Source organism: Pituophis catenifer, unplaced genomic scaffold, assembly GCF_029215685.1.
Source record: "Pituophis catenifer annectens isolate HBS135680 unplaced genomic scaffold, rPitCat1.0.hap2 SCAF_1, whole genome shotgun sequence".
NCBI lineage: Eukaryota > Metazoa > Chordata > Lepidosauria > Squamata > Colubridae > Pituophis > Pituophis catenifer.
The window spans coordinates 95,256,547-95,400,725 of record NW_027256881.1 but is presented as its reverse complement, the minus strand read 5'-3'; the positions used below and the strand labels follow the sequence as shown (position 1 = coordinate 95,400,725).

Sequence of the window (144,179 nt, the reverse complement as noted above, 5' to 3'; positions counted from 1 at the left end):
ATCCATGCCCTTCTCCACAGGCCAAATTCAATACATCAATCTGTTCCAGCATCACACTGAACACACTTTCCATGTAGCATAAATATGAGAAGTGGCAGCTGTGATTCATTGCCGCAAATGTGGTGGAATACATAAGAATTCTAACCCAGTCCTTTAAAATCTAAACATTCTAAGCCATTTGCTTGCATGGGTGAATCTGTCAGCTTTATTTCCCCCCACATTTCAATATTTGTTTCAGCCTTTTTTATCGAAAATGCTGCTGATTAGAGCACGCTTTAATCCCTGTAAATAAGCAAACAAATAAACATTTAAGAATGTTGGTAAATTCTTTTTTTTTTTTCAAAAATAGAGGCAGAAAATTAAATTCTCCTTTCATCTATTCCCCCCACCCCCGATGTGATAACAAACTTCCCAAGGAAGTTTCTCAGGACAAGACAATTTGAGTCAGTCTCCATTCCTCCACTTCCCTTCTCTTACTGCTTTTGATACACTTTACCTTTATAAACAGTTGTTGCTAAGGAGTTCTGAGGCAGCTTTGCAAGAGATCCTGACGTGTCTTTCCACAGTTCACAAATGTGCAATGTATCATATTAGAGCTGCAAAGATTTGAAATGGAAAACGCTTAATTCTTGGCTGCCTTTCACTTTCACAAATCTGGAGTTTTACAGCTGAGATATGATGCACTGAATTAATCGTCATAGGACTTCTGGCGGTGACATCAGCATGTTTGGAGCTAGAGAATGGGGCTCCATTCTTGAAACTCCAGGATTCCCATCTAGGAAGCCGTCCCAGGCGCTATTGATCTTGGAGAGATCAATAGACTAAGGAGGAATCTCCAAGGACCTCGGGGGGAAGGCAACCACCCCGAAGGTTCAGGGGAAACCCCCTAATTCCAGAGGGGAAAAAACCAGCCATTTTGGCTGGCCTGAAGCGTTGAAACCGCACAGCAGGAAGGCAAAGATCAAACTGAAAGAATCATAACTGTATCCAACTTAAATTGAAAGCAGATCGAGATATAAGCAATATTGTTGTGTAAAGCATAACAATAAGTGAAGCAGAGAACAGGGAGTGGAGAATTTGAGACCTCAAAAGATGGCAGAACAGCAGTGATGAAAGACGACAAGGGCGAAAGAAGAACTGACAGGCGGTGACTGCGCGAAAAAGAGAGACTGCTTGGAACAAGAATTTCCAAAGGGATTTATGTGGAGGCGATTGAGACCAGGCTGCGGATTTGAACCCCAAAGAGAAGAAAAGTCTTTGGACTAAATTAAGAACCGCAGTGAACTGGACGGAGGTACTTAGATAGGAAAACAGAAGACAGCGAAACGGTGAGAGTGAGAGTGAGAGTGATGGAGAGATGGAGGAATTGAAGCAGGGAAGGCAAGTGAAAGTGTTGCAACAGATCGGCAAGCGGAGAAGCGGTATTTTGAGAAATTAACTGAGAAGTTAACATAAAAACTGGACTACATTAAAGTGCTGAACTTGGAAAGTTGGGCTTTTTGACAATTTTGGAAAGAGAGATATTAGGACATTAAAGACTATAAATATAAGAATTTGGACATAAGAACTTTACATGTAAGAGTGAAAACAACTATATACTGACTGCAAAACAACTTTATATATATACCTGACTAATTTTTGTAAAACAATATAATATTTTTTGATTGTGAGACATTTGATTTAACTTGATTAATTGATCATTAATTACAAATTAAATAGAACAAATAGCTTAAATGGATATTAATCTAAACAATATTTAATTCTTACTTATATACTACCTATCTATATATCACTTGTATATCCACACTAGTGATAGCTGATTTGATAGAATTGATTTGATCTGATTTGATTTGTTATTAATCTAAATAATATTTAATATTTAATTCTTACTTACTTATTACTTATCTATATAGTACTCATAGATCTATACTAGTGAGATCTGATTTGATAGATTTGATTTGATAGATTGATTATTATATTGTATTAGTTATATTGAGATTTAATGAAGTGCTAGAACTTTAAGTTTTTCCCCACATCTTCTTCACCTTATCCTTCTTCTTCTTCTTCACTTGAATATAGATTTATATATTTAACTATTTATTAGAGTGTTAAGTGTCAAGGACATATATAGAACTAGTATATAAAATTAACAAGATCAATTAATATTTGAAGACTTATACAATATAGACTCTAGACACTATCATTGACAAAATACCACTATAGACAATGGAATTGAAATATAATAAGAGTAGTTCAGTGCATGAAATTTTGGAAGAAGCTACAAAAAACTCTTAAGATGACAAGCACCAGAATAACCACTATAACCAAAGCAAGCAAGAAAATAACGTCAACTCAAGCCTCCCTTACAGCATCACCTGCCCAGCAGAGATCTATAGATACAATGCTTGGAACAGAAAAAGAAAAGGCAGGCTCCATTTCCAGCATACAAAACATTCAGTCAGTCCTGGTAATGATACAGGAAGCAATGAACAAGACTCAGGAATCGATTGCTAATAACCACGAGGAGGCAAAAAGAAATCACAACGAGTTGAAATCTGATGTGGGAGAGATAAATGACAACATAAAGAAAATGGACAACAAGATAAAAAAGATCCAACAGAACATTGCCAAAAACGAACAAAGGATACAAAAGACAGAACTCAAAATGGAACATACAGTTAAGAAAGTAGAAATGCTGGAATAACAGATGGCAAGTAATCAAGAACTGGAAGACTCACTTACTTTCTTGGAAATGGAAAAGGCATCGTTTTATTTAAGGTTCCAGAATATAGCAGAAACCAAAGAGGAAGACTTGGGAGAGACTATGACGGAAATTTTGGCTGAAATAACACGAAGAGATAAGGATGACATAAGAAGGGATATAGATGAAATCTACAGGGTGCACACCAATTACGCACACAGGAACAAGCTGCCCAAAGAAGTGCACGTTCGATTCACAAAGAAAACGATAAAAGAGGAGATATATAGAAAAATGAGAGAGGAAGCAATTATCTACAAAGGAAAGGAAAGGATAACACTGAAACAAATCCCGAGACACGTAAGAGACCAGAGAAAAAACTACAACTTCCTCACATCACAACTAAATAAACACAAAGTAATGTTCCGTTGGTTATTACCAGATGGCATTTTAATTTCGTGGCAGGATAAGAAAGTTAAAATAGACAATCTGGAAGGCGCCCAGGAATTTTTCGACCAATATTTTGGCCTGGAAGAAGATCAAGAATCCAGAGAGGAATCGGGAAATAAGAGCCAGGAAGAACTACCCACAGAAGAAACAGAAGAGGAACAAAAGGAGAAGAGAAAATTGAAAAGAGAAAAAATGGAGAGAGAAGGAGCAAGTGGAAAAACACAAAGAATAACAAGAAACACAAGGAAACTAAAGACAACAAATAGATAGAAAGTGAGATGGAACAGGAAATAAAAATGATTTCAATAAATATAAACGGATTAAACACCCCAATCAAAAGAACCCGGACATTCACCAAACTACAAAAATTGGAAATGGACATAATTAATTTACAGGAAGTACATATCAAAAAACAACACCAAAGGATATTAGAAAACCTTTACACCTCATTAGCAGAACAAAAAAAAAGAGGCATCGCAGTTTACATTACATTAGAATTAATCGTCATAAAAAAGCAAAATAGCTCGGGCAAATACAAAATTTATATTTTGTATCAGAGACGTTGCTATCATCCTATTGTCACTGATGATGTTTGATGATTATGTGCCATCAAGTCCATGTCAATTCTTAATGACCAATTAGATAGATTTTGTCTAGGAGGTCCCCAAGCTGGTCTCCCACTGGTTTTACTTGGTGGAGTTTTGAGTGTGGATTCAACTTTGTTTTTGGATTTGAGTAGCTCTTTCCTTACCACGCCCACCTCCTCAGAAACAAATGCCCCTATACGATTTGTCCTCTACCATTCTTAGTTGTAATGAGCCATGCTGGCATGGTGGTTAGAATGTAGTACTGCAGGCTACTTCTGCTGACTGCCACCTGCCTGCAAATTTGCAGTTCGAATCTCACCAGGCTCAAGGTTGACTCAGCCTTCCGTCTTTCCGAGATCGGTAAAATGAGGACCCAGATTGTTGGGGGCAATATGCTGACTCTGTAAACTGCTTAGGGAGGGCTGTAAAGCACTGTAAAGCAGTATATAAATCTAAGTGCTATTGCTATTGCTAATTATTCTGAGCCTTCAAAAAGGGCTATGTAGTGAGCCCAGATCTGTTTCAGTAACTTACTAATAAGGGCTTGTTTTTTAAAAAAGCTGCATTTTATCAGAACTAGTCTAATTCTGGTTTACGGGGGGGGGGGAAATCTTCCCCAAACCACAGGAATTCGGCACTTGAAGAAGCTCCCATATATGGGCTGCAAAAATATGGATGCCCACTGAATTGCAGGAGAACTTCACAGCTTTCAGTATTCTTTATTGCTAACTAGTGAGTTGTGCAGATTTTTTTTACCTCCAGCCCCTACATTTGATAGTGTAAGGTCTGTTTCTGTATCCATAGTTATTGATAGTCCTTCTGGACATTAGACAAAGAGCTGAGGCTTCCTGGGGTTTGCAGACAGAAGCATAAAAACTTCAATTTGCACAGAGAAGCACTGAAAGTAGAGTTTAGTTCATTTTAACTTGGACAGTTGTCAACTCTTGGCCCATAGGGTCGGATTAAATAGGTCAGCATTTTTAGAGCAATGTCAGGTTATTGTGCTCCTTGGAGCAATTTATTCAAAATTGGAAACATTTTATCTGCGATGTAGAATAAAAAGTTGATCCTGTCCCTTCAATCTGTCTTTGATGATGGAAGACCTTTATTGCAGAATGGTTTCTTCATTAAGGATGCTTTTTCATGACTGGGTGTTTTTGAGCAGAATTTTAACAACCCTTCAAGGTTTTATAGACTTCTAAAACTGGCATCAATAAGGCCTACAGCTTTGGTTTTACGTAAAATAGAAAGAGCAGTAGACATCATTAGTGGTATGAAATAATGTCTGGTTTCATTGCAGTTTGCTCAAATGTCGCTGTCTCATCTAACTAGAAATACTTGGATCTTTTCCAGCTGGTGCTCTTAGATGTTCTGGATAGTACTTTATTGAGCATGGTTGGATACAATTTGCTCTGCATTTATAGTCATTGTGGATTTCTAAATTTCTTTGACAGTCACCCCCACATTTGATTTGCATCTGATGAGCTATTCCCTTGGAGGAAAGCAGTTAGACTGTGACTTGACATTACCTTCACCAATCCACAGAGCTGGGTAACAGTGAACCCTTTCAGAGCATATTGCATACTTCCCAAAGGAAGCCAAGCATTGGCATTTTGTTGCAGGTGTTAAATAAAACTGGAAGCCGGTGGAAATTAGCTTCCTTTCTGAGCCAGAATGTTGTCTGGATCAATTATAACATAACATTTATTTCTGATGTCCCAGTAAAACACAAAGCTTAGGAAAACAGTTCTACCTTCATGGATCATTGTCTTCATGTCCAAAAGGTCCAGCCAGTTCAATTTCTGCTGCCAATTGTGAAAAGGGATTAAATTGGGATAACACATTGAATTTAAAGCAAATGCATTTTGAGTTGTACTTATTTATTTAAAAACATTTATATGGCATTTAAATATAAATAAAGCATTTATATACATTTTTATAGTATTTAAAATTAAATATAACAGAGACTCCCCAAATCCAAGCAATCTAAAATAAAGAGGAGCAACTTCTTGGGGAGACTTAAGGAACAGATTAAGAAGGACAGCAAGAGGTAAGGCAGTTCTGTGTTGCATCTATTACAGTATGACGATATTTTTCCACAGTGGGCTAAATCTATTCTAGGATTATAACACCTATTCTTATAGCACCTCTCACACAAATCCCATTGCAATGGGCTGGAAACTAAACCACTGATTCTGGCAATTATAATTACACATAAACCATTACTACACATCTTTAGGATTATGACATGAATTACTCAATTCCAAAGTTTGCAATTTGCTGCCATCTCTTGCCTAATAATATACGTTTGCCTATTTTTGCTTAATCAAACCATTAAAATTGATTACTGAAATTCTTAGAAATAATTGTATTCAAAAAGATAATTTCCATTTGCTTTTCAGGGCAATCCACCCATCTACCCATCCATCCACCAATCCATTCATTTGCTTATTTATTTAATCTTAGAATTCCACTGTTTCATTCTTTCTAGAAATGAATCTGTCCTTGTCACAAGAGCCTGTACATTAATACAATACCAATACATTCTTTAAGAAATCTATGCAAAACCCTAATCCATCTGCTGGGAAGAGGGAAATATACTTTTTAAAATATGCTGATGCAAATGAAACAGCAGTTGTAACAAATGTGGCTAGGAGGACTTTTCCTCAAAGCTTGAGCACAAATCGCACCCTTTTGTGGATCAGAAGGTACTGTTCACATTCATGTTATGGTCAACAAGAGGGTTGGTGAAATTCATCCAACATGGGGCTGCCCTTGAACCACTCATAAACTGCAACTAGTTTAGAATGGAGTGGCACAGGCACTTATGTCCATATCTCATGTTATACTTGTGTTCCATTTATGCTTCTGGTTCTGTCTATAAAACAGTGCCTTTTATAGTACCCAGGAAGTATGCTTTCTCTGTTGCAACACCTATCTGTTGGAACACCATACCCTCTGAGCAATTTGAAATAAGAGGCCCAACTATTTTCTTTTCCCAATCTTTCAGTACCATAGGGCTTTGAACATTTGTTCTCCCTTTGGAAGTAATATTGCAATGTCACTTACCATTTAAAATGACAAAAAAATCTGCTTCATCTATATATAACACACACACTTTCTATTATTAAAGGCAGGCAACTGTGAAGTAATTGATTTATTGTGTTTTATAACTATAATTTTGTTGTATATTACCTTGGGACAGTTTACCTTGAAATTTAATTTTTTTGAATGAATTAAATGTAATTTGAGTTGGCATATTAATATTTCATGTGTGTGTGTGTGTGTGTGTGTGTGTGTGTGTGTGTGTGTAAAAATAAAGAAGTAAGGTAAGCTTAAAACAAAAAAACACCCCAAAGTCCTAAATAGCTATGCTTCAATCATTGTTATTTAGACCTTAGGGGTTTTTTTGTTTTATTTTTAAATCTTATCTTATTTTTCTAATGTCTTACCCATATGCACTTACATTTCATATTTCCTGGGATAATCAGGCATTACTAGCCACATCCAAACAAATAAAATTGGAAATAAGATAAAGTTTGACAACAGTATCCATCTTTTCTGAAGTGTGCCTTCTGAGAACATACAGCAAGTCCTGAAATGTAACTGGTTATGGTTCTCTGTTTTCCACAATAATGTTTGATCAAAAGATTCATTGTTAATATGATAATATACACAAACCTGAAGACTTTGACTGTTGATTGATTGAAAGGAACCATAAAACTAGTCTTACTTTGTGCAATTCTGTCAAGCCCAAAGAGCAGACAGTGAAATCCAATTGAGTCCAAATCTTTATTTGCTTACACCTAATAGACAGGATCTTGCCAGACTATAGCTTTAAATTTTTAACCTCATAGATATACCCTGAAAGATTCTAAGGTGTGGCTACTCTGAACTTTCCTCTCCCATCCCACTCAAGACTGTGCAGTCTCTTACCTTGGGTTCCTGTCTGAAATGTGCTGCCTCCTCCCCTGGAAATGGTGGCACTCTTGCGGCATCTCTCCACACTCTTCTTCTCCAGGTGTACATTTCATCATATGCTCTTTAAAGAAAAAGAGGCAGAACTGTCCACTGCTGTTCATCGCATCCTGAAAAGAGCAAGGTAACACTGTGATACTAACTTCTCTCCCACTGTGTATGGCAATTAATTTTCAGACCAGATTGGAATAACAATAATTTATGATGGCGCAGAATGATTTCTGGACACAGGGGGAATGAAGGGATACCACAAAACATGATGTCTGCATCAACCATTCCAGATTTCTAGCAGAATGGGTCAGAAGGACTTGTTACGGAATTATAAGACATGTGGCAAGAAAGTAAGAAAGAAGGAAGAGGAAAGGGAGATAAGTATGATTGTATTAAGCAGGCATTATTTTTGCCTTGTTTAATTGTTAAATACAAAAGATTTGGGGCTAAAGCATTGACTTCAATATATCCTGCCCACAAGTCTCTCTTTTATGTGAAAACAAATAGCTGCCATGGATTCAAAGGCTGCCTTATATATCATTTCTCCTCCCCAGCAATCTCGATCTCAATCCTACAAATGAGATTAAAAAATTTTCTTTATCTCCACTATAAAATCTTAACACTTCTGAAAGCACTGGAGTTCAATTCGTTTTTAAGCAGCAGGATGGTTAACTAGAAGCTCCAGGTAGCTAGTTTAAAGAACAGAAGAGGTCATATATTTCCTTTCATAGGATTGAACCAGAGAAACAATTACTACCCTTTTGAAAGCACCATTATGAAAATATTAAAAAATGCTAAAATGGTTTAGTTACTGCAACTACTTGAGTACCCCGCTATCAGTTTATCTTTTGCTTCACTAACCCATCAACTGTTGGAATAATCCATATTGGAAAGCATGATATAATGCACCTTTCTCCTAGAAATTCTTAACATGATTAATAACTTTGATTTGGAGAGGCTGATAAAATTTGTGGATAACACAAAGCTAGAGTAAAGGCAGGATAGCTAACATGCTGAAAGACAGATTCAAGAGAAGAACTTTTTCAAAAAGAACCTTGAAAGTGTTTGCAGTGGTGAGAAGTGCAAGTTTTACACTGGCGCAGGAAAACCAGATGCAAAAATTCAAGTACCTGGTACCTGGGGATGATAGTACCTAGGGATAGTAACAGGGGTGAAATGCTCCTGGTTCAGACCGGATCGCCCGATCTGGAGCGATGGAGGCGGGTGGTTCGGAGAACCAGTAGCAAAAATCCCTCCCCACCCCATGCCCAGCTGAGCCGCGCAATCATCAGAGGCTTTTTATTTTATTTTTAAAAGCATTTTTTCTACAACCTCTTTGGCCAAAAAAATGCTTTTAAAAGTAAAAAAAAAAAAAAAAAAAGCCTCTGCCGATCAGGCAAGTCAGCTGGGATCATCAGAGGCTTTAAAAAAAAAAAGAAAAGCCTCTGCTGATCAGGCAAGTCAGCTGGGATCGTCAGAGGCTTTTAAAAGCATTTTTTTACAACCTCTTCGGCTGAAGAGGTTGTAAAAAAAATGGTTTTAAAAGTAAAAAAAAAAGTTGGCCATGCCCACTCAGTCATATTACCCCACTACCACCACCAAGCCACGCCCACAGCACCGGTAGTAACAAATTTTACATTTCATCATTGGATAAGCAATACTTGTAAAAAGTATCTGGGAGTCTCAAGGAGTCTCAGTAGATCAGAGGTTCATTATGAGCCAGCAATGTGCCACTGCTGGCAAAAAAAAAGCCATTGTAGTTTTGGACTTCATCAACAAAGGTTTGGTGCAAGATTACAGGAAGTGATAGTACTGCATTATTATTATTATTATTATTATTATTATTATTATTATTATTATTATTATTATTATTATTATTATTTAAATTTGATTTATATGCCGCCCTTCTCCGGAGACTCAGGGCGGCTTACAATGTGCTCAGCAATAGCCTTCATCCTTTTGTATATTTATACAAAGTCAGCTTATTGCCCCCACAACTGGGTCCTCAATTTACCTACCTTAGAAAGGATGGAAGGCTGAGTCAACCTTGAGCCTTGGCGAGATTCGAACCTGCAGTAATTGCAGGCAGCTGGTCTTAATAACCAGCTTAATAACAGGATGCCTTAGACCACTGTACTACCAAGGCTTATTATGTTGCACTGGTCAGACCATAGTGTCCAGTTCTGGTTGCCACACTACAAAAAGGATGATGAGAAACTGGAAAGAGAGCATCAGAGATTGTAAGGGGCTAGGAGGCTAATCCTATGGAAAGCATTTAATGAAGCATGCAATGTTTGACTAAAAAGAGAAGGTTAAGGGAGATATGATAGGAGCCTTCTAATACATAACAGGCAGTCACAGGAATGAGGATGTAGAGTCATTCTTCAGAATACCTGAGGACAAGACAATGGGTAGAAGCTCTGCTTTTAAATTCGGTTTTAAATTATTGGGGTTTTAAATATGGTTCAGCCAAATTTATTTAATTTGTTTTATCTCTATTTTAAATTTTGTATTTATATGTTTTATTTTTATGGCTGTTCACCGCCCTGAGTCCTTCGGGAGTAGGGCGGTATACAAATTCAATAAATAAATAAATAAAATAAATAAATACAGTGAGAGGTCCAAACTTGAAATAAAGAGAAATGTCCTGACTGTGAGAGTTATTAAGCAGTGGAACAGCCTGTCTTCTGAAGTCATACTGCAAGTACTCTATCACTGGAGGTTTTTTTTTTTTTTTGGTTTTTTTAAAAAACAGATTGGACAGCCATTTGCCCAGGATAGTGTGATGATTCCTGCACCGGCAAGGAGATAACTAGAAGACCTCTGAGGTCCTTTTCAATCCTGCGGCTCTATGATTTTATAATACCAAGAACTGAGTTGAGTGTTGCCTAATCCTAGGGATTATCAAAATTTAGCGTAAAGGTAAATTTGTAGTCAAAGATAGAAGCTCCACAAAGAAAAGATCTCTCATGGACTGTATCTGAACTGGAGTATAAAAGTGTGGAGTTCAAGATTATCTAATTACCACATTTGATACTTTTCTGAAAGCTTATCTATAGAATCCCCTTGAAGGCTGTTCCTGGATTAGCGCTCCTACCACGTCCACATGTTGCTGTTTTCAATCTATTGTTTGCTACTCTACATTGGGCCACTGAACAATCCAATGTGGTTGGCTAGTATTGCAACCAGGTCTTGCCTTCTTTGAAACAGGACATCATTTTACATTTAACAGATTAAAGTTCATTTGCTCTCCCTTTCTATTTTCTTCTTCAAAGAATTGCACCACAGAAGGATCCAAGCAGTGGCTATTCAGTTCTATGTCTTTTGGTTTCTTCTGCAAATTGAAACAATCGTTTTATCTAAACTTTTCTGAACTTTCTGAAATAAACATACCTATTTTTATGCCATGATGAACATGTGAAGCAACTGATATTAACAATCAAAAATTGGCTCATCCTGTAGAATGTTGTCTGTTATGATAGCCAACTGCTGTACAGAATTTCATATTTCGATGGATTTTCTCAACTCTGTTCTAGAGCTTCCTTGAAGAATACAAATTGTTTAATTGTATACATTTAACCATGTCAATTTTAATTTTTTCATTGAAATGATATTATCCTCTCAGCTATAGCTTCTTCCCTGTCAGAGGCAATTAGCCCCGTTACCTTCCTGGGGTAATTGCCTGGATCGTGGCATTTTCCTTGTGTATACTTTGAAAAATAAAACCGGAATACATCTTCTAATAAACTCATATTTATTGTAAAGAAAATAAAACATCTAACTATCTAAATATTTAATTGTTACATTTTTGCAAAGTTCCTATCGGCTACTTCTCAGTAGCCGGACTTCTCTTGGCAAGAGAAGAAAGAAAAGTGTGAAGTAGAAAGAAAGGAATGCGGATACACGTAGTTAGCTTACTGATAAGAATTTTAGCAAGCTACGGAAAGCTGACAGTCCAGAAATAATGAGCTCTGCTGGTAAATACAAAAACGCAGTGACATTCCCCTACACTATCTATGTTGAATCTGGCATTAGGGAACAATGCTTGCTGCCTGGGGCTAGGTGACCATTCCATATTGAGCTTGGCTTGTCTAGAACTACAAGGATTATACTGGGATAGGAGACCTCTAGAAAATACTAAGGATGTAGATTAGATTGGGAAATTGGAAAAAGCATCCCAGAAGAAGACAATGGCAAGCCTTTTCCATAATTGTTGTAAACAAATATTACATTTATATCTTCACCAGGAGACATACTTAAGACTTGATTTCAAGACATTGTTACATATATACATGACTAATAAAAGGAGAATAGAGGAAGTCTCCATGCACTTAATGATATGCCACATCTTATTTTCTGGGACTTCATTCTTAAGGGTTCTTTAACATGTTTATCACCTGTATCAAATGACATAGTGACAATAATAGGCAGCGACAGTTTCCAGATCAAGTGACAGATGAAAAGCCTCGGTCCCCTTCATCATTTAATTTAGCTACAGGTTGATGAGTTTCAGCAGGTTTTGCATTTCACCCTGACATGAAAATCTTTAAGATGGAAATACAGTACTCACCCGAGACTTTCCCATGAGTCTGAAAAAAGCAAATTAACTGCAAAAGCAGGAGATTGGAGGAATGAGATCCCTTAGCAAAGCTGCCAAACAAGACATTCCATTCTCCCCCTTTTCGCTCTCAAGTAAGATTAGTTTCGTATTGATTCATCATCTTACATTTCCAAGAGCTAGATATTATTTCTGAGAGCTTTGAACCAGAGGGGTCAAAGCAATGAAGAGATCAGCTTTGTTTTTCATCAATAGATTTCTCCCATGGACCCTTCCTCGGCTGTTTTTTAAGACAGTGGTTTCTAAGACAGTAGTCTCTTCAATTTTCATTCTGCACTCCAGGCAGAAGTACTTAAGATACATTACTCAAACTAAGTGAGGTGGGCAAAAAAAAAAACCCGCTCTGGATATGGAAAATTTCAGGCTTGGTCCTCTATACCTTTTCATAGGATTGAAAAAGAATTAGAATCTTCAGAAAGCTTCTGCTATCAAGGTAGAGCTAAGCTAGACCATCTGCACCCCTCCAAAGATGTTGGATGTAGTGCCTAGTAGCATATCCTTTCACAAATGACTGTGACAGATATAATTGGAAATATTTGGAGGGTGAGATTGTGTTGAGCGTGTCAGCTGGAGAACTCAATGGTCTGATTTAGCCAATGGCAATTTCCTCCATTTCTAACGATGGGCTATCTCACTGCACCATATTTTCCCTTGTTAAAGACACATTCCAAAAAAAAAAAATGACTGAGACAAGGACAACCATTGTACTTAATTTATTTAATATACATTCGGATAAATGTAATCATTCCAACCTCTAATTATATATTAGATACTTTTCCATTTTTCTTTTTAGAAGAATATGTATTATTGTATGCAGGAGGAGAAATGAATGAAGAAAAAGGCAAAAGCAAAAGATCACCAAAGCATACATCTCCTATTGCACTTGCAAAACTATCCTTCGTTTATGAATTTGTCCTGAAATATGTATCAGTTCATATGAGAATAAGGAGAAAGTGGGAAGTTACATTGGCTTGTTTAATTACAGGTATAATTACAAATAGAGATAGTAGATGTTGCTCTGCAGACCAATCTTAAACTGGACAAATTTGCTGACAGTGAGAGGAGTCAACCAATGGAGCAGCTTGCCTTCAGAAGTTGTAGGAGTTTCATCACTGGAAGCTTTCAAGAAGAGCCTGGACTGCCATTTGTCAGAAATGCTATAGGGTCTGCTTAGATGGGTGGTTGGACTAGATCAGCAGTCACCAACTGGTGGTCCGTGGACCACTGGTGGTCCACGATAAAATTTTGGTAGAAAAATTATTTGCATTTTTTATATTGCATTAAATCAGAGGTCCTCAAACTATGGCCCCTGGGACAGATACATGCAATGAATGTTTGTGTTGCTGCAGAGAGTCTCCCCCTTCGGGGTCTTCTTGTGTGGGTCAGAGGGGGGAAGAAATTCTGACTGGGGGTCTGCTTTGGCTTCCTGGTGCAGGGCTTTGGGCGAAGCCTGGAGGGAAGTGCCGCTGGTGGTGAAGAGCCGGAGGACCTCGTTCCAGTGGGACTGCATCATGGCCTGGCTGACCATCTCAGCCCACTGAGCCTCCAGGTGCTGGCATCTGGCCTTGCACTCCCGTAGGTCTTCCCTCTGCTTGGAAAGCCTATGCTCGTAGTTCTCAGTGAGGTGCTTCTACTGAGCCTCCTTCTTGGTCAGATCCAATTTGAACTGAGCTGTTTTGCCAAATCTTTCTCATGGTGGCTGCTTAGCTCCAACAACTGCTTCCTGTTGGGGTCCTAAGGAGCCTGGGCAGGGAGGTGAGGAGTGGCTGGGAGGGGAGGGGTGAGTAGAGGCTGGCAAGATGCCCCTTGATATGAGTAACATCGAGTTGGCCACACCCACCCAGTCACATGACCACCTAGTCAGACCCATCCAGCTGATCAATAGGCAGATCATATTAGTAGTCTGCGGGATTTAAAATTATGAATTTAGTGCTCCCTGAGGTCCAAAAGGTTGGTGACCCCTGTACTAGATGACCTACAAGACAAGGTCCCTTCCAACTTTGTTAATCTGAATCTGTATCTGGATTGAAAGACTGGTTCAATTTAATAAGGTGCTTCAACCATTCTGGACTGGTTGAGTGTCATAAAAGAAGTTATAGCAGAAGCCTTCTCACCAGAAATGGCTTCTGTGTGCACAAAGATCACCCAAAGCTCTCAGAGATACTCACTTACTTGTGAGCTGAATTTACAATTACTTTGCAACACAACATCAAAGGTGAGTTCAGAGGAAAATCTCAGTGAGATCAACAGTAGTTCCCTCAGTCCAATACTTAACTATGTACTATACTGGTTCTTATAGTTTTAGGTTTGAAATAGAACAGAGGTCCCCAATCCCCAGTCCGTGGCCCATTGAGAACCGGGCAGCCCAAGTGGCAGGCAAGTGTGCGAGTATGCAAAGCTGCATTTGTGCAAACCATCCTCTCTCCCTCCTCAATTGCTGCTGCCATTGGTCCACAGAGCCAGAAAGATTGGGGACTGCTGCAAATACAACACATTTGTGGAGCTCAGAATAGAAACAGAGAGAAAATGAACTTTTCAAGCATTAAAATAAAGTGTTGGGTTCTGAGGAAAGAGTCCTGCTGATAATCCAGATGACTATTGTTTTTGTCAGTGCTGTGCTCTCATGTACACCCTAAGAGAGAATCAGTAGAATCATGTTTTGGACTCACTTTAAGAGATTTATGCAGTTTCACCCAGCCTTCATCTGCAAAAAGATACATCCGTGATGGCTTCATAATGTATAAAGTAGAAGTCGTATTAATTTTGTATTGTGACACCTTTTGTTCTTGCTCTCTCACTAGATAATACAAAATGGATGCTTGAAGAGCTATGGAAGCTGAATTGGAGAATCCCAGTGGATTTTACTTCCCTATAATGGCTCTTTCCCCCCCTCCCCAAATAGAGCAGTCCTTTCAGTTGAGTATCTCTAGGGCTTTGACTTTCTAATCTACATTCCAATGCCAAAAAAAGCTACTTAATGGAGTGAGCAAAGTATTCTACTATATCCTTCATTTCACATGCTAGCAAAATTATGCTTAAGATCATCTGATTGCAAATTAGAGTCCTAAATGGAAAAAGACACGCCAGATGTTCAAGCTGGTTAAGGAACATGAGACATTGTTGCTCGTGCATGTTGGATAATGGAGAAAGCCAACGAATATCAAAAAGAAGTCACTATGCGCTTCATTGATTATAGAAAGGCTTTTAATTGTATCAATCACATGAAGCTATGGAATGTGCTTAGAAAAATAGGAATCCTGGAATATTTGATTGTCCTCATGAGAAACTATGTACAGATCAGAAAGCCACAGTATGGTCAGAACATGGTGAAACAGGCTGGTTCCACATTGGCAAAGGAGTAATGGAAGGCTATATACCAGGAGGGTCAAACTCACGTCATCAAGGCGGTGTCACATGATGCATTGGGACTCCCCCACCACCACTAAACCAGGTATGGGTGTGGCCAACATGTGATACATCTGGCCCACAGACTGGAAGTTTGACAGCCCTGCTATATACTCTCCTTTTATTTATTCAGGATTATATGCTGAATTAAAAGAAGATAAGTATGGTTTTAAAACTGGAGGAAGAAACTTCAATAATCTGTGCTATGTCATGGTGGCACAGTGTTTAGAATGCAGCATTGCAGGCTAACTCTGCCCACACCAGGAGTTCGATCCTGACCAGCTCAAGGTTGACTCAGACTTCCATCCCAAGGTCAGTAAAATAAGGCCCATATTGCTGGGGGCAATATGCTGACATTGTAAACTGCTCAGAGAATGCTGTCAACCACTATGGATCAGTATATAAGTCTAAGTGCTATTGTTATTGCTATGTTGATAACACTACTCTAATAGCTGAAACTGCAAAGGATCTGAAAGGTCTAATAAAAATCAAGGAGCACGATGAACAAATGGAACTAAAATGAAATATAAAGAAGAAAAGAAGAAGCAAATGACTACAGGTACAACAATTAGCCTTAGACCTGATTACGAAGATACTGAAGTCATAGATAGTACTGCCTTTTAGGATGAGCCATCGGGAGTAAAGGAACAATCAGTCAAGAAATATGCTGCAGACTAGCACTTGGTAGAATATCCAGGAAGGTTTTGGAAAAGATATTCAAATATTGAGATATATCTATACCTACAAAAAACACAATATTGCAAAAGAAGGTATTCCCTCTGACACTCTATGAAAATGAAAACTAGCCTTTGAAGAAGTAGGATAAGAAGACTATTGATGCTTTTGAACTTTGAGGTTGGAGAAGTCTCCTGAGATATCATGAAGAATCAAGAAAAAAATGGATCATCAAACAAATAATCCCTGCAAACGGCCAGTGTCCCATCATGTCTGAAAGCAGCCACCATCATTCCAGTCCCAAAGAAAATAGCCATAAACAGCCTGAATGATTACAGACCCATTGTTTTGACCTCTGTAGTGATGACGTGCTTCCAGAGACTGGTTCTTCAACACTTCAGGTCATGCCTTCCATCAAACTTCGATCAACATCAGTTCACCTATAGAGGAAATAGGTTGACAGGCAATGCCATTGCCACTGCCCTCAATACACTGCCTGTATTGAGACACCTAGAGAAATCTGGGAACTACGCCAGAATGTTCTTCATAGACTACAGCTCGGTCTTCAACACCATTTTGCCGGGTACTCTCATTGAAAAGTTGACTGACTCAAATTTCCCTCCCCTCACCTGTGATTGGATTAAAGGCTTTCTGACAGACTGTCCACAAACAGTGAGGGCTGGGTCCTTTACATCCTCCTCCCTGAAGCTCAGCACTGGTTCTCCTCAGGACTGTGTGCTTAGTCCCTACCTGTACTCATTGTACACACATGACTGCATATCTTCTGACCCATCTAATATGATAATAAAGTTTGCAGATGATACCACCGTGCTGGGTCTTATTACAGGAGGGGACAAATCAGCATACTGGGTCCAGAATCTACATGGTGCTAAGAAAACAACTTGCATCTAAACACCAGCAAGACAAAGGAGATAGTGTTGGACTTCCAGAAGCAGAGAGGGGAACTTGCCACACTCTACATCAAGGGGGGCTGTGTGGACAGAATCTCCTCCTTCAAATTCTTGGGAGTGCACTTTAGCCAAGATCTCACCTGGAAAAGTAACACATCCCAGGTAGTTAGAAAGGCTCAACAGAGACTCCATTTCCTCAGGGTCTTGAGGAAAGAACAGGTGGAACAATGGCTGATGACTTCCTTCTACCAGTCCATGATAGAAAGTGCCCTCACATATTGTGTCAGGGTATGGTTTACTGGCTTAACAGCTGCAGACAGGAAGGCATTACAGAGGGTGATGAGCACAGGACAAAAAATCATTGGCTGTCCCCTAACTCCACTGAATGAAATTGCCAGATCCCGCTGTCTCAGCAGAGTAAGGAAAATCCTCAGGGATGATTCACACCCTGGATAGCATTTCTTTATTCTCCTACCATCAGGCAGGAGATCTAGAAGCATAGCCAGCCAAACAAATAGGCTGAAAAATAGCTTTTATCCAGCTATCAGACTTTTAAATGCAACGTAACACCACAATCAGGCTAATGTGATAGACTTGCAGTGCAAGAGTAATGTGCAACATGTATATACCAATACATATATATATGTATTGCTTTTTTCCTTTCTAACAGCTAGCAAGCTCTAACTGCTAGGTGGGAGACCTAAATAGATCCATTTCTAGCTCGTTTGCTTTCATCAGTAGGCCACACCCATATCTTATGTATCCTCCCTGTAAAGGTACAGTATCAATTTTCTTACTTCTTCGTAGGGTTTATGAAAGGAAAAAAGCCCAGAACCGAGTAGATGTGATTCTACTGAGCTGGAGCTACAAAAAACCTTGGTTACGTAGGGAAAACCTGGCTAGAAGAAAAACACACATAAACCCTACGAAGAAGTAAGAAAATTGATACTGTACCTTTACAGGGAGGATACATAAGATATGGGTGTGGCCTACTGATGAAATCAAACGAGCTAGAAATGGATCTATTTAGGTCTCCCACCTAGCAGTTAGAGCTTGCTAGCTGTTAGAAAGGAAAAAAGCCCAGAACCGAGTAGATGTGATTCTACTGACCTGGAGCTACAAAAAACCTTGGTTACGTAGGGAAAACCTGGCTAGGATTTCTTTTTACTTACTGATTTATTGAGATGTATTCTGTGTTCTTGAGTGGGCTGCACCAAGGGAGGCTCATTCAATTTCATTGTCCATATGTTGTGCATTGACAATAAAGGTTTGATTTGATTGGAAATCAGCTTAAAGTTTTCACCCCAGACACAAATGAGCAGGTTCAAATTATCCTTCTTTGAATACATGATGCAAAGATCAAGCTCTTTAGAGAAAGCTCTAATGCTGGGAAAGGTGGAAAGAGAAGAAGAAGATAACCAGCAACAAGGGTCATAGACTCCTTTACAGTGGCGATGGTTTACCATTAGAAGACCAAAAGGATCAGGTTAAAGAAAGATTGTCATAGAGGAAATCTCTACAGTAGTGGCCAAAATTGTGGAAACCTTTTGGGGAAAAGTGTATTTTCTAAAACTAGTTAATAACACCACTTTTTTTTTTTTTTTTTGCAGTAGTACCGTAAAATTATATATCAATGGAAAGAATTTAATCAAGAATGCAATGCAATAACTTTTATGAAGGATTTGCTATTAGAATAGTAGTTACAGTATAAAGAAGAAAAGTGAAACACATAGAAAAAAATGAGATATACAAAAATTATCACCATAGAAAAAATGAGATATACAAGAATTATCACCATGTCAGTTAATATTTCACCGGCTAAACTTTAGCATGAATTATGGCCTTACAACGTCTTCCCATGGAGTGAGCCAAGTCTTTTAGTTCTGCAGCTGTTATAATGTGAAACCAAGATTGAACGATTGCTTCTATTAACTGGGTTTTATTGCTGAGTTGCTTCTGACTAACAAGTTTCTTTAGTCGGCTCCATAGACTTTCTATTGGGTCAAAGTCTGGGCTATTCCCAGGCCATTTCAGCAGCAGAATATGATTATCTTGAAACTCCAAAAAAAAAAAAAAAAAAAGTGGTGTTATTAGCCATCAAACCTCAAAAATACACTTTCCCCAAAAGGTTTCCACAATTTTGGCCACTACTGTCTATTCCTAGAGGAAATGTACAGTATATTCTGGAGGCTTATCTCTGGAAGTTGTGGGTGTTCAATCACTGGAGGGTTTCAAAAAGAGACTGGACAGCTATTTGTCTGGAATGATATAGGGCAGTGATGGCTAACCTTTTTGCCATCCTGTGCCAAAAGCGGGGGATATGTGGGGTGGTTGCGCACGTGCGTGTCCACACCCATAATTCTATGTGCCCTGCCCCCCCATGCATATGTGCATGACCCACCCCATGGTCCCCCCGCTTTTGGCATGTGATGGCCCGGTAGACCCGGTAGGCCCATTTTTCGCCCTTCCCAGGCTCTGGAGGCCCTCTGGAGGCCGGAAACAGCCCATTTGCCGACTTCCGGTGGGCCCAGAAGGCCCGAAAAATCAGCTGGCCAGCATGTGCATGTGTGCTGGAGCTGAGCTAGGGCAACGCTCGTGTGCCCACCAATATGGCTCCGTGTGCCACCTGTGGCACGCGTGCCATAGGTTCGCCATCACAGATATAGGGTCACCTGCTTGAGCAGGAGATTGGACTAGAAGACTTCCAACCCTATTGTTCTATGTTCTATATATGTGGCTGCTAAGAGTTGGCACCTCCTTGATGCACATAATCAATAAATATCAATCAATCCATCAGACTTACTATATTGATATACAAAAAGAAAGACTACATAATGGTTTTGCAAAATGAATATGATACTCTTGTGGCATTGTATCTTTTCCTCCTTATATGCCCTGCAGATGCAATAGATATTGAGATGTCTCTGCACCCCTTTCCCAAGGGTCTCTACAGAATGGCAAATAGAAGTGCAGGTCACTATATCCTTGCAAACTTTATTCCAGCCAGTAGCTGTGCTACTTTTTGTTTGGAGTGTTAGAGGCAGTTGCAACACTGGACAGAACTGTGCAGAAAGCATTTCAGTAGTTGTTTAGATTTCTTCCAGTGATTAGAATGGACAGACTTTTAGAGGGCAGAAATGGTACATCTCTTTGCTTAAATTCAATTTGTGAGACAGAATTGAATCCCAAACTCTTACGTAAAAAGGTTGATGTGAGGTTGGCTATTGGAGAGATAAGCGGGATTTTTTTTTCCTGCCCAACTTCTCATTTGCAGTACTGAAATGTTGTTTGAACTTTCAGTCAAAAGTTCCAACATGCACTTTGTGGCATCTCATGAAGACTATTCTTCATAATGGGCTATTTAAAACATGACTTTTGTTCTCCCTGCCCCTTTAAAACAATCAATTTTCAATTGTTATTTGTTCTATTTCACATTGATATACATCATGACAAGTGAAGACTTTGGTTGGTGTGTGTGTATGTTTGTGTATGTGTGTGTATTCACTGCTGAGAGAAGCCAGGATAATTTTCATTATAACCATAATTTCTTTCAAATCGGGAGGCATTTGTTTGCACTGCATTTGTCAATAGAGATTTAGCTATAAAATATATATTTGGAAAATATTTTCATTTACAATTCTAACATCTTAATGGGGGAGGGGGGAGAGAGGCTGAGGGTAAAGGTATCCCTTTGCAGTGAAGAATCCACAAGAAATTAACTAGATTTCCTGGCAGGCATTCCTACTTGCCTTCTTAAATATATCCCTCATCCACTACAATAAGGGCATAGCTGGAAAATAGAGAGATGTAGATCCTCGATCTTTCCTCGATCCAATGAGATCATATGCATGATTTGCTGGTTTTATCTTGTTCAATATCAGTGTGCCTTTATGAGAGGTCTAGAAGTGCTACGTTCATGTTAGCTAGGAAGAGCAATTAAAAAACCTTCAACCTTCATAGGTAAGATGCCTAGATAAGTCCTATAACTTTGTAGGAGCATTTTCTGCAGCCACAGAACTGGAGTTTTTAAGTTTTAATCATTTTTAAAATCTCATTTTCCTAGCTCTCAGTTGAACTATTTTGAGAAATTTACCAGCTATTTGGGAACATTTACCAGCCTCACAGAAGACTGGTCTATTGATAGACAACTTTATCACATTTGCTTCTGGATGCAGAAGACTAGTAGACTTCTGTCTAGAAATTATGTGTCAGATTTCCTGTACAGAGCATCTCCAAATCAGTGACTTATTACTCAGGCACCTCAAAGGTATCAACTCCCCACTCTTGCCTAATCAAACTTTCTAGTCTTGTTCAAGCCTCACTTTAGCAAGAGAGATTCCTACAGGCAAATATACTGTATGGCACTTAAGCAGGGATCCCCTCTCTGATTCTCTCTTCTTCCCATTCTTATCTAGACAGGACTCCTATTTTTCATGGTTGAGGCAGAATAAAAGGTTGGAAACATAACTCTTTAAGGCAACATATTTTAACCTGGATCCTGCACTGGAGCACTTTATTGCTTCCAGGTGAAAGAACCCCCTGAAACATGAGAAAACAATATAAATTTAAATAAATAAATAAACAACAGAGACATTAACGTACTTCAAGTAGCAGATGCTTTAGAAGACAGAGCTTCAGTTGAAAGCAGGGCTTGTAAAATTGAATTTTCAGTTGATCTGGAGAAAATCTCCAGGGTAGAGATTGGTTATACAGTGGGAACAAGCATATATGGACCAATCAGGCTACTTACACCTTTAATGTTGTAGACGTTTGCTGGAAGGAAAATGCTATTTCCATTTCCACAGCAAAGAGCTTTCAGTGTTCCTGGGCCAAATACTGTATAGGGTAGAGTCCTAAATCAATTAACTGTGCCCATCTTATTGATGGTAGAATAGCTCCTACACATCAAGAGACAAAAGATGACTGTGCCCCCAGGCAAAGATTGTGACAGAGAAAGCATGAAGAGATGACAAAAGAATCAGACAAAAATTCCTGTGCCTGGCAGCTGGCATCTGTTCCTAAAACTTCATTATTCAAGCCATTAGATTTGATTTTCCTGAAGAGCTAGGAACTTTGTCTTACTCATTCTAGAAGACTTCTTAATCTGGTTATGTGTATTACAGAATTAAATTTCTTAAACAAGACCCATGAAATGAGTCTTAGGTACCAGTTCAAGAATTTGTTTGAATGTGCAAAGCTACAAGTCCTTTTTCTTCACATTCCAACAAATGTGGATGCTTTCTTTTAAGATGATCATACAATGACATCAATGAAAGGCTTAGAACTCCACAGGGTGTTATAAAGTCATTCATGGAAAAATGCTTCGAAGATCTCTCCAGACATTCCTGCTCATGACATCATACAAAGATCTCAAGAGCAACCTGTATATGCTGGGATTAGGGCACACACGTCCACTCCTTACACCACTCAATCATCCAAACAAATGTCTCCATTTCAAGGATGGGAACCTGTGACCTGCAGGGATTGCTAAATCATATTTCCTAACTTGTCGACACTGGCTATGCTTGCAAAGACTCCTGGGAGGTGTGCTTCAGCATCAACAGGAAAGTATAATTGCTTTTTTGGTGTGGGTGGGAAAAAGCACCAACAGAACCCTGAAACTGGAAAGTTTAAGGAGGGACCTTTGCTTCCAGGTCTTCTGCTCCCTCTCATTATCACAGAATCATATCTATTTTAAAGTAACTCCCTGAAGAGCTGGGGCATCTTAATAAATGCCACCATCACCATCTCTCTAAAACATTAATGCTGACTAGGCTCAGGTTATAAATATTAAAGCAAGAAAGAAGATTTATCTTCTTCTTTTCTTGTCCTCAACTTTCCCAAAGTGAACAAAACCAGCAAGGTTTCATCAGCTATAATAAGATGAGAAAGAAATTAGACTGGGATCTGCAAATGAATGATAGATGTGTAGCAAAAGTAATGCTCTAATCTTTCCAAATATCAGCAGAAGAATTATCTGGTCAAGCCTCTTTAAAATTGGTTAAACTTGACTGATGGAAGGAGGACAGCAGCACCACAAACAGAGGCATATCTTTGCTGAAAACAAGACAAACAACTCCTCTTCACAGAATGTTTAAATATGTCCAGGCACTGGTTTCCTTGTGAAATGGAAGAATATGGATTTTGATTGTAGAGATTAACAAAAAATAAATAGACAACAAAGTAAATTGTCTTCCTGGGCAGAATCTCTTAAATCTTCTTCAGTTGTGATTGAGATGTGATTTTTTTCCGAAAGGTGGCTTTTCTTGGGATAAAAACAATCAGGTGTAAATAATAGCATCTGGAGAATGAGGCTGTCAAGCAAGGATTACCCAAGAGGTGACATGAATCATTTGGTAGCAAGTAAGAAGCCAGAAAACATCAGTATGGAGTAGTGAATTATTAACCTCTGCACACCATGTGCCTTCCCTATTTTCAGTAAATATATGAGGCTGCAAGGCTGCCCCACTGTCTTCTAGTCATGCTGCAAAAGATCTCATTGATGAAGCCTGGGTTATTAAAATAAAAGTATTTTGAGCCTTTATTTTATCAGAAGGATAACATGATGTGTGGAGGGAAAACGGCATTTCCTTAACCTGCACATATTCAAGCATACTTTGCAGGCATGTAGTGGAAATCCACCCTGCCCTTAATCAATTGAGTCCAAATGCCAACCTTCTGAGCCATGGAAATCTACCATGAGCCACACAGTTCTGGTGGTAGAAGTGGTACCGCATTAGAAGATGTAATGTCTTTCAGATAGGGTAAGATGTAAAGGCCTGAGACAATGGAACAATTTGAAAACATAATGCCTCCACATATCACATCCATGGCAAAAAGTTCACCTTGATCAGGCATGTTGGATTTACAGCTCAGCACTGGCCTGAACCTAATCGCTCCAGGCAGGATAGCAAAGTGAAATCCATCAACAATAGCATTAAAATAAAGCAAAGAATTAAATAGTTTGGAAAGCTCAGACCGGGTCTTTATAGGCAATTGTTTGTCAGTGTCCAGCACTTAAGGCAACAGCAATGAAGCTGGATGGGAATATTAATCTTTCTCTCAAACAGCTCCTTCTGATGATTCAAGCATATTAGAATCTTTTAATTACTTTTATTGGAACATGGACACTGATACATGTGCAGAGGGTTCGGCAAAGGTGAAAAAATGCTGATAACAATCCATTTCTAATTTCGACATTGCATTTCTCTCCCCCACCCCCACCCCCAAAAAATCAATGCAATTAATGACAGACCTTTGGGTTAGGTAATAGCAAAAGCATGCCACTTCCCCCCCCCCAATGTTGGCTCAAGCCTTTGCATCCTGACAAACTGAAGAGTAGATTGTTGATAATTTTGTTATTGATTCTAGCAAAAGATAGACATACAGATGTATCTCTTGCTGCTATTTGGCAGGAGAGAAAAGGTTGCCAACTTAAAAGAAGAAACGGGATTTATTTTTAATTCTGTTTGAAAGCTTTTTGAGCAGAGTGTTTCGGTACAATTAGATACCTGGAGAATAAGGTTACAGCTATTTATTTATTAAATCTATATGCACCCATCACTTATGAGTAATTTACCCATTTACTTATGAGTAAAATCATAAGTATAAAAATATTTAAAATATTATATTATTATATTTCAATAGTTTAATTTTTTGCCTTTAAATAGAATACACAGAGGAGAAAGAAAACCATACTATAGAAAAAAGAGGAAGAAAAAGAAAAAAGAGAATAAAGCACCAAAAATAGAGGATGATGTGATGATGATGATTCCTTTACAAAGGTATTGTAAAAATTTGAAAAATACAGTGATTGCAGACTGCATCAGTCAAATCAATAACAGTAAAACAAACCAAGCACAAAACCACTTATATTTAAAACAATATGCTATATGACTGAATATAGGGACATCCATCATTAAAATAAAACAGTATTAATCTAAGTGTCAGCATTCCGAGTAATGCACCCATTGAAAGCAGAACTCCAAGGCAGGTAGATCTCTCTAAGAACATGTTTATTGGATACATCCAGTGGTAGGTTACTATCGGTTCGCCCCGGATCAGGTGAACAGATAGCGGTGATGGAGGGAGGCTCCACCCACCTGCCCAGAGTCTCTGTGCATGTGCAGAAGCGTTGTGCACGCACGCACACGCCCACGTACCCACGAGCGAACCGGTAGCACACAAAATTGAAATACTGCATACATCATATCGGCACAACCGGTGAAAACCAACTCTGAACGTTCCCACAGTTTTCACCTAATTAAAAGAATGAAACTTCTCTCCTCCCCAGTGTCACCCGTCACATGGTCCAGTGAATACAGCTGGCAGGCTTCTCCCTTCCTTCATCAGCCACCTGTTATGATGACCTTGGTTCCCACAGGAAAACTTTTTATTTTGACTGTAAATTGGGCTATCTACTTCCCTCCCCGCTCCCCTTCTTTCTCAGGCTTTGTGGCAATTTTGAGGCAGCACAAGATGGCTTCAGCCAGGTTCGCTTCAAAGTTGACACTAGGAATGGGAGGTTTTCCAAAGTAAATTCCCAGAATTGAAGTCTAGCATGCAATATTGTGAAAGAATAAATTTGCACCAATCATGCACATAGACAGTGAAGTCCAGGAAGTGTTATTCAACAGCAATATCAAATAGTCGGGTCTGTCAAATACTGAAATTAGGTCTAAAAAAGGATTGGCTTCAATGTAAGGCACTGAGGCTTGATTACCAAAATGTTCAGAATTTGACAAAGTACCAACTGAGTGGAACAGCTTGGCTGAAATTCTGAATCCATGATTGGATTATCTCACAGAATTTCATTGGAAGGGTTGCACAAGTTCTATCAGTGATGGTCCATTTACACCTGGAACTTTCAAGTTATTGTATTTGAGATGTTAAAAAAAAATCATCCAATCTTTGAACTGTAGATTCTTTTAGATTACATCCATTTGTCAAATCCAGGCATCTGTGTCCACTCAAATACACCAAACCTTATATATTCATTCAACTAGTTGTTCTGGAGGGAATGGCTGTAGCTCAAGGACAGAAGAAATGTTTTGAATGGAAAATATTTCAAATTTCTCCCAGCACTGGAGTAATTATTCATCCTGAAACCTTGGGAGAATTGCTACTTGTCAGTGTAAGCTACCCCTGGTCTAGAAAAACCAATGGACTGACCCAGCAGGTTCCTATGTCACAGTGAAAGGTCTGGATCAATGGAGTAAATGAAGCCATGACTTTATTAACACTTTCTCGGCAAAATCCCATGATATTTTCTGACAGCTTGCAAAATCTCAGGGTTTGTTTTCTTTAATGAACAAATAACGCTTTCATTATTTGTGCAAGTTTGCCCTTGACACTCAGATAGATTGCGCTGTAATCTTTCAAGCATTCAGTGAAATAAATGTATGTGTTGACCTGGGATACTCTGGCAACAATTTTCTACTTTTTGGTAAAGAGCAGACTGGATCTTTTCTTAGAATTAACCAATCCTCTTGCTTGCTATTCAAAGCCTCAATTACTTTTTCCAGCCGAATCCACTATCTATACTTTACTATCTCCTGCTTTTAACTAGACAGGTTGCTAACACAAGTCAAGGCAAATATTAGACCCTTTTAATTGGGAAATTATCATCAGATCAAAAATTAAAAAGCCTCAAAAATTAAACTCAAAGCAACCTGGGTAATTACATGAACTTTTAAATATTGCACTATATTTTAGGTCTACAGATTTTGCCCTTTTCTCCTCTGGCTGAATTCTTTTAGCTTGTGTACATTTTAAATGTGTAATGGGCAAAAATGCTGCATTGCAGAACAGTATGACCTGTATTTGTTCCTTTGAAAATAAGACTTGCTTTTCAAAGAGAGAAGAGCTCACTTACATATATATTATATAATCAGAAAGGAAACAATCTCTTGATTAAAATCTTTTATATCCGGATCAATTGAGGAGTCTTTTTTGATACTGTTGAAATGTTAAAACTATTAGGATAGAAGGCAGTTTCTGTTTACAAATTTGGAGTGGGGGGGAGAGGACCATAATTTAAAAGGTGAACTGGTGCTGCCAAAGGCATAATTAGAGACCAGACTGTTCTCAAACAAAAAAATAAGACTATCCATCATGAAGCATCAGAAATCCAAGAGAGAACAGTTTTTTAAAGTGCTTTATGAGAAGTCTTCTGCAGATTTTCAGGTTCTGTTCCAGATGTAGAGTATTGCAAATACTGTATTTAATTATAAAAATATGCAATGGAAAATTCTCAGTGTTTTCTTACCTCTGCATCTCCCATTTTACCAGTATGCTGAGTCTTCATGTTTGTGAACAATAATATCCCAGATAAGTTTTCTTTCATTTATCTGAAGCTCATTTCATATGATGTCCCAAAGGTGCTTCCCCCCCCCCAAGAGACAATTGGACTTTCTGGTTTTTCTAATCAGATCTAATCTAATAATTAGATTAGATAATTATAATCTCTATAATCATTTTATTACAGTGCAGAAAATTGCCCAGGTGACCTCTATGCTTCTGCAGTTTTTGGTCTAAGTGGATTAAAGTAGTGCTATTAAATAATTGCAATAGTACTTAGAATTATATACCGCTTCACAGTGCAAAGAACAACAAAAATTAAAGTTGCTAATTGAAGATGAACCTTTTAGGCAAAAACATGAAGGTATCTGTGCTCATTTCTAAAAGAAGGAAGCTAAAAGAAAGAAGTGTTCGAGTATCTTAAAGTTTACTTTGTTGTCATCAAAGATCCGTCTCCAGTCTCAAGAAGAACTAAGGTCAACTGTCAAAGTATCACTATAGATGTGATAAATTCAAAGCCTCATATTTACAGTCATTTTTAATGTTTTAATCTGTGATACCCTCGGAAAGTAAAGCAGGCACACTTTTCTGTTAAATAACATTTTGTACCGATCAAAAATTCAGATGATATGACCACCAGGCATAAGAGCTGCTACAAGATTATTACAAACATAAATTGAAAATGATGGTTATCACCTTATAGTATGTAGTTTCAAAATATTCCTTTAGATCTAGCCTGCATTTAGAGCAGTATTTCTTCACGTCAGAAACTTTAAGAAATGTGGACTTCAACTCCAGAGTTTCCAGTCAGCATGTTAAGTAGATGTGGTCCATACATTTTCTTTATTTATTATTTATTATTCCATTTCTTTAGCTGTCCAACTCAACTAAGTGACTCTGGACATCTTAGAATTCTAAATTTATAAATCAATAAAAATATTAAATCAATGAAAATATTTACAAAAGAAGTCAATAATTTTTAAAGTTTCTGAGGTTCAGTTACACTGAATAAAAGTTAAGATAATAAATCAAGAATTAATTTTACCAGGGCATCTATTATAGCAGGGGTGTCAAACTCAATTTTATTGAGGGCTGCATCAGGGTTGTGTTTGACCTTGGGGGGCCGGGGGGGGCGGGGGCATAGCCAGCATGACATCACTTTGTCAGGGAGCCCCTGTGGTGGCCCAAGTGTTCTGCCAGAGAAAATGGGCTCCTGAGCTCCATTTTCAGCTGGGACGGTCTCCTGCAACCCTCTGCCAGCAAAATCAGAGCTCGGGGGGAACCACGCGTGGTGCTCATGAGCTCCGTTTTTGGCTGGGATGGCCTCCTGAAAATCTCTGCCAGCGAAAATGGATCTCGGGAGGGCCTCACGTGGCCCTCGCAAGCTCTGTTTTTGCTGGCAGAGACACTGTGGGCTGGCCCTTCACTATTTCCAGGGTAGCCCCACAGGCCAGATTTAAGTACCCCACAGGCTGGATCCAGCCCCCGGGCCTTGAGTTTGACAGCCCTGCATTATGGTATATTTTTGGATCTAAGTTGTTTGGAGCAATAGTCATTATATCTCTTTTCCAATATGATCTTCAAATGCTTCATACATCTAGGACTATGAATAATACATTTCTGTAGGAGATGACCAGGCTGAGCCTGAGGGAGTGGCCAAATGTGTCATAACTCATGAGTCCCTTAACGCCCACAAGAGATCTAAGTTCAGCCCACCTTGAATACCTCTATTAGCTCCCATGCATTTCCATTAATGGTCAGTTGGCCAGATTCTTGTAGAGAACTTAAGCTTGCAATAAATCTTTATACTCATTTGAACTAACTGAATCTCCTGATTTCCTGGGCTTTTGATAATTTCCCAAGAATAAATGAATGCAATCAAAGAGAGAAGGTATCTCCTTCCACCCACATGTAATGTGACAATTATGTCACATTACATAATTTACAGGGGAAATACTCTCCTCATATCCTGCCCCACTTAAAAAATGGTGATTGTCTTCTGAATCCTATTTTATTGCATCAAGGGATATGTAATACATTGGTTCTGTGGATGAAAAAGAGCCTTGCCATGAGAAGGAAGAATATAAATGGAATATAAAAGGAAGAATATAAAAGGCTATATGAGGCCAGCTTTTACACTGAAGACCCAATTGATGCCATCCAGATGTGCTAGGCATCAAGTGCCACAACTCTAGAGGCCAGGCTCCTTCAAATTCTGTGAATTGTAGTTCAATACAGCTGTAGGGAGTCTGATATGGAAAGACTGGCCCAATGTAATTCAGCTTTCTCTAATACTGATGGAACTGAAGAACTAAATAAGGAAGATTCGCAAGACAGATTTCCTTTGGTTTCGGTTTTGCAGAGAGTGAGTTCTATTTGGATCTCTTGAGAAGAAAAAATACACAACAGAAACTGTATACCTGTCAGACCTGGAAGCCATCTTTTACATTTGGGCCTTGAGGCCTGCCACATATTCTTCTGTGGCAAAATGGGAGAGAGGATTACATAGAGAATGGGTGATATGTAGTATGTAGTAAAAATAACATTCCTTTCTCAGAGAGTCAAGGATGCTTTGCCCTGGCACGTGGAGTCGGATGACTGGGAGGTGTCTCCAGTTTGGACAGTGGATGATTGGACCATGTGATGGACATGAGGGTGCTGGGCAGAGACTTGAACTTTCACTTAGGTGGGGAAAACCTGGAAATGTTCAGATTCGGGTTTTCCCAGATGTGCCAATATGACATCTTCAACAAAAAGGAACTTTGAGGAGCCTCCAGCCTTGGGGTTTTCTTTCATTGGGGGTGTTACTTGGAACCCTGACAATATCATCATAAAAGAAATTAGCCACGATATGAAGTTCAGAAGGAGATGAGCAGCACTCGATCTACACAAGATCCACCTGCAGATAAAAATATTTGGGCAACATTGGCAAAAGAAGGATGTTTACTCCTTCTGTTGTTGTTCTTATGATCATAGCATTGGACTTCAAGGAAACTTTCCAACTTGGAGAAAAAAAATTCATTCTTTTCTAACTTTTTTTCATTTATTCGGTCATTCATTTAAATTTAAATTTTCAGGGAGCACTAAGAGGTATACAAAATTAGGAAAACCACAAAAAAGCTGCTAAAAAGATTACATCAAACAGAGAGTCCAGACCAAAAACAAAATCTACAAAAAACACAAAACAAAACAGGGACCTCAAACAAATTTGGTCTGGGGCCAAAGCCAGATTCTGAAAGCTTTCCAGAACCCCAGGAGTCAAGGCACCATACTTATCTCTGAAGGATGCTGTTTCAGAGAGTGGTATCATGTACACACATGCCTAATTAACTCCTTAACTAGGTCAAGAGTAAACTGAAGGAGAGGCAAAGGAGACAGGATGGGGTGAGGAGAATGAGAAGTAAGCCTCCTAGTTATGATGGATGCATTGCTCCTTGCTAATATTTCATACCATCCAGGGTAATAGCTGAGTTACTGTGGAAGTCTTCGAGGCTGTCCTTTTTTAAAAAAAAAAAAGTGAATAAATAAAGCAAAAATAGATTGAATACCTTTGTTGCCATTTTTTCAGAATGCTTAATCTGCCCAGATGCACAGACTCCATTAGTGACTCTTTTTGCAAATAATTGATTCTAACTTTCTGCCTTAAGTAAAAAAAACATGTGCGTCGCTTCTTATTGAGTGGATATTTTCTGAAAGGCTAGGTATTCTCTAAATGAATCAAAACACACACTTTTATCCCCACCGAGCAAAAGAGAGCAGCTTTCAAATGTTGCTTCCGGGCAGTGATGTGCTTGGGCTCGTGATAGCCGATTGTTACATTTTCTGAAGCAAGTCGGTTGAGAGCAGAGCTGACTTTTAAATATTTTCCAGCACATCAGTGCTTTCAGGATATATGTGTAGTGTTGGCTTTTGAACTTTGATGGAATTAGAATCATTCACAATGTGACCAAACTGGTAGATTCTTTCTAACCAAATAGCGGCCATTTTCTGTTAGATGACCCAGTTACACAGATCAGAGCTGACCAAAGTTTTACGGGGACTCTTCATTTGGGCCAACTTTCAAGTAAATCACCCCACTGAAACAATGGGTGGATCAGACAAAGCAGAGAACCATTTTAGTGCAATGGATCAAATCCACTATGCCTAGGAATGGCTTTTTCACCGTGGCATATGTATCATACCCTTTCTAGACAGTTTGCCTTTACTTTGCATTTCATTTCCTTTTTGAAAGCCAGATACAGTTTTCAACCTGCTGCTCTCTTTTATGTTAAGGGAGCAATAAATTTCTGTACTCCTCCACTAAATGCTGCTGGGAGTTGAACTTGGCTGACAGAACTCTGAATATAGCAATAGCAATAGCACCACATATATGGTACCTTCTTCAAATGCTGAGTTCCTGTGGTTTGGGGAAGATTTTATTTCCTGTAAGCCAGAATTAGACTAGTTCTGATGAAATGCAGCTTTTTAAAAATGAGCCCTTATTAGTATGTTACTGAAACTGATATGGGCTTACTATATAGCCCTTTTTGAAGGCTCAGAATAATTAGCAATAGAACTTAGACGTATATACCACTTCACAGTGCTTTACAGCCCCCTCTAAGCAGTTTACAGAGTCAGCATATTGCCCCCAACAATCCTCATTTTACCGACTTCAGAAGGATGGAAGGCTGAGTCAATGTTGAGCCTGGTGAGATTCGATCTGCCAAACTGCTGGCAGCCGGTGATCAGCAGAAGTAGCCTGCAGTACTGCAATCTAACCACTGCACCACAGCGGCTCAATATAGGTCCATGTTTATTTATTTATTTATTTATTAGATTTCTATACCGCCCTACTCCCGAAGGACTCAGGGCGGTGCACAGCCAAACAATAAAAACACATACAATACAAAATTTAAAAAATAGAATAAAATCAAATTAAATAAAAATTAAACCCCAAACTTTTAAAACCAATTTAAAATTGAATATATAAATACTAAAAGATATTTAAAATTTTAAAAATCTTTTATAAAAGAGGGGGAAAATTAGGCCAGGCCGGCCTGGTGAAATAGTAAGGTCTTTAAGGCGCGGCGGAAGGTGCGCAGATCCGGGATCCTCCGTATCTCTGGGGGGAGCTCGTTCCAGATAGTAGGTGCCCCCACAGAGAAGGCTCTCCCCCTGGGGGCCGCCAGTCGGCATTGTTTGGCTGACGGCACCCGGAGGAGCCCCTCTCTATGGGAGCATACCGGCCGGTGGGAGGCTATTGGTGGTAGTAGGCGGTCCCGCAAGTACCCGGGTCCTAAGCCATGGAGCGCTTTAAAGGTGGTAACCAAAACCTTGAAGCGCACCCGGAAGACCACCGGGAGCCAGTGCAGCTCGCGCAGGAGAGGTGTTACATGGGAACGCCATGTAACACCATGTTGAGTAGTCCAATATGTACTCTTGGGTCAAATCTGATTAGAATGTGAAATGTGTAAATTCTGCTTGACTAGAATGTGAATCAATGAGTGCCAGATTCTGGCCTGAAGATTGTTGCTTCTAAGACAAAGACATAGCAAGGCTAGAAATGGCATTTTCTCTGCCTGCCTTTTTCTTGTGGCTGCCTATCTTTGTGATATTAGGTCAGCCTGTGATATTAGAGCAAGCCAATTTCTGCTGTTCCTGCTAACAGAGTTTGGACAGCAAACCACAATCCTGAAATAGCTAAGTCCTATCCAGAAAAGGCCAAACTTTGCTAAGAGTATGTGGAAAAGAGCTTAGGAAACGGGGTGAAGAGATATTGCCTATGAAACTGTCAGATAGGAGAGCATAGTCCACAATGGCAGGGCAGGTGGGGAGGGATAGGGGATGCAGAAGAGATCCTCCCTAAGTTCTCCTGACTGTAAAGGTGATGGTGGCAGAACTGTACCTTCAGATTTGCAAGATTGATGTTAGCCTTAGCAGTTAGTTAAGACAGGAAACGCAACTGGATAAATTAATTCTAATTCACAACTGGATGAATAAATTAATTTATTGTAAAGCTACATTAGCAGAATCTTTCTTAGATAGGATCTCTTCTGAGCCCCTTGTTCCATCCACAATGCAGTTGTGGGGCTATGCTATTTCTTATCTAGGTAGCATTTTTTCATCTTATCTCCCATGGTCTTTCTCACATACTGTACCATTACATGGGTCTTCTCCTACCAAAATAGTGCTGCTAGGATAGGCCAAATTTCCCAAGTAGCTTCTCACAGAACTCAGTGGTCAAAGATGACAAAGTTGCTAAAGGACAAGTGAATGAGGACAAGTGAATGAGTATAATTCTGGGTCATGTCAAATCTGATATCCCAGAAAAACAAGAGGAAAATAACTTATTTTTGAGACAATTTTTAAAGTTTAGGTTGGTTTTGCCTTGGTTCAATTAACAGAGCTTCAGTTCTTTCTTAATACAGTAATTTGGAGGTTCATCATGCCGTCCTTTCCTCATTCTTGCCTCCTCTGCTTTAAAAGGAGAAATCAGAGAAATCAACACCAGAGAAATCATTTTTTAAAACCTTTTCAGTGAAACCCTTGCTGAAACATGTCAGGATTAACATCTATTGAAGAATTTACTATCCCTGCTACCCCTTCCTTCAACTGAAGCAACTGCATGGCTTCTGAGGCTTCTTAATAATACCTTATTGATGGCCCCAATTATTCAAAAGATTGAAGATATGATGTTACTTGCAATAATTTATGAATTGTTTCCAGATATAGATTAGGTGCTGACAATTATAATAAAATATTTATTTATTCATTTTATTTTATTTTTATGCCGCCCTTCTCCTGCGGGACTCAGGGTGGTGTATAGCCGAGATAAAACATAGCATATAAAATTTAAAAACAGTTTAAAAAACAATTAAATAATTTCGGCCCCAAATTTAAAACAACCCAATTAAAACCGAATTCAATTAAAACTGAGAGGATGGGATCAAGCCAGCCCGGCTAGATGGAATAAGTGTGTTTTCAGGGCCCAACAAAAAGTCCAGAGGTCTGATATCGTGCGTATCTAAGGGGGTAGGTCATTCCAGAGGGCAGGTGCTGCCACAGAGAAGGCTCTCCCCCGGGGATCGCCAGCTGGCACTGTCTGGCCGACGGCACCCTGAGGAGGCCCTCTCTGTGCGAGCGAACCGGTCGGTGGGAGGCTATTGGCGGCAGAAGGCGGTCTCGCAGATACCCCGGCCCTAAGCCATGGAGCGCTTTAAAGGTGGTCACCAACACCTTGAAGCGCACCCGGAAGACCACAGGAAGCCAGTGCAGCTCGCACAGGAGAGGTGTCATATGTGAGCGCCCCGTCGCTCCTTTATTGAAACTGTTGTGTAAAACTTTATATATGAAGCATACTTATCTCTCTATTTCTCTAGCATCTTTCCTGTTCTGTTTAAAGGTCAAAAGATTTTTTAAATCACATTTCAAACTAACTTGGTTTTATCCAGTTTGACCTGATTGCAACCTTATTTCTTCATTTTGAAATGAATCCCAAGTAACTTGCACAGACTTAATATGGAAAAATCAGATGATCTTCTTAAACTCTTTACTCATTTCTATTGATTTCCAGTTCCCCAAATTCATTATTTGCATTTGTAAAATGTAAATTGTGCAGATATTTCTCTACAGTATTGATGTAAATTCCTGGAGAGAAAGAAAAGCAGGGTCAACATGCAGGGCAGAATCTACTCTGCTGCCTCAAATCATCCTTTTAAATGGAGTTAATAAGGGACTCATGTCACCACACCATTTATCAAGCATATTTGTAAGGTAAATTGCCCAGAAATCTGGGTTCTCAGCAGTGGTAGGTTGCACCCCCGATAATGGAGAGAATTCTGGAGAATCAGAATACAGGAAGGAGGGAGAGTCCAGTTTTTAAGGTTCTAATTACCAGAGCAAGCATGTTGTAAACTGATGAGCATTCATCATGCCACTGATTTTGTGGGAAATGCCCTTAAGATGCATATTTTATATACTTCCTACAGACTGATGTTCACTATCGGCTCTAAAATATTCTAATGGTTTTCTTCAAGTGTTCTTCCATCTAAGATGAGTTGTGTATTAGGAAATGGTGTAAAAATGGAAATTGTGAATGTCATTTTTTTTTTTTACTGGATATCTATGCATTCATTATGATTAGCCTTTTCATGCAATGCAACAAAAATAAAATAGCTGAACAAAATATATCCACTTCATTGTAATGGTAGTGAGATTGAAGCTCCAGACGTATTTTTATATATGTCACAAATTACAAAAAGCAAAGCAAAGCAAAGCAAAGCAAAACAACCCCCCCCCCAAAAAAAAACGGAGAGTTTATATTGCAGTCAGGGCCACCATTTTTTTTTTAAATTACAACCTCAGTATCTCTGCAAAAAATAAAATGAAAAAAAAAGTTCAAGTATTGAGGCTTAGAAGAACTAGTGCTTTCATAGAAAATAAATCTGAAACCATTGTCATATTCAGTATTTCATATGCACTAGGCTTTATAATTCAGATTATGCAATTAATGTACAGTAGAAGCAGCTTTTATTGCTCTCTAATAATTGCATTCAGTCACAATTTTTTCATGTCGTTATCCCCTATTTTGAATAAGGTTTCATTCTACACGTTATTGTCTCCAGAAAAGCATAGCAAGTAATGAAGAACGCTAATAGAATATATTTTTATCCCAGAAAATAAAAGTACCATTTCGGTAATTTGTGTGTGTATTTGTGTTTAAATTATCTCACTGTACAGCCACCAAGGCTGCAGTTTTTCCAGTGACTGCATTTCTATATCACACTTATCATACACGTCTTTGAAATATTTTTATGGTGCAATATACATCTTTACTTGGAGTTTATTCATTTGGAACTAACTGAAATATTTTTGGAGTGAGTCACTTTTATATTACCTTAACTGGCAACGTGATAGTCATTGGAAAAAATAGATGGCAGCTTCTGCACTGGGATTTTCTAAATTCACTTCCCAGTTGTGAAGGTGATCCAGCAGTTGGATCACAATCTTGTGTGCAGCCACAACATTCATTGGTTACATGCTGACAACAGCCACCAGCTTAAATGCATCTAAAATATGCAGCTTTGTTCAATAGTTATGAAATTGGATAACAAGCAATCCGTATGTCTCTAGTCAACTAGCACAAAGAACAAATATAAGACATCAGCCAAGTCGGGTTCCACACAGAATTAAATTCGAAAACTAGATGCTCTTAAAAATATTTAATACCTTGGGCTTTCTAAATCAATGTTGAATTTAAAGGCTGGGAAACAGCCTTCCAAAACAGGCTTTTTTTTTTTTTTGTTAGCGTGTTAAATTAGGTATTTTGAAAACATGTGTACCATGCAGACTGTAAATTTAACACTGTATTACAAGGTATTTAAAGGCAGTGCTACTATATACATTAAGGACAGAAACTAAATAGAATGCCCCTTTCCTTTTTCTTGCGTACAAGTTGTACTCTACTGCTGTTTCTTTCTTCAAAAGCATTGCCTCCTTTGCTTTAGGATTGTCACTACCGTAGATTAGAATCTTCAAATGCAGATCTGGATAAATAAAAGCTGTATTTTTTTTTCCCCTTATCATTCTCCTTTCAGAATAGCTATGGCTTGGGTCCTTAAATGCTTTGGAAGTCTCACTGAAGAGTACTCAGTAGCACTAGTCTAGTACAGGAGTGTCAAACTCACGCTGGCATGGCCTCACGTGACATATCGTGACTTTTCCCCCCTTCGCTAAACTGGGCGTGGGCGTGGTCAGTGTGTGACACATTCAGCCTGCGGGCTGCGAGTTTGACAGCCCTGGTCTACTACATAAAGATATGTTTACAACTGTAAGCCTTTTAAAAAAAATATTCAAAGCACACTGACAACTTCTTAATCACTTTTCAGTCTTTAGGCTAAGATCAAGTGTGTGGGTAGTATCTTAGTCATGGCATGGAGGCTGACAATCCACAAATAGAGTTTACCTACAGATCAGCCTCTGGCATAAAGTAAAAAAAAAGCAGCAATCAGGAGTGAAAGTTCTGAGTATTATTTCTAGGTGCAAATTAACTGTTCAAGAGGCTATAGCTGAAAGTCTCTGAATCACTCCGCGATACAGATTTGTCATGTCAGAAAAAAAAAATATAGGTATATTTATACTATATATAATTTAGTATAGCATATTTATTTGGGTAGAATCTGATATACAGATTCCCAAGAAAATTAGTGATAAATAAACAAATCACTAGTGGGTTTTGATATAATAATTTCTGCTGGAGTCATTTGGGTAATTTCAAGGAGCATTAGGGAGATCTCAAGTTAAAAATCAGATAGTCAAGATAGTAATAGAATATCTGCTTCAGTAAACATAGTTTGAGACAGGAATAGTGGCATCTTCTTATACATATAGGCAACTTCTATTAAAGTTTACATGCTTCAGATAGCCGGATGTGAGTCCCACCTTGTGAGGTGGGGTCGTGGGGTTCAGATGGGCTTGTTGCTTACGTACCTGGCTCCCTGCCGCGTGGCAACAGCCCTACCTGAGCTACTCGACATGATAGCCACGGTGGCAGTGGATACACCCAGGCTTTTAGTCATAGGTGATTTCAACTTGCCATCCGTTGGTGAAACGGCTCGGGAGTTCATGGCTTCCATGATAGCCATGGACCTGACCCAGTTAGTTCATGGCCCTACTCACAGGGGAGGTCACACTCTGGATCTGATTTTTGTCTCTGGCCAGTGGTTGAGTGGTCTTGTTATTGGGGATATAGACCTGGAACCCTTGTCATGGACAGACCACTCACTCCTTCGCCTGGATCTTCGAACCGCTGCCCCCCGCCGCAGGGAGGCGGATCCAATTAGATGGATCCGCCCCAGGCGCCTGATGGATCCTGAGAGGTTCCAGATGGAACTTGGGCCATTTCCTGAGGTTCTAGCACATGACTCGACCGAGGAGCTGGTAGCCGCCTGGGACCGGGCGGCTGATGGGGCCTTGGACCGAGTCGTGCCTTTGCGGCCTCTGACCCGATGCCGATCCCGTGCGGCTCCTTGGTTCACTGAGGAGCTGAGGGAAATGAAGCGCCGGAAAAGATGCCTGGAGAGCGGTTGGAGGGCCAGTCTCGCTGAATCTGATCGAACACGGGTAAGGTCGCATATTAAGGCCTACCTAGTGGCGATAAAGACGGCAAAGTTTAATTACTTTTCCGCCTCTATTGCGTCATCAGGGAATCGTCCGGCCGCCCTGTTCAGGGTAACCCGCTCCCTGCTCCATCCGGGAGTGCGAGAGGATCCCTTGGAAGGCAGGGCGGAGGATTTCGGACAATACCTGTATGACAAAATCGCTCAGATCCGGGGGGATTTGGACTCTGACTGGGTAGATCAAGGCAGGGTGACGAGGAATAGTCTTGAGAATGTTATCTGGGAGGAGTTTGATGCTGTGATTCCTGATGATGTGAACAGGATTTTGGGGAGACTTAGTGCGGCCACATGTTTACTGGACCCGTGTCCCTCCTGGTTGGTACTGGCTTCCCGGGAGGTTACACGAGGCTGGCTCCAGGGTGTTATCAACGCTTCATTGAGTGAGGGTTACTTCCCCACCGCCTTGAAAGAGGCGGTGGTGAGGCCTCTCCTCAAGAAGCCGTCCCTGGATCCGGCAATATTGGCCAACTATCGTCCTGTCTCCAACCTTTGCTTTATGGCGAAGGTTGTTGAGAGTGTGGTCGCGCGACAGTTTCCGCAATTCCTGGAGGAAACATCTTATCTAGATCCGTTCCAGTCGGGTTTCAGGTCTGGGCACAGCACGGAAACGGCATTGGTCGCGTTGGTTGATGATCTCTGGAGGGCTCGGGACAGGGGTTGCTCCTCTGTTCTGGTCCTGTTAGACCTCTCAGCGGCTTTTGATACCATCGACCATGGTATCATGCTGCACCGGCTGGAAGAGTTGGGGGTGGGAGGCACCGTGTTACGGTGGTTCTCCTCCTTTCTCTCCGACCGGTCGCAGTTTGTGTTGGCAGGGGGGCAGAGGTCGACCTCGAGGCCTCTCATTTGTGGAGTGCCGCAGGGATCGGTCCTCTTGCCCCTTCTGTTCAACATTTATGTGAAGCCGCTGGGTGAGATCATCCGTGGCTGTGGGGTGAGATACCACCAGTAAACTGATGACACCCAGCTGTACATCTCCACCCCAGGCCACCTCAACGATGCCCTTGAAGTGATGTCCCAGTGCCTGGAGGCTGTGCGGGTCTGGATGGGGAGGAACAGGCTCAAGCTCAACCCTTCCAAGACTGAGTGGCTGTGGCTCCCGGCATCCTGATATAGTCAGTTGACTCCATCACTGACTATTGGGGGCGAGTCGTTGGCCCCCACAGAGAGGGCTCGCAATCTGGGAGTCCTCCTGGATATGCAGCTGTCCTTGGAGGAACATCTGATGGCTGTAACCAGGGGGACCTTTTGTCAGGTTCGCCTGATTCGCCAGTTGCAGCCCTTTCTTGATCGGGATTCCCTGTGCAGTCACTCACGCCCTCGTCACCTCTCGCCTTGACTACTGCAACGCTCTCTACATGGGGCTCCCCTTGAGGAGCACCCGGAGGCTCCAGCTGGTCCAGAACGCAGCAGCGCGGGTAGTGACGGGAGCAGCATGGCGCTCCCATGTAACACCGCTCCTGCGCGAGCTGCACTCGCTCCCGGTGGTCTTCCGGGTGCGCTTCAAGGTGCTGGTTATCAGCTTCAAAGCGCTCCATGGCATAGGGCCTAGCTATCTTCGAGACCGCCTGCTGCTACCGACGACCTCCCATCGACCCGTGCGCTCCCACAGAGAGGGCCTCCTCGGGGTGCCATCAGCCAAACAGTGTAGGCTGGTGACCCCCAGGGGGAGGGCCTTCTCTGTGGGGGCACCTACCCTCTGGAATCAGCTCCCCCCAGAGATAAGGAGAATCCAGGACCTTAGTGCCTTCCGTCGTGCCCTTAAAACCCATTTTTTCAAGCAAACCGGGCTGGCTTAAGAAGAAATTTTTAAATGTTTTTAAATGTTTTAAATGTTTTAATTGGTAGTGAGTTTTAATTGGGCCAAATTTATATATCTTTTAATTGTTTTTTAATATTTGTCCTGCATGTTTTTTAATTCTGGCTGTACACCGCCCTGAGTCCCCAGGGAGAAGGGCGGTATAGAAATTCAATAATAAATAAATAAATAAATAAAAGTTTGAAAAGATAGAGAAAAGATAACATTTCCTTCAATTCATGCTCAAAATCGAGTGATTACAGATCTCCATGTACTTTTCTTTGTAATAAAATGGAGGGCAGACTTGATAGGATATTGGTTTTCTTTCAACTTTCTAGTGTACTGGAGGTTCTCACCTACTGACCGCAACTGGGATTCACAACTCCCATCACTAAGCAATGAAGTCACGAAATGTCACATAACCGCATTTGACTTATTTCCCACCACATTGTAAAGACATCACAGACCACCTGCCCCAGCCAATCTCCCTATTAACGGAGGGGAAAAAGCATCCAGGGATCTGTGCAATAATCACTCATGTTGTAAAATGTCAGCATAATTGTTGGGTTGAAAAATATTATCTGGCATTTTCTTATCATTAGTGTTGCATAAATTGAAAGTAATGAATATGATTAATTCAATCCAAAATGGACTGTAGATTGCTTGCCAAACCCAGGTAAGTTAGGATAAAAGAACTAGACTCAATAACTCTGATGGTCAATACTATTTCTGCCAATAAGGAACTGATACAAAGCAGATTGATGCCTTTTATCTGAGCCAAGTATATTTGTACAGTTCAAGACTTTGCCCTGAGAGCGCCTGTGGAATCTACCTAGGGTTTTGCTTTGGTTGATTGCTTCTTATAAACAACTTAGGGTTCAGAAAAGAACTCATTTGAAGCTTCTCACTCATTCTGGAGAGAATGGGAAAACAAAAAATGTTAACTTCTTCCGTTTATGCTATCAAACAGGCATAATTCATCAGTGTACCATGATGGATACCTACAGATTCATAATGATTCTTAACAGATCTGTTGAGAGCATAACTCAAGATCAAATAAACATGTTACCAATATTCATGTGTGTTCCCAAAGTTTTATTTCTTTACATTTAGTTTCAATAAAACAGAGAATAAAATCTACATTTGTATTAACAAATCTACAGAAGTGTTAATTTACTCCCTTCTACAACTTCAAGTAAATGCTTTAGAGTGTACAGTACTATTTTAAAAAAAATATTTACAGCAAAAAACAATAACAAACCTTTCATTTCACTTCAAACTGAGCCACTCAGGACCTGTAACTGTATTTCATTTTTTGACCTCCCAAGATAATTTTTGCAGCGCTCGAAAGTTATGTGCGCATTCAAATTACCGTTCCTTACTACTGAACCTTCAGCCATTTAGAAATGTTAGGAAGCAAAGTTTAATAGTATAGACACTGCTCCTTGGCAAATATAAACAGAACAATTAAGTAATTCAAAGCTAGTTTCTGAAACCAAGTGTAAACAAACAATGACACCTGGCTAGAAAAACACATTATTTTTTTCAGATGATCCAATTTAGAGGATGTTGTCTTGTGAAAATGGTATGCTGAAAAACCTTATTGATTTGGCTGCAAGGATAGCAACAATGAATACATTTTTTTTTTACGGAGAAGGAAATAAAACAATCACTACCCCCTTAAAGTACATAACCAACATTTGAAATGATGTGCTCATCTGCTTGATCTATGTGCTTGGTACTCCAATATTCCTCATGTCTCTTAATAGAATTGGTCGGTAGATTTGAGCCAAGCTTTCCATGTACTCAACGTAATTATTCACCTGAAATCCATGGAGTGCTTCTTCCTGCACAATGCACAGAAGAAAAGTATTATCAGAGGAAGGAAAAACAAAACCGCAGAAGGTGCTATTATGTTAAGGAATTCTATTTTTTAAAACTAGCTAATTTTATTTTTCCCTATTAATATTTACTTGGTACTTTGGGGAGTTTAACATACTAAATGTACATTATGTCAACAGAGAATGCTAGACCTTTCAATCCTATAGGAGAGAGAGGGAGGGAGGGAGGGAGGGAGGGAGGGGAATTTCCAGTAAGGATTCGAATCAGTAGTATAATAGATAAAACGTAGAATTAGTGGTATAATGGGTAATAGCAATAGCACTTAGATTTATATACCGTTTCATTGTGCTTTACAGCCCACTCTAAGCGGTTTACAGAGTCAGCATATTGTCCCCAACAATCTGGGTCCTCATTTTACCCACCTCGGAAGGATGGAAGGCTGAGTTAACCTTGAGCAGGATTATTTTCTTTTCTGAAAGTTTTTGTTCCCTAAAATCATAAAGCAATTAATATTCCTGTTATCTGACAGGTTTGCAGTCCCTTGCTTCAATAAGGCATAGGAAATCTGTATGCAAAACCAAGGTATAATGGAAGTCACCAATATAGATACAGATGTTCTTTTGTTACAATGCTCATCTGAATTCCATTAAAATAGAAGATGGCTGAGTGGCTTAAGATAGGAATAGACAAGCTCATTTGCAACCAATTCTTATCCAGAGCTAGAGCCTAGAGGTAATTAAATAGCCATTTTAATGATGCATTGGTTTGCTTTTATATTGTTAGCATTGTTTATTTTAATACAAATATTATATTCTAAAGAGTGTAATCCCTAACCAGATAAATCCAGAGTGGTTTAATTAAGCCTCAGATGGAATCAGTATGTTGTGGATTTGACTCATCAACCCTACCAAGTCAATTAAATCAGGATTCTATGCTTTTTCTTCAAATATTTTTCTTTTATAGACTATAAAAAGTGCTCTTTCCAATTGTGTTCCGTACGTTTTAATGAGAGCTTTACAAGTTTTGACCTATAATTTGGCCTCTGTATCTTAAGAACTATGAAATCTTGACAGCTTGTCATCAGATGTTAACATAAGGAGAGTTGCTCTGGTATATATTGTCACCTACTACACGATGAGAACTAAAATTCTGCCACTGTATTTTAAAATTAATGTCAAAGATACCAAATTAATGGAATACTTGGGCATTCATATGAGAAGGCTGTTATAGATAGACAGAGGCTTAATAATATGCTTTAACAATTAATTTGATTTTTCTTATTTTAAAAATATTATTCTGCCTGGGCATCAAATTGGGCTAATCACAAACGTCAAAAGTCATTTCTTTTTCATACAACAAAAGTCAAGCTTTGAATTTTAGTTTTATATTCAATTAAAAGATAATAAAAGATAAAAGACAAATATGAATCCCACATTAGGAAACTGGGAGAGAGTAGAGTAGAGTAGAGTAGAGTAGAGTAGAGTAGAGTAGAGTGGAGTAGAATAGGGGAGGGGAGGGGAGGGGAGGGGAGGGGAGGAGAGGAGAGGAGAGGAGAGGAGAGGAGAGGAGAGGAGAGGAGAGGAGAGGAGAGGAGAGGAGAGAGATTAGGGAAAAATATACTACCCAAATTAACAATCACAAAATGACTTATTCACTCCTCCTCTAGAACAGGTCAGCACTAAAGTAGAATTCTTCAACAAGCTCTTGGAAAGATATTAGTCCTACAAATTAGTATTTCCTTTCTTGAACTAATATAGACACATCAGAATTAGCTACGGAACCAGAAATCTCTGTTCAACCCAGATCATCTTATGACAATACATGATCGCAAGAAAAGGCCTTAGGTAAGGGAATTCCTCTTGGCTGGTTTACTATTTCTAATATGATCAAAATGCCTGACCAGATTTTTTTTCAAGGTGTTCATCAGCTGCTTTGAACATTCTTAACCAGATGCACACATTTCCATGAAATCATCTCATTAACAGCCTTTATTCCAGTTTCAAATACCTTTGATTGTAACATGAAAAAAAAAAATCTGAAAGCCAATTCTCTTACAAACAGGTTTATACAAAACTGTCCAATCTATTTCAGGGCCGCAAACCACTTCCTGTTCAATGAAATTATTTTCTATAGATGCATGAATTTATGGAAAAATAGGAAAATCAGCTGGGTTCTTAGATCAGTGCATTCCAGGAAGGGGGTGGGGGGTGGGGAATGTATTCCAGGATGGACCATGTAATTTGTATGAGAGAAATCATCCCTCCCCCACCCAATGTTTTTTCTTTATATTACGTTCATCTGTACAAATGACATTCTTGATAAAGTTACTGAACAAAGGGTAAAGTCACCCTAAAGCAATGCTCAATATTGAAACCGGTGTCTTGGCAACCCCATGGAAGGTGTTTGCTGTTGTCTTAGACTATGAGTACTAACCAAGTGTCCAACTCTATCTAGTTTATAGACCTACTGGTTAGCCACAATCATCAAACTGAAATGCTGAACAGGGATCTTGATATTTCTCCATAAGTCCATGCATATGTTTGTATGTATATAGACACATACCATATACTCAGTATAAATACAAACACAACCTTCCATTTTTTTAAAAAAAATCTTTTTAATCTCTATTTTTTCCAATTTTTCTTTTTAACCCAGTAATTTTTTAAAAAAGTTTTTGACCTGTGATTTTGTTTCTTCAATAAACAGACCAACACCCCCACCTCCAATACCCACAAACAGATGTACAAACTGTTGAACTCTTTACAAAAAAGATAACAAAAATTCTATCAGTTATGTAGAGTAATGTACCACACCCTTTCTTTGCATAGTTGATGCACAGTCTAAATGCATTAGGAATATTAAAAGTTATCTTGCTGGATCATAATTTCAAAGACCTATTTAAACCCATCTTTTATTTCTGGTGGAGTCAGCCAAAATTCCACAAGGAGATAATTGATTCAATGTCTCTCAAAGTCACAATGTTTGGCTTTTGGATCTATAGCTCATTCCTGGTAGAATAAACTAACAGGAATCTATGCCACGTGATATAGATATCTGATACACTTTTTGCTGCAAAACACTAATATGTTTCTTTTTGTCAATAGAGAAGCATATAAGTAAAAATTAACCGGCTGAAAATTACCGTTATAAAACATTTGCTTTTGATGTCTCCGAATGACTAATTTCAAAGTCTTGTAAACCATAAAAAGGGAATTGCACATCCTGTTTTTCACAGGCCTTTTGAAGTCCCCCTCTGGCCTGATTGCCAAAGACAGCAACCAAACAATAGCTTCCCAGTTTAAAGGAAGAAAAAACAAAAACATTTGTAGGATGTTAATCCAGATAGTATTTTAAAAAGCGCTTTCCCTAATCTATTGAGCAAACCCCAGAAGAAAAAAAATGGTAACATCAACTCAGCCATTTTCCACCACAGACCCTTCCCAAACAACCCCCCAAAAGATTGTCCAGTCCTACAAAAAGATAAGGAAGTGATTACTTTAAGAAAAACTTGAAGGTCCTGAGCCTGGGTATGTTGAAGGATTTCTTGTTGTAGATGTTTGAACACAGATATGCACATATATATCTGGTAATCTGGGCCAAGGAAAATACAAATGGCAATATAATGACAAATCTCTCTCCAGTCCATATAATTCCAGAAGCACTGTGTGAGCCACTGCTGACAGATCTAGAACAACAATAATTTTTAAAAAATCATCATCATTATCTTCATCATATTTTATGATAGTACAACATTTCTGACCAATTCAGTAATCTACTATTCATTTAAGTCTTATTTAAGCATTCCATATGTGGATCATTCTAATCTAATCCAATTCTAGTGACAAAGTATTTTTACTCTTTTCTAGTCAAAAATAGGTTCTTTCCAAAAGAAATAGTTTACCACTACTGGCCATATCACTACCAACAGTAATTTGTTTAAATACAACCTTTCCTCACTCTCTGTTGTAGGCTGCCCTCCATTTTCCTGGGGGTGAGAGAGAGAACAAGGCATCAGGAATTCATGTTCTTTTATTGATTAAAACAGTGGAGAAAATTGGAGAAGGAAGTATTAATTATATTCACCTTGAGTTACTTTTAAAGTAATAAAAGCAGGATAAAAAATGAAGAAATAATGAAGAAATAAAATCTCTCTCTCTCTCTCCCAGAAAACCCTTAGTAATGACTGAAGGGAGGGACCAAGTAGGTCCTAAGAGGAAGTTTTGAAGGAAGGTTAAATGAGAAAGCCCTGTAAAGGCTCAGGTAGGATCTATGTTGTCCCATTACATTTAGGAGAAGGCACAGCTCCCTATAATAGCCATCCTATAATGTTCAGAGGTAGGAGGCACATCTTCTGTGATTTGCATTTATTGTTGTCCACCCAGAATCCTATGCCATTGAGCAGGCTTACATCTGGGCATGGGCATTTGCATCATAATTTTCAGCATCCTTCCCATCTGTCAAAAATAGGCCTTAAGTAGGTCTCCACCTTAGCGTAAAAACCAGTTACTATCCCTTTAAAGCATAGCTAGAACAAAAAAACTTCTACATTACACCAACATTATTTGTTTGGAATCTTTATAGTAGCATTTGTATTAGTTTAATATGTGTTTCAATGAAGAAGAGTTCTATACTTTTTCAATAAATCTGACAAACACCTGCTTATAAAATGATTTAAAAAGAAAAAGAATTGTTTTCTTCCATATTTAAACTCTAGCACATTTCCTTTAACTATTACTGTTTGGTTAATCTGCCCTACGTATTCACACCCAAAAGTAGTACTTTAATTTGACTGCAGAAAGAAACTTTCAGATAAATTTTGAGTTAATTTAAGAGTGGTTTACCAAAAAGGGAAAGAAAGAAAAAAACCCCATATGAATAAACAACACTGACAAATATATTTGTTGTCAAGGAACCTAATAATGATACAATTCAATTTTAGGCAACAATTAATTTCCCTGATAACTTTAATCATGCATACTTGCATCTCAGTGTAACTAATTATTCTGTATATAAATAGCATAGTGAGTTCATAAGAGATATTCTGTAGGACATTAGGGCTGAGGTGGGCATAGACCAGGATATGGATATATCAGAAGGATGCAGAGAAAGGGAGACTCAAACAGAATGCCGATCAATTCTGCCTGCTGCTTTGTAAAAGCAAAACATTACAAAGAAAAGCCAGCTATGATACATATTTAATTTTCAAGCAAGCAAAAGAATGCTATTTCGGAGGCTCACAGTTGGATTTCCCAGCTGATTACTCACCAGAAATAAGTTTAATTTATACTGTGAGTTGTGCCCACTGATGTATATTTAAGAATTTGACGAATTATTCTATAACTGTTCTTTTCTTTAAAATTTCCAGCTCAGGTTCTCCTACAACCCCAGGCATGAAGTGATTTCAGCTCCTCAACTGAAACTTAACTTACTTGAAAGTAAGCTCTTTTGACAGTTCTGAGAAAGAAATGGTGAAATGATGACGGTTCCACTAAAAGTGTAGCTGATGACTGCAACTGAATGAAGAACCACAGAGACTGGCTCTTTGTAATTCTTCTCCAGACAAGGAGAGGATTTGAGATTGCCCACAAATGCTCCAGACAGTTGCTTCTTGTGAGGAGAATAGCAGTCTCCCAGCATTTAAACCCATAGGAGACTGCTATTCTCCTCACAAGGAGTAACTGTATGGAGCACTTGTGGGCAATTTCAAATCCTGTCATTTCTGAAAATGACAGGAGTAGGAAGTATCAGAACCCAGTATCCTTTTGAAAGTACTGACTATGGTTTGAGTACTTCCTACTCCTGTCATTTTCAGAAATAGCTCTGAATTGTTTTTCAAGTAGTAGGAACTTTTGGATCAACATATTTTATAGCCGTGGTGGCACAGTATTGCAGGCTAATTCTGCCCATAGCCAGGAGTTCGGTCTTGACTGGCTCAAGGTTGTCTCAGCCTTCGATCCTTCCATGGTCAGTAAAATGAGGACCCAGATTGGTGAGGGCAATATGATGACATTATAAACTGCTCAGAGAATACTGTAAGGCACTCTGGGGCGGTATATAAGTCTAAGTGCTATTTCTACAGCAATGGATGAGTTTTTTTTCTATCTTAATAAAAGAAGTTTAGCTACAAGTTTAAGGACTTAATTCTTTTCACTGTTTGAATAAATAACAAATTTCATTTTGGAAAAATTCCAAATGGACTAAGACTCCAGATGGATTTGAAATAAGATTTTGGAATTAATTATAAAAATTATTTTTGTGAAAAAATGTTTTTGTCTTGAATACTTTAAAAATAACGTGATAGAATGGGATTTTTCCACTAGACAGAATTAGAAACTAAAGCTTACAATGAAAGGAGAAGACTTACTAATTCAGAAGGAAGCAAACTATTTTAACATTGGACAAATTGAAGGTTATTTTTGAAAATGGACTGAGAAGTTGCCTCTATAGATGGACTGTATTTAAAAGAAGCTATGGAAGAAGAACAAATTTTATCTGATTAGATTGAGCCTGATCTAAAAATGTATTTAAAAATGACAGGCTACAAGAATCATACAGCAAAAGATGCTACAATGGATATACAAAAGAAATTAGTTGATGCTTTCATATGTAAAATGTCTATACAAGTAATACACTAAAAGAGTAACCTGGGTAATTTTGGATTTACAAAAGAGGCTTGTTAAGGCTTTGAAGAATTTTGTGAGAAGGGACAAAGAAAAAATGAAAAGAAATCAAATTCTAGGACATTATTTGAAGAGACTAAACAATCAAGATTGTTAAAAGAAGAAATATGAAGTCAGTTTATTTGATCAAGGCTAAATTTTTTTTTTTAGTAATTCTGAATGCGGACATTTTATGATCAGGACTGAAATGAGGTTTTAAGGTTTTGTTTATAGGTAAGAGATCGAATAAGGGAAGAATTTGATGTATCTTATACATGTTTTTGTCATTTCTTTATATGTTTGTTTTTTGTATTTACTATATTCTTATACTTTCTTTTCAATTTTTTTCTGCATCTTCTACTTTTTATTTTTTTTAGTTTGTATTAGTTTATCATTGCAAATGTAATTTTTAATAAAATTACTATTAAAAAACAGTAAGCTCCCTTGAACTCAGTAAGTAGACATTATAGGATCACATTACTGAAAGCTGTAACCAAATCACTTTGGTTACAGTTAAGCAATAGTCTTTTTCACTGGTACATCCAAGACAATCCCTTAGGCTATTTTTTGTTATTACCTGTGATGATGTAAATCCAGACATATGGAAAGCAGAAAAAACAAGTGGCAACTCAGCTTTCAGCAACATCTCAACATAGTGAGCACTGCAGAAGTAGACTGGATGGATGCCAGATGCTGCTGTGTCTACAGGCAGATGTATCTAACAATTGGAAAACACACACACAAAATGGTTTCTTATTACACAGCAATTGGAGCAGCTTGTTATATTACTCATAGACTGACTCAGTTCTTGGAGAATTCAAAAGGAATAATTTGGGTTCGAAAAAAACTAGAAACCTCCACCATAATACCTGAACAAATGTTAGCAACATTTTCTAGCTTTTAATTATTATTGATACTAGTTTATGAGCATTCTTTCCTTCATTTGATTTTCAATTTACTTGGCAGTAAAGGAATACTTTCATTTACTGCAGAGGTAGTTAAGAGGTTGCAAATGAATATGCAAAACTACCACAAAACCCTCTATTGCCAGAGGGGGGAAAAAGAGAGCTTTTTTGGCAGGGAAAAGGTAAGCTCTCCATGCTGTTTTCTACTCCAAATTCAGATAAGCAAAGGCATTAGGACCGTCTTGCATATTATATGCAATTAAGAACTGAAGCCATTATAATGTGTCAGAAAAATAAATTGAAACAAAGATGCGCATATATCAACTCGTAACTTAATTTTCTTTTCTGATCCCCTGTGTAGTCGCCTGAAAATCCCAGAGCATGAGTTATCAGACATGGAGAATTAGATGGAGGGAACAGCAGGAATACATCTCTTCTTCTTCCCCCACCTTGTAGAAAGGAAACTAAGAAGCCCATTTCTATCCCTTCTCAGGCCCAGACAAGGCCATTTTACTGGCCATCAGCAAATGAATGCTCATTCCAAGATGTGTGTCCCTGAATTCTTTACAAAGTTATGCATGATACCGCAGCACCATTTTTACTTGTACAGTTTCATATATTTCTATCACTAAGTGATGCGGTGCAGAAATGCTTAGCGATAACGGATCCCTGCAATCCCCATTGCCATCATTAAGTGTGGGTCGTTGAGCAAGCAATTCCTTGCAACTGGCAGGAAGCTGCAATTCCCAGGCATCTTGCAAGCAGGCCAGCAGAAGGTAATTGGTAGCTGCCAAGAATAATATAAGGTAAAGGTTCCCCTCGCACATATGTTCTACTTGTTCCCGACTCTAGGGGGCGGTGCTCATCTCTGTTTCAAAGCCGAAGAGCCAGCGCTGTCTGAAGACATCTCCGTGGTCATGTGGCCAGCATGACTAAACACCAAAGGCGTACGGAACGCTATTACCTTCCCACCAAAGGTGGTCCCTATTTTTCTACTTGCATTTTTTACATTTTGAACTGCTAGGTTGGCAGAAGTTGGGACAAGTAACGGGAGCTCACCCCGTTACACGGCACTAGGGATTCGAACCGCTGATCTGCTGACCTTTTGATTGACAAGCTTAGCGTCTTACCCACTAAGCCACCACGTCCCTTAAGAATAATACAGATTTGCTTAAAAGCCATGATGTGGAGGAAGATTTTATATTGCTACCCACCCATCCATACAAGATGGCCATTTTAAACATTCAGCTACTTACAAGAGACAACTGGACAACTTGGATAAGAAGCAAACCATCTTCAAAGAAAAAACAGGAAGTCCAGTTGCCTCTTGAAAAAGCACTTTTGGGACAACTATGACATGGATGACTGAGAATCTCCATAGACATTCAGCTCTTAAAGTTACTTTGAGTTAAAGGGATAGGGAGAGAAGTAGGTACCATCTGTTCTATTTTCATCTCTAGGATTTAACCCAGAAATCAACTGAGGGCAGGGCCGATCCAAGGCAAGCAGACATAATGAGATCCGCTTTTAAAGCAAAGAAAGGCATAACAGTAATGCAGTTATGGATATCCTATCTTACAACTCATTTTAACATTAGATTTTATTTTTTATTTTAACTTTAACAGAAGCAAAGTATTGAATACCTACAGGAAACCATAGCAGATGTTTAAATGTGGCAAAACACTAACACTAGAATTTTCTTAGTGCCAAAGAAGCCTTGGATTAAAACCAGTGATGAAATTCAATTTTTTTTTTACTTCCGGTTCTTTGGGCATGGCTTGGTGAGCGTGGTGTGCCTTGGTGGGCATGGCAGGGGAAGGATACTGCAAAATCTCCATTCCCACCTCACTCCAGGGGAAGGATACTGCAAAATCCCCATTCTCTCCCCACTCCTGGGGGAAGGATATTGCAAAATCTCCATTCCCACTCACTCTGGGGTCAGCCAGAGGTGGTATTTGCTGGTTCTCTGAACTACTCAAAATTTCCACTACCTGTTCTCCAGAACATCTCAGAACCTATGGATTTCACCCTTGATTTGAACCATGCTTTTCTAAAATACTAAGGCATCGCAATGGGAAAGAACACTGGGTAGAGCAAGTTTACTATATAGTAGGACGTTTCTAGAAGACCTGCCATTAAGAAGAAGATGCTTTTTTATGTGTTTTGGGATAGGGGAAATCTTTATTTGTTTCTCGTAGAAGGCAAGGTCTCTAGATTTCTTCCTTCCATTTTGCATTCAGAATATGCTAAAACTTAAGGATATTGAAGAAAATCCTTAATTTTCCAAATTGGGGCAAAGTACATGATAAAATTTGAAACTTCATGTATTTTGCTTAATGATACTAATTTAAAAAATCTCACTATTTCAAATGCCAAAATGATAAGGATAAGACACTGAGTACTGATTCTGATTTTTTTCCCCCTGTCCAGCTTTTCTACTATCAAGAATACAGGTAGTCCTTGACTTTCAACAGTTCATTTAGGGACCATTCAAGGTTACAATGCCACTGAAAAAAAAGTGATTTATGACTGTTTTTCATACTTACGCCTATTGTAGCATCTCTGTGATTATATGTTTGGCAACTGACCAATATTTATGACATTTGCAGTGTCTTGGGGTCATGTGATCATCTTTTGCAGCCTTCGGACAAGCAAAGTAAATGGGGAAGCCAGATTCATTTAACAACCGGGCTACTAATTTAACAACTAGAGTGATTCACTTAACAACTGTGGCAAGAAAGGGCGTAAAATGAGGTAAAAGTCTCTTAACAAATGTCTCACTTAGCAACATAAATTTTGGGCTCAGTTGTGGTCGTAAATTGAGGACTACCTGCAGTGTCTAGTTTTTGTATAATAAAACAAAAACTAATAATCTAGAGAACAAAGCAATACACAGAGCAATAGTAATAAAAGGGCACTGAATAGCTCTCTCTGCCTGCACACAATTTAACACTGCTAATAAAGTGTGTCTTACCTCTCATTTTAAAATCCAATAACTACAATTGATATTGGTCTATTTTTCCCTCCTGTTAGAAAACCGAGCTGATGTCAAATCCACATTTTTTTGCATGGAGTACGTTTTTACAGATGAAATATCCAGTTAGAAAGTCCTTAAGTGAGCGCCCTTTTAAAGAGGCTAAATTAATAAGCATTCACTAAAAATGCTCAAAGCAATTTGTCAAGGTTAAGTTTCTTTCGAAATCTTACAGAATTATGCAGCCGTGGTGCCCAAAGAAAGGCTGAAACAAGGAGATAGGAGAACTGGTGGAGAAATGTTAATGTCTTCTCTCGATTTCCCATCATTATTAGAAACACAGAAGATACAAACCAGTCATAGCATACGTATCCATCCTGCTGATTATCTGTAAGAATAATTAAGGAATTCCAATCTTTTTGTCTTCTCCATTGTAGATAATTAGCAAACATGACAATAGATTGATTAGAAAAAGAAAAGGCAACATGACAAAATATAGATAGTTGGCAAAAAGAAAAAAAAATGCCTTTTGGAACCTGAACACCTTGGTCTGAACTTTCCAACAGCTTCATCTCACCCTAAGCAATTCTTTGGCCCTTTTTCCCCTACAGATTGGGAGGCAGCCAGCAGCCAACATGGATTTCCAACCTTCTTTTTTCACTACCAATTATAGAAATAAAAAAACAAGTGGCTTCTTTCAAGTTTCAATTGTTTCCCATGGTAAATTTGAAGTTTGAACGTTTGGTGTATTTGAAATGCTTTAAGTAATGGTACCTTTGGACCTGAAACACTTGAAAAGCTTCAAGTTTTGTTCTTTCAAAAGAAACACAATGGAATACCAAGGCTGTTTTGTCCCAGACATAAAAGAAAAGAGTTTTCATTGTATCTGCCCCTACAGAGTTGAACTTGATCGCAGAACTCAAATCAAATTAGGATCACTTACATCTTATAATTATGGGGCACCCCATTCTTTCCAATAATGAATCCAAATCTGAAGCACAAGTAGATATCTATTTTTTACAGAGGAATGGGTGAAAAAAAATGTAATTCCCAAAAAGAAATGTAATTCCTTCCAACATGAATATATTTCATAAAAGCTAGGTCTGTTTTTCCATAGGGAAAATCTATGTGGTTGCAAAAAGCTGAAAATGTCTTGATGGCATATAATCATATGATCAATCAAATCAAATCAATCAATCAATGTCTAGTTTTATTCATTATAAGCAACTATCGTAAAATTTAAAAAAACAAATGAATAATGATTTAGACAATTATACAGACAAAATGGGGGCGTGATGGCTCAGTGGTTAAAAATACTGAGCTTGTTGGCTGGAAAGCCGACAGCCCAGGTTCGAGACCCAACAGCCTCACAATGGGGTGAGCTTCCATTCCTTGGTCCAGCTCCTGCCCATCTAGCAGTTCGAAAGCATGCAAATGCGAGTAGATTAAGAGGTACCACTTCAGTGGGAAGGTAACAGTGTTCCATGCACCTTTGACATATAGACATATAGCCACATGACCATGAAAAATGTCTTCGCACAATGAAATGGAGATGAGCACCACACTCTAGAGTGGAACACAACTGGACAGGGAAACCTTTAGCTTTACTGACAAAACACTTGGTGAACTCTATCTTATTACAGCAAAAGGATACGTAATGATTTCCTTAAAGGTACTTTCTGTTGTTTCAAATATTTCTCACAGTAGATTAGCACTTGATGTAGATCATTTTCTGCATTCTCCTTCAGCAGATTCAAATGTTTACCATAGCTTTAAAAGAAATAAACTGTTAAGTAGAAGCAAAATACTTTTAAATTATTTTTTAAAATGGAAGAAGTATATAATATTAATGTCAACATTTGCTGACCACAGGTAGATGTCTTAAAGAGAAGAAACAATGTGTATTATGCTTATAAACAGCCTTGACAAGATATCTTGTATTTATGCTACCAACCGTTCTAGCACATTGCCAAACAGAGAAGAGCCTAGCCCATGACTTCTTCTGGAGGGACCAGCTGCCCCATTAAACAAGTCCATTAGGCTATTTGAAGTGTTTGTCCAAAGAGATTGTAAGATGAACTGACATCTAAGTGCCTAATCTTCATTTTTAACTCCTCCTCCCTTCCCATATAATTTCTCTTGTGAGACTTCTAAGAACTCTTAAACTATTTTGGGAGTTATTTTAGATAAAAAAATAAGGTTAAAAGGCTTTAAATAAAGAGTGACTAAATAAGTAATCCTACTGCATAACCTTATCTACAATCCGAAAGACTGGACTCAGAAAACTGCTTTAGGCTCCTTATAAAAATTTCAAATAGCTAAGCTGTGTGAATTTATTTTTCTGAACATGCAAATTATGGTTTCTATGATTATTGCCATATTCACAGATTAAAAAATTAAGCTTTGAGCTTTGGAGATGGTTCTAACATTTTTCTGCAATTATTTCCTATTGTTCTACCTTGCCCCTGAGAAATAACATTGTTTTCATTGTTCATTATTTTTATAACATCTAGTGCTCGCTCTCTTAGCCTTTAATAATAGTATTAATGTTTTAAATGCAGAATGTTTTTTAATGTTGTCATTTCATGGTTTTTTATTGTATATCCATAGAGTCATGTTTTGTGACATGGGCAGCCACATAATATGATATATAAATAAGTGAATGAACAAATAAATGAAATTGCTGTCATTGCCACATTTCTTTATGACAAGATTAAAGCAATGAGGGAAGCAAAGCTGAACTGAAGATGGCTCTGCAAGAGTGGAACTGACTATGGCAGAACATGGAGATGGAGAATGGATCAGCTCCTTGGAAATTCTCTCCAGAGCAAGGAGAGGACAAGGATTGCCCACAAATGCTTCATACAGTGTCTGCGCACAATGTAATCATAAGAAGTGATCTCCAGTGGGCTTTAGAACTGTGGGCTTCAAGGGAAAGTCATTTACTGTCTCTAGGCATCCTGCTTTCTTCCTAGAGCACACTGATCTGGCTACTGAGGATAAATAGTTTGTAAATTCCTTCTACACATGTCCAGATTACTTCCAAGAAATCATTATTAAAATAGTCATATCAGCAGATACTTGGAGAAAACAGTATATTCCTAGACCATTAAGACATCCCATTTCTGGAACATACGTTTTCAAAACTTGTCTTGCTGTGCCTGTTCAATTGGCAACTTGTGGCAGCCCTCGTTCAAAGGACTTGGAGGACTGTATCTGGACTAGGATGTGGAGTGTTAGTTGGTTTGGGACAAGATATTGGAAGGGACGAGAGACAAGAGGCAGAGGTGGAGGCTGGTTGATTGAAGGTTGCGTAATAATATTTTTCCATGGTGAGAACAGGGATAAGGAAGTGGGTGGTTGAGTCTGTGAGAGAGTGGAGGGGTAGTAAGGTTGGCTTGGCACCAAAGTACTAAGAGCTGGTCAGACACTCAAAGAAATTTTAGATAAGGAATGTTTTATCAATTTTGGGTCTCAATTTGGTAGAACTACTAAATATGAACAACCTTGTACCTCTTTTTAAGATATTACACACACACATATTATTAATATAATATAGCATAATGTACATGGAGTCTCCAAATACAGTACATTAGATCATAATACTACAATGTATTAACTCCATCTTGATTGCATTAGTACCTCTAACTAATTTACCTAGCCATTTCCCCATAACAGCAACTTGTGTATATATTACATTCTAATAATATATGATATTATTAATATAATACAACACAGCGAAGTACAATACAATGTATATAATGTCTCCTAACTCCATCTTGACTGTACCAATACCCCTAAATAATTTAACTAGCCATTTCCCCCAAATAAAAGCAATTTTGTGAGGGAAGTTAGGCTGAAAGAATGATTGGCCCAAAGTTACTCATTGAGCTTCTGTGACTTAATGTTGCCTCCCTAATCAAGGCAAACACCTTAACCACTACACCATGCTGGTTCTTTCATTAACTTTTCTCTTTCCTCCTCCTTTTAACATATGCTTTATTTTAAAAAAAATAAGGAAAAAGTACATGCTTTATGTCTGGTTCCTACTTGCAAGAAAGATGGATTTTGGTTAGGATTGTGAAAAGCATCCCAAAGGGGAAAATCATCTTAAGGTACATAGGCATAAATCACAAATCCTTCCTTAAAAGTAATTCTATTACCTGGAATTCTTGCAGAGCTGCTTCAGTAGCTGCCTGTATCTATATATGCATGCAGAGTTGCCTTGCAAGCAGACCCTGTAGAAAGGCTTTTCATATACACAAATGCAGGTACATTTTCCAGAGGATATAGCTACTCTAATGCTCCAGCAAGAGTTGTTTGTGCCAGTATGCTTTGCTAGGTGTCCCTACTGAACGCTTTACCAGCCCCAATAATAGTACCAAAGACGATCAATATTCAATGTTTATTTGCAGATTCTCTCTGGAAAATACTGGACTATTATTTTACAATATTCAGTGATATAATCACTCACATTCATTAATCAAAACACAGCATACTACTAATATTTGATTAAAGAGTTGTTTTAGTTTTTGTCATTCAGCTTGCTTGTCTCAAAGGACGTGGAGGACTGTATTTATTCTACCATGTTTAGCACAATGTTCATTCAAGGAGCACAATTAGCAGATTCCTTGGAGGTGCAGGGCTCTGACCAGTGGTGAAATCCATTTTTTTTTTACTACCGGTTCTGTGGGTGTGGCTTGGTGGACATGGTGTGGTGTGGCTTGGTGGGCGTGGCAGGGGAAGGATACTACAAAATCTCCATTCCCTCCCCACTGCTGGGGAAGGATATTGCAAAATCCCCATTCCCTCCCCACTCCAGGGGAAGGATACTGCAAAATCCCCATTTCCACCCCACTCTGGGGCCCAGCCAGAGGTGGTATTTGCCGGTTCTCCAAACTGCTCAAAATTTCCACTACCGGTTCTCCAGAACCTGTTAGAACCTGCTGGATTTCACCCCTGGCTCTGACCAAATATCACAAGCATTTATATAGTTCCCTGCCATCATCTTTAAAATAATGCTTTTTCACATCAACTCATGAAAATACAGTAATAACAAAAGTGAAGCCTATTATAAATATCCATATGAAATATTCCAGCCAAAATTACCTTATTGTCATTTTAATACCAAGTTGCTGAATTGCTGAAAGGTTTTTACTCTCCATATTTACATCCGCTGAAAACAAAAAGAGGAAAAAACATACTAAGGCTACATAAAAATTATAATCATTTTAACTAAAAACATAAGTACACTTACCAATGTTCAGCTAAGATATATTTTAAAAAAGGAAGAAAAAAAACAAAGAAGCAATATATTTTTATATATTATACATGAAGTGAAAGAAATTTAGTTTTTATGATCACAGTAAAATACACATTTAACTATCTTTGGCCTTACTTTTAACAACTGTACTCGGTACAACTTCCAATTTTAAGTTAGATATAAAGGACTATTAAATCACAGTTTACTTCTCCCAGAGTAACTATATAAAACAGTATGAGCAAAACTACTCGTGGAAGAAATGGATGTGCAAAACAGTGTTTTGATTATTATTCCAGTCATGTATTCTGAGCAAATACTTATATGCTGTAAATGCTGTTATTAGTTGTGTAGCGTTTTGCACACAGTTTGCATGCTGCAAAGTTTGTAATTTAAATCATCAAAACAATCTGAACGAGAACTTTCACAACTAAGTATATATAATAGGATCCTATGACTGAATCCCTGGTCCTGCATGTTAGTACTTAAATATAATTTTTAATAGCCCCAAAGCATGTCCGTATTAATTGGCTCTGTTAATCTTACTGTTTCTTTATCCTTTTGCAAAACAATAAAAACTAGGCTCCTGTATACAAGGAAGGAGGCCCTCCTACAACCAATCAAATATTTATTATGGTCAGAAAACCAGCATAACCTCCTACAACCGTTTTGCAGTTGTGGTGCATAGAAAAAAATACTTGGTTCATTCATGTTGTGTTACTTGATTTCAAAAAAACCTGATGTGAGATTAGTTTCATTAAAATGTCTCAAATTACTGTAGGTTTCAAGACTCATAAAGAAAGCCAATTTTTTCTTGAACAAAGGCTGGAATACCTGTGAATTGTCAAACTAAAAAGTGAAACCGTAAAGCAGAATAAATACAGTACCCTACAGTAGCAGCTCCCAAGCTGTCTAATTCAAGAAAAAGATTTAAAGAGGAAGTCAATGTTTAAAATGAAATAAAAATAATGCAAAACTGATATTAGTCAATTTTAAAAGGGAAAAAAATGATGATTCTTTTTTGTTCCGTACAGTGATAACTACCAGGATTTCAGATATATTCTTATGAACTTGTGCACAAACATTTTAATAATAATTGTGTCTTTAAAAACAGCCTCTAATCCTCCTCAATTCTGAAATCATGAGCAGAGTAAGAAGGCATTCTGCCTGACTGACATTTAGCTTCATTTTCTTTTTAGTCAAAATTGACTTTTGCCTTACATGCTATACAAATAGTAATCTGATAAATATTTGCTGTAGTCAGCGGTGTATACCAGGTGATGTTGATACCAATTCATTGGTATTTTTAATTCCTTGACTTGATTTACCCAAAGAGATTTCTTTGGATATAGGGAGGATCTTCTTCTGAGTAAGGGAGCAGGGAAGGCTACTTGTCCTACACTAAAACAGTTTATTAAATTTGATGAAATACTTTTGAACTAGACCTTGGCAGAATGGACCTGAATGTCTTGTTATTTATTAAACACACTTCAACCCTGGATATCACAGCAATATCTAAGAAACAAACCCAAAGTTCACTGGAATACAGTCCAATAAAAATGAAACCATGAAATATTTCTTTCCATTTTCTGCCTCAGGCAGAGACCGGTGTACCTGAAAAAAAGGAAGAATGAAATATCCTTTCAAAACCTAGGAAGCTTCAAAGCTCCCTATACTGTTGAAGAACAAATTCTCTCAGGCTCCAATTGGCTTCTTTGAAATGGAGGACAAATGATTTGCTCTTTACAATCAATCATATGCCTACCATGGAGAATTTACCGACAAGAACATTCCCGATGTTCTTTTCCAAGCCTGATAATGGTAAGCAAAAGATATAATGGGATTATCCCTTCTTCACATGATTTAAAGGAAGCCAACCTTCTCTCATTTGTGTCTACTCTGTCCATATCCTACAGGAGGAGGTTAATGCTGGAATACCAGGAACTTCTCTCATTGGTAAAGAAGCTCTATATCAGGGGTTTCCAACCTTGGCATCTTAAGACTTGTGGACTTCAACTTCCAGAATTCCACAGTTAGCCATGCTGCAATTCTGGGAGTTGAAGTCCACAAATCTTAAATTGCCAAGGTTGGATACCTCTGCTCTACATTTTGATATAAAAGGAGGAAGTTTTCATATCCTAAGGAAGTCCTTTTCACAGTGTTGGAGACCTACTGCAACTATGATCTTCTTGACAAATTTCAGCTAGAGATGGATAGAGTGACATTTAATGCACATTTTAAAATGCCCCAATTGGAACTTCCCTGACTATTATGAAGCTAGAAAAACATTTAAGTCTTTAGGTTGTTAACATTTCCAAAGTCTGTAGCTTGGAGGGAAGAGAAAATGGCCTTGAATGACAAGAAGAAAAGCTGTACTATGGTAAGAGTCAGATAAATGGAACTTGAGTGCAGACCAAATACATAATTTGAGAAAATGACTCAGACAAGCCCATCCCCAGTTCACATTAAGATAAAGTGTGGGAATGGTGAAGCACATTCAGACTTGCAAAATATTGTTACTATAGCTGTTACATTAAATGTAATTCTGCCCTGTATGGTATTAGTTTTTTTTACTCTGATCTATCTTGTATGGCTGATAGTAGTGCAGGAGGATGCTAAAATATGATGTACACAGCTCATATCTTGAAGGAAATGACACTATATTTTTATACAGTTTTACAAATACATTCTTACAATCTGATGAGCAAACTTAGTTGTCTAATACTTGTTTGAGTTAATCGTACAAGAATTTTTAAAATCTTTTAAAATCCCTATCCATGACTGCAAGAGTAAGAAATGTAGATTCACCATAGTATGTTCAGATTTTAATCCCAATCAACAAGGACCTCATGATAGATCACGTAATGTGAAATAATTAAAATGTAACATAAATTTTAAAATCTCATAGGATCAGTATAAAGGACGTTGTAGAATCATATCTTGAAGAATTAAAAACTACAAACTCTTTAACAATGGCTAGGAAATCTCAAAAAGGAAACAAAATAATTCCCTGCAGTTTTCTTGGGCAACATTTTTAGAAATGGTTTGCCATTGTCTCCTTTCTAGGGCTAAGAAAGAATGACTGGCCCAAGGTCACCGATCTGGGTTTGTGCCTCAGGTGGGACTAGAATGCAAAGCCTCTGGGTTTCTAGCCTGATGATAAATCTACTTTCCAACTAAAATACTGCTCTGTATTTTGATATTTACAGATGAACACTATTTTGGGCAAAGTTTAAGACATTTCACAACTTTATAAAATTACTGTAAGTTATACTTGATGCTTCAGATTTTATTACTACCTTAAAATGAAAATAATATGAATGATCTACTCTAGATATAATTAAATAAGACATATTCAGCTCGAAGTACTAACATAGCATTAAGTTAGCCAGCATTAAAAAAATGTCTCTTCAAAGTGAATTATAAGTAAGTGTTCCTTTGACAAGAGTTTTTCAAGGACAGAAAAAAAGATTAATACCAAATGTGCAGATATTTTCTTTAGAGGATGCAGTTAATCCCAACGAATCAAATAATAACCACACAAATGAAAATACTTGTAGAAGTCCACAAAAGAAAAAAAATATTCTTTTAAAAACTAATTCCCAAATGGGCAAATGCATTATATTTTATAAGTATGTGATTATTGCTGAGTCTTGCAATAAAATGAAACCATAAACATGGAATTTATCTGTTTACAAGCAATGGCAGTTTTGTTTTCCTTGGTACTGACTTGTGCCTTGAAGTTTTCTCAGAAAAAAAGAGGCAATTACTTTAATGGTTCTCCCCAAAGCCTTGGTCTAGGAGGGAGGAGGCCATCTATACCTTTCTTCCACAAGACTGGGGCAGCTTTGAAAATGCTTTCAACAATTACCACCAGTTGCAGAGTTGCATTCTATATTTGCTGAAATTTGAGTGATCTAATACAATATTCCAGTCTTGAGGTAATAAAACCATGAATAAGTGTTGCCAGGGACATCTCGTGGCATTAAACCATTTCCATCCTCCTCATATGCCAATGGCGCATACAACAATAAATGATAGGCAAACAAGACATTCAGATATTCATTGTTTGGAAGATTTATTTCCTAATTTCTTATTTTGCAGTCACTTCTAATTTTTTTGTGACATCATACACATATTCTAACCAGGGCTCTCTAACTGCTTCTTCACATTCTTGCGAGCTCATATTTATATCAATATCTTCTACCTAAATGTAGCTTTGCTTGAAAAGTACACAATTTAATTTCAGTGCTCTCTATCCAATGATGTCAATATGATGAATTCTCTTTTATCTTTTGTTAGATATCTGCTACTCAATTTCCATGCCAAACTCTATTTCCTGCATTGTTCTGTAGACTGAGACCAAATGTTCCTGTTATTCCAGTTGCTATTTTCCTTTCAGAGTTAGCAGTATTATAATTAGAAAGACATCTTTCTGTGTTATTATAAGTTGCCATAGAGCTATTCAACTTCTGCTTCCTCTGTTTCAATGGTTAGAACATAATATATTGCCTTGAACTCAAAACTAGATTCATTCTGGGGGCTGCACCTGAGCACTTTTTTGTTAATAAAGATGGCTATCCCACTTCTTCTAGATTTTTGTGAAATGATACATATGATTCTACAGCAAGTCCTTTATACTGATTGTACGTGATTTTAAAATTTAGGTTACATTTGAATTATTTCACATTACATGATCTATCATGAGGTCCTTGTTGATTGGGATTAAAATCTGAATATACTATGGTGAATCTTTCTACATTTCTTACTCTTGTAGTCATGAGCAGGGATTTTAAAAGATTTTAAGAGTTCTTGTACAATGAACTCAAGCAAGTACTGCAGCTACTTCAGCTGACTGCTAGTTCAGCAAATCAGTGGATCAAATCTCACCGGCTCAAGGTTGACTCAGCCTTCCATCCTTCCGAGGTGGGTAAAATGAGGACCCAGATTGTTTGGGGCAATATGCTATTTAGTATACTGTCTTTGGTGTAAGCTGCCCAGAGTCCTCGGAGAGTGGGCGACATAGAAATATGAATAATAAAACAGAATAAATAAATACTGGATAACTAAGTATATTAATCTGTATTGATTTCACATGATCCATTTGGTACAGTTTGCTCATCAGAGTGTAAGAATGTATTTGTAAAACTATGCATAAAAATATAGTGTCATTTTCTCCAAGATATGAGCTGTGTACACCATATTTGAGCATCCTCCTGCATTACTGTCAGCCCAATAAGAAAGATCAGAGTAAGAAACTAATGCAAGAGAACTTTGCTATATTATCTATTTCAATCCATTTCAGCTTGCTGAATCAGTCTTGATACTTCTGCTGTGACCGTAACAAGTTCCAGTCTTGTTACCTTAGTTTACGGTTCTGACATTCCATGAATCAATGCTCTACTTACCTCTGCAACCTCAAACTTTTTTCTCTCTCTCTTGGAATGTCAAGAACTGGACATTCTTTTGGATTTAATCCAGCCGTATCATAAACACTACTGCTACTCATACCTACAGGCTCTTTTTCAATTGCTTGTTGGAGACCTTTCAACCTTGGGGGAAATCATGTTGGCCTTGACTTAATTTAGAATGCCCACTTGGCCCTTTTATAGAATAGCAGAATGTGTTGCCTCTTAGCTTTTCTATAGCATATTCATCATAGGTTTCTTCAGGGAATGTATACGGTCAACACTATAGCTCACGGTGTCAGTGCAATACACAAGCCCCTTCACCACTGCAGCGTAATGATCCATGAAGGAAACCACTTATTAAATATCACTTGATAAGGAATGAGAGAACGTGCCATCTCAAATAAATTGGTTAATCAAGTGTGAAACTGGTGTTCACACCATATATTTCAAATGGAAATAAAGACCATAAAATTTAATGTTATCTCAGAGCCAAAAAAAAGTAAAAATAACCCCACAATACAGAAAATTAGCACATCAATTCTAATATGTACAAACAACAATAAGTAATAATATAGGGGAGACCTCAGTTTTAAGTATTAAGATAGAGGGCATTATTACGTAACAAATTATTTTACATTTGTTTATCAATACTACACCCAACTGTAGAAGTAAAATTTAAGCAACATTATTTTTTACAAACATTAACATTTTAGGAAACATAGTTAATATTGACATAACTTTTTTTCTCTATTGTTAAAGGCTTAAGTTATCTAACTCAACCTAGTTTCAATTCAATTTCTTGCTTAATCATGGCAATTGGGTCTGGAATATCCATCACTGAGTGATGTGGCATCACTTAGCAATAGTAATCACTTACCAGTGCTAAGCAGGAATCAAAGGTTCTTAAGTGAGGAGATCCTGTGACTGGAATTTGCAACTTTCTGCAGCTTTCAACAAGCAAAGTCAACGGGGAAGGTGGTAGAAAAATCATAAGTCCGGGGGGGCTTGCAAGCAAGCTAGTGGGCAGATAAGTACTATGAAGTCCAGATGGATGGGTGGGATACTGCAGCACCATATGAATATGGGCAGGTGGAGTGCAGTAACACAAATATAAGTGAGCAGAAAATGAGATGCTACAGTACTACTTGAGAATGGCAAGCAGCGAAGGGCTACTGTGGCACTACACAAGTAGAAAGGTGTGTGCTATAGAATATATGTGAGGTGTTGCAACGAGGTACATACTACAAGTGCAAGATCCCTAAGATCTCCATAGCAGGCTCCTCTGGAGAAGAAGCAGTGCGAGTAACTGACAGGAGCAACTTGCAACCCTCTCTGCAGGCTTCCTTGTTGACTGCTTTCGGAAGCTGGCAGGGAAGGTGATCCAGTGACTGTGGGATACTGCAAGTATTCTAAATTGACAACCACTCAAATCACAATCACGTGATGGTGGGCTGCTGTGACAGCCAGTAATCAGAAGTGCCATTTGTTCAGCACCATTACAAATTAGAACCATCAGTGAATAACCAAGGAGTATCTACAATCCTTAGTCAGTACTACATAAAAACCACTGTACTCAATAATGTACTACTAATAATATAATCTCTCTCTGTATGTGGTGTCGGTGTATGTTTATATATATATACAACTCTCTCTCTCTCTCTCTCTCTCTCTCTCTCTCTCTCTCTCTCTCTCTCTCTCTCTCTGTGTGTGTGTGTGTGTGTGTGTGTAACTGTGTGTCTATAAAAATCAGTTAATGAGGAAGGTGTGCTCCAATTTACTTCTTCTTGCCACTCTAGCAAGACATGTAAAACCTCTAATAAGCATTTTGAAGTAACAGAGTCCCACACCTGGGTTGTTCCCCCTTCACAATATCTTAATTTAAAACTGGCAGATATAAATATTATAGCTTCACTAATTTCCCCAGTATCTCATATACTAAGCTAGAAGCCAATTGGATGCCACTTATGAAATAGAAATAGAAAAGGGCAAAATACTCTCCCATATATACATAATGTGATTTTCATTATTTGAAACTAGGAGAGCTGCAAAGTCATATGCAGCTCAATGTTTTGTTTGGGCAGAATATTAAGGTAACTCATCCAAGTCATTTATACATTTTCCCATGGTAACAAGCTGTATTCTCACTCAGTTATATAGAAGAGTGCTCCTCCAGATCAATACTGGTAGGCAACCCTGAGTTAACTCTTTTTTATTACCATTAAAAACTACAGTTATATAAATGTCAATATATGAGCTTAATATTCTCCTTCACTTTTAAAACTCTCGCCAAAATTAATGTGATTTTTCCTGATTTGCACATTTTAATGGATTCAAATCCCGAGAGATTTCAGAGCAGCTGGATGAACAGTGTTATTTTAATTTTAACCACTCAAGGGTTTAGAAAGCCACTGTAATTTAAGGTAATCAATTTCTCATTTCCAGAAACATGATAACATAGAATATCAATGCACTGTCCTGAAACCCACTTCCATATCAGATTGATTCTATTCCCCAGAATGCTAAACTCAAGCCTTCTTATGCTCCTTGTGTTCTGATACTTAGCCAAGGTGTTTTATGTGCTTGGATATGAGTTCTGGCTGTACTAGGTAATCTGCTGACATTGCAAATCTCAAATCTATCAGGTTTCTTTAAAAAATAGTAAGACATACTAAGATTTTGTTTTTACATTCCGTCATTCTATTTGGATTTCTTGTATCTGCTATTTCTTGTATTTGCAATAAACTATTTTTTATACTTTAATAGGAAAGAATAGACAGACATATTGCCAGTATCTAATTAATAATTGTTTAAAAAATTTAGTTGAAATGTATTTTTTTATGGTAATCTAGAAATTGAACTTTTGGCTCAGGTCATAATATTCAAATAAAATAACATTCAAAACAATAACCGTTCTGTTAATATATATTTATATATTACGTTTGTATGCTATATTTTTGTTTTGGGGCCAAGAATTAAAAGCAGGCAAAGCAATATGGGTACTGTATAAATCAATCACATCAACCTAAGCCAGAAATGCTCTCTCCACAGCTCCATTTAGCTTCAAAAGAGAAGCTTGAATAGGAAAGTGTCTTTCTTTTAGTTCACTAATGCAGGCAGAATAATAATTGGAAAATTACCTTCATACACTTTGCTGCTGAAATAATGTTCTGATGGTATTTCAAAGAGGTGCAACACAATTTTTTCAATTAATTCTGCCAAATCTGCAATAAGACAAAATGATTAAAGCAAGAGTACCATAAAATAAAATGCAGAACCAAAGCAACAACTAAATTAAAGCATATAGGTGAGTAAAGCAATTTGAACTGCATGTTTATTCATACTTGCAGAGCAAAAACCATTCAAAACTTACCATCTAGTTTTGTATTCATAATATTCCCAATTTAAATTAAATTTTTAATGGCTTCACTGACAATCTATTCAGTGTAAACTGAAAAGGAAACATTTGTTATGCTTAGATTCTCAAAGGATTGCTTCAGAATATGTCAGACAGTTTTAGCATAAGGAAAATTAGCTGTAATTACATTCAATGTCTATGTTTGCCTACTGAGGAGAAAAGTTTGGCTTTCATTTTGATATAAAGGTCAGCATATTTCAGAGTTTGTGATAAAGAGCTCTAGGTCAGCAATCCACATCAGCCATCCACGCCTTTTGCATAAAAAGTCACTTTTCAGGCAGAGTTGTTTGAATTGAGCAAGATTACCTCAAAGGGCAATAAATTCCATATGCATTTTTTGCATGAAGTAGTGTCTCTATGCTAAATGTTATAGGCCAACAAACAAACAAATGTACTGTATGTGCAATGATATTTTATTTCAGTATAAGCAAGATCCTTTTATTTATGTGGCTTTATTATGAATGGTGGTACCAAAAGTTTGACAATTAGACTGATCATTGCTTATTCTCGTATCCAGGGGTGTCAAACTCAAGACCTGTGGGGTACTTCATCTGGCCCATGAGGTCGCCCTGGAAACAGCAAAAGACTGGCCCACAGTGCTTCTGCCAGAGAAAAGGGGGCTTCCGAGCTGCGTTTTCCTCTGCCACAGCCTCCTGCAACAAACTGCCAGTGAAAACGGAGCTCGGGAGGACCAGTGAAAACAGGAGTTTGGGTGGGCAGAAGCACCGCGAGCCCTGCACATTGCAGTTTATCTAGTTTATCAGTTTACACAGTGAATATCCATATGTTAAAAGACACAGATACTCATAACAGGCCCTGAAATGGAAGTCATGATTGTAGCCCATCCAGTTTTTGTACTTGAAAAGAAGGAAGCAAATAAGCATTTTCTGCAAATGCAGCAAAACGGGGTTTGGGAGATGGGAACATATCCAATCTGTCAAAAGATGGAAAGTAATCAAAATGTCCAAGTTCTGCAGTAGCTCATGCTTCCAGTGTTTTTCAAAAAGGAACTTCAGGCTGAGGAAATTAGCTTTAGAGGTTATAATCTTAGACTTCGGTATAAGGTTACAAGGCAAACTGCCAGCAGCTCTTTTTCCGGTTACTGATGGTTCAATATTGAAATATAACAATTGCTAGCTTTTGCTAATCTATTATTTCTATTTCTATATCTATTCTCACTGAATAATAGGAAAGCCAATCTAAGTACCAGATGGAGAAATAAATAATGTGCCTTACATAAACTAATCTCACCCGATGTTCTAATGCATTCCCTAGTTTTATTGTTTCAGATAATTGAAGACACATTCTTGTTCCTGGTCTTTCTCAGGTGATTCTAAATTGAGGAATTAAATTAAAAAGATGACCCTGGTCCTAAATTATACAATTGCAAGAAAAAGTATGTGAACCCCTTGGGATTACGTGGAGTTTTGCATGAATTGGTCATAAAATGTGCTCTGAACTTCATCTAAGTCACAACAATAGAAAAACACAGTCTGCTTAAAATAATACTACAAAAACATTAGATGTTGCCATGGTTTAATGGAACATAACATGTAAACATTCACAGTGCAGGGAGGAAAAAGTATGTCAACCTTTGGACTTAATAACTGGTTGACCCTCCTTTGGCAGCAATAACCTCAACCAAATGTTTCCTGTAGTTGCAGATCAGACCTGCACGACGATCTGGAGTAATTTTGGACCACTCCTCTTCACAAAACTGTTTCATGTAGTAATATTCTTGGGATGTCTGGTGTAAATTGCTCTCTTAAGGTCATGCCACAGCATTTCAATCGGGTTGAGGTCAGGACTCTGACTGGGCCACTCCAGAAGGCATATTCTGTGCTGTTGAAGCCATTTTTTTGTTGAATTACTTGTATGCTTTGGGTCATTGTCCTGTTGCATCACCCATCCTCTGCGGAGCTTCAGTTGGCGGACAGATGGTCGTACGTTTTCCTGCAAAATGTCTTGATAAACTCTGGAATTCATTTTCCCATCAATGACAACAATCTGTCCAGGCCCTGAGGCAGCAAAGCAGCCCCAAACCTTGATGCTCCTTCTGCCATGTTTAACAGTGGGGATGGTTTTGATGTTGGTGTGCTGTGCCTTTTTTTCTCCACACATAGTGTTGTGTGTTCTTCCCAAACAACTCAATTTTGGTTTCATCTGTCCACGATATATTTTGCCAGTAGTGCTGTGGAACATCCAGGTGCTCTTTTGCAAACTTCAAACGTGCTGCAATATTTTTTTGGGACAGCAATGGCTTCCTCCGTGGTGTCCTCCCATGTCCTCCATTCTTGTTTAATGTTTTCCTTATTGTAGATGTGTCAACAAAAATGTTAGCATGTGCCAGAGATTTCTGTAGGTCTTTAGCTGACACTCTAGGATTCTTCTTTACCTCATGAAGCATTCTGCGCTGTGCTCTTGCAGTCATTTTTACAGGACGACCATGCCTAGGGAGACTAGCAACAGTGCTAAACTTTCTCCATTTGTAGACAGTCTGTCTTACCGTGGACACATGAACATCAAGGCTTTTGGAGATACTTTTGTAACCCTTTCCAGCTTCATGCAAGTCAACAATTCTTGATCGTAGGTCTTCTGAGAGCTCTTTTCTGCAAGGCATGGTTCACATCAGACAGTGCTTCTTGAAACCAGTACACCCAAAACAGGTGTGTGTTTTTAAAGGGTAGGACAGCTGTCAGCAACACATCCAATATCATCACACTGATTGGAGTCAAGGTTGGCTCACTCCTGGCTCCAATTAGCTCTTGGAGAAGTCATTAGGCTAGGGGCTCACATACTTTTTCCTCCCTGCACTGTGATTGTTTACATGTTATGTTCCATTAAACCATGGCAACATCTAATGTTTGTGTAGTATTATTTTAAGCAGACTGTGTTTTTCTATTGTTGTGACTTAGATGAAGTTCTGAGCACATTTTATGACCAATTCATGCAAAACTCCATGTAATCCCAAGGGGTTCACATACTTTTTCTTGCAACTGTACCTACATTTCCAGGAGATGGATAAGTTATAGGATGGTTACCAGAATCCTGAAATTCAATAGAACTTCTGCTTAAAAGTGTGAAAAATGGGAAACCAGTTTGCATTAATTCTTTAAAAAATAATCATGTAAGTGGTTCTGGGAATGGACCATCAACCTTCCCAAAACAAAAAACAAACAAAAAAAAAAAAAGCTGAACTCCCAGATATATTATTAAGAAATACGAACAACACCGACAAACAACATATGGCATTTAAATACAATATCCCAATAAAGTTGTCACAGAACATTTCATTTCAGAAGCTAAACAATTTTCCTTAAATTCACAATGTTGCTCTATGTAATCATATTATTTTCCTATTTGGTCTCGTAGGGGTTTGCAAGTTTTTTTTCAAAAAAAATTGAAAGAAAGCCTACATGAAGGAGTTCCTGAAAAAAGCTTTGATAAGCACCATAGGAAAATGCTTGCCTTGTCCAACTTATCCTTATCAAAGCTGAAACACATGATGCTTCTGGTTTGTGTAGGTACATCTGCTTCAGGAATGAGAACTTTGTTGCCACAACAGGGCATTTTTTTTTCTCGAGGCAAATCTAAATTACCTTGTACTGGTCCAATATCTATATCAAAAGTGAAATCATTTGTAATTTGCTAGTTCTTTTTTAGCCTGTATGTACAGAATAAAAAGTTACTCAGAAATACTTACCGTATTTTTCAGAGTATAAGACACACCTTTTTCCCCCAAAAAAGAGGGTGAAAATTTTGATGTGTTTTATACTCTAAATGTAGCCCTGCCCAGCCTCGCAAATGGAGATTTCAGAGGCTGAAAGAAGCCTCTGAAAAAAGCTTCAGAAAAAAAGCCTCTGAAAGGCTTTTATCTAAAATAATATGGCAAGCAACAAAAGAAGAATCAGTAAAGGTTCTAACCAAACTATGTTAACAAATCTGGAGAATGACACAATAACCAACAGATTGGAAGAGGTTAATCTACATACCAATACCAAAGAAAGGAGATTGAACAGAGTACAGATAGTCGTTCAGAATAAAAGCCTCTGAAAGAAGCTTCAGAAAAAAAGTCTTTTTTTTCTGAAGCTCTGTTTCGGAGGCTTTCAGAGGCAGAAAAAAAAGCAAGGCACAGAACTCACAACCAATGAACCTGTTGCTAAAATTCACCTCTGGAAACAGCTGATTGGGGGTAATCCAGGAGGCCGATCCACCCACCAATCAGCTTTTTTCTTATTTTCCTCCCCAAAAACTAAGGTGCGTCTTATACTCCAAACAATACAGTAGTTGATTCTTTAAAGATGAAAATTCATACAACTTTTTTTCAGAATTATAACTTCCTTTCCAATGTTGCTTAAAGACTGGAGGGCTTTGCAGAGATCTCAATCTGAAGAGGGTGAACACCCACATAGTCCCTGTCAATTACCTCTTAATTCAAATATGATTTTTTTTCCAAGATTCTCTTGGCCTTCCTAAAGTGTCTCAAAACCTGGCTCTGCCAATTGGCTTAAGGCCCCAAAAGAGGTGTTCCACACTGGAGGTAAGTTAAGTTAAGTTTACTTTATTGTCATTGCACCTCGTACAATGAAATTAAATGCCATCTTCAGTGTACATTATAACTATAAAAATAAAACACAAACACACATCCTTCACATTCTATACAATTGAACTGAAAACCCGATATTGCATTAGCACTGCACTATACAGTAGAATTCAATAGAGTTTCTGTAGAAGCTGTTTTTCAGTCTATTTTCAGTCCTTGTTTTTATTATCCTGTACTGTCTGCCAGATGGTAAAAGTTGAAAAAAAGGGTGCCCAGGATGAGATGGATCTTTAAGAATGTTTTGAACTTTCTTAAGGCAGCGGGAGCTATAAAGCTCTTCCAAAGAGGGGAGAGGGCAACCAATGATCCTCTGGGCAATGATGTTAACCCTCTGGAGTGCTGTCCTATCTGCCACTGTGCAATTGGCAAACCATACATAGATGCAGTAAGTTAAAATACTCTCTATGGTGCAGCGGTAGAAGGTCACCAGCAATTTTTCATTCAGTTGTTGTTTCCTGAGAAGTCTCAGGTAGTATAATCTCTGCTGGGCCCTTTTGACCAGTGCTGCAATGTGAGTGCCCCAGGTCAGGTCCTCTTTTATTATAACACCTAGAAACTTAAAACTGGCCACTTGCTCCACTCAGTGTCCATTGATAAGCAAGGGCTGGATGTCTGATCTATTCCTTCTGTAGTCCACTATAAGCTCCTTGGTCTTATTGGTGTTAAGGACCAAGTTATTGTAGTGGACCAAAAAAAGTCCCACCTCCGCCCCATTGTGCATCAGTTCTTAATTTGCCCATTTTTTCTTAATTTTTAATGTTTAACATTTTTAACATTTTAGTGTTTTATATTTTTGATTTTAGGATGTTTTAAATTTAAATTTCAATAAATAAATATATTTATTATAGCAGTTTCAGAGGGCAGATGCTGGATCTCAGAGAAAAGTGCAACTGTTTTTTAAAATTCCTTACAAGTACTATATGCATGCCCATTGCTGGCTCTTAATCACATTTTTGCCCTTCAAATCTGGATTTCTGCACGGTCCTCACATGCATTTATTTCTCAACTAGTATTTCTCTGTCATTTCTTTTAGTTGCTGCTGCAAGCAAAGAAATATATCAGCCTTCACATTTTGATGTTAACAAGAGTAAATATCCTTAAACTGTTTTTGTTTGTCATCCCAGAAAAGTCATTTGGATAGCTGATGTGACCTATTTTAAACCCAATTCAGTTGATTTCCTTCCCCTTGCAAGTTAATTAATTTTAAAAACCAAGTTTTTAAAATTAATTAACAGTTTTCATATTTTTTTTATTAAGTAAATGTTTTCCCTGAAAATGCTTACATATTTTTATATTCATCAGGCTACACTTGATTGACATTCAAGGCAAAGTGTAGGCTGGTGCTATACTATGAACACACAAATTAGTGGTGTGCACACTGTACTCTAACATATTTTGAAAGCTTGCCTAAATACACTTTTAGAACTGCTAGACAAACAAGAGGATTAAAAACAGAAACATGCTATAATGCAAGCCTTCCATTAAGGATATTTTTCTTATACAATCAGAACCTGCACATGGAAGGGATACCATTCAACAGGATAACGGGTGCATCCAGTTTTGAGAAGTATAGATTGGAGCCACACTCCCAAATTGGGTAAGGGCGGCTAAAACGTAGGTGGGCCCAATCAAATTAAATAAATTTAGATTCACCCACAAAGATTTACCCTACATACATACCTGTGTTTCCCCGAAAATAAGACCCTGTCTTATATTTTTTGAACCCCGAAATAAGTGCTTGGCCTTATTTTTGGGGAGGTCTTATTATTTTGGGGCGTGTGGAGCAAGACGGGGCTCCTTTTGCCGTCTGACCTGATTTCCAGATCTGTCTCCCTAACCCTAACCAGAGGAAATGGCGGGGACCGGCTGTGCATGTGTTTAAATATTTTCAGGGAGGGCTTATTTTTGGGGAGGGCTTATTTTAGCGCATGCACTCAAAAGCCCGATTGGGCTTATTATCAGAGGATGTCTTATTTTCGGAGAAACAGGGTACTCAATCTCCCCAATATATATGTATGCATATATACTCATACACTGGCTCAAAGGATGATAAGAAAGATCAAAGAGCAAAAGAACAGACTAAGGTATGAAAGAAAACAAAAAAGAACAAGGTAGTGAATAAGGGATGGGGCAAACCAAGGAACAGGGCACAAAACATGGCAAGGAAAGGAAAGGAAAGGACAGGACAGGACAGGACAGGACAGGACAGGACAGGACAGGACAGGAAAACGCAGCAGAGTGTGAGAGGAGGAGGAGGAAGAAGAGGAAACAGCACCCAGGAGCGAAAGAAGGCAATAGTAGGCTGAAGGGTCAGGTGTGAAGTCCAGCCCATGGCAAAATTGAGAGGTGGTAGATATGTAAGAGATAGGGAGTGTGTGTGCAAAGTTGCCTTGGAGGGTCTTTCAAATCCCAGGTTTTGCACTTCAGTTCTATCAATTCTCCCCCTGTAGGTTTACAGGTTTGTGTTTTTATCAGTTTTGGTGTAGTGGTTAAGATGCTGGCCTAGAAACCAGGAGACTGTGAGTTCTAGTCCCACCTTAACATGAAAGCCAGCTGGGTGACTTTGGGCCAATAATTCTCTTTCAGTGCAATTCATCTCACAGGATTGTCACTGTGGGAAAAATAGGAGGAGGAACGGAACTTACATATGTTCGCCACTACTGGCGAGCTATTTATAAATAAAGGCAAGATAAAAATATAATAAAATAAATAAAGGCAAGGCAACCAAGTTCCAGGATACACTAATGCAAGCAGCAGGATGAAGTTGGCAGAAGAGATCAAATTAGTAGGGACAGTGCATCCCCCCCCCTTTTTTTTTAATACTACTACTCTGGAAATGTCTTATTAAACTCTTTTCATTTTTCTCTGCAGCCAAGTTTTAAAAGTGAAAGTAAATCTAGCTGGGCTTCGGGCTTCTTGCTCTCCCCTCAAAACTCATATTCACACAAAGCGAATCCTTATGCATTCTATGCTTGACCTTGGAATGGTTTCCTGCAATATTTGGAGATGCAAAGAAGTGAACCTGCATCTTCTTCATAAAACACAAAGTTTCTACCAACTATAGATCTATATCCTTCCCAACATAAGTCTAACCTCCAGAATAAATTCCCATCAGATAAATGAACATTTGGATATAAAGCCTTCCTCTTTAAAGACTTACAAGCATATCATGCTCTTTTGTGAGAGCTATTAATATAAGTGAACAAAGAAAAGTTACTTGTTTTGGATAAAAATATGGCATTATGGGCTACAAAATGTATTTCCAACTCCTTTTTCAGCCTCCTTTTTCTTGATATTTAGGAGATTCATAAAGGTGCATCTCTTTTGCCAGGGCTTTTCATTGTTAATCTATATCAATATTAATTTTAACACTGCTTTTAATTTTTGTTTTTACATTTGTTTTTACATTTTCTTTTTTAATTTTTAAATCCTGTCAGTCTCCTTGAATATTTACCTGAAAAGAGCATTTACATATAAATAAACAAAGAAATAGACTTACTGGCTCCACTTACGACATCTGGTTTCTTTTGCATGATTTCACAAAACTGCCTTTGAACATTTTCAAGCCATCCCGCCTGTTTATTTGGGTTTTTTAATACAGATAAAAGTTTGCTAACATCATCATCTGAAACAAAGATGAAAATACCATTGCAATTCTGAAAGTGGTAAAAAGGTCTCTTGCTAGGACTCTTCTGTTGTCCTAAAATTCGAAGAAAAGGGGTTCTAGACCATTTAAACAATTACTTTATCTGTGCATTCAGGTCTAACTTAAAACTGGGAAAGGACAGCTATAATTATCAAACTTTTTTTTTAATCAAATTTGTCCCATAAACTGAAAACAACAGATAAGTTTCAAAAATGGAAAGAAGGTCATATAACAAAGGCAGAATGTCTAAATAACCCAAATTTGCAAGGAAAGAATTGGGAAACTTAAGGCTTAGTATGATTTAAAGCATGGGTGTCCAACTTTTTGGCTTGCCTGGGCCACAATGAGTGAAGAGGAATTGTCTTACGCCGATATAAAATATATAGTATAGTTAAAGTACATAAATAACAAACTTTTTAAAAATCTTTTTTTTAAAAAAACTATCTTGTGGGGCCGCATTACTACCTGTCCAGGGCTATAGGTTGGATACACCTAATTTAAAGTTTGCTAATAATGCCAAAAATAACAGAAAAGGATCCTTTGGACTTGTGCAAAAAAAAAAGAGGAAAGTTAAGGTAAGAATTAGTCCACTGTTTGGAGAAGATGGCAAGATGATGACAGGCAACAGGGAGAAGGCTGAACTGCCTAATCCCCATCTTGCATCTGGTGATGACAGCACCATTGCAATGGTGATGTCATCACCAGAAATCGAGTTCAATGCTGGTTTGACTGGTAGAACATCTTCTATCGAAGGCATCAAAGTCAGTGTGTTTAATTCGGAAGTAAAAAACACTCAAACTCTTTTAACATGAAGTTCAAGAAAACAGTCCAATTCTAGCAACTGGAATTAGATTGATTTTTTTTTACCTACACATAGATGAAAAAGGAATTATATTCTGTACAAATATTTACTCCAAGACCTTGATATAATACTTAGTCACTGAAATCACTAAGTCGCCAAAGAATAAAATATTTCCTCATGGAAATAAGCATTGATTCTATGACAAATCTATGCTAAATTTACTCAGGGGATCATAATTGGGATTTCAGAGTTAACCATTCAGGTAATGTTACAGTATTCACAATTAGGGTTATTCAGTTAGTTGCAATATGGTGTGTCCTTATCGGTCAAACTTTACACAGGGACGGGAATATAATGGCTGTTCTCCAGAAATTCAACCTGCATTCATAATAGCAGAAGCTTCACTGGCTGAATGAAACTGGATAAGATGCTTTACTGCAAACAAGAAGAACATGCATATACTTAACTGCCTACCTACCTACTTAGAGACTGGCCTATTACAGAACATAACAATCAGGTTGTACATATCAATCATATCCTTTTCCTATTATGCTTTCGAATCAATGGATCTATGGCCATCCTTTACTTTGAGTCTGGCAGGTACTTGCTCAGTGTTTATACAATACTTCTCTCCAGCTCAGATACTCACCAGCTTCAGCCCTTGCACTTTCCATGCATGCATGAACATCTCATATTACTCAACTCATATATCACTCTCCCTAGTTTCTTTTTCCATCCCAGAAATTTTTTTAGTATTCTGTAGTTATCGGGAAATTTTATTCCTTGTTTAATTTGGGCTACTTTTGACACGTATTCCTTCCCAAGACTGATTCTACTTCTACAAAAGGTTACGGCTCCTCTAAGCATATAAAAGTGATTGTTTTGCTACCTTAGGGCCTCTTTTAGCTGCAGTCCGGATGAAAAGCCGTCACCTTATATTGTATTTCACTGATAGATGTCATAACCCTCTATGGGATTCATTATAAAGGCTAGCTATCTATTCATCTTTGCAATCTCTAGTCTGACAAAATATTTACATAGCTGCTCCCAAATATCAAGTAACTAAAATGCTATCCACATAGTTACAAATCTGATAAACACTGAGGGAGGAAAGCAGGGCATATCAACACAGCATGCTGCTAATTCATGCAGATTTGGAAGGTGAAGACTTCTGGATACATTTAAATGAGTAAAATGTAGCAGGTGAGGGGTTTTTAAGTTTGTTTTTACATTTATACTATCTGAGATGGTTTATTTACACATGCACAATTGCCCCCCCCCCCCAATGTATGTAATATTAATTATAAATTAACCTATTTTAAAACTATTTCCTTTGAGATGTTTGAAATTAAAAATCTGTTTAGCAAGCTATTGTTTAGAAATGAATCTAGATCACTGGATTCCCAGTGATCAAGATTTTTTTTCTCAACTATACTGACAAGATTTGTGCTACAGTTTGCTTATTTCTACCTTTATCTAATGTCAATTACTAATACCCCATTTCAAATGGACCTTTCCAAACAAAGTAATAACTTGCAAATGAGGATAACCCTTTTTATTAAACAAAAGTTATTTGTTTTTTTCTATTCTAATAATTTATATTTAAACTACTCTAATAGTTTATATTAGTTTTTAACTTTTATTTTTAAAATTTTCAATAAAATCATATTTTAAAAATGTCTGCTGTGTTCATATTAAATTCATAGAACAATAGCAAAGTTATCTCCTCTTGATGCAGTGCTTATCCAGTGCGTACATGAAAGAAGGTGTTTATACCTAAAGGATAATTGTATTTCAAACTAAAACAAAAGTATAATAGGCACAGGTAACTCGATTCTGATCTTCTCCAGGGAATAAATACTACCCTTGGAACAGTAATCAAGTGAAGGAAAATTCCTTGCTTTGCAGAGTTAAGAAAGAAAATATTTTATGTACCATATTTTTCGGAGTATAAGATGCACTCCCCCCCCCAAAGGCTGAAAATTTGGGTGCGTCTTATACTCCGAATGTAACCCCGCCCACCCGCTGGCCCCACCCTTCGGCTTCTGTGCATCCTCTTCCTGGCTGCAGAGACTGCCACAGACAATGGCTTGCATTTTTGGCTCCACGCCTCACGTTTTCAGCTTCCAAAAGCTCCGTTTGAGAGGCATTCAAAGCTGCGGGGATCGCACATCGCTGCCAATCACCACCTCCACACATCGCATTTTTGGCCTCTAGGCATCGCATTTTAGGCCTCCGCATGCCCCATTTTCGGCCTCTGCGCATCGCATTTTCGGGTGCAATCAGCAGCGATGGGCTTTGGCGATCCCTGCAGCCTTGAATGCCTCTCAAACAGAGCATTTGGAGGCTGAAAATCCGAGGAGCGGAACTCAAAATGACAACCTGGAACAGCTGCTGCCTTGTCTTACCGCTTCCGCACTTCGCCTGCTTTACTCACTGGAGCTACCTCCGATGATCAGCTGTGCTTTTGTAGCTGCTTATCAGCCCTAATGCGCACACTCACAACCAGCGAACTAATGTGCTGAAGCTGACCAGGCTAAGGACACTAGCCAGATGAATACCTGGTAGGCAGAGGCAGAATCCCCCTCCCAATCCCCCCCCCCCAAAAAAAAACCTAAGCGTCTTATATTCCGGAGCATTTTATACTCTGAAAAATATGGTATTTGTTCTATTTAAAAAATCTTACATGCTTAGAATCTATGAACTGAATGCAGTGCCTGTCTGGACAAGTATCTCCACATGTTCTGCTTCCTTCCACTCAAATTGTGCTTGGTGCGATTGCTATATCTGTGATAGTGGATAATTCAACAGTAAACAGAATCACGCTGCATCTCAATGACAACATACAAGCCAAAAGATGACAGAAAATATAGTGAATCCAACAACCTTCTATTACCTCATAAACAATGTGTATATTTCATCTCACATACAGGAATTTCCCCTAAAGAGAGTTTTCAGTGTGTAAAAAAAACCTGAAGTGGTAAAGATCGCTGAACTATCAAATAGCTACAGAGAATATATACTACTGTAGTTAACATATGAAACTGCAGCCTCATTAAACAATGCATACTTTATACTTTTTGTAGTACATCATAAAACCATAATGTACCTTTCCTTGAATGGTTTTTTCTAGGAAATTCAGCAAGATAGCATGCTGGCAAGGGATATGATGAAAACATTGGCCATGGATATGGATCATCACCCTAAGGAAGAGCACAGTGAAGAAGAAAGTTATGTTATATAATTTGTTCAACTCACTTAATTAAATTAAGCGTTCAACGAATAACAAAGAATCAGTATCTTAATTCCAGCATACTATTCTTGGTGCTACACTTTAATTTTATTATTAAAAAGCAGATCACTCCTAATTTTATACATTGAGTTGACTGGCAGAAGTAGACTGACTATGTTGGTCTATAAAAAAACAACAATCCATAGATAATTATGAAAGATAATAGAGGGATACGCAAAACAAACACTACATAATGGAAGTATTACAAGTCAGTGTTTTACAGATATAATTAATATGTGAAATAGCAAGATACTTGTTATCCATATTGCATCTATGTGATGTCAGAAAGCTATACTCTTTAAAGTGATGTTTATTATTTATGTATTATTTAGATTCTTTAAAGTGATGTTGATCCACCATGGAAAGGACAGGATGGAAGACCCAGTAAGAGCATCTTGTTATTGTCTGGCTGATGATTTGGTGAATAAAATCACTCACATTAGCTCCAAGCTAAACAAGGTGGATAGTATCTGATGACATGACAAGAGGTGACATATTTAGGCATTACTTGGAGATTTCCTGATATTTGTGTCATAAGAAAGTGGACAACATTCTAGTTTTGCCATCTGGGGACTTGATCCCTGATCTTTCTGGCTACCTAAATGGCCAGTGATGAAGCAAGAATTTGAATCTAGGCTACAAGCAATATTTCTCTTCAGGAATTACAAATGTCAGTGATCTTTTAAAAGGCATCCCTGCCGCCCAAAAATATGATGCGTGGAGGCCCAAAATGGGGCATGCAGAGGCCGAAAATGTGACGTGTGGAGGCGGCGATTGGCGGTGATGTGCTGGGCCATCCCCGCAGCCTGGAATGGGTCTAAAATGGGGTGTGCGGAGGCTGAAAACATGTCACGTGGAGACCAAACGGCCAAACGGTAGGGGCTGGCAGGTGGGCAAGGCTTCGGCAACATTTGGTGTATAAGACGCACAGACATTTCCACCCACTTTTAGGGGGGGAAGTGCATCTTATACTCCAAAAAGTATGGTATGTATCCTAAATCCTTTAGCATTGGATAACTATAATCCTATTTTCAACCTTCCCTTTCAGGAAACAATGTCTGAGAAAGTAGTGGAGTGACAACTACAATTGGATTCCTGCAATTTACTTTGCATGGGTGACCATTCGGAAACTTCAACTGGTGAAACATGCAGCAGCCCTTGGGTTTACGAGAAAGTCTCACTACTGCCATAATACTGTTATGGAAGCTGCATTGGCTGCCAGTGTTATTTCCATCAAGGTGCCGGTCTATAAAATCTTAGGTGGCTCAGGGCTTGGGTATCTCCAAGATTCCCTTTCCCAGACGGTTCCCCCTCCATCCATCAGAGTGCATAGACAATGCCTGTTTAAGGTCCCCTACTTATCATGACGTCAACGAAGGACTCACAGAAACAGAGTTCTCTTTCAGAGGGCTTTCCTTTGAAGCAGAAAACCTCATGAAACAAGGCTGGCTCTGTTTTCATGGCCTTCTGAAGGCTGATCAACTTTTAGCTGTTTCAAAATTTCTTCATAGACTGAAGAAATCTTGTTGCTGCTAAAAGTGGATGGTTGTTGCAATGTTTAAAGTTTATAACATACAGGTAGTCCTCAACTTACGACCATAATTGAGCCCAAAATTTATGTTGTTAAGTGAGAAATTTGCTTTGCCCCATTTTACAACTTTTCTCGCCACATTTGTTAAGTGAATCACTGCAGTTAAATTAGTAGCAAGGTTGTTAAGTGAATCTGGTTTCCCCATTGACTTTGCTTGAAGGGCCAAAAGGAGATCACGTGATTCTGGGACACTGCAACCGTCATAAATGTGAGTCAGTTGTCAAGCATTCAAATGTAAATCACATGAGCATGTGAATGCTGCAACTGTCATAAGTGTGAAAAATGGTCACAAGCCAGTATTTTTCAGTGCCGTTGTAACTTCAAACAGTCACTAAATAAACTGTTGTAAGTGGAGGACTATCAGTATATGGTTATTTATTATAATTACTGTATTGGTATAGTGTTCATATTGTCTTTTTCAGATTGAAACAGTCTATCAATTCTATAGCTAATTAATTAAAATTAAATACATAGTTAATCAAAATGAAATGAAGTGCAATATTTTTTTTTTAAAATGCATGCATGTAGAGCAGGAGTGTCAAACTCAATTTCATCGAGGGTCGCATCAGGGTTGGGTTGGGGCCGGGTGGGCATGGCCACGGTGGGCATATCCAGCTCAACATCAATCGTATCAGGGGCACCTGTGGAGGCCCGAGTGCTCTGCCAGCAAAAACAGGCCCCCGAGCTCAGTTTTTGTCTGCAATGGCCTCCTGCAACCCTCTGCCAGCGAAAACGGAGCTCGCGAAGGCCATCTGCAGCCTTCCTGAGCTCCGTTTTCTCTGGCAGAGGCACCACGAACCGGTCCTCCATTGTTTCCAAGGTGGCCCCATGGGCCAGATCTAAGCACCCCGTAGGCTGGATCCGACCCCCGGGCCTTGAGTTTTACAACCCTGATGTAGAGGGGTTACTTAGAATAGTGGTAGTTCAGCTTTGCTATAGATTCTCAACAGTTGAGGTCTTCAACCTTGGGAGTTTAATATTTTGTACATTTTTTTAAAAAAATTGATTTATATGCCACCCTTCTCCGGAGACTCAGGACGGCTTACAATGCGCTAAGCAATAGCCTTCATCCTTTTGAATATTTATACAAACTCAGCTTATTGCCCCCACAACTGGGTCCTCAATTTACCTACCTTAGAAAGGATGGAAGGCTGAGTCAACCTTGAGCCTGGCGAGATTCGAACCTGCAGTAATTGTAGGCAGCTGGTCTTAATAACAGGGTGCTTTAGACCACTGTACTACCAAGGCTCTTAAATAATAAATATTTATTTATTTATTTATTTATTTATTTATTTATTTATTTATTTATTTATTATCAAATTTTTATACCGCCCTTCTCCCAAAGGGACTCGGGGCGGTGTACAACCAAGATAAAAACCAACAATATAAAAGTTAAAAACAATTTAAAATTATTAGATCGTTTGGCCAATCATCTAAAACACAATAACCCATTAAAATAATATTTTAGGCCAGCCCTGCTTGATGGAATAATAGCGTTTTAAGGGCGCGGCGGAAGGTACGGAGGTCGGAAATCCGGTGAATCTCCGGGGGCAGCTCGTTCCAGAGGGTAGGTGCTCCCACAGAGAAGGCTCTCCCCCTGGGGGTCGCCAGTCGACACTGTCTAACCGACGGCACCCTGAGGAGACCCTCTCTGTGGGAGCGTACTGGTCGGTGGGAGGCTATCGGAGGCAGAAGGCGGTCTCGTAAATATCCAGGTCCTATGCCATGGAGCGCTTTAAAGGTGGCAACCAACACCTTGAATTGCACCCGGAAGACCACTGGGAGCCAGTGCAGCTCGCGCAGGAACAGTGTTACATGGGAGCACCGAGTTGCCCCCATAATCACCCGCGCGGCCGCATTCTGGACCAGCTGGAGCCTCCGGGTGCTCTTCAAGGGGAGCCCCATGTAGAGAGTGTTACATTGGGGAATAAACTTTAACACTGAGTAAGCAATGCATATCTGGGGCATAAACTCAGAAGTTATGAGAAGCACTCCAACACTGATTTTCTAAAGCTGCTCAGAAGAGCAGCAGATGTTTTAAACAAATCATTGATTAAATAAAAGAGAAAATAATCAATAATCAATCAATATTACCTACAGTGAGGCTAGATGAAAAGGAAAACATAAAATACATTTACAACCTTATGCAGTACTCTCAGAGGCAAGATCCGTTCAGTTGGGCCCCCGATGTGACTTATTCTAACGAGAATATGATTTCTCTCAACCGATAAGCCATCAATTATAAATTGCCTGCAGCAAAACAAAACTGAACTGAGAAATGACTACAAAACTCAAAATGTAACACTTGAGATCCAGATCATTCACAAAACAGCTCCCATTCATTTGCCAATGTGGGAGCGCCAAACTCGGTTTTGAGCAAGGATCCAGCAATTGGCATTACAATTACAAAAATGGGGAACAGGCATACACCATCTTCCATTACAGAAGCTTCCCTTAATGCCACACAGGATGAGTTTATTAAAGGTCTATACCAGGAGTGTCAAATTCGATTTCATTGAGGGCGGCATCAGGGTTGTGTTTGACCTCGGGGGGCCAGAGTGGACGTGGCCAGGGTGGGCGTGGCCAGCTCAACAACACTCGTGTTGGGGGCCATGTGGTGGCCCGAGTGCTCTGCCAGAGAAAATGGGCTCCCAAGCTCCGTTTTCGGCTACCCCTCTGCCAGCCTTCTGCAATCCTCTGCCAGTGAAAATGTACCTCAGGAGAGCTGTCCACAGCCCTCCTGAGCTCTGTTTTTGCTGTCAGAGGCACCACAGACTAGTCCTTCACTGTTTCCAGGGCAGCCCCATGGGCCAGATCTAAGCACCCCGCAGGACGGATCCGGCCCTCAGGTCTTGAGTTTAACTCCCCTGGTCTATACTGAACAGCAGTGGTCCCCAACCTTTTGGACACTAGGGACTGGTTCCATGGAGAGAGATTTTTCTGTGGATCGGAGGGGGTGTGGTTTTATGTACTGTCTGCATCCCGCAGATGGGGCTTCGCTTGTTTGTATGGCCCGTTTTCTGGCATGCTATGGACTGGTGCCGGTTCACGGACCTGGGGTTGGGATCCCCTGCTGTATAGTATTTAGATTATTCATTTGGTTTCTGAGCTACACTAACACTACTTCTTAAGAGCATCTTATAAAACAGAAGCTAAAAACTGGAAGTGGTTGACATCTTCAATCAGATAACAGATGGACAGATGCATGGATACTTATCATTGTTAATTCCTTTAGAGACAAGCTTTAAGAAAACAAGAGTAAGCTGTAATATTGGAATGCCTATTCACAGAAGTCAGCACTTTTCTGCTACTACTGCTACTATGACTACTATTATTACTACATTTATCCCATCTCCTATTTTTTCCAGAACAACCACGCTATAAGGTGGGTTGGGCTGAAAGAGTGTGTCTCACACAAAGTCACTCAGCCAGCTTTCATTTCTAAGGGTGTTTTAGAACTCATAGTCTCCTGATTTCCAGGGCAACACCTTAACCACTACTCCAAACTGGCATCTCTAAATATGCACAGAGGACCAGGAAGAATACAGAGAACCATGTTTTAGAGTCACAACATTTTAAATGATTGTTTCTTACCGAGGAGTTTCAGAAATACTGATGGCATTTTCATTCTGGGCATCTAAAAGCACTTCTGATACCTTGTATTGAGATTCTAGAAGCAGAAATGTATTTAGATCACAGCACAGCACATTTAATAACCTGTAAGACACAATATACAAGAATGACAGTTAGACGTCTTGGTGATGCAGAGATGTTAAAACCTAAACAGTAAGATTTCAGACTCAGCTTGTCCTTTATACATGAACTAACATAATATGGAAGGTTAATATTGTTTGTTATCCCCACTTGGTGTGAAAATTAATTTTTTATGCATTTTGAGCTGGAAAAACATCACATGTAAGTCAACTTTGTACAAAGTCAGGCGATTCATCCACTTAGCTATTATCATGTATTCTGATGAACAGCTTTGTATCCTCCTTGTTTGTGATCCTTCTAAGATGGTGGGACTGATTTGATTACACTCCAGGCAAAAGATAACTCACAGATTCTCCACACAAAAATATCAATTGATGCAATTATTTTCAACCTTTCACCTATTATTGAAATTATCCTTTGCGGGCAGGCGGGAGGGTGGGGGGGATGAGTAGCTATATAAATTTGATAAATGAATTAAATAGTTGAGATTCAGGTAACCACCTTTTCCCAGCAGCCTGCAGAAGCCGGGAAGGATAAGGATCCAGCTCATATATTAAAGAAGACATACAAAACATTTTACCCACTTAATGATATAGGGCACAGGATCATAAAAGTTATGGACAACATGACAAGAGAGTTCCTTAGGCCCTGCTTGTATTTTGGCCATGTGGAGTCAAGACTGAAGTGAATCCCAAAGGTGCTTTTTCAAGAGGCTACTGAACTTTCTTATAAGCACCTTTGGGATAACCATGACCTCGATGACTGAGAATCTCCAAAGACAACTGGAGTGGATCTGAACAACTTTGTGATCAAAGTGCTCTGCCCACTGGCCATTGTAACCAGGTTTGAATTCTTGATATTGGCTATGCCCAAAAGGGAATTTGTCATCCTAAAACATTGGGAGACAACCTGATGATGCAGAAAGAGAGAAATAAGGGTGTTTTATCTCTTATTGCTATAGCATAGCTCCAAAGCTCAATCAGATCCTTTTTTTTCCCCTTCCATCACTTCTATCGCTTCATGTTCTAGAGGTCCTCAATATACTAAAATGCCATAACCATAGCCACAAGCTAACATAATGCCTTCTGTGGTCAAAATTCTTCAGCAGCATTTGATTATTTAAAAAACAAAGAAACACCCATTGAATTATATTGTTTCGTGGTGCTTTGTCTCAAGCAGACTGTCAACTGGACCATTTTTAGTTTCTACTCCCACAAAAATGAGAGCTCTTCCCAAGCGTCATTCCTTTATGTATTGAAAAAGAAATTCAGCAGAATTAAAGCAGTACACGTGCAGAATAGAAAACTGTAAAAAGAATAGATTTCTATCTGCAGGTAGAAAGCTTTTAATTAAAAGTGCAGCTGACCTAAGTAACTTTAGCCAACTCCATGTGGCTACAGAAATCTGGTGCTGCTACAATTCTGTTTTTTAAATCAATCAAAATCAGATAAGAAAAAAAAAATTGTACACCACTAGTCTGAACCAAATTTTTAAGTATGTTACCTATATTCTTTGAGAAAAATGGATGAAATGAAAAGAGTTCTGATTATCTTATAGAACAAAAACTAATATGGAAGCAAACTTTTTTTTTTGAAAATTCAAAAAAATCACTTTCAGGTTTATCACAGAGCTTGGTCTTAGCTATGCTATTTTTCCAAGAATCTATTTTTATGGGCAAGTGGAAATAATAGCAGTAGACTATTTTTCCTCTCATTTGTTTGCTGCTAAAAATGGCGAAATTTTGAAAGTGCCACCTAGAAAATTGCATGGGCATGCCCAAGTAACTGCAAGGTGTCAAGTCTGACTTTGAGATCTTATATATATCTATGTTTGTGTGCAAATAATAGCACAAAGCTACTACAGGCAATACAAAAATAATAATATTTTGTCCTAACAACATATTCATATGTTTTATGTTTTATTCATAAAATTATTTTCTATAAACTTCAGAAAAATCATTCATTTGTTGGTATATCTCAAGAAATGATACTGTAAGATTAATAATATTTAGGCATTCAATGTGTATGTAAATATTTATGCAACAATAGGTTTATGACTTATGACCATGTCATTTTGTAATGTTTCAACTCTGAAAAGCTAAGTATGAATTATTTACAACTAATCAGTTTTTTAGGGAAAAAACAGTGCTATGGTGTACTCAGAAATCAGTGCAAACTTTAAAAAAAAATACCATCAATGGCTTTTCACAGCCATAAAGTCTTTGACAGTTTAATTGATTGCATCAAAAATAAAACATAAATATTGGTATTAGACTGAGAGAGTTCATCCACCCACAAGAATAACGTGGAACATGGGTTAGATAGTTTTCTTCAATGGTTTGTGCTCTCTTGACATTCCATAAAGCAGTTAAAACAACATAGGTCCACCATGCTTTTAATAGTTTATGGGTGCTCATCAGGGTGGATGCGTTAATAATTTTAATATGTTACTTTAAATAACATTGAATAACACGCTCTTTGACTGGAGCAGGTTACAAAAATTGTAGGCAAATTACCGGTAAATCACTAGTATAATTTTAATCCAAAGAAAATTGTTGACAACCATTTCTAATTATTATATTGTTCTAAATAACTTTTTGTTAAATTCTCTGAACTTTGTTATTAAATGTTAAAAACTCCCGACTATCTTAGACTGTGAGTAACAAGTGCTTTATTTCATTCTTGGTTTCTTGCATTCAGAGGCATATTTTCCCCCGTAAATGCTGTTTAGAGAAAAATCAAATGAGAAACTAATAGAATGTTATTCATTAAAGTCCGGCATGTTGCATGATTAGTATATTGTCAATAAAAGTGACAACATATCAATTTTCTAGGATATTGTACATGCTTTCCAGAACTATTGGAAAAGATGTTCTATAAAATATATTTAAAAGTTCACTTAAATGTGGAAACTAGAATAAATCACTTGCTTTGTTTTTTAAATAAAAACTTGAGCGACTGCAGTAGAATTCCAACAAACATAAAACAAAAATAGAGGTAATAAGATGGCTGATTATTAAAGCCACACAGTGGTTCAGTTTCAATTCCAAAAATGTGTTTTCGAGCTCATGGGAGTACAAACAGAGTACCGTCTGCAACTCCTTACAGCAACTCACCATACTGTGTGCTCTCCTAAGAGAGGCAATGAAGACCAACAATAAAATATCTGATATAGGAAATGAACTAAAACAACTATATTAATAACTAGTCTTGACAGGTTGCAAGATTACTGGAAGAGAATAATGGTTTTAATCCAGATAATGCATCTTCAAAACAGAGAATCCAATTTAAAACCCTTATACACTGAGAAAGCCTTGTGGCACTTCAGGTACAAATCAAAAGCTAAAATTAACTTGGGGCTTATCATTATGCTCAGAAAGGACATGCATATATAACTGAATGACAATTACTTTAGCACATTTACTTGAGAACATGCCGAGTTACTTACTTTGGGGAAATGCTGCACATTCTCAAGAGTGTTAATGAACTGCTGTCAGAGAGACTGGGAAACTGCTGATTTCAGAACTGAAATCTATGGGGAAATCTACTTTTTTTTAAGACTCCCCAGCAATCTTATCGAACAGGCATCTACAACAGCTGCAAATTCTCCCAAGCACAGCCATCCCTCAAAATGGTAGCTTTGGGGAAAGGATAAGCGGTATGAAAAAAGAAATGCATATTCCCATGTTCATTCATAATACTGCAGATAAAGATTTTGTGAAACAAGAGCACTAGACCAGGGGTGTAAAACTCGATTTCATTGAGGGCCGCATCAGGGTGGTGTTTGACCTTGGGGCGCTGTGGTGGACATGGCCAAGGTGGTGTGGCCAACTTGATGTCACTCATGTCGGCGGCGCTTGTGGTGGCCTGAGTGTTCTGCCAGTGAAAACGGGCTCCCAAGCTCCATTTTCGGCTACAACGGCCTCCTGCAACCCTCTGCCAGTGAAAACGGAATTCGGGAGGGCCCCATGCAGTCCTCCCGAGCTCCATTTTTGCTGACAGAGGCACTGTGGGCCGGTCCTTCACTGTTTCCAGGGCAGCCCTGTGGGCCAGATCTAAGCATCCCGGGGGCCGGATACGGCCCCCAGGCCTTGAGTTTGACACCCCTGCATTGTTCACTTAAGTATAGCCAACTCTAGGCAGAAAATGGACATCTTAAGCATCAGTAAGATTTAGAAATCCTCATGCCTATTAGAGAGAACATTTGGCCTATACAACATTGACATCAGCTGCAAGAGGCTGAGATATATGTTGTGATCTTCTATTTTTCAAGTGTATAGTATGATATGTATGTTATGTTGAGTTAGTGCATAAGCATTTGAGAAATACACCCAAGGACAATACCTACAATCTGGACGCTTGTAATTAAAATGAGAAAAAGACAGTCATACAGAGTTCCATTCTCAGACATGATTCTGCAAAGATCTCTGAAGAATCTGGCTCTGATAAGAGATCTCTCCAAAACTGGAAAACTTGCTGGCTGTGTATTTCTAGCTAATCAAATACTGAATATCATAGTTATATGCATATTATATATCAATGTGAGATATTTTACTTGTCTCCGTATTCCTTCTCACTTTGCCTGGATTCTTAAGCACTTGTTTTAATTGGCACTGGCAATAAGAAGTAACAAGAAGGAGAAAAAGTTATACATTTTACCTTGTTAAATAAATCAGACAGAAAAGCATCTTACCTCAGTCCAAAGATATGAGACTGCTCATAGTTGAATAATGAATGGATTTTAGCTTCAGTGTTAACAACTATAAGCCTGTCAATTATATCCTGAAATACAAAAACTGGTTTTACCAACTTTTGATCGTCATCGCTTCAGTTGCTGTTAGGTCTTGAAAAGCTGTGTTTTAAGCTGTGCTTAAAAGCATGAATACTTGATGAGAATACCTTTAGATGTTCTAGGCTTTTAATACTGAGCTCCTTAGTAACCTTACCTTTATACAGAGACATATCTATAAGGGATGGTCAAAAAAGGCAAAATGGTAGCTGGGACTGTGTGACTGAAGCCCGATCCTTTTCTTATAGGTCACACAATGATGTAGATAACAAAGGGACAAATTTCTATGATGTGGTCATGGACCGACTACCATACTGATTTTTTTTTTACATATACATACACCCATGTGCATGATAGATATCTAGATAGATATATCTAGATAAATATTTCTAGATATCTATCTAGATCGATCAATCAATCGATTGACAGACAGACAGACAGACACAGACATACAAACACACAGTCCCTTCTGATATTAGGTTAAGAAATGAAGCTGATTTTTTAAAAGAAAAATCTGAAAGACCTTTCTAGCTGAGTTATCTATGACCAAAGCACAAATTTCAAGCAGTTACTTCCTTACATCTCAAAAAGTAAGATAAAATCACAATTTTTGGTCTGCCAAGACCAATGAAAAGAAACCAAGGATTTCTAACTCTAACTGGAAACTAGTTATAAAGTATATTTATTTAGTTATGCAGGCTTCCTTACATATATGATTTATATTATATAAATAACCTTCTTACCATAATCATACTTACCATATTTCTACAAAGACAAAAGAAAATAGCTTTTGCAAATTAAACTTTTGCTATGATTACGGAAAAAAAGCTTAAGTGTAATCTGCACACAGACTGCCCTCATGCTGCATGTAATAAAACTACCAAAAACATATTAAAGATTTATCGCCAATGTAGTAGAAAATCAAAACATTACATTTTTATCATTCCTTGCAAAACAATCATTCCACGTATCTTTTTAAGAGGATAAGAAAAAACACTACTTACAACAACATCTGTAGGAACTTCACGAAGAGAATACTCTGCTTTATTAGGTATCTCTTGATCACCTATCAGTTCATAAACAGCAGGGCAGGACAGCAAATTTATCAGAGCTAGGAAAAACTAAGGAGGAAAGTGGTACAGATGACAAGACAATAATAATGGCGATTCACTTAAAGCCTTTTACACAAGCATTACCCTCTACTTTGGGAAAATGTATAAAATATCCAAAATTTTATCACACCATTTTTGGCTTCTTAGCTTCAATTAAAGCTTTCAAGACATATAGAGCAAGAAGAGAAAAGAGCAAGACTAACAATGGGTAATTATTTATTAATGAATTAATTATTTGCAGGGTGCCTTCCATGGATTATAGAGTAGGAGGAATCCAATCCAATACCAATCAGGCAACAAGAACTCTTTAACTTTCTGAAATTAATACAAAGTCCTAAAATTAAAACCGATTTTTAAAAAGCTGGCCACTTCATATAAGGGACATACAAGCATGAAAATATAACAGTGTCCCCCTCCCAAAGAATAAAAATCTGATTAAAATATCTTTAAAAGACCTGGGTAAGAAATCACTTCCTTAATTGTAATGACAAAACCAGCCTTGGCTTCATCAGCAAGCCATTCTATATTCTATGCCTGCTACAGAAAAAACAACATTAGCTGTTGAGTATGTCAGTGGAGCAGCAAAAAATAACCTCCCGAAAAGCTAGAAAAGGTGGCAGGCTGCATGGTCTAGGCTGGGGTGGAGAACGTGGAGCCATGCTGGCTCAGGAATTAAAGTCCATAAGTCATAAAAAAGGCCAAGGTTCCCCATCCCTAGTCTAGGCAGTTCTGGAAGTAATCTGTAAGATTTTAGTGAGCTTGAAAAGCAAAGAATAATACACTCTGCTGTTTCCATACAGGGATTATGAAACCTCTCCTGGAAGTATAACACGATCCTGCTGCCACATTCCATACTATTTCCCCCCAGACATGTTTTTTTTTTTTCTGGGGGGGTGTCTTTTAACCTTCCCTAACATTGGGGGGAGGTTATGTTCTCCTGGTTGACTATAAATTGAGATTTGCTGTTTGTGAAACTGAACAATTATTATGTTTTAATTGTTGGCTTTAACTTTGTATGCTGTCCAGAATCACTTTTGTGAGGAGGAGGCCTCATAAATTGTTTAAAATACAAACAGATAAATAAATCTTCTAGACATACAGTACATTACCAGTGTAGGTAACACCAAGTCTAGGATTCATCACATCCACAAATAGATGCAAATGATAATAAATGCTCTCCCCTTCCACCCTGTGCCAATATAATATCAAGATTGGTTCTGGGAGAACCTCTAAACTGTGAACCTGGTCAGGAGCATCTCCCAAATTCTGAAGTCCAGGCTCTCAAATTAAATTTATCAATTAGAGGGAAAACTTAAATGGATGGTAGATCAAGTATTTAAAGCCAGCTTGGCAATTAGGTAGCAAATGAAGAACAGTAACAACAGAGGCTGCCAAAAGTTTAAGTGTTGATGCATCCAGCTACCTCCTGTATGAAATAAAGTGTACTAAACAAGCTCTTCGGGGAATAACACTGGCAAAAATTGGTAGCATATAACACTTATTTGCTCCATAGGTGGCAGATGCCACCAAGAGACCATGGTATTGTCCTTCCTTCCTTCCTTCCTTCCTTCCTTCTTTCCCTCCCTCCCTCCCTCCCTCATGGACTGTTCTAGAATTCTTACAGAACAGTCTAAGGACATAATAAACTGACCAAACTCTTTTTATTCAGCTTGCAGAACCCATTTAAAAACAAAACACACATATTCTTACACTCAACATAGAAGCTGGCCAAATAAAAATCAGTGAAGGAAATTATTGCTGTATTGCATAAGAATAAAAAGTGAGGCTTGTAATAGAATGCAGGAAAGAACTTGATGCTTCACAAAGCAACAGCAATTTCATTTTACCGCGGGAGTAGTCATTTAATATTACTTTGCAAAATTTACTCGTTTACATTCTAACAAAGAACATATTATTTGCTGAGTGATGAATATTTGTAAAAACAAAAAAACAATCATGATTTTATATGGGAATCGTTTTTATCTGGATAATTGTTTTTATTTGTAGTTGTTAGTAAATGCATTTGGTATTATGGCCTCTGGCTGAGATAATAAAACAGGATTGATTGATTGATACATACTGAAGCTAAAAATATCCTGAAGTGATTACATATAACTCTTCTTGAAATAATTTTGTTTCTACACCTTAATATGTTGTACTTTGAAAATATGAATTGAGTATTTTTATTTGAGTTATTTGGTTTATTTAATTGTTCATTTACATAATTTATATGATCACCCATCTCTCAACAGTGACTCTGGACAACGGACAAAGATTAAAACTCCAAAGTTAAAAAGAAGTTAGCATATATGCTTTTCAGTTTTATGGAAAATACCCTACTAAAATGAGGCTCATACATGGACTAGTAACTTTTGATGTCCTAGTATCAAATTAAGAAAATTAGAAATGTCAAACTATCCAAGAAAACATGATACATAATATATTCAGATTGAACATTCACAGAAGTCTTTGTGAAGAGAAAAAAAAATCAATTCACCTTTTGACAGCTTCGGTCAATTGGATCTACTGGTGTTGATCTGGGGTGAGTCATTCGGACATCATCTCTTCCACACTCCAGAACACCCCACAACTCAGTAATAAGGGCCTTTATAAATCCTAGGAAATAATGTTTTTTTTTTCATAATGACACCTATCTACTAAAGTATTACATCTGCTAAAGGGGGGAAAGCGTTCCTCTTCACTCTTGATCATTTATTGTGGGGGGCATGCATGACCTTTGAGGGTGTATTTAGAAGATACAGGAAGAAGAGCAACAGAAGGAATGCTCGCAGAATCTTGAAATGTGGCCATGGAACTTAGCAAAAATCTTAAAAACAGATATTGTCAGGAATATATGCTTCATCACTTGGAATGCTTTCCCTTATTATTATTATTAATGTTAATCTGCCTGTCCTACTATACTCCTTAAAAAATATCATCATATATCTTTATATAATATGCATAATTTGGTACTAAGTTCCTAATGTTGAGCCATGGTGGTGCAGTGGTTAGAATGCAGTATTGCAGGCTAACTCAGTGCTCATTGCCAGGAGTTCAATTCTGACCGGCTGAAGGCTGACTCAGTCTTCCATACTTCCGAGGTTCGTTCGTTCTATCTATCTATCTATCTATCTATCTATCTATCTATCTATCATCTATCTATCTATCTATCTATCTATCTATCTATCTATCTATCTATCTATCTACCTACCTACCTACCTACCTACCTATCCACCCAACCACCCTTCCATATTCTAGATGATAACTTTACATACATTTCCATCTGTTCTAGAAGATCCCGTATCTTATTAATAGTTGGTTCTTTGTTCTCTTCCATCTATCAGGAGATCAACGCACCTATTTTATGAGCCCCGGTGGTGCAGTGGTTAGAGTGCAGTACTGCAAGCTACTTCTGCTGACTGCTGACCACCTGCAATTTGGCAGTTCAAATCTCACCAGGCTTATGGTTGACTCCGCCTTCCATCCTTCCAAGGTGGGTAAAATGATGAGCCAAATTGTTGGGGGCAATATGCTGACTCTGTAAACCACTTAGAGAGGGCTGTAAAGCACTGTGAAGTGGTATATAAGTCTTAAGTGCTATTGCTATTAACTGTAACAGCTGGATTTCAAATGGACTTTATATTTCCAAACCAGGTGTCCAGTTATTATTAGCTTCTATCTTTTTCTCCAGCAAAAGTTGAGACAGTCTTTAGTGCAATCAAATGCCACTTATAAATCTGATGTGACCCGTTTATGTGTCTAGGCACTCTCCTTCACTGCTTTTAAAACTACAATAAGACATGATGCAAAACAATCAGAGGCTCTTTTCCTCAAATGTTCCTCTTCAATCATTACCCTTGAAGATGAATTCTGGGAGAGCCAAAATCTCGCAACCATTTTTAAACCTTCACTTGGTTTAACAAAATAAATGTTATAGGTTCTGAATAACTCAGTGTCCCGACATGCATGGGGGGAAAAAAGTTGTGTACTTGATTTCCATCAGTTAATGGAATTTAAATACAGTTTATTTAATTATAGATCTTTCCAAGACAGCTAAGTTAAAAAGATAAATATTATTATCCCATACTTTCTGGGAGAGGACAAGGAAGCATGCAGAATACTTGATAAGAATTGATTAAAACCATCCCTGACTGACACTGTCTGCATGCTGCTGCTGCATCCAGACATATACAGAAAACAAAGGTCCTCTTTTAACTGGTGGCTTGCTCCTTTCCAGCATTTATTTGCTGTAAGCGGTTCACAAAAGATATTTGATAGGTTGCTGGAAGCATGGAAGGCCTGTTCTGTTTGAGAACAGCTGCAGCATCTGTAGGACTGTCATGAATTCAGTATGAAGAAAGGGTACAACACTGAGGAGAAGAATCATGCTTATTGCAGAAATTGTTGTGTGTTTGCTTTATAAAAAAGAAGGATCGTGGACAATGGAAAAACAAACATTTTGTAGAAATTGAGGGCTTCTATAAAGAGGGTAATCCTAGAAATCTTATTGGCTGGATAATCTGGGGAAACTGAGCAGGTATTTGTCAGTGTACCTGGAGTTATTCCTATTGTTAGGCAAAATGGGCCTTTCAGGAGGGCAACAGAAGTTCATTGTTAAAGGATATGGAATGTGGAGGTATCAGCTGATAGAGAATGGAAACATTAGGTTCCAACTGGTGAGGAAGCTTCTATTTGATTTAGGTGGGATAGCAGAGAGGTTCTATCTGGGACAGGAAGAGTTTGGGCCTGGTGGGATTTGGGAAAGAGATGAACTGGGTTTGACCATGGTCACATCCAAAAGACTTGGGGGAGATGCAATCTCCATTTTATTTTATTAGGTTTATTTTCTCCACCACATCATAAACTCGCAAGAAAAGCTCAGCAAAGACAGTGAAGATTCCATTACACCAATGGAGTAATCAAGCACATTTTCTTCTTCTCCATGTACAGAATAATTTACATGACATTAACTACAGTTGTGTGCTAAAGCCTCTATTCCAGAGAATACTGAAAAGTTCCATACAAGGAACCCTGCCTTTTTTTTTTTTTTTTTTGCACATCTCTGATTACATATAACCAACTGGATAATACGCACACATCTATGAATTATCTATGGGAATATTTTGTCTATTTCAATGCAATGCTGCTTATAATTGCAAATACACAGAACATGATTCACGTTCCTTGGTCTCTTGGGCTGCTGAACTCCCTCGTTCCCTTCCTTCATGGTACTTTTCCTCCTCTACACAAAACCAGAAATTACCCTCAGGACTAGCACAAAATCAAAGGATAATCAAATAAATAAACATAGAATATAATTATCAATGTGGGAGAGATGTTCTGATGTAGACAGAAATCAGAGTTACATTATTGAGCTTTAATTACAATGATGTACAATAAAATGATATCAAGCAAAACAAAATTACCCGAATTTTGTAGAGCTGCAGCCCCAGGGGCAGTTGCAGCTACTTGTGAAACAATTACTCCATAGCCAAACTTTTCATATCCACTCACCTGGTGCAAACAAGAGAATATGTTAGCCCCCAAACATAACATTTTCACAGAATGAGCATAACTTAATGGACACAATAATTAGTAGTGTATTTTTGTATATACATCTCTTGTTTGTCTGGATTTGATAATCAAATGCATCATTAGATTCTAATTAGCATTCTGAGACCAATAAATAGCTGACAGGAGAAGGTTACAGTACAAGCAATCAAGTTATTTGAGTAAGTGAAATAATTGTTTTTATGAATTTTTGTTCCAAATTTATATATATTTAAGAATGATAATGCCAACCTGGAGGTTCTTCATGAATCTATTGAACATGAAGGTGACACATTCAGTGACTGTTCCCGTGTTCTGTAAAAGGAGGAGACCTTTCGGAGTGGTAGCAAAATTTAGCAAGTCATCCAACAACGTTTCTTCTAATACAATACTGAGAGAGAGAAAAAAAAAATCAAATACAGTTCTGTGAGTACAACAAACAGCAAAATAAACCAAACACTTCCTTCTCCCATAAAAATTGTAATAGCACTTAAAGCTGTTTTGTTTTTCTTATACAAAGGACGTCTTTGTAATATGAAAGACATATGCTATTCTATTAACACATAATGTTTGTTATGAAAATGTTTCCCTTCCATATTGCCTCTGTTGCCCAATCCACCATCTGGCTGCAATTAATTCATGTGCAAAATCATCTGCATATCCATGTCTGCTCTACCTACACTGCAGCTGTCTCCCCTGAAGGTCCAACATTCTCTAATAGGCTTGGCTATTAACTCTGCTAAGCACATTTTTCTCCAATGCCCGGGTGACAAAACTCCCCATGTCTTCAAGTCAGACTTTTTATTTATGGTTATGAAAACAACTTCATACCTCTCTTCACTGAAAGGAATCTGGAAGTGATTTACAAAATCCTAAATCCTAGAATTAAAATAAAAAAAACTCCAATCCAGTAAAAGTAAACATTACTGAGAAGGCCTATTTAATAATGATTTTGAAAAAAGACTCCTAGAACTCATGACTACTACAATAAGAGCCTTGATAGTACAGTGGTCTACGCACCCTGTTATTAACACAGCTGCCTGCAATTTACTGCTGGTTCAAATCTCTCCAAGGCTCAAGGTTGACTCAGCCTTCCATCCTTTCTAAGGTAGGTGAAATGAGGACCCAGTTTGTGGGGGCAATAAGCTGACTTTGTATAAATATACAAAAAGTATGAAGGCTATTGCTTAACGCATTGTAAGCCGCCCTGAGTCTCCGGAGAAGGGCGGCATATTAATCAAATTTAAATAATAATAATAATAATAAAAAATTCATGACTACTACAGCTCATCTGCTTGGTATTATATTATTCCACAGAGAAAACCTACTTCCTTGTCCCTGGCAAGTAGCAATCTGCAAATTCAATCACGAGGGGCAGGACGTTTCTCAAAGATATTGATATTACCAGGGATTAATTGAAAAAATAATGTTTGGGGCATCGGAATTGTACCCTGTTCTTTGAACTGCAAAAAGAAAGCAGGATTTTTAAAAAACAGTGTCATTCCTATATTCAAGAGCAGAAGCTCTTGTTTTTATGAGGATGAGGACAAGGATGATGATGATTTGATTGAAGAAAAGAAGGTTCCAGAATGTAGAATGGGTACAAAGCATGATGATAAGTATAATCCAGGGTGACAAACGAACCACCTGAGTCAATTTTCAGATTGGTATAATTTAGGTGAGACTGGTATGAGCCCATAGCTAAGTCCATTGCTTCAGAATAACAATGAAGAAGAAATACTGGTGGCATTCATAGTACAGATAATCCTCAACCTAGGACCACAATTCAGCCCACCATTTCTGTTGCTAAGCAAGACATTTGTTAAGTGAGTTTTGCCCCATTTTACAATCTTTCTTGCCACAGTTGTTAAGTGAATCACCACAGTTGTTAAAGTAGTAACAAAGTTGTTAAGGGAATCTGGCTTCTCCACTGGCTTTGTTTGTCAGAAGGTCAAAAAGAGTGATCACATGACCACAGGATATTGCAACTGTCATAAATAGGAACCAGTTGCCAAGGATCTGAATTTTGGTCACGTGATCATGGGGATGCTGCCGCAGTTGTAAGTATGAAAAAGTGTGAACGGTCACTAAATGAACTGTTGTAAATCAAGGACTACCTGAACCAATCTCTAGATTTTAATTTATCACATTAACAGTCTAAATAATCTATGGAATTTACTTCTATGTTTGCAGAGAATTACATTATTGAGCCAGTACAGATCTAAAACAAACTAAGGTCTGTAAATCCAGAGCCATATTTTGCAATAATCATAAACATTCTGTAGAGTTGAGTTGGACCACTGCTGATTATGTGACTGTTGTGGTCCACCAGCAGCCTGCAGAGCTGGCAGCTGAGTCGGACAGTGAGGAGACTGGAGAGGAACATGGACCAGTCCTGGAGTCTGGGGAAGGCTCAGAGGAGGGCTCTGCGTCAGAGGCAGTGAAAGGGCCATCTGGGAGGTATGTGCTGCCTCCGGAGCCTCCAGAGTTGGACCTAAGAGAGGCAGAGGAACAGGGGGAGCCTGTTCCCAGTGCGCGCATGCGCAGAGCTGCCAGAAGGCAAGAACAGTTAAAACAAAAGGGACAACTCAGGAGTAGGGCTTGGAGATGATTGCCCCCCCCCCCATAAGACTTAAAAGTGGAGCAAAAGCACGTGAGCCTTTGCAGGAAGCAACATTGTTAATTCTGTGCAGTTTAAAGTCTGTTTGATTATGGACTCCATGTGGCTTTCCCATCTTTGGCAGCATGTCAAGGGACATAAAGGTGGGTGATTATCAGCCTTATCCCGAAGGACTCTTTGCAACTATTTGGGATTCATCTGTGAATGAACAGAATTCACAGCTGTTAAAATAAAACAGGTCTACTCGTGTGTTTTACTGACTCAGGAGGTCTAGGTCAGAACAGCGACTCATTCTAGACAGCTTTCTAGGCAACTATATGAAAATGGTTTACCAATGTTTTCTTGCGCAATGTGTGTTCAATTTTTTGGGGTAGCCTCTTAAATTATATCATTATTTACTACTATTGTAAACTGGAGTATAACATTCACAGTTAATCAGCTTTCAGTCAGGGCTACAAGATCACAAGGCTAACTAGTTAGACTGAAATCTGCATAGAAATTTCATCCTCAAGGTAATGAAGCACTACAAAATAAACTAGAAATTAAACTAGAAATTAAAAACCTGTACTTTGCACGTAGTCCCAATGCTTTTTTGGCCTTTCCATGACTGAATCTCAATAATTCAGCGTAATACTCTATGGTTTACATGGGACTACTCTTGAAGAGTATTTGGAATTTAGAACTGGCAAAGAATAAAGCTGAACAGAGAGTTTAGGGTTTCTTGAGGATGGCCCATGTAGCACCACCATTACATGAGCTGCACTGGTTGGCTGTTTGCTTCTGGATTCAATTCAAGGTTAGAACCTTTAAAGCCCTTTGTGGCATGGGATCAGGCTACGTGAAAAAGTATCTCATCCCAACAGGATTGGCCTGCCCCACTCACTCCAGCATAGAAGGCATGCTGCAGATCCTGTCATTCCAGCAATTTCAGATGACGGAGTCCAGGACAAGAGCCTTTCCTACCATGGCTGCAACCTTCTGGAACATTGTGTCACTTGAGGTGAGATCCACCCCACCTTCTTGGCCTATCAAAAGGGCCTGGCTCTGCTTGACTCACTTGGGGCTCCCATGGGGGCATTCCATGCTGGAGTTAGCTGTTGGGTTAAGAAAAACATCCCATCCACAATCCCATCTGTATACTGGTTCCTATTTTACCCACAAATTTTAATATTTTTAACGTTTTAATCTTTGTATTTTTCTTGTTTTTGTGGTGTGGCAAGTTGCCCAGAGTCACACAGTAGTGGGATGCGTGGCATATAAATTTAATATATGAAATAAAATAAAATAAATTCACCAATGATTAATTTTCTGACAATTATCATCAAAACAAAACAAAAAGACGGGACATGATCCATTGGATGAGCTTAAGACACTTAAAGTAGAAAACAAACAAATGAAACCCTAGAAAATTCTGGCTCTGCTTGTTCATGTAACGTTCTTATGGTATAAGGTAAAGATAAAGGTTCCCTTCACCGTTCCCAACTCTAGGGGGCGGTGCTCATCACCGTTTCAAAGCCGAAGAGCCAGCGCTGTCCGAAGTCTGGCTCCGTGGTCATGTGGCCAGCATGATTCAACGGCGAAGGCACATGGAGCGCTATTACCTTCCCACCAAAGGTGGTCTCTATTTTTCTATTTGCATTTTTTACATGCTTTCAACTGCTAAGTTGGCAGAAGCTGGGACAAGTAACGGGAGTTCACCCCGTTACGCGGCACTAGGGATTCGAACCGCTGAACTGCCGACCTTTCGATTGACAAATTCATCGTCTTAGCCACTGAGCCACTTGCGCCCCTTCTTATGGTATAGTACTGCCCATTATAATCCTCCCCACCACAGATACATGCTGTATCTCCACAAACTACTTATAACATATTGCTGGCATTTGTATGCATTGATAAGCCAGAATCTAGATGTACTTTCAGCACGAATTGCATTTTCATCATCTTTCCCTCTACCTGTTTCTGTGCTGCTGCTGGGTTCCTCCTGCCAGTGCCCCCCCCCCAAAAAAAATGAAGCTCCGATGGCTTCATTTGTGATTTGTTTTCATTATGTGTATTAACAGGGAAGTCTAGTCTGTTTTGCTCCTAACAGAGCAAAAGCGTATGCCAGAACAAAATAATGTTTTATGATTCTGAATTATTGAGAGAATAATAAATCAGTCCCTGATTCGCATGTAATGCTAAGCAAACAACGGATGAAGAAACCTGACTTGTTTGCTTCTTATAAGGAAGAACCATTACAAGCATACAGCTCATTCCTCATAACGATGACTTATGATTAAATGTAAACATGGCCAGGTAAGATTCATGGTTTTTTTTTTCTTTTTGTTATTGCAAACTATACAGAAAAGACATGAGTTATTATGATCTAAAGAAAAACATTGATCTGCAAATAGATTTCCCAGGAAACCCAGACAAGAGGATTGGTTCGACCTTCAATAGACAAAAGTTCACCCTGCAAATGTTTTTATACGGAAAGCACTGAAGGCATTGTATGGGCAACAAACCTGTTTTAAACAAGGCATTAAAAGTGCTTTTTTGTAGGATTTAAAAACTAAACGTGTTTTCTTTTCTTTTTTTAAAAAATGTATCTTTCTATAATGATTTCTTTATTCGCACCAATACTTTGTATAAGATACTAAAAAAATAAGTGCTCTCCTATAATTTTGCAGTAATATGATTCTCACATTTTACACATACTTATAAAGCTGACAATATAATTTTTTTTAAAAGCAGTGGTTACAATTACAATGGGAAGAATCAGCCATCTTTAACCTAAGTGTAGAATACAGATCACTGCCTTCACAAATGTCTATGGAGATTCTGTCATGGGTGAAATCCAGCAGGTTCTGACAGGTTCTGGAGAACCGGTAGCGGACATTTTGAGCAGTTCGGAGAACCGGTAGCGGAAATTTTTAGTAGTTCAGAGAACTGGCAAATACCACCTCTGGCTGGCCCCAGAATGGGGTGGGAGTGGAGATTTTGCAATATCCTTCCCCCAGGAGTGGGGAGGGAATGGGGATTTTGCAGTATCCTTCCCCTAGAGTGGGGTGGGAATGGAGATTTTGCAGTATTCTTCCCCTGCCATGCCCACCAAGCCACGCCCACCAAGCCACACCATGCCCATCAAGCCACGCCCACAGAACCGGTAGTAAAAAAATTTGGATTTCACCACTGTTCTCAGTCATCCAGGTCATGGCTGTCCCAAAGTTTCTTTTTCAAGAGGCAATTGGACTTCCTTTGTTTTTTTCTTGAAGACATTTCGCTTCTCATCCAAGAAGCTTCTTGGAGATTTATCTGTATCCTCAGGGTCACCTGAATAGTGCAAATGAGTGTAGAACACCCATTGTAAACACAGTCCTTTCAGCAGTTCAAAACATGTTCCACATCTATTTGTACTATTCAGATGACCCTGAAGGCACAGATAAACCTCCAAGTGTCCTCAATTATTTTTCAAAAGAGTCTAACGACCAGATGACTACAAAGAATATAAATCCTTCCATTCCTCACCATTCAGTCAGAACTGAAGCAGCTTCTTGAATAAGAAGTGAAATGTCTTCAAGGAAAAACAAAGAAAGTCCAGTTGCCTCTTGAAAAAGCCCCTTTGGGACTGTCTTGGAAATATATCATATACAGAATGGAATCATGAAGCATAAGTATAGATGTACATAGTAAGTGGTTTCAGTGGCTGCTAATGTAATTGTGAGAAAGTTATATAGATTTGTAGAAATATGGAGATAAACAAAGAAGCACAGGGCTCAAACCCTGGCATTTTCCTGACCACTACTGCATCAAGTTGGGATATAACCAGGGATGAAATGCTCCCGGTTCGGCGAGTAGGTAGCGAGCGGGCAGTTCGGCGGGCAGTTCGGAGAACTGGTAGCAAAAATCCCTGCCCCCGCCCCCCCATGCCCATCTGAGCCGCACGATCATCAGAGCCTTTTTTTCCTTTTAAATGGCTCTGACGAGTTGCTAATCAGGCAACTCAGCTTGAATCGCCAGAGCCATGTAAAAGAAAAAAGTTTCTTTTTTTCTCCCCCCCGCCCCCGCCCCGCTCCCACCCCCCCAGCCTCCAGCTTGCTCACCTTAGTTGCTGGCCGCAACGCTGTAATACCTGCAATCTATTGCATAAGCAAGCAACTGAATCTCCCTGCCTGCAATCAAGCTCATCGGTGAGCAGCTCTATCTGCAACTTTAACACTTGTGGACTTCAACTCCCAGCAAAGCTGGCTGAGGAATTCTGGGAGTTGAAGTCCACAAGTCTTAAAGTTGCCAAGGTTGGAGACCCCTGTTCTATTGGGTAAGTTTTTCCCCCCTTTGGGAGCTTTAAAAAAAATAGTTAATTGGGGGTTTTTTTAGTTGTTCTTTTTTTAGACCTAGCCATTTAAAGTTTAGGAAGTTTTAAATTTAGCTGCTTTTATATAAAAATAAAAATAAATTAAAATAAAATAATATTTGTGCAACTTTCTGAGATTTAGTGTGTTTCTGTAGTGTTTCACTCTAACTACACAAACACACAAAATCTCACAAAACTGTATGTGGAATTTTATGTGTGTAAAGTGTGAAAGTTGGTTTTTTGGGCTTTTTGTGGCTGTGTGAGGTTCCTGCTTATTGCGGGGCCATTTTGGGTCTAAGCACAGCTGCTTTTACATTGTGGGTGAGTCAGTTGTGTTGTGTTGTGATTTGTAGGTTAAAAAAGGGCAAAGAAGTGACATTGACTTGGCCACACCCACCCAGTCACCTTACCACCAAGCCCCGCCCACTAATTAAGCCACGCCCACAGAACCGGTAGCAAAAAAATTTAGATTTCACCCCTGGATATAACCACAACCATCATCATCATCATCATCTCCCCCTGAATTGGAACAGGAAAATCTCCATTTAGAATTTAGAATCCTTGAGAACCACTGTTAACAAACAATGACTAGCAGAGCTTATAGCAATTTCTAGGGTCCTATGAATTCACATATAAAATTCATGAGTTCCGGAAAACACTGAAGCAACACAGCTAAAAGTAAATAAATGATCATCATCACAGTGCAAGTGCTGATCATTATGTAAGCAATGCAGCATCACTCCTAAAGAAGACAAGTCAAATTTGACCTTATTCTTCCCTAAATAATTCAATGCATCCACTGCATAGCTGAGTCTTCAGATTTTGCACAGCAGAATCAGAATCAGGCAGAGTGAAGTGAAAAGGAAGAGCAGGAAGAACCAAGAGCAATGATGAGGACATTAAAAAAGAAAGGGACTAAATTCTAACTGGGAGATGAAGAAAAAGGAAGTGAGAAAAAACAAAAGTTGTAAGTGAAAAGATAAGAGAAGAGCTGAAAATCAAACTAATAGAAGCTGTAGCAGCAAAATAACTAAAGAAGAGAAATGAAAGATAAACCAAAGCTGAACATGAGGAAATCAGAAGTATATAGATATGAAGACAACTAAGCAAGAAAGTGACCCTAAGCCTTGTACTATTACATGCAATAACTCTGTATCTGCAGCCATAGTAACAATAAATTACACTAAAAACTCTTTATCAGCAACAATATCCATTTTTAAATGCTATCCTAACTACATACCAACATATGAAATAAAATCACTTACCAACTCTGAGATTCTTGGTTTACTGAAGAAACAGTGTCTACCCCAGCTATAGGTGTTGGAATTCTCTCTGAAAGCAAACTAGTCTGTTGAATGATAAAAAAAAACACAGAAATTTGGATCATAAGAATAAAACAAATTTAAGAACTGATAATGAGCAATAAAGACTAGTAAGTTAAAATACTCAGAAAGAATTTTTCAAATGGAATTTTTTGTACCCTTGATTCAACTGAATAAGGTTGCCATGGATGCTCAGCGGTTAAGATAGTGGGCTTGTGGGCTGGAATGCTGGCAGCCCAGGTTCGAGACCTGAGGGCCATGTAATGGGGTGAGGGCCCGTCCATATCCCAGTTCCTGCCAACTTAGCAGTTTGAAAGCATTCAAATGTGAGTAGATAAATAGGTACCACTTTGGTGGGAAGGTAACAGTGTTCCATGATGTTATGTTGGCCACGTAAGTGCGGAAATGTCTTTGGACAGTACTGGCTCAATGGCCTTAAAACGGAGATGAGCACTGCCCCTATAGTCAGCAATGACTAGCAAAGTAAAATCGATAGGGACTTCTTTACCCTTTTTTAAAATTATTCAACTAAATTCTGTAATTGTGTTTAGAAAATATTGTTCTGGGTTTGTCTGCTTTTTACAACTACCATAAAATAAATGGGTACAAATTATTTTGTACAATTGAACAAAATTCAAAATCTTGTCAAAGCCATCTTATACCCACAGTAGCAAATTCGGCCTTCTAAAACTCAATTTAATTGGGAGGAGTTGATGTCTATTATTCACAAATGTCTGTTTAAGTAGAAAATATGTCTCCATGGTGACTTATGTCAGTTACATGATGATATCATTAGGCTAACAATGTAAATCTCCATGGACATTGGGTATCTTCTTTTCAATGTAGCTAGATACTATAAATTGAGCTTTATTATACAAAAATGTTATAGGACAACCATGCCTCAGGCAAAAAGTAATATACATTTTAGCATTATTCCTTGATAAAGTTTATATGGAGGGGGGGAAGTAGGGGGAAGTTATGAGTCAATCTTGATTCCTGGTAATGCCTGGACAAATTTTCTTGGCAAGATTTTGGAAGTGGTCTGCCTCTGCCTTCTTCCTAGGACTGGAAGAGAGTAACTGGCCCAAGTTCACTCAGATGGCTTTGTGCTTAAGGTGGGATTAGAACTCAGGATCTCCTGTTTTCTAGACCGATTCCTTAACTACTACACCAAACTGACTCCAAAGTCTATACTACAATGTGTTTATATGAAGAGTGGCATTTCGGAATACATGCATCCATAGTAGAACTTCTCTACAAGAACAAGCATAAAGGCTACCTTTTTCCAAGCGTCAGCAATAGATTTATGTAACTGATAAGGCAGCAGCACCTCTAAGCCTTCGCAGGAACTATACATTTGGCGGCATATAAAGATAAAAGCTCCTTTGAGGACTGGTAACATCTCAGATCCAGACAAAACAGAAATATCTTCATCAAGAAGCTTCTTTGTAAACTGGGCAATAACATGTGCACCTTTAAGGCTAGAGACGAGACAAAATTTTTAAAAAGCAGTGATCAATTAGCTGACATAATATGGATGCAGGAATTTGACTCGGTGTCTATAGAAAAGATGGGGAGTGCAACCTTCTTGTCCCTTCCTAGAGATCCCAACGTCATCAAATCAGTCAAATAAGATTACATCATTACTATGATATCTGCAGAAATAAACTAGTTTACTAAGTGTATTTCCAACTGTAGAAAGGTCTTCCACTCCTGAATATTAGAATCTTTTCATAACAAAAAAACCAAAAACATACTTCAACAAAATGAAGGAAATCTTTTTTCTCGATCCCCCAAAGCTATACATCCAAATTACTTAGCTAAATAGTCAACATATTATGATAATCATATTATCCCATCTGCATATTGCAACCAAAATTTTTTAATCTACTTTACCATATATTCTTTCACTTGTTCTTCCTTCTGTTTCAAATTTTAGTGGACGTTTATACATTTTAGCAATTGCATGTTCATCCTTCACCTGATATAACTCATTCATGGTTGTGCCACAACTACACATTAATCCATGAAGAAATTTGACAATTGTCTAAATACTTTGCAAATGATTCCTAAACAAAGTGCCTTGATCTATCAGTTCATAAATTTTGTAAACTACAAAGAAATCATAGCATAATCTTAACCATGGTATTTGCTATAAAGAAAAACAGTTTATTATTGGGATAGCTAGAGAATTGCTTTCAGTCTTTAAGGATGTTGTCATACCTTGTGCTTGATGTGGCAGGAGGCTTTTCTCCTCCATAAAGAAGTAGTGAAAGACCATCGTCTGCAGCAGCAATTCGTGCCAAAATATCAGCTATATGTGTTAGAGTTGTTTCTGGACAATTCAAATTCATCTGTGTGTGTATATTTAAAAATGTCTGAAGATAATCTGTAAACACAGCTAATAGCAATTTGCATCAAAATATTAGCTATAGTTGTTTCTGGACAATTCAAATTCACCTGTGCGTATATTTTAAAATGTCTGAAGATAATCTGTAAGCACAGCTAATAGCAAATATAACATTAATTGTTTTTAAGGCATTTTTTTTACCCTAACTATAAACAAGTTTTGTCAATGAAGCTATAGGTTTCTCTTGATATCCTTTCTTTTTCATTTCCTCAGTGAAATCCTTCTGTTTAGATTAATTTCATAATTTCTGGAAACCATTTTTTTTAAAATGGTCCAATCCCTTCCACTCTTCACAGATTTAAACTAAATGTTAAACTATCCTGACTATGGTCAGTCAGTTCATAGACAGAAGTTTCTAAAAAACTGGATGTACACATAGGCAGAGAAAGGTGAATTAGAGAATATAATTTGGGTTAATTCTCTATATCCCCTACTACCCACCTCAACAGAAAGCTACAGAATTTTTTTAGTAAAGTGGTATTGCAGATTGCATGGTAAAAGTAAACTAAACCAAAACAACTGACAACTATGCCATTCCACATTGATCTTGGATACAAATAACTTCTGGGAATATGTCCTTCTCTTAGCCGAAGAGCAGATTCAGTTCCAATCCATTATGTTTCGTTTCACTGTGCTTGCCAAACTATTTAGAATTTTGCTTGGCTTCAGTCACCACAAGTGCTCACTTACAAGCAAAAATAACACCATCCCCGTTTAAAATTACAGCAATTATGAAGTAAAAAATAACACCTTAAATACCACCCAGATGGTTTGTTAGCACTAATGCATAATTATAGGCAAGTAACCTGATGCACAAAGTCAACTTCACATTGCAATTCTATACTGCGTGGCGAAAAAGGCCCATGGAATTCAACAGATCTTACTTTTAAATAGAAATCACAAGATTATACTCTAAGGCTTTGAAACCACCTTGTTCATCCTTATCTGGATGGAGACAGCAATTAGATGTGAATTGAACACTTCTAAGTGAAGCTCCCACAAATATCTGAACAAAGATTCAGGTTTCTTGTGTTTTCCAACCCAAATAAAATATGTATTCTCTTTCACTTCAGTATCTCAGATATAGTCAGCTATATCAGAGCCATCACTTTGACTAGACTCTAGATCAGTAATGGCGAACCTTTTCAGCACCAAATGCCCAAACCGGAACATGAGCGCGCCGTAGTGCCGGAAACCCGAACACCAGGTGGCCAGTGCACATGGTGGCTTTGGGTTTCCAGCGCTCTGGCACACCCGAAGACCATGCGCACCGGCCACCTGGTCTTTGGGTTTCCAGTGCTCCGGCATGCAGGAAGACAAGCTGGCCGTCACAGAAAGGGCTCTGTGTGCCACTTCTGGCACGCGTGCCATAGGTTCGCCATCATGGCTCTAGATGGAACACTGCCATTGTGGAGTTTCCTCATTTCCCCCCTCCAATAGGAAATTGCATAAAAATGAAAGATACCTCTGTTCCTTTCAGTAAATAATGTAGTGGTTGAAGAAGTTCTTCTATCACTGTATTTGTATATAGGCATTCAGTTGCACATTCCTTTCCATCACAAAGGACCCGAAGTATATCAGTAATGAGGCCAGATGGAGAATAATTACCTGCGACAATGCAAAAAAAAGAAAAACAAGTTGTTTCAAAATAGTGGCAAGGCAAAAAAAATATATACAACAATGTGCTTCTTTATTTACAACACTTATATAGCCACCTGCCTCATATAATAATCCGACATGGTTTACAAAACCTGATAAAAATAAAAGTACCCTTCCCAATAGAGACATCAGACCAAACAGCCTTCTAGCTCAACCCCCATTCTAGTCAATGCTTAGTGGAAGAGCCAGATCTTCTTCACAGTCTTCTGGAAGGCTAAGAGGGTAGAAATCCCTCAAATCCCATGTGGGAATCTCTTCCAAAGGGCTGGAATGGCCACCAAAGACGACATGCTTCTGAGGTCCCATTGGGTCAGAGTTTCCCAATCTTTTCAGCTTTGCAGACTGATGTAGGGGAGGAAGGGGATGGTTCCGTGTACATGATGGACAAACGCGCACACAAGCGTTTGCCCGTTGTTTTCATGAGCGGGGATGCACGGATGCGGCCCGGTTCTGAAAGGCTCAAGGCCCAACAGTGGACTGTGGCCTAGGGGTTGGGGACCCCTGCATTGGGTGAAACATTTAAAGGAAGGGACTATCCTATCTAATGTAGAAGGACACCCTCAAGGTGAAGTGGCCCTTCAAATAATCTGCTCCTGTTATTACTTTTCCCTCCCTCAGTTCTACTCCAAAAGCCAGATAATAAAGGCTACCTCAGCTTCCTAGCACATTGGATATTCATATGTCTAGAGACACTGAATAGATTAACCCTCAGCAGACACACTTTCCTCAAAGCAAGTTGTTTATAAAATAACTGCATATAAATGAGAATTATTACCTGAATGCACAGTAATGGGTTTGGGGCAATTTGGAGAACAATAAATAAGACGCGTAAACATTATGATGAGGTCTGTCAGTGTCATAAGATCTAGGGAAATCAGAAAGGGGAAAAATACTTGAAAATGAAAGCAATGTAAAATGCTTTTAGTAACAATGCGTGAAACAATATTTATGTACAGATTCAATACAAACAAATGAAGCAGCATTTCCATTTCTTTCGGCTTAATCAACTGAAGCCATTTAATTCACCATAATTAGCTAATTTCAAGTATAGTGCTCTTCTAGCAAGGTCAAAATAGTTTGTCGGATTTATTTATTCCTCCAAATAATTTAATCATGAAGGTTTGTTGCTGTTTTAACAGCCACGGAGCATGGAGACCATATAAAAAAATTCCATCTTTATTTTCTAGGATCTTTTCCTGATGTTTTGACACAGGTGCAGGGAAATATTGCATACAGGCAATCCTCAACTTATAATTGTTAATAATTTAGTGACCATTTGAGTGTCTCCATAGTCACACGATCAAAATTGGGTGCTTGGGAACTGGCATGTATTTATAATGACTGCAGAGTCCTAGGGTCGGTCATGTAATCCCCATTTGAAACTTTCCTAGCAAAGTCAATGGGGGGAGCCAGATTTGCTTCATTGTCATTCATTTAATGACTGTGGTGATTCGCTTAATGACCACAGCAAAAAAAAGGTTGTAAATTGGGCATGACTCACTTAATAACCACCTTGCTTAGGGCTGGAAGTTCTTGTCCCAAATGTGGCCATAAGCTGAAGACTACCTGTACAACATAAAGAAATACATGCATACTACGTGAATGGCCACAAGATGGGATGGGATGGGATGGGATGGGATGGGATGGGAAGGGATGGGAAGGGAAGGGATGAGATGGGAGAAGAGAAGAGTAGAGAAGAGAAGAGAAGAGAAGAGAAGAGAAGAGAAGAGAAGAGAAGAGAAGAGAAGAGAAGAGAAGAGAAGAGAAGAGAAGAGGATTTTTTAGTGTAAGCACAGTGGCCCACATTAAAAATGAAATTATGTTGGATGCTCTCAAAAGAAGTGTAGCAAGTTACTTCTACCAAATGAAAAAACTGACATTATAATCATAAACGTATAAGTGAATGGCATATAAATGACATGGCAAAGGACCCTGACAGCACTTTGCTGCTTTCCCCATCCTTGGTCAGTATCTTACACCACAATTATTTTATCGTAATTCAATTGTAATTATTTTATAGCACTGAAAAAGAGAGAGAGAGAGAGAGAGAGACATGGTGGTCCAGTCAGGATCAGTTTGTATAGAGCAGGGGTGTCAAACTCGCTGCCCGCAGGCTAGGTGTCACTCGCTGGCCACGCCCATGCCCTGTTTAGTGAAGGGGGGAATAGTCGTGATATGTCATGTGATGACGCCATGATGATGCGAGTTTGACACCCCTGGTATAGAGTGAGAAAGTTAATCTTCATTGGATTTCTTTTTGGTCATAAAATCTCCAGCTAAAAACTATGAAGAGGTCAGGCAAGATATACACATTTGAACATGGTAGAATTAACACACTAAGACTAGTCACATTTTGGCTTAAATATTATGCAAATCAGGGCAACGTTTAAAAACTAATTGTAGCTATATACAAACTAGGAAAATGACTTTCTTGATGACTCAGCCTTATGTGAAAGTGGCATTGTAAGAATCATTTAGAAAACATTCAATCCAATCAGGGAAGAAGAATATATCTCTCTTTGGAAACTATTCCCATTTCCCTAGAAGAAGTCATTAATTTAAATGGGTTTAATCAAGCGACTGATGGAGAATAACAGCCATGCTGTGAAATCCCAGGGATTCTCAAAGGTTAAAGTCTCTAATGCGTTTAGGTAGCTATGTTTGAGAAGTTTTAGTTAATATAGTCTATGATTTGGTTTATGTTAAACAGTAACTCATTACTTCTGGCTCTTCTCGGCTGGATCCTTTAATAATTGAATTGAGTTGAAAAGTAGAATTGATTACATTGTACAGTACAGCCTGTGGAATGCATTATTTATATAGCCAACCAAGAATCTCCATTCTTTATAAATTGATGGGCATATTGCAACTTTTGGGAGCATGTTGTGAGTGCTGTCATTTACAAAATAAGAATCTACTAGGACAGTGTTTCTCAACCTTGGTAGCTTGAAGATGGGTGGACTTCAACTCCCAGAATCCCCCAGCCAACAGTGCTGGCTGGGGGATTCTGGGAGTTGAAGTTTAGGTTTAGGTTTAGGTTTTATTTGATTTATATATCGCCCTACTCCCAAAGGACTCGGGGCGGTGAACAGCCACAAGATAAAACACATAAATACAAAGTTTAAAAGCAAAATAAAACCGAATTAAACAATTTGGCCCAAGACAGATTTAAAACACCCCAATAATTAAGAACAGATTTAAAATTTACATTTTAAAAGGGAAAAAGGGAAAGTTAGGAAAGAAGTCCACCCATCTTCAAGCTACCAAGGTTGAGAAACACTGTACTAGGATGATGTTACCTATCTACCATACCATAGGCCTTTCCCTGATTATTTCTGCCCTTGCTTTGATCCAAGGAGCATATTTCAAAACAAAGCCCTTGACTTTGTAGCCATCCATTATTTTCATTTGTGCAGAGAAGAGCAACAAAGATGGTTAGGGGGCTAGAAGCTAAAACATATGAAGAACAGTTATAGGAATTGAGTATATCTTGCCTAGCAAAAAGAAGGACTAGGGGAGACATGATAGCAGTATTCTAATATTTAAGGGGCTGCCACAAAGATGAGAGGGTCAAACTATTTTCCAAAGCACCTGAAGGCAAGACAAGAAACAATGGATGGAAGCTAACTGCAAGAAGCAACCAAGAACTAAGAAGTAATTTCCTAACAGTGAGAACAATTCACCAATGGATAGCTTGCCTTCAGAAGGAGGTGCCCCAACACTGGAGGCTTTCAAAAAGAGACTGGGCAGCCATTTGTCTGAAATGATATAGGGCAGTGATGGTTAATCTTTTGGTCCCACCGGAAGTTGGCAAATCCAAGACATTGTGCTATATGCATATGAACATTATGATTTACTGTTAGATGAATTGTATTTTTTCCATTCCATCTCTGCTATTGGCACAGTCTTCTGAGTGTCCATAAAACTTATACTAATTTTTCCATTCTCTTCCACAGTATTATCTACTGTATTCTTTTTTTTTTAACAGAAGATGAGTTTAACATATCCCAAATGGAAAACATTTGAGAAAAGCAGTCATAAAATAGAACAAATTGTTATCTTTTTCATTAAGTCCTTACCTTTTCGGTTTTTCAGTTGAATAGGAAAGAGTTTTCTGCCTTGTTTGTATATTAATAATCTGCCTAAGAGGCTCAGGGAATGAACAAAATAAATATATTGCAATTCCTTTCCTGTATAGAAATTCTTTTGTTTATTACCTTGAAAGAAAAGACAATTTATATCAGTAAAAGTGCTTTCTTTTGCCCTCCCCTTGAATACAGAGTACCGCACCCCTATAATTAACATTAATGTTTATCAATTTTATACAAAATACATCTGTTAGGAACAGCTAGTTTCAACATTTCAAGAGGAAACCTTTACAAAATAGAGAAAAACAATCAGAAAAATGGATTTAGGAATTTTAAAACTGAATATATCTCAGTAACTAAGTATAGTAACTAAGTCACTTTTTTTGAGTGTAACTTTAAATGGTAACTAAACAAATGGTTGTAAGTCAAGGACTACCGGTATAGAGAGTTGGTTAAGATTTACATCCTTTGTCTACCATCCAGGGAAACAATAGGCCTACTCTATAGTAGCCCTCATGGTCCTCTATATCTGTAGTAGCCTATAAAAAAATCTCCCTTTTTAAGACCTTGCAATCCCTTAATTCAGGGTAGAGTTGGGGCGACTGGAAGTAGTTGTGCGTTTACTGGCCGGATGCCCTTCCTGAGTTCATAGCAAGTATTTTAATCTTTGTGATGTAGGAAACAATGATTGAACTTTCAACCTTCCGAGTGGGAGGCGAACATCTTCACCTCTAGGCCATCACACTGTTTTTCTGTAGTAGCTCTATCAGTAGTAGTCTATAAATGATTAGAATCAGAATTATTCTAGCAAGTCTTTGACACAGGCTGATCGAATTGTAAGCATCTCTCTTAGTTATTTTCTATGTCTTAACTACTTTATTCTCATTCAGTTTTGTTGCAGTTTTCCACATTTTTGGTTTAATGTTACAATTTTTTGTGTATGTTATTATGAGCAGCACCGAGCCTTTCAGGACTGGGATGGCTTAGAAATGACGATACAAAAAGAAATAAAACTTGCTATTAAAAGTCTTGTCAATATACGGCTACTCACTGTATCAGAACAGTGTAAATAATAAAAGGACTTTAAAAAAAAATCATACAGCAAATAGAAATAGCACATACTATTATGTGGCGTGGAAAATATATTAAACATTTTTGATCCATTCACTGCTGACTCACAAGCTTCCAAATAGATGGCACACTGCTCAACAGTTGCAATGATCTAAAACATAAAATAACAAATCATATCAAACCTCACCACGTATCGTACAATTTTTCAGACCCTCCAAACAATGTTTCCCTCCATTTAGATCATTAGCAAAGTTACTGTGGGTTTGCTTCACTCTGGTACATTTTCTATATAAAAGATGCATATAAGTGATAAGATGAAACATAAAGTGTCTCTCTATAAACTATATCTAAAATGTGGCAACTGCCTAAAGGCTCACATTGGTATGCAAGTAGAAATGATGAATTATCTGTATCTCTTAGTTCAGTTGAAATTGGTATCACATGCACCTCATTTCTTTTATTGATACAAAAGTGCCTTAACTCTGGGTTTCATTAAATCCATTATGTTATGCCCGCAAAACATAATTCCCCAAGACATTTTGATTAAATGAAGTAACATTCTAAACACTTAGAATTTTTGAAAACTACAGAATCTGAAAATTTGGGTAGCAGACTTACCAAAGATTTGTATTTCTTTTCAAGTAGCCTTAACACTACTGTTCTGCTGTAGTAGGCATGCTAATATCACAAAGCAGAGGTATAACACAGTTAGCATTTGTTTCTGAACAAAATTTTATTCAATTTTTTCTTCAATTATTACAACAACATTGCAAATTTTGCAACACTGTATAAAGAGGAAGTAGCACATTCTAATATAAATTCTATTCACCACAAGATAAGAATCAAGCCATTTTAACGAAAACTCTCACCTTTAGTAGAAGCCAAATGAACTTATATTACACAATTGCACAAACTACCATAGTAATTATAGTTTATGTCTGAAGGCAAAATAACAAAAGATTTGTTTCCTCCAAATGTTCCATTTAAAAAAAATAATAATCATCATTTCACATTTGCTTGAAAAAATTGTGCAAAATTCCCACAAAAAATATTCTATTTTCATTTTCATGCCTATTTCTTGTTGTCACGGATACTATTTCCAGTTAACAATGCAGAATTTACAAATCTATAAAAACAATTTGGCTGCATTCAGCCAAAGTCTCCTATGGATGCAACTATACCTTTGTCAGCAGGTTTCTGAGCTAGCACACTGTTTTCTTATTTTGAATCTGCAAACACATAAATTATTAATGAATATGCAAATTTACTTTTAACTTTGTGTCATGGAGAAGCTATGTCAGCTTCTACTTAGCTTTTCAGGGAGACATGAGGTGGCAAACTGCATTGCTGCACACCCAAAAGATCTACATCATTAGGGATTAGTTTTGGGCCTAGTGTGGCCATACAGGAACCAAATACTGAAGCTAAATCCAAAACATTGGTTATATCCATTTAGCCCAAACTGCCTCTCAGACAAAACTGGGCTTTCTGGCATATAGGTAGTCCATTTAGTGACCGTTCAAAGTTACAACAGCACTGAAAAAAGTGACTTATGACCGTTTTTCACACTTACGACCGTTGCAGCATTCCCATGGACACCTGATCAAAATTCAGATGCTCAGCAACTGACTCATATTTATGATGGTTGCAGTGCCTTGGGGTCATGTGATCAGCTTCTACAACCATCCAACAAGCAAAGTCATTGGGGGAAATCAGATTTACTTAACAACCGTGTTCCTAATTTAACAGATGCACTGATTCACTTAACCACCGTGGCGAGAAAGGTGGTAAAATGGGGCAAAAGTCACTTGACAAATGTTTCATTTAGCAGCATACATTTTGGGCTTAATTGTGATTGTAACTCGAGGACTACCTGTTTTTGTCTTGAATGGGGCTAGTGAAAGTGAGATGAGGGGAGAGGGATCCAAGAGCACGAAATTTTCCAATTTGTGCTCCTTCCTTATGGTGCAGTTTATCCTTGGGAGATCTGGATTCTACTCTCCCTGAGGACATTCAGAAGTGTTGAGATTAATAAATATCTTCATATAATTGTACGAAATACAATTGTCTGGACAAAGTGCATATTTCATTGAATCCTTAAGTGAACAAAAGCTGGCCCAACCTCTCCATGGTATAAAGTTAAACGCAAATTCCAATGCATACTTACGATTCAAATCCAAAATAATGAAACTGTGAATGTTGCAGGTATAATACTGTCAGTTGATTTAATGCTACTATCTTTTTTTTTTTTAATCATAAAGGTTTACTATAATAAGGCCCAGAAAAAATATTTGATTTGTTTGGTCTACCATTTAAGGCCAGTGAAGATAATTCTACAAGTGAACAAACCCACTGATCCTTCCAGCCTCTCAAGATGTGATTGCTATTTCTTGTCAATTATGGGCTCCTCTATGATGTTTTCTGAGTATTTGAAAATAAAAATAATTCACTTCTAGGAACGAGGAGAAAACTCTTTAAATGCTTGTAGATTACTATTTCAAGAGTGAGAAAGACTATTAGAATATAATAAGCAGTGTCCCGCTGGATCAGAGACCTAGCCCATCTAACTCAGCAGTCTATTCTCACAGTGGCCAACCAAGCACACAATGAATCCCACTAATGTTTAGCAGATGCTCTTCAGAGGCAGTCATGCTGCATCAAGGTTAATCATCTCTGATTCCCATGACTTACATGAATTGGTCCAACCTTCCTTTTTGGGACCAGCCAAACTGGTAGCTCACATAATAGGGAATTTCAAAGTTAAATTACACCTTGTGCAAAAAGTACCTTTTGTCTATCTTTATTCTTCTAGGATTCAATTTCATTGAGCGACTTCTAATATTTTGTGAAAGGGAAAATAACTTCTCATTGTCTGCTTTTTACACATCATGCATAATTTGATACACCTCAATCATGCCCCCTCTCATTTGCGAACTTCCTAGACTAAGAAGCCCCACATGATTTCTCATATGGAAGCTGCTCTAGCCCCACAATCATCTTAGTGGCCCTCCTCTGAAACTTCTGTAACTCCACTATATCTTTCCAAAGGTTTGGCAACACACAATATTTCAGATGCAGTTGTACCATTCATTTATATAAGGGTGTTGTGATATTGACACCTTTATTTTCAGTACCATTTCTTCTTGTCTCTGTTGGTCTTTTTGGATGCATACTGTGTCAACACGTTCACTGAACCTTTTACCATTATTTCAAGTTCTTTTTCATCATCATTCACCACTAGTTCTGATCCCATTAGTTTATATAAGAAGCTAGGATTTTTGTCACCGATTTACACTTGTTCCCATTGAATGACATCTGCCATTTTGGCATCCATTTCCCTGATGAGTAGAGATCTCTTTGGAACTCTGTAATCCCTTATTTTAACCACTCTGAACAATTTAGTGTCATCTGCAAACTTGGCTATTCCACTAGTCATGCCCAATTCCAGATCATTCATGCATGCATGCATGCATGCATGCATACATGCATACATACATACATACATACATGCATTCATATCCTAGGATAGAACTCTGGGGAACCCCACTAGTTACATCTTTCAATTGTGAGAAATGTCTACTCCTACTCTTTGTTTTCTGTTGTCTTTTTTTATTCCATGGATATTTAATTTACTGAGAAGTCTTTGATTTTATCAATAAATGATAAAATATAATGAATAATAATATAATAAATAAATGATTTCATCAAAGGCTTTTTGAAAATTTAAGTAGATAATGTCTACTGGCTTGCATGTTTATTAATATCCTCAAAGAGCTGTAGAAGTCTAGTTAGGCAGGATCTTCCCTTAGTAAAATCATGTTGGGAATTCTTGAGCAAGGACTGTGTCTCTAAATGTTGGGTAATTTTATCTTTAATAGCAGTTTCTACTATTTCCCCTGGAACAGAAGTTAAACTGACATGCCTCTAATTTCCTGGATCTCCATATGAAGTCTTCTTAAAAATTATGTTGGCCACCTTGTAGTCTTCAAACTGAGTATAGAGATGGGTTATATATTTTAATTATAGAAGTTCTACAATCTCAGCTTGGGATAGATGCCATTTGGGTTTGGTGATTTGTCTATGTTAAGAAATGGAAGTTATATGGAATTGTTGAAGTAAAGACAGGATCTGGACAACCAAGAAAAATCAATCCTTAAAGTAGCTTCTTGGGCAAAAAAAAAATACTAACAGATCACTGCAAATGACTGTCTGAAAACTTTAGATTCACAAGCCTACAATATTATGTAGATGGAAGGAAGAATCAATTCAGTTAAATATTAACATTCCTTGGAAATTGGTGTCCCACCATTAGCAGGGAAAAATACTGAAGCTGGTAAGATGATGGATATCTCATCAATACTTTTTGTAGAGATACACTTTTGCTCGGTCCACTTGCACCAATGTAAGAACCTTGAAAATGTAACAAAATAAGACTGAATATCAAAAAAGTCATTTCCTTACCATCCATTTTTTAAACCACACAGCTTTGAGATCAACCAAAGCCAAAAAGTATACTGGATCCCAAAATTCGGAAGAAGCCATCTGACTTAAATTATTATGCCTTACAGCCAGAAGGGATAAAGTACTCTCCATTATTTCTTCCATGTACCTAAATAAATTGGGAGGGGGGGGGAGGGAAGAGCTTCATAAATATCACAATGTTGGTATGGGTGCTACATGTTACTTGTGCCTAAGCTTTCTGGTAAAATATTATATAAAATTCTACAAATTGTCTCATTGCACCTTGGACCAGCACCAAATGAGAATTAAAAAATTTAGACTGCTTTATAAAAAACTGGAATATTGTGAGGTTTGCTGGGAAAAAGTGCTTATATTATGAAGTTAGGCTGGAAAAATAATTTACCGTATTTTTCAGAGTATAAGACGCACCGGAGTATAAGACGCACCTTAGTTTTTGGGGAGGAAAATAAGAAAAAAGCTGTTTGGCAGGTGGATCAGCCTTCTGGAATACCCCCAATCAGCTGTTCACAGAGGTGAATTTTAATAACAGGTTCATTGGTTATGAGTTCTGTGCCTTGTTTTTTTTTCTGCCTCTGAAAACCTCCAAAACAGAGCTTCAGAAAAAAAAGGCTTTTTTTCTGAAGCTTCTTTCAGAGGCTTTTTTTCTGAAACTTCTTTCAGAGGCTTTTATTCTGAAAGACTATCTATACTCTGTTCAATCTCCTTTCTTTGGTATTGATATGTAGATTAACCTCTTCCAATCTGTTGGTTATTGTGTCATTTTCCAGATTTGTTAACATAGTTTGGTTAGAACCTTTACTTTCCTTGGTTGTGAGCTCTGTGCCTTGCTTTTTTTTTGCTTTTTTTTCTGCCTCTGAAACTTCTGAAACTCCATCTCAGAAAAAACTTTCTTTTTTTCCTCTGAAAGACTCCGAAACAAAGTTTCAGACAAAAAGCCTCTGAAGCTCTGTTTGGAGGCTTTTTTTCTGAAGCTCTGTTTGGGGGTTTCTTTTCTGAAGCTTCATTTCTGATGCTTTTTTCAGCCTCTGAAACCTCTGTTTGAGAAGCTGGGCAGGGCTACATTCGGAGTATAAGACGCACCCAGATTTTCACCCTCTTTTTTGGGGGGAAAAGGTGCATCTTACACTCCGAAAAATACGGTAAATTAAACAGAATGTCATTGTTCAAACTGAAACAAACCAAGTCAAATCAAAAGGAAAAGTAGTTTTGATTCTAATTCCACAATCTTATGAGATTAAAATAGTCACATAAAATTTCAATGGGATACATTCCTAAGTAACAAATATAAGACTGCCGCCCAAAACTTCAAATATAGCATGTGAAACCAGTTGCAAGTAGACAAATAATACAAAGGATAAAAATTGGGGGAGGCAGGAAAAAAAAATCAGGGCTCTTATTCTCCTTACATACGATCATGCTTTATATAAACCTATGACAATTTTTTGCAACTTCAGGTACAAATGTTTTTCAGTTATATTGAGACAAAGGCAAAGCATATGGATAACCTAAGCAAACTTTTTCATCCCTATCAATCAACATAAGGAAACTGATTACACAAATGAAAACAAACAGAACCACATTTTTAAAATATATATATACTTTTCTGGATGACGTATCCAAAAAGAAGAGACTTCTCTCTGGTACTCATTCAGGAGTCGCATCTATGAATAAAAGGATAATTGTTCTATTTTAAAACCCTTGATCAAAAACATCTTAAATAACTAAATAACATCGGGAAATAAGTATATTGTACCTTTTTAAGTAAACGTATTATGTCTGGATTACTTATGTCAATACCCATTGTTACACTAGGAATGTAATTATCTTCAGCAAGAAAATATGCCTCTAAATACTTTGCTGTAAAGAGAAAAATAATTGCCAATTAATTTAAGAGACTCAGTGAAAATTGTGGTCATTTGAAAAAAAGTAACTTGTGCTCACCTAAGCTTGTATAGAGTTCTCTTGTCATATTTAGTGGAGAGGAGGAAAATGTCTTGGCATAAAATTTCAAGACTTTATCCTGTAAAAAAAATGAATTAAAGCCAAGTTACTAGGCATGGACATCAGCTAACACTGATGATTTCAAAATGATGACATCTGAGATGTAGTATCAAAGTCAAGCTCCACTATTTTGTACATGCGTCATGACACTACAAACAAGTATGTAACAGTTGTGATGCACATTTAGTTGTTTGCCTTTTCTTGGTCCCACAACTCAGCTGCATTACTAGGTTCATATAATCCGAACCAAACATGTACCACAATATATATTGGTTTCTTCTACTTATTTTTTCTCATTTATGTCTGGACTCTCCTTCAAGAAATTCAAGGATTCTATTATTGTCTTTATTATTACTAGGATTGATTGTGCTCTTTTCCTTCAGAAGCAAAACCCCTCCAAGCTAGAATGAGCTGACATAGAGATTTTAATTCAAAGTCATCCAGTTCGCTTCACTAGCTGATGTATTAAAATCTGTGCCTCCCAATCCTATAATTCAACCTCTTACCCCTTACATTATTCTTGCTAATTTTGCAAAAAATTATTCCCAAAGAGCAATGCTGATTTTTACCAGATTTTTACCATTTTAAAGACAATGGCAAAATTAGACATTCTAGAATACTTGGAACAACGTGATGAAAAATAAGCCACATTATTTTATTTTATTTTTTAGATGCAGGGAATGCTTTGGCAGTTTGAATTGGTCTTTTCTATTTAACGTTTTGGGAATTTTGGACAGAATTTTATAAAATGGGTAAAATCGATTTACTGTATATTTCACAGAAAACAGAAATTGTGAGATCTAACAAATATTATGTGAGATACAAAAAAGAACAAGACCAAGTTTCCCCCAGTCTTCTCTTCTGTTTATTTTGCTTCTTGAAATTCTGAGTAGAGACATAAAATAAGATGAGAGGATTGCGGGAGTAAAAATTTTAAAAAAATTAAGAGCTTTTGCAGGTGCAGCTGCTTTTGGAAGATCCTTTCAAGGGAATTGAAACACTAATGGGAAAGCTAAAGGATTTGGTGCATTAGCAAGTTTTAAGATTAACAAACAGAAGACAAAGATGACAACAAAATATGAAGATACAACATCAAATTTATGTTGGAAGTATAAACAACAAACAGGGGCATTTTAACATGCTCAGTGGATCTTCAACAAAGCCAGAAAATTTTGGATTCAAATACATACACTAATTCAGAAGATTTTAAAAATGAATAATTAATTAAAACCAGAGGCTTTTCTTTTAGGCCGGATTGATACCATGTTTCCCCGAAAATAAGACCCTGTCTTATATTTTTTTGAACCCCAAAATAAGCACTTGGCCTTATTTTCGAGGAGGTCTTATTATTTTGGGGCGCGTGGAGCAACACGGGGCTCCTCTTGCCGTTTTACCAAATTTCCAGCTCTGTCTCCCTAACTCTAACCAGAAGAAATGACGGGGACCGGCTGCACATGTGTTTAAATATTTTTGGGGAGGGCTTATTTTCAGGGGAGGGCTTATTTAAGCACATGTGCTCAAAAGCCCGATTGGTTTTATTATCAGGGGATGTTTTATTTTCAGGGAAACATAAACATATTTTCAGGAAGGATAGTTGGGAAAAAAAATCATGGAATGCTGTTTTTATACAGGATACCTGTAGCAAGATTATTCATGCACATAGGTGGAGAGATTCCAAATTTCCTACAATGGAGAATGGTTGGTGAAAATGACAGAACTTGGAACAGAGAGTTCATATTATCTAAATTTATTGCTGACTGGAATAGACTTTTTGTATGAAATAGAAAAAAAATGAAATTATGATATATGGTTTTTATCATAAGAAAAAATAAGATTATAGGAAAAATTAAAGCCATGCTGTAATTAAAAGTAATAACATAATCTTTCCTTCTTTTTTTTAGCACTTTGGATAATCTTTTTTTTCTTTCCTTTCTTCTTTCCTTTCTTCTAAATTTTAGTTTCTGATAGTATTTATCTTTATTAAAACCTAAATAAAGTATATTTTTTAAAAAATAAATTAAATACTGTCCAATGGTTGATGAAAATGACAGATATGAAAATTACTGTGCAAATGTATCAGCTACAATGAATTAATTAGAACTACATTCAAGTTTATGTATACAGAAAGCATTATCTATTTCATATTACTAACAGATTAATAATTTTGCATCTAATATTTCTGGAGCTCTGGCATGTTGCACTTCTCTAATTCAAAGAAAATTCTATAATATTATCATATATTAATAACATTCTTCTGGCTTTATTTATTCAAGAATTATTCAGGCATTATTTATTAAGGCATTATTCAGGAAACTAATGTTTTTTGAATAATGCCTGAAAAAGTAATAACAATATGTCTGCTTCTTTAACCAAATAGTGAGAATCACTTTGAATTACCAATTTCTTAAGCAGATGGTAAAAATGTTTGGAATTTATGTATTGCATAAATTACAAACAATTGAAATATTGGTTAAGAATAAAAAGCTATTAGTATCTTTACACTGAAACTGGAATCAGGATCCGAGAGTGCTGTTGCAAGATGTTTACGTAAGGTACTCCAACTTTCACAATTTAAAATATCAGATGGGGGTGCAGAACACAAGGTTTGAATGGCTTCTTGGCGGACCTAAAAAATCAAGGAAAACAGAGTAAGAAAACTGCATTATTAGAATAAAATTAAAATATAAACCTACAATAAAGGCTGTGTCAAAAATCTAATTCTCCATCATCCCCCTAATCATTAAGAATGATGGTAAAACATCTTTATTTCTTTACCTTTTTCCTTTATACTCCTCTAATGTCTGCTATAATTTTTTTACTTTTTAGTTTCATAAAGCTAATCAAGCTCAGAAACAGTCCAGTTTGGCATAGTAACTAAACGGGACAGGTACAGACTTCAATAAGATCCCACAGAGTTGGTCTCCTCCAGGTCCCGTCAGCTAAATAATGCCGGCTGGCGGGCCCGCGGGGGAGGGGCCTTCTCTGTGGCTGCCCCAGCTCTCTAGAACCAGTTACCTCCTGAGGTCCGGACCACCCCCACCCTATTGGCCTTCCGAAAAGTGGTGAAGACCTGGATTTTCCGGCAGGCCTAGGGCCGTTGATCTCGTTGTTGGGATCTTGTGAGATCCGGCCATGAATGGTGTGAATGGGTTTTAATGTTTTAATGTTTAAATGTTTTTATAATGGTTTTTTAAATGCATTGTAAGCTGCCCTGAGTCTTCGGAGAAAGGCGGCATATAAATTGAAATTATTATTATTATTATTATTATTATTATTATTATTATTATTATTATTGTTATTATTATTATTATTATTATTATTATTATTTGCAAATTGAAGTTGAGCGACTGTGGAAAAAGAAATCGTGTGTTGTCCCGATTGTAATTGGAGCCCTCGGAGCAATACCCAAAGGGCTACCCCGCTATTTAGAAATTCTAAATTTGCCGGACTTGAACATTTTGACTCTACAAAAAACCACCTTACTCGGAACAGCTTACATCCTCCGACGATACCTTAACAGTTCCTAGGTCCTTGGTTAGGACTCGAGCTGCTGAGCTATTAACCAGCCTCAAAGGCTGTGAATCTCACTAAAGATTAACCAATTAATAATAATAATAATAATAATAATAATAATAATAATAATAATAATAATAATAATAATAATAATAATAATAGAAGATAGTTAGGACTGCAGAAAAAATTGAGTGCATCCAGCCTGCCTTTCATTGAGGACCTGTATACTGCATTGTTCAGAAAGAGGGCTGAGAAAATATCTACAGACCTCTCACAATCTGGCCATAAATTGTTTCAACTCCTCCCCTCGGGATGCCACTACAAGGAATTGCATGCCAATACAACTAGACACACTGGTTTTTTGCCCCTTATGCAATCACTCTGCAACACCTAATTTCCCCCACAGCACTGTGTTACGTTTAAAGAAAACCCATGTAGTAGGGCTGTATTATTATTATCCTTCTCATTTTTCCTATTACCTTCTCCTATTGGTATTTTGTGATTATATTACTCTGTTGCTTGTATGTACAGAGAGGTTATGCATTGGAGACAAATTCCTTGTGTGTCCAATCACACTTGGCCAATAAGGAATAGTCTAGTCTAGTCTAGTCTAATCTACATATTATACATAATACTAATCAAGCTTTAGACCCTGGAAGATCCCAAGATTGTAGGCTAGAATGGGAAGTCAAAAAGCATCCTAGAAGTCAATGTCAGACCATTCCCTTAGCCATGCTTTTGTTAGAAAGCTACCTGGACTATCCTTTCCCATTCTCTACCCAACATTGGGAAGATTCAATATTGCAATTTCAATTCAATCTAAGAATGCAATGCCAACCATTGTTCTGCTGTTTTAGGGAAAATAAAATTAAGCACGTAAGTTCTAATAAAACTTTTGTAGAGTGCAGCAGCCAATGAAATAAATCACGTACCTGTTTAAAATGGAAAAAGGTGAAATTTTACAGTCTCCCGTATATTAGTACATAAATGCTTAACAAATGAGATTCAGGCTGTAAGAAAGGTCCTGATATAAACATTTCAAACCAAAAAAGCACACTTTCACAAGAGATACTATCATGTACTTTAGTCACTCTTTGTCTTCTGTATCTGTTTTTAACATCTGCAGTTCTGTTTCCAAACTGGGCAACTACAATGTTTATTTCATTAAATGGAATTGGAGAAAGAGTTGTTCTTAGCAAACTAAAACCAATGCTATCTGATTTGGGGGGGGGGGGGTCTTGAAAAAATATGGATTACAGAACTGTTTTTGGTCTTAGATATATGCACATAGTTTTGCTATATTACATTCCCACCTCTGCTGAATAACTTTTATCAAAGCAGTTGATGCTAGTGAGACTTATGAAGAACCATCTCAGAGAAAGGAGTAGAAATAGACTATGCTTAAAGTATAAGATTGAAAAGAGGAATAGTTAATCCAGTGGAAACCAGATTGTGTCCCATTAGATCAGAAGACATATATTTCCATCCATCTGCCAAGTATCCTCACCCCATTTATCACATCTCCACCCCTTTTACCCTGCCCTATGCTTTTCCTTGAGTTTTATATTTTTTTAGATTACAAAAATGAAACTGCTATACTGGACTGAGAAGCAGTTCACCAAATATGAGCTTAACACGTGACAAAACCAAACTTAATTTGTCCATGCATGTACAAGAGAATTTTGTTTTCCCAAGCAATTTTTTTTAAAAAAACTTACCTCTTTAGGTTGTGTTGGATCAAGTCTTTCTACAAGCAGCTGTAATTGTTCTTGATTCATAAACGTGTAACTCTGCAATACATTGTAAAAATGCTCACTAACCAAACCCAACTAACTGAAATTGACTTTACAGGATTTTAGATTGCTATTGAAAAAAAGAAAGAGCACATTTTAATTATTAAATCTTTTTTAAAAAATGATATAATGCTTTAAAGCACTCTCTGCCTCCATAAGAACCCCATGAAGAAGTAGGTTAGATAAGTGATTGGCCCAAAGTCAATAACTGAACTTCCACATCTACGGATGGATCTTTGTCATAAACTGCTACCTTTTCTTCCAGGATGAATTCAGTTTATGCACACTCCTATCAATATAATGTAAACCCATCACCCATATGTTAGAGAGCTGACGAGCTAGCTGCAGCCATATTTTAAAAGAATTGACACTTCCAATGTTTGTAGGCCTTTCTCCTTCGTTCTGCTGGTCTTTGGACCACACCTTCTTTCTATCTATCTATCTATCTATCTATCTATCTATCTATCTATCTATCTATCTATCATCTATCTATCTATCTATCTATCTATCTATCTATCTATCTATCTATCTACCTATCTACCTATCTACCTACCTACCTACCTACCTACCTATCTTCCTTACTCACTCCTTTCCATTCTCTCTCCCAGTTGTCAATTTTTCCCATCCTATCCTGTGAACTGTTTATGCCACTGCAGTGGATGGCGGAAAAAGCTATGGATATTTTGGTTCCTCTCCTACATTACATTATAGTGAAGATATGCAATTTAATTCCCTTCAGCACTGCAGTTAGTGAGAAATCTTTAAATGGGAGAATATTGTATGTGCCCCAGAGTTTCTATAAGGCACTCTCATGTATTTTGTCTTTCGCCAAAGAAAGCGCACGTCTCTAAAAATCAATAGGCCTCTAGACTTTGCTTTAAATGGAATAGATTTTATTTATTGATTTTATCATAACAGTTTCAAGAAAATACAACTTTAAGTCTAGCAGCGTAAATTAGAGAAAACAATCTCTCATTGCCTTTGTCAGCAGTAAACACTAAGAACCACAAAGAAAGAAATGCCTATTCTCCACTAACTTTGGTGCAAAATCTTCTATCATGCTGACATAAATTTATGTGAGCAAAAAACCTGATATGATATGGTAACAAATACATAGACCACCCTAGTCTTCCACATCACATCCCAATTTCTGCTCATTTTGATTTTACAATGTAAAAAACCCTCTATTTATACTGTAATCAGGAGAAGCAATCCACTCTTAACCTCACATATTTTCCCCTGACAGTATCTTGACTCGCTGCCTCAAGATGCCAGTTTATCTCTGAAAATGGCAAAGGATGAAAGGAGGCACTGATAGCAACAATCAGAAGGCATGGCTGCATATGCATAACTTTCATCCAATATAAATAAGTACTTATAGAAATACAGATCTATTTACTTATAAAGAAAAGCATGTACATTCACCATCCATAGGATTAAAAGAAACTACACTCAGTACAGAACTGAACACATGCACTGATCACTAATCGCTGAGCTAGCTAATTCAGACACGTACTGTATCTATATATATTGGCCAATACAGAACTCAAGCTGAAAGCATTGTTTCAGAACTAATCTTTTCTCTTGTCCAAGATAGATCAGCTGTACCCCCCTTGATAATCCACGTGCCACCTCGATACTGATATAATCTTCTTTTCTACAGAGGCCAGTGTGATCATGCCTAGTAATTAAGATCTATGCTACTCTTTCCTAGCATTGTTCTTTCTGTTCTAGTTCCCCACATCTCTTTCCAAGGTATATGCTTTGGTTTGCTCCTGTCTTCACAAGCAACTTTTGTCTCAGAATATTTGGATACACCATGTCTTGATCTAATGGGAACATACAGTACTCTAATTTGACTAAGAAGTGTGAAGCTTTTGCCAATTTTTAAAATGATAAACAGCTGGAATCTAACAAACAACCTATGCTCAAGATATTTCTTTTAATTATCTGAGACTTGTTTTCTGTTCTCCTTACTGTCAATCACAATAATTTCAACAATTATGCCCTATTGTTCTTCATTTTCCTGTCAACATTTCTATTTTTCAAACTAATTATGTGCGCATGTACTTTTAGCTTTACTGGTTAGAGAGCCCTGTCATTTCCACATTGCCTCATTCCTTGGCATATGCTTTCTTCTCTAAATCCATCTTTTTTTTTTCCCTGGGAGGGCAATGAAAAACAGCATACCAGTCCAAGGAATAGGAACAAAATATATTAATTGAGCCGTTTTTCTCTTTTGAAATATAGATGCTTCTGAACGTGTTAGAAATAAAGTCTGCAATTTTGGTGATGAACGATAACTTAAGACATTCATTGAGATGATAAAGCATGATTCTTTAGTGCGTAGTCTTTGACAAGCATTCAGACATTTTTCTCATTGTCTGAAATATATGCAGTTTATTAATTGGGTATACCTGTGATGGCGAACCTATGGCACGCGTGCCAGAGGTGGCACACAGAGCCCTCTCTGTGGGTACGCGCACTGTCACCAGCTGCTATGGTTTCCGACACGTGCATGCGCGTGAGCCAGCTGGTCTTTGCGCGTGCTGGAGCACCGGAAACCCAAAGATCAGCTGGCGGGTGCACCACCTGGTCTTTGGGTTTCCAGAGCTCGCACGGGCGTTAGCCACCTGGTCTTCGCACACGCCGGGGTGCTGGAAACCCGAAGACCAGCATGCGCACTGGCCACCTGATCTTCGGGTTTCCAGCACTTGGGCGAACACGAAGACCAGCGGAAACCCAAAGAGCTGGTGGCCAGCGCGCTCATGCACACCGGCTAGCTGGTCTTTCGGTTTCCGGCAATCCGGCGCACACATGTTCCGGTTTGGGCACTCAGTGCCGAGAAGGTTCACCATCACTGGGGTATACAAATGAGCTAAGGATGAAAGTTAAAAAATTTGTTGCATATTTGTATTCAGTGTGAGACCACATCATTTTGCCAATCCTTTCCTGTTAAGGATATAATTGCAACCCAAAGCAGGCTTTTCAGGATAATTATTTTCTAGCTTTAAACAACCATGACCTAAAAAGAGAAACAACCAACTGCTTTGTCCATATTCAAAAGGAATACACTTTGGAAACTGAATGGTGAATTCCCTTTTTCTCCTTTACGGTCTTCAAAACACTAACTCTGAGTCGAGAGAAAAATCTTATCGCTGGGCTATGAAAACAAAGCCTCGGCTTCATTTGATCCATTTTGTTATCTGGGATACAACAAGAAAAAGAAGTATAAGAAGGAGGGGATCAGAAGAACTAGAAGGTTAAATAAATGACAAAGGAGATGGAAACCTAATTTGTGAAAATATTATCTTCAACAGTGTTGCAAAGCTCCAAACAGTCAGTCAGTCAGTCAGTCAGTCAGTCAGTCAGTCAGTCAGTCGATCAGTCTCTCTCCCTCCCTCCCTCCCCCTCTCTCTCTTTCTCCCCATCCATTCCTTTGTATAATTGCATACCTGGTTAAAGGAAGAATCACTATCAGAACAGTTATCTGCATAATAACTGTTGGGTGGTTCTGTTTTCACTTTTCTTTGCATCTCTTTGTAGCGCATTTGATCTTCTTCAAACTTGTTAATTAGAGATTCAACTACGACCATCATGACATTCTTCAGCGAATGCATCATTTCTCTATACCTTCAGTTAAAGAGTTATTTAAAAAACCAAATTATTAAAAACCCATGTGTTGTAACATGTACAAACTAACTTCCTAACCAAGGAGCACTGTCTAAGGAGGAGTATGCAATGAGAAGTAAACATGCCATCTCATATATACCTATTCGGAACCAAGTCCAACTGAATCCAACAAGATTAACTGTCATATATATGAGTTCAGAATTGCATCCTAAGTCATTCTGAATTCAAAGTATTATTTTCCACTAGATCAGCTCATGTTAATATAAAGATGGACATTACAGGTAGTCCTTGACTTACAACAGTTCATTTGGAATCTATTCAAAGTTACAAGAGAACTGAAAAAGGTGACTTATAACTAGTTTTTCACACTTAGGACCGTTGCAGCATCCCCATGGCCATGTGATCAAAAATCAGATGCTTGGCAACTGACTCCTATTTATGACCGTTGCAGTGTCCTGAGGTCATGGGATCCCCTTTTGTGACCTTCAGACAAGCAAAGTCAATGGGGAAGCCGGATTCACTTAAAAACTGCAGTGATTCAATTGTGTCAAGAAAGGTTGTAAAATGGGGCAAAACTCACTTAACAAATGTCTCATTTTAACAACAGAAATTTTGGGCTCAATTGTGGGTTGCAAGTCAAGGACTACTGGCATACCACATTTCCTAAACAAAAGTAATCTGCTTTATTCAAAAATTCAAACTGGTATTGGGAGACCACCACCATCCAATGTTTTAGATACCCAAATATTTAGCAGAATATAGGCATGATACCTAAACATTACAAAAACATCAAGGTTATTTTTAGTCAGCAATTCTTGTAATTCCTAGATGAATGTATTCAGCACTTGTAATCATCTGTGCGTTTTGGTTGGGATTACTGTTTATATCAGCTTGTGATTACAACTGTATTATTATGCTCTGGCAGATTCTAATGCTGTTATTTATGCATTTTCCTAAACAACATTTCCACCTCTTGGAACGGTATGTTGTGTTAATAAACCAAGGAGAAATGTATGAATGCACAACACATGCATAATTCTGATGAGATTATGTAAACATAAGAAATTGTCACAGACCCTTGTGAAATAGGATGAATTGAACAGAAGTCTTGAGATATTGTATATCATCTTCAAGCACAGAATAAGGAGGGAGGGAGGGAGGGAGGGAGAGAGAGAGGGAAGGAAGGAAGGAAGGAAGGAAGGAAGGAAGGAAGGAAGGAAGGAAGGAAGGAAGGAAGGAAGGAATTAAAAATTGCAAAAATATATTTATAGAGGTTTTAGGGCTTGCTTTGGATATTGTATAATTACAGGCCCTCATACAGGTATGAATGCTGCATGACTAGAAGATAAACAATATTTATGTTTTTTAAGGGCTGATTCTTCAATTAAAAAAGAAAAAGAAAAAAGAAAAAGAACCTTGCCTAGCTGGCTCAATTCCTGAATGTAAATAAATGGCTTATTAAAAATACAGCAGGCCACACATGCTAATTTATAAAAGTAATTAAGTACTGATTAAGTAACAGAGTTTTTCACAATGACATTTCTAATTTCCTTTTACAGAACGTGGCCATCCACATATCACTGCAATTAACTATTAAAACGTTTGTAAGATTGATCTCGTCATTAGAGTTGGGACACTGAACGTTCCTGCACAAGGTTCATTTCACTCTTGGTATTTCTGACTTTCTATCATATGAACTACTGCCTGCCAGTTTTATATGAGATTTTACTAAAAACAATACACCTTTCCCATTGTATTTTGTCTGACACAAATGTTTCCTCGCATGTTGAGAAAAGAACATTTCATTAAGCATATTTGTTTTCTTTCTGTTATCAGATGTGGCAGTTTGTTAATACAGTTCCAATTTTTAAATGGCTGCCATACATTGCTAATACTATAAAATCTAAATTCTAATTGAAAGATTATCTATGGGTGCAAAAGTACTAATGTGTGCCCGGTATTGCCAAGCTCAAAAAAAACAACAGTACATCTATTAACATTATCCTCATGAAAATCTAACTTAGTACAAATAGTCCTTGATTTATAACCACAACTAAGCCCAAAATTTCTGCTGCTAAGCAAGACATTTGTTAAATGAATTTTGCCCCTTTCTGCAACCTTGCTTACCAATTGTTAAGTGAATCATTGCAGTTCTTAAGTTAATAACATGGTTGTTAAATGAATTTGGCTTCCCCACTGACTTTGTGTCAACCCTGAAGCTGACCTGACTGAAGCCCTTTTTGACTGCTTCAGTGTTGTCACACTGGAGCTGAGGGATACAGAGGTGGGATTTGAGATAGAGGGGTTTCTGTAGCCAAAACAAAATACTTTCTCTTGGGAACCAAGGACATTCTCACAGAGGAAGGTGGAGTGGTGCTACCCGGCTGCCAGACTGCACCGTGATTGGACCATGTGACTGATTGTTTTGAGAAAGAGAAAAACCTTTTACTTTTAATTAGGTGAAAACCACGGGAGTCTTCAGAGTTGGTTTTCACCAGATCTGTGCCAATATGATATTTCCAACAAAGCTATTCTATGAGGAATTCACCTGCCTCGGAGTTTTGCTTGCTATGGGATTATTACTTGGAACCCTGACACTTTGCTTATCAAAAAGTCGCAGATGATCATATGATCCCAGGACACTGCAAACATCACAGATAAGAGCCAGTTGCCAAGCATCCAAATTTTGATCATGTGACCATAGGGATGCTACAACGGCTAAGTATGAAAAACGGTCACAAATCACTTATTACAGTGCCATTGTAACTTTGAATTGTCACTAAATGAACTGTTGTAAATTGAGGACTACCTGTAGTCTAATTTTATACTGTACTTCTTTACAGTAAGGTATTCTGCACTATCAAATTGTTAAGGCAGGCAAAACGTTAATATTGAAAAATTAGTATTCAGTGAGCTTTAGTTTTTTTCCCTTCTCAGTGATTTTTCAAAGTCATTTTTTTATGTTTGCTTAACAACCCCAGAGGAGATTATATTCAGAACACATCCTTCCTTTGTACTACTATTTGGAAGGAATCTTGTATAGCGTAAGTTGACTATATTTCTCACACTGCTTTTCCTAAAGGTATTTTATGTAATAAAGAACAGCAAAGCTGAATATCGGAATTTGCTTTAAAGGAAAACAGGGATAGAATTGTAAACTGGTATGGGGCCATTTTAGCAATCAATACTAATCCTTTGTTCAGTGCAGAAAAGCATCGCACTGCATAATGGCAAGTTTAAAGGCCAGAGCCCCGTCACTTTTCAGTAGTTCCTACCTGTCTGAACTTCACAAATTAAGAATGTTATTTTGAAAGCACAAAAGTATTATACATACGTACGTATGTATGTATTTTATACATACATACATACATACATATACAGTCAGGTCCAGAAATATTGGGACATCGACACAATTCTAACATCTTTGGCTCTATACACCACCACAATGGAGTTGGAATGAAACAAACACAATGTACGTTAACTGCAGACTGTCAGCTTTAATTTGAGGGTATGTACATCCAACTCAGGTGAATGGTGTAGGACTTACAGCAGTTTGCATATGTGCCTCCCACTTGTTAAGGGACCAAAAGTAATGGGACAGAATAATAATCATAAATCAAACTTTCCCTTCTTAATACTTGGTTGCAAATCCTTTGCAGTCAATCACAGCCTGAAGTCTGGAACGCATAGACATCACCAGACGCTGGGTTTCATCCCTGGTGATGCTCTGACAGGCCTCTACTGCAACTGTCTTCAGTTCCTGCTTGTTCTTGGGGCATTTTCCCTTCAGTTTTGTCTTCAGCAAGTGAAATGCATGCTCAATGGGATTCAGGTCAGGTGATTGACTTGGCCATTGCATAACATTCCACTTCTGTCCCTTCAAAAACTCTTTGGTTGCTTTTGCAGTATGCTTTGGGTCATTGTCCATCTGCACTGTGAAGCACCGTCCAATGAGTTCTGCAGCATTTGGCTGAATGTGAGCAGATAATATTGCCCGAAACACTTCAGAATTCATCTTGCTGATTTTGTCAGCAGTCACATCATCAATAAATACAAGAGAACCAGTTCCATTGGCAGCCATACATGCCCACGCCATGACACTACCACCACCATGCTTCACTGATGAGGTGGTATGCTTAGGATCATGAGCAATTCCTTTCCTTCTCCATACTCTTCTCTTCCCATCACTCTGGTACAAGTTGATCTTGGTCTCATCTGTCCATAGGATCTTGTTCCAGAACTGTGAAGGCTTTGTTAGATGTTGTTTGGCAAACTCTAATCTGGCCTTTCTGTTTTTGAGGCTCACCAATGGTTTACATCTTGTGGTGAACCCTCTGTATTCACTCTGGTGAAGTCTTCTCTTGATTGTTGACTTCGACACACATACACCTACCTCCTGGAGAGTGTTCTTGATCTGGCCAACTGTTGTGAAGGGTGTTTTCTTCACCAGGGAAAGAATTCTTCAGTCATCCACCACACTTGTTTTCCGTGGTCTCCCAGGTCTTTTGGTGTTGCTGAGCTCACCGGTGCATTCCTTCTTTTTGAGAATGTTTCAAACAGTTGTTTTGGCCACGCCTAATGTTCTTGCTATCTCTCTGATGGATTTGTTTTGTTTCTTCAGCCTAATGATGGCTTGCTTCACTGATAGTGACAGCTCTTTGGATCTCATCTTGAGAGTTGACAGCAACAGATTCCAAATGCAAATAGCACACTTGAAATGAACTCTGGGCCTTTTATCTGCACATTGTAATTGGGGTAATGAGGGAATATCACACACATGGCCATGGAACAGCTGAGAAGCCAATTGTCCCATTACTTTTGGTCCCTTAACAAGTGGGAGGCACATATACAAACTGCTGTAAGTCCTACACCGTTCACCTGAGTTGGATGTACATTCCCTCAAATTAAAGCTGACAGTCTGCAGTTAACGTGCATTGTGTTTGTTTCATTCCAACTCCATTGTGGTGGTGTATAGAGCCAAAGATGTTAGAATTGTGTCGATGTCCCAATATTTCTGGACCTGACTGTATATTCTATCGAAGCACCTGGTCTACCCCGATATGGGAGGGAGCACACTGCTTCCCTTTCGCCTTTCAGCTCCAATCCAGGAGCCCTCAAGCAGTCACATTCATGATAAACACTTAATCTCTCCCCTGGCTCAAGCTGATAAAGGGAGAACTTGTGGCTCAGAGGTTAATACAACTGCCTAATATGCGGGCAGCCCAAGTTCGAATCCAAGTGAAGGGTATGGCTAGCTGATGAGAGCTAAATAGCTTGAAATAGATCTATACTAGTCTCACTTTATTTCTTTATCAGCAAATATAAATTATATATATAATAGGAGCTACATATTTATTTGAAAACAGGCAGCTTTCTTCAATTATGTAAAATGAACAAGGAACAAAGTGAACAAGAAGAATTTTTTCAGAGTTGTTACAATATTCAGGGGGAAAAAAATCCAGAAGGAATGTAATACTAACTCAGAAACAAGGAGAAAGGAATAATTTACAGGTAGTCCTTGATTTACAACAGTTCCCTTAGTGACCACTTGAAGTTACAACAACTGAAAGTGACTTATGACCATTTTTCACATATGACCATTGCAGCATCCTCATGGTCACATGATTTACATTTGGATGCTTGACAACTGGCTCACATTTATGATGTGGGGTCATGTGGTCATCTTCTGCAACCTTCTGACAAACAAAATTAAGGGGGAAACCAGATTCTCTTAACAACTGTGTTACTAATTTAACAACTGCACTGATTCACATTCAACGAATGTGGCAAGAAAAGTCGTAAAATGGGGCAAAACTCACTTGACAAATTTGTCACTCAGCAACATAAATTTTGTGCTCAATTGTGATCGTCAGTTGAGGACTACCTATAATTAGGCATTCACTTTTGGAAATTGAGTTTTAGATATGTTTCTACATATACTTACTCCTTTGATTCCCGGGTCTTTTTAGTAACATGCTGTACCAGAGTGTCATAATTCGAACCTTCCCCCTGATTTTGGGCTGAGGTACATTTTTCAGTTTCTTCTTCTATTACGGACCCCAAGATGTTACTTATATATTCTCTAAGATACTTTACAAATTCATAGCTGTAATAACAATTAAAATGTAAAACATTATGTTTAATGTCAATTTGTTTTTAATAATAAACATATTTCATCAAGCAACTATAAGAATATTTCATTAACTATGGTAAAGAGTACATGGACATTTTGGAAGAATTTCAGAAGTGAAGTGAAACATTAAATTCAGATACCAAATAGCATTTGAGACCAGTATATCTACTGAAAATGCTGAATATCTTTTTCCCTAATTAAAGAAAATGATTGCTTAGAGCAATCTCTGGGCTGTGATCCACTACCGGGCCACGGCCTATTTGGACTTGGGCCACACGAGTGGCTGGCCAGAGTGTGCGCGCATTCGCAGCTCAACTTTTGCAAACGGTGGACTGACAGGCAGTTGCACACATGCTTGCTGGCCTGCTGCTTGCACAAGTTGAGTTGCATGCATGCACACCAACCCGCCAGTCATGCAAGCGCTACATGCACATATGTACGCATACCAGCCTGAGGCTCGGGTGGCCCAGTTCCTCTCCCGCTCCCCCGCCAGGCTGCCAGATTAGGGAATCTGATGGTTGGAATAACAGAAGTAAATACAAGGACCCATTGGATGCCATATTCCAAAGCTTGAAATACTGCAATTAATATCTATTAGGAACATTATTCACAAGAATTATACAGTCCTATTTTCTTGGCAAAATTTAAGTGGTTTGCCCTTGCCTGCTTACTAGAGCTGAGAGAGAATGAATAGCCCAAGGTCACCCAACTGGCTTTGTACCTAAAGCAGGTCTAGAATTCCTGGGCTCCTGGTTTCTAGTTTGGTACCTTAACCACCAAGGAAGAGTTCTGAAGGAAGAGTTTCCCTTTTAAAATTATCACAATGTCACAAAATCATGTCAACAAATTACTTATGAAAGTTCTCATCTGTTTCTTCCAAATGGAGTAGAATCTCTTCGGCACATTCTACGGATGGTGCTCCTGTGATTTTTTCTTTGACACTTTGCAATAACTGTCTGAGCATAGGTTGTAAGAGAGCTTCATCTTCAATAGAAAAATGAGACATCTACAGAAAGAAACACAGAAGCACAATATGAGTGATCTACCCTGCAATATCTTATTAACCAGCTATGAAGTAAACAGTCTATCTGTTGGTCTGTAAATCCTGTGTGGGGATTTTGAAAGTCTACATTCTATCCGCTATTTAAGAGTCAGATGAGAGAGACTAGAAATTACAGTTTTTCATTTATGGTCCCATTCTCTGGAACATCCTGTCTAAGAATTCCATAGATAGCACTCTCTTGATATCGAATAAAATGTTAAAGATGTGATTCTTCAGGAGAGAATGCTTATTGCTTCAGACCATAGTTGAAGGTCTGACACATATTGAAGAGTTATAATAGTACATTTAATATACTATTTACATTTAAGGAGAAATTTCCTGACAGAACAATTAATTAGTGGAACAACTTGCCTCCAGTAGTTGTAAATGCTCCAACACTGGAGGTTTTTAAGAAGAGATTGGATAACCATTTGTCTGAAATGGTATAGGGTTTCCTGCCTAAGCAGGAGGTTGGATTAGAAGACCTCCAAGTCCCTTCCAACTCTATTATTCTAGTCTAGTCTAGCCTAGTCTAGTCTAGTGATATATGGCTTTCAGTTTGTCATGTGGTTATATTTCGTCTTATGCTATAAATTATCTGCAGTCCTTTAGGTATAAAAATGACGTAAATAATTAAAGACTGTGTATAAAAATATCCTAAAGATTAAAAAGGAAGTCACAAGGATGGACTATCTCTGCACCAATTTTTGCTTAAGATCTGTTGTACTGTATAGCTTGTATACTATATATGAGCAAATACACACACACACACACACACACACAAGACTGAGGAACTTTATAGGAACATCATTTGGAACTGTTACCTCTTTTTACAGTCAGCCCCAATTGGCAGAAATTATAGGACCTGAAGACATATGTAGTACAAAAAGTATTCACTTAACAGAGAATAAAAACATTGCATGAAATTCCTATTTGAGTAAAGCCATATAACCATAACCAGCAATGGGCATCCTTTGCAAACCCACTTAGTACAAAATAGTAAACTCTACGAAGACCTGAGTTTGTTTCCTGATCACTACTGTGACACATACATGTTGTGGGATGGGGATGGGTATTGGTGGCAACAATATATAAGTAATTTGCTTTTGCATTCTTTGGAGATATTACCATTCAGTCTTAGGGGGTTGATTTCCCATCCGGGTCTTAATCAAGCTTAATCCTATTTAGCTTTCCCCAAAGCAACCACCTTTGACTAGTCACTGCCACCTGCTGCCATCAACCAGCAAATTATATATAAAGTACCCGTTTTCTTACAAAAGGGGCAAAGCTAAATTTGGAGTAAGTCCTATCGAGCCCAATAAGATTGCCTTCCAAGGGTACGTAATCATGCACGGAGTATCAAATCGTGTGCTGACATTCTCTTGATTTCAGGGGATGAGCTTGGAGTTAACACAACGTTGGAACAATGATTTATTCGAAGCAAGAAATGCGAGATCGGATAAGGAGGGGGCAAATAACCCGGCGATGGTACAACGCTGGCACATCAGAATCTGCCGCTCTCTTAAATGCGTGGATGTGGAAGCACCCCAAGTGCGTGGATGGTTATGGAGCACTGGACACAGGACAAACGATGCTGAAAATCTCCGTAATACGGATAAACCTATAAGCGGGTTGGATGGGGAATTATGATTACCATTAAATCTGTGTTTTGCCAAGCAGAAGCTCTTTTCAAAGCGGGACCGCTCCAGCCAGCAGCCGAGAGTCCAGATCCCAGGAAAATGCCCGGGATTTGAGGCTGGGCGGATCCGACGATGGCGGCAACGGCGGCGGCAACAGAAACGGATGAGAAAATAAGCGAAGCACTCAGGAAGAAGAAACGGGGGCAGTGCTTCCGCGCCAGAGTCGCAAGCACAGACGCCTCGCCCCTCTGGTTTCCTATTGGCTCAAGCAGAGTGGGGGAGTGGCCATAAAAACCTGGATATAAGGATGCTGTTACACCGCGAGTTGAGGGTTTGGGTGTTTAGTCAGCTAGTGTTAAGTGTAGCGAGCGCTCTTGTGCAATAATAAGGCTCTCTTCTCTCCCCTCTCTCCCAAAAATCCTGCGTGTTATATCATTACTGAAAATATGATGGATTTACTGCAGGGTAAGCGCAAGTTTCTGCGTTTCCCTCCCTCTTTAGCCAAATGCTCGTACTGATAGTGTTGTAAAGGTGTGTGTGCTGCCAGACTCAACTCTGGGTAGAAGGCAATAATTTATCCAGGTGTGGTACTGATCAGAAAGTATACAAAACTTGGATTTTATCTTCCATATAAAGTTTTCTAACCATTAATGTTTTAATGGTTGTTTTTATTCTGGGCTCTTTTGCTTATTTATTTATTTATTGTTTATTTATTGGTTTGATTTATATGCCGCCCTTTTCCAGAGACTCAGGGTGGCTTACAATGCGTTAAGCAATAGCCTTCATACTTTTGTATATACCTGTTTAGTAGGGCTTTCGGCCACCCTTAAGCGGTGTTCTTTTTATATAGTCAGCTTATTGCCCCCACAAACCGGGTCCTCATTTTACCTACCTCGAAAGGATGGAAGGCTGAGTCAACCTTGAGCCTGGTGAGATTTGAACTTGCAGTAATTGCAGGCAGCTGGTGTTACTTAACAGTGCTTTAGTCTGTTGCGCCACCAAGGCTCTTTTAGAGCCTTTTATACAGCTTTGCTTATGCTGTAAATTGTTTTAGTTTAATACTACATTTTGTAACATCCATTTTACTCTCTGAATTCATAAGAGACCTAACCCTAATTTTAAGTGGATTTGCACCCTAATGGGATTCTCAAGTATTTTACCAGGAAGGTAGATAGGGCTGGCTCAAAAAAGCCAGAGACCTAAGCATACCGATGCACTATGAATCTATTGGTGACATTCATTTTGCTCTCCAAGTTCATGGAAACATAAACCTAACTCTTAAGTGGGTTTGCCCCCAATAGGATTTTTGCATGTGTTCGCAGGAAACGTAGATGGCCATGCTCAAAATGTCAGTGACCTCGTAAGCATAATGGTGCACCATAAATATGTTGGGAACATCCATTTTACTCTCCAAATTCATGGAGAGTTTACCCTATGTGGATTTGCCGCATAATTGTAATTTCTCATTATTTTAGCAGAAAATGTAGATGGGGCGGACACGAAAAATCAGTGTTCTAAGCAAATTTGGGCCAAAGTTATGTAATTCTTTAAATAATTTTAAATTTTGTATTGGTATGTGTTTTAGTTCTGCCTGTGCACCGCCCTGAGTACACTAGGGGAAGGGCGGTATACAAATTTAAATAAATAAATAAACAAATAAATAAACAAACAAATAAATAAATAAATAAATAAATAAATAAATAAATAATACTAATGCACTACAAACCCATTGGCTATGTCCATTTTACTCTCCCATTTTATGCAGGCCTAACCCTAACCCTATGTGAGATTGCCTCCAATGGGATTTTCCTATGTATTTTACCAGAAAACATAGATAGGGCAGGCTTGAAAAGTCAGCTCCTCAGAAGCTTACCAAAGCACTTTGAACCGGTCGGTGACATTCATTTTGCTCTCCAAGATCATGGGTGTATTGACCCTCTAATGGAATTTTCCCATATATTTTACCAGGAAACATACATAGAGGGCAGTGTTGGGTTGCCCCTGGTTTGCACAGGTTCTATAGAACTGGTAGTGAAACTGGCGGGAGGCCCCGCCCACTGACCCCTATGTCACCAAAATGCTTCTGCGCATGCGCAGAAGAGCGCACGAGCAAAGCGAGCGTGCGCGCGTGGCCCTTCTGCAAACCGGTAGTAAAGATAAGTAGAACCCACCCCTGATAGAGGGGTCTCAGAAAATGAGGAGTCCTGGGAGCACAGTACTTAGAATGCTGTATTGCAGGCTAACTCTTCCCAAATTCTGGAATTTCACCCTGACTCAAGGTTGACTCAGTCTTCCATCCTTCCAAGGTCGGTAAAATAAGGACCCATATTGTTGAGGGCAATATGCTGTCTTTTTAAAACACTCAGACACCTCTGGACATTAAATGTCATTTAAAAATATCCCAATCTTCTGAAAAAGTAAAATACTATATGTTAGATGCTAAGAAAACTGTACTTTTAGCAAAAGTAGCATTCCTTTTCTGTTTTCCTTTTACAAGATTTTAATGAGATGCTATATTGCCTCTTTTATTTTTCTAGCTTTTGCTGTTTGCTAAATCACTGAATAATTATATTGCTGCTACATTTCACTTATTATTCTTCTCTTTATTCACCTTATGGTGTTGTTAGATATTAGATTGCATATAACTCCGTATAATACCAAGCCACTGATTTTCATCATTTCAACAGATGTTTCTGTTGCATACGAGAAAAGGTATGAGCAAAACATTGTAAATTGTTGATGTTACTTCTTTAACATGTACTGAAGAAAGAACAGAATGCAACAACTACCCTCATTTCAGGGATATATTAACTACAAATAGTACAAAAATGAGGCAATGCATGTTTGAATTCCGTGTCTTTTGTGAGTTTTCACTGTTAAATTTGCAACAGATGGTGCCATGTTATGGCCATATTGTTTGTATTTTGTGTTCTTCCTAAACAATGGAGAAATAGCATCATCCAGAACTCTGCTTTGCTACTGTGTTGTTAATATACCTGTTTTCAATGAGTCATTCCTGAGCTAAAATTTGGATGCTTACTTGACAAATATAGAGTGAAAAATTTTGACTGGGGACATGTGGACATAATGAAAAATTATGCTTGCCTATATAGGTGTATGTCCACATCTGTCTGACTTCCATGTATATTTCTGTTTGCTTTCTATCATGAGATAGTTATCTACCAGTAATCACATGAACTTAGAATGACACATAAACTAAGCCTCACAAATAGGCTTTAGAATTGAATATCTTACCAGCACAAAGTTCTCTGAGAACACATTCCAGGTATCGAATTATCTATCACTAGTTTTTATTTCATTTTCCTGCTTATGTAAAAGTCACAGAGCAATAAAATTTGAGAGCTAGGAAGTCTAATGATCTTTGATATTCTCCCAATATCCAAGATACTTTAAAATTACTTCTTAAATCAGCAAACTGAACAATGTTATTCATATCAAATTGAATTCTATATGTGAATGCATATTGGCAAATTTAGTGTGAAATCCAACCTGTGAGCAAACAACAAAATCTCACCCTTTTTTTTTCCTGTCTTTTTCCTCCCCAAATCTGGTTCTGCTTATTGACAGAAACTCCTGGAGTAGAGTTGGATGATGGGTATATTTTTATTTACACAGAAATAAGACTGGGTTCCCCCCCCCCCAATAATTTTTGTTTAGGAGGATTATTTTAAATTCAGATACATTTTCCTTTTAGGGGAGTGCAGATTTTTTTAAAAAAGATGAACTTCACTTAACACAGTGGTCCCCAATCTTTTTGATACCAGTTTCATAGAAAACATTTTTTCCACAGACGAGGGGGAGGGGGGGAGGAGCACGCAACCTAGATCCCTCACCTATGCACTTTACAGTAAAGTGGTGCAGTAGGGGTGAAATCCAGCAGGTTCTGACAGGTTCTGGAGAATTGGTAGCAGAAATGTTGAGTAGTTTGGAGAACCTATCTTCGAGACCACCTGCTGCCATCGACGACTTCCCATCGACCCGTGCGCTCCCACAGAGAGGGCCTCCTCGGGGTGCCATCAGCCAAACAGTGCAGGCTGGTGACCCCCAGGGGGAGGGCCTTCTCTGTGGGGGCACCTACCCTCTGGAATCAATTGCCCCCAGAGATAAGGAGAATCCAAGACCTCAGTGCCTTCCGCCGTGCCCTTAAAACCTTCCTTTTCCAGCAAGCCGGGCTGGCCTAATTTTTTAAGTGTTTTTAATTGTTTTGTTTATCGTTTTTAATTAATGGGGCCAAATTTATATATATATTTTTAATTGTATTTTAATATTTGTATTTGATGTTTTTACTTGGCTGTTCACCGCCCTGAGTCCTCAGGGAGAAGGGCGGTATACAAATTCAAAATAAAATAAAAATAAAAATAAATAAACCAGCAAATACCACCCCTGGCTGGCCCCAGAGTGGGGTGGGAATGGAGATTTTGCAATATCCTTCCCCCAGGAGTGGGGAGGGAATGGGGATTTTGCAGTATCCTTCCTCTGCCACGCCCACCAAGCCACACCACGCCCACCAAGCCACGCCCACAGAACCGGTAGTAAAAAAAAAATTGGATTTCATCACTGGTTTGCAGTCCTATGAGAACCTAATGCCTGGTGATCTGAGATGGAACTGAAGCTGTGACGCTAGCATAGAAACTGGAAAGCGGCTGCAAATACAGATGAAGCTTTACTTGCTTGCTGTTGTGATCCGCCAGCAGCCTGCAGAGCTGGCAGTGGAGTCGGAGAGTGAGGAGGCTGAGGAAGAACATGGGCCAGTCCTGGAGGCTGGGGAAAGCCCAGATGAGGGCTCTGCGTCGGAGGTAGAGATGGGGCCAGGACCATCTGGGAGTGATGTGCGGACTCCGGAGCCTCCAGAGGCTGACAGCAGAGAGGCAAAGGAACAGGAGGAGCCTGTTCCTAGTGCATACATGAGAAGAGCTGCCAGAAGGCAAGAGCAGCTAAAGCAAAAAGGACAACTCAGGAGTAAAGCCAAGAGATGATTGGCTCCTCTCATAAGGCTTAAAAGACCAGCAACGGCTCTTGGGCTCTTTGTCGGAAAACAACGTTGATAGATTTGTTTCTTGTCTTGCTGCATTTATTTCTTGTCAGCGTCTTCTGCTTCTGAACTTTTGCCAAGAAAAGCCTTTGGCAGTTTGCCACAGTAGACCAAGGTTGGTGATAAGGCTGAAGAATTGTGTTATGAAGAATTTGTTTTGAATTAGTTTGGACTATGCTGAGAATGAGTTAATTATCAGCTGTTCTAATGTCTGTTTGTTTAGAACTGATTGCGTCTGATAATATCTACTTGGGCCTGGGTCACAACACTTGCCTGCCATTCACCTTCAACTATGCAGCACGGTTCCTAACTGGCCACAGATTTGTACCCATCCATGGCCCAAGGGTTGGGGACCCCGACTTAATTCCAAAATGTTTTCTTCTGTAAAATCCTAATTCTAATTTTGTGCAGACAAGCGGGGATTTTCTAAGGTCCAGCCTACTTTTGTCTGGCTCCCATAAATCCATTCACATTTTAAGGCAGTTGCAATGATCCTTTAAAAGCAATCCAATTAAGATTCCATCTGTTTCCCAGTTAAAATGAGTATAAACTAATTCAGGTGATAGCTCTTGCAGTTAGTTAATGACTATTCTTTTTCTCTCAGACTGGTTTAAGCACAGCTGCTAATTCAGTAGTTGCAAGTAAACTTGCCAAATTTATTCTTGACACCCAGTAAGCAATCTGCAATTTAAAGAAAAATGATATGGGTAACAATAATTGTTTCAAAATTATTTTTGTTTATGAATATTTGAATTGTATGCTAGCCGCCTGAACCACAGGTGAATTGATCAGCCATATAAATTTAAATAAAGTGAATAATGGAATAATATCCCATTGAAACCTTGCTTTTTTACATAATAGTTTTCACCATATAGTTTAATTTTGTTGGTTTGTTTTTAAATTTTCCAGGTGTCAACCAGAAGTAACAACAAAGATTAATGGTTCTCTTTCTGCATCCTCAATTTCTAGCTCCTAATATTATGGATTTAAACATTTAAAAGGGACATCTTACTGGACGTATGAGGAATATGTATTGATCATTGAAGCTGTACACTATGTGTGAGATTTGTGTATGGGTATATATAGGCTTGTGTCTATTTATCCAGTCACCAACATATGAAATGTTGCATTAACACAACGTTTGTGAAGGGAAGAAAGTGTTGCTATGAAGGATAGTGTTAGGGTTATTGCTTCAGTCTTAGTTTCTACTGTCCTTTAGTGGTCAGTCCTTGCTTTTATTGTTGAGGCATAGTTTT

The 144,179-nt window shown here is 38.2% G+C and overlaps 1 protein-coding gene across 1 annotated transcript; it reads right to left on the bottom strand.

Moving 5' to 3' along the window:
- Window positions 1-41,748: 41,748 nt before the first annotated feature.
- Window positions 41,749-137,950, bottom strand: TBC1D32 (TBC1 domain family member 32). Its single transcript, XM_070952895.1, has 34 exons — window positions 137,885-137,950; window positions 136,040-136,194; window positions 135,000-135,161; window positions 128,878-129,055; window positions 125,348-125,419; window positions 122,617-122,742; window positions 120,057-120,135; window positions 119,869-119,972; window positions 119,715-119,776; window positions 118,095-118,242; window positions 114,252-114,311; window positions 113,685-113,784; window positions 112,554-112,691; window positions 109,250-109,339; window positions 108,281-108,423; window positions 106,629-106,759; window positions 105,685-105,886; window positions 104,349-104,431; window positions 96,383-96,521; window positions 96,007-96,094; window positions 93,078-93,196; window positions 90,473-90,589; window positions 89,373-89,461; window positions 84,561-84,683; window positions 83,108-83,216; window positions 79,193-79,286; window positions 75,135-75,260; window positions 66,755-66,838; window positions 58,056-58,122; window positions 54,601-54,716; window positions 53,180-53,334; window positions 49,645-49,785; window positions 45,905-46,093; window positions 41,749-42,413 (listed from the first exon to the last, which is right to left on the bottom strand). The coding sequence occupies exons 1-34, from the start codon at window positions 137,885-137,887 to the stop codon at window positions 42,294-42,296; spliced, it is 3,912 nt and encodes a 1,303-aa protein (XP_070808996.1). The 5' UTR covers window positions 137,888-137,950; the 3' UTR covers window positions 41,749-42,293.
- Between the last annotated feature and the right edge of the window lie 6,229 nt (window positions 137,951-144,179).

What these genes read in the sequence shown, in the direction of transcription:
- TBC1D32 (XM_070952895.1), bottom strand. An exon ending in ACCCATTACTGTGCATTCAG is followed by an intron (nt 108,424 to 109,249) that starts GTAATAATTCTC and finishes GCATTGTCGCAG; the next exon opens with GTAATTATTCTCCATCTGGC. An exon ending in ACCTTCAAGTTTTTCTTAAA is followed by an intron (nt 42,414 to 45,904) that starts GTAATCACTTCC and finishes TGCATTGTGCAG; the next exon opens with GAAGAAGCACTCCATGGATT.